Below are 144,179 nucleotides of genomic sequence, written 5' to 3'. Positions count from 1 at the left end.
TAATGAGGTGAATGTTATTGATTTCTCTTATTAAAGGAGAAGGTTGATGTAAAGAGAAGCAGACAACAGTGAGAAACAAGTTTGATCTTTACGAATAAGTAGCTTGATTCAAAATGGACCACATTGAATACATGCAGGTACATTTCAGTGTAGTCAGAACAGCATATTACAAATAAAAAAACATTATATCACAAAGATTATACTAAAATTAACACCTAGGAGATTCCACAATAAAGGTCTCTATTCACCTTCTGTATTTATTCTAAAGCCCACGTGGACCCATGATGCAACACAGCACTCTTTTCTCCCATGTCTAACCCAAATCTGCTGAGATCCAAGAACTCAGTGGGTCTGCAGAACTGGGAGAGGTGTTGGCAAGTTGCAGACGAGGCTTCGAGATGGAATATGCAAACCGAAATAAAGGCAGTGAACCACTGGAGCAGGTGTTAATTGGATACATCTGTGTACTGTTTCTTCTGCCTCTTGAGTGTTGGAGCAAGGAAACCACTGCCGCAGGAGGAGCAGTTGCAATGTGATGGCTGTGAACCACAGCAGGGCGTTGATTATGCATCATCTTATCCTGGGGGAGACAGCCGCTGCAATAGGAAAAGGCTGTATTTAACCAAATGCTCTAAATGCAGTCCCAACGAGTTTTATATGCGTGCGTGTGAGTGTGTGTGGCATTGGGTTTTTTGCATGGCAACATGTGTGCGTTCACATTTTTCTTCTAAGCCTGACAAGGATCAGCCTTTGGACGGGGAAGCAGTTTTGAGAAAATCACATTATGAATGTGAAGTGCACTCTCTGCATTTCCACTGATGTTTGCTGCCAGTCCTCTAGCTAATCATTTTTATCAGTTACCTGCCCAACTCGCAGTCCTCTCTGTTGAGCAGCAACCTGAAATGACAAACAGTTGCGGTCATAACGACTCTCCTATAGCAACCATTATTTCAGTTTAATAGCAGCACTCTCTCGTTATTGTATCATCCGATGTGCTGTAAGCAAGAATAATCAAAGTCACAGTGACTGTAAGGATGAAATCGATACTCACAGCTCACGAGCACGAAGGGGATTGGGATTCGCACATTCATTTTGTTCTGTTAATCACTGGGAATTTGTACAACAAAAAGGGCAACAACTAAATCCCATCAGAGGCCCCAGTTGCCACATGTCATCCTTCAGGCTATAGGAAATGGATGTGCTTCATTTTGCCACCCATAATATCTGCAGGGGCAACCGCTTGACTCCCCAAAGGGCATGTGCTGGTGTATTAAAACTGTCCATCGTCACCATGCTCATATCTCCTGCTTTTCCCGGCGACCTACAAGGGGTCCAAGAGCCAAGGGACAAAAATGGTCACGCTAAGGAGCCCAATCTCACTTCACACAACTATTGCTCATCTGAACAGTAAAAGTAGTTGTTTGAGTCAGTTGCCTGCGGAACAAAGTCAGAAACCTAGTGAAATTGCAATGACGAAGCAAGGGATTGAAGTCAAAGTATGTCAGAAGAAGATGAGCGAATTAGTTGCCTTTCTTAACAGAAACGGTACTTTTTTTTTTTCTCTCCCACAAGGTTTTTGACTTCATTAAAGTTCATGTTTAAGCATGAATATTACACTGATACTCCTATGCCAAATCTCTGTATTGGTGACAGCTGATTTGCTGCAAATAGCTGAGAGTATGAAACTATTTGAGCCGCCTCAGTCTGAGGGATGGAAAATATTAATCTGTGTAACTCACACATAAGTTCGCCTGAATTTCCAGTGATTAGCAGGTCAACACTTAGCACTTGTGCATGTAAAAATGTGGAAATAGGACTCACAGTCCAGAAAAATATATAAATGATAGCACAGATGAGAATACAAAATCAGTTCATGTTGCACAGAGCTGAAAGCAGCAAAGGAGGTAGTGTGCTTTTGAGGGTAAAAGAGCATGCATCACATAAACAAGACAGCCTTTCTGGCAGTGCATTCATTTTCAACTTTTAACAGCACGGTGCAACGAAAATGTTTGCTCATTCACCTCTATTGTTTATTCATGCAAGAGAGCATGCCTCGGGAATATTGAGGGGGTCATAAAAGCAACGAGACAAGAAAAAGAAACATCTTACACTGCATTAACATTAAGTGATAAATATGTACTTTTAAATACCGCCCGATTTTTATTAACAAATGTATTTTCAGTCATAAATGCGCATCATAAACATCATTGCAGGGCGGTCTGCATACCACATCCTGATATACAGTAAACAGCCTCGTAAAAGCAAGTTATTTGTGTGTATTTATATCCAGTATTTTATTATTCAAATATTACAGGAAATCTTTGCTTTATTGTTGTATGTTTTGGTTTTTTTAATAATGTTTCCCAGGCAGTAATGGATAACATCTGATACTCATCTGCAACTCTTGCAGCTGCCCTAAAAATGTCATTGCGGCACTACCATATCTCCCTAAGGGCCGGTATCCTTCCCTGATTCTGCACCAGTGAAAGCCTTGTCTTCGCTATGCCTACTCTCTCGTCTTTTCCATGCCTTCCTCACCCTTTTAACTTGTGCTGGGAGCTAAGGCCCTCTCACGCTTTAACCCCCCCTCCCAGTAAAAAAAAAAAAAAAAACACAGCACATATGATCAGACTGGTTTTTAAACAAAGGCTTCAAAATGATGCAACTTCTTTGACTCGATGTCGCCTTTGTTGTTGATGCAGACGCCTCAGCTCTGCTTCTTGCTAGTCATGTATCATACCCTGCGAAAAAGGAGGGCAGAAGTTGCAATTAAGAATTCAGCAGCAGTAAAGCAACGTTGGGACACGCCCACAAAGATTCACGGTGACATCCAAACTGAGATTTATACAAACATTGTCACTTTGAGCTTAGCGGCGGCAGCACCGTATTTAACAAACTCCTGTCTGAGGTGCACCATGCCTGTTTTTAAAAATGACCTGATCAACATTACTCAAGGTCAATAAGCTTTTGCTAACAGCGTCTTCCATCTTATTGTTTCCCTCCATTCCCTTTTTTTCCCCTGCATCACCAGCTTCTGTTCTGATTACTGACAACTGCAGCATATCATCCTCTGCAGTCTGAGAGGACGCCTTAGAGTGAACCATTTAATTCCTCTTGTGGTGGCATCAGGATAGATTAACTAGTAGGAGTTCACCTTTAATCAAATTCACTTCTCAAGCACATTTTTACCGTTTTTTTTTTTTTTTGTTTGTTTTTTTTATTATTATTATTCTGTGAGGCACCACATTCCCTATTCCCCGAGGTGATAATGTGTATTTTTAGTAGAAAGTGAGTCTAACTATTGTTCTCAGAATAGGCTCATGATGGACATAACTTAATGAGATACCAGCCTAGTTGTGAGGTTGAGTATTTTTTCCAGACAGTGTGTGAGCTGGTCTCCAGCTTAGACCCAGTAGGATTCCAATTTATCCAGCACAGCTTGATGTCATTGTTCGATCAGCTTCGTGACAAATGCGTCAAGGCTGAGTGACTCTGCCCTTCATCAAGATATACAGGAATAAAGTTGCCGCACACCCAGGGTTCTAGGTATGCCATGAATAGTGATTCTGTAGATAAACAAGCAAGTTCTGGTAATTCCAGTCACAACCAGCCTAGCTGGAATATAGCATTCTAAAGGAGAGATGGCAGAACAAGGTAAGGCAGAGAAAGAAGAAGTGCAGCTGCAAAATCACCTCTGTGGCCCTGATTTGTCTTCCAACCCATCTCTGTGGCTCCCTCAGGAGAATCTTGTGCCGCAGTCTCTACCCTGGTGTTTGTTCTTGCTTTGCTCTCCTTTTCTCCGTCTCTTCCTTTACCTCCCTTTATCCTCCCTTTCCTTTTATCCTTTCTCCCACTCTGCTTGTATTCACGTTGTCCCGATGCATGCAGTGTTGAAAATGTGTGATTTTTAGTGCATATGTGTTCCAAAGTTGGAGAAGATGGAATATTTAAAAACTGCCCACTAAGACTGAGGGGTTTTTTTCTTTCCTTGTTGGGAAAAGAGTTGGGAGGGGGGGAGATATTTGTTCAGTTCTGGATATGAAAGGTTTGCTAATTAGATTTTGAGAAAAAGGTGCAAGAAAGTACTGATTTTCAATTACTTCCAATATGAATCATTAGTCATCCAATTTGCTAATATTGGATTAGGTAGCAGCGTAATGCTGGTGTGAAAAATGAATACCTCCAGAGGCTTCCCCTGAAAGGGCACTCACATCAGCCAGTGCAGTTGTGAGCTTTTTCCTCCATGTGGTGCATTACAGGAGTGAATGGAATCTTAAAACTGTAAGAAAACAAAAACAAAGACTAGGTGTTCGTGATTTGTCGTGTGCTCGCTTAACCACTAGTCGGCATAAGCTGTCGGATTCATTGTATATTTTCATTTGCTGTGCTCACAGCACATAACTAATTTCCAGTTTCTCCATTCTGAAATGAAGAGCAGATTGAGCTTATCGGTGTGACCCAGATAAATGGCACACAAGTGTTGCAGAGGTTGCTCTTGTTTAGTTCCAGTGAGTCATGGCCACTAAGAAAAATGCAGACATTATAAAGAAATAGATCAGGCTCAAAAGATGTCTGGCTCCCCTGAGAATTCACAGATAGCTGAGGAGAATCCGGTTAAGATCCTAGCAAATTATACTTTCAGCTAGCCTCGAGGAATGTGCTGCTCCAAAATAAGCAACGCCTTTCTTAGGACTGATCGAGGATACTTGAATTAGTGGCGATACAGCATAATGACTCTCACTCCAGGGGACTGAAAAGTACTTTGACCGTGATGCTAACCTGTCCTAATAGATCTCATTGCAAGGAATCCTTTCAAGCATGCAACTCAGATGAATGGAGTTCAGTGCAAACTTTGCTTAAGGGAAGCAACACTCCAGCAGTCGGGTATGTTGTTCTGTCATCTTAGTTTGCTGTTATGTGAAGTGAAGAGAGTGTTCTTAAGGAGTTTTCCTTTGTTTGACTCGGGGGCAAATAACCTCTGACACTAATGATGATATTACTGCAAGACTACAAAAGAAATGGTGCAAGCAAGTCATCTCCTCATCTGTGTACCCAAACTCCTACTGTTTGATCATAGTTCTGACTCAGCGACCAAATCTCTGACTGAATTCAAAAACTGTTTGTTACACCTGCCTGTCTCAGACAAAACTCAAAATGTAGACTTTTCAAATTATGTGGCGTCTGTATTTGTTATATATTCATTTACTGCATAAAAAATCAGTCACTGAAGAAACTAGTACTTAAGTCTTCTCAAAGCTTTCTTAATTTATTAAGAATATAATAAATGAATAAATCTTCTAAAACGTGTTGATCTTTGAAACCCAAGAATGCTATTGTGCAATAAAGACAAAACTTTGTGTAACTACTCAGCGTGTTTTTCTGCTTGTTTTCCACATTTTTGAAATATCTTAACTGTGCCACTTTCATTCCAACTTTATTTCACTTTCCACTGAGGTTACATGTTATGTTTGAAATCATACCATTACCAAAACCATGACAGGATCTACGTTACAGAATCACTACAGCTTTCTAGGATCCTGCTGCTGCGTGTGCTTTAGGCATGTGTCACAACAGTGGTTTCTTTGTTAATTATTTAGTCCATTATTTCTTACACAGAGAGAGGAGATAGTTCAGGGACAAACCATTAATCACAATTTACCTCTCTTCCACTGAGATGGGTGAGCTGTCACACACAGAGTTAAATTATCTACATACAATAGAGATCCTCAGGTTTAGTAGCCCTGACCTCTGCAAAACTGTCAGACTTCTCTTATTTACTTTGCTTTTAGTAAGTCTAAATCATTTCCTGAACAAATGTTTAATTTTACTATTTTTTTCTGTTTAAATTCAGTAGTAGGAAACATTAGTCTTCTATTTGTGAGCATTTGCAATAGTGATTAATACAACAGTATGGATAGATGTTTAGATATTCTGACCTCCCAAATATTTAATTCTATTTTATCTTAACACTTTTTTCCGTAGCTGTTTAACATAATTTCAAATGTTGAGGCCTATAATACACTCTAGCTCCTAAACCCTGTATTAGAAATCCAAACTATTCTCCACTAAGAACGACCCCCATTGGGGAGTTGACGAACGACACGGCACACTGCATTATACTCTGTGATTAGGTTAGACTGCAGACTACGGGAGGCAGTTAATTTTCAGCAGAGCTTCAGCATCATCTACCTCAGCTGCATATTTATTTGAATAAGCCAGGACCACTGAGCAGCACGCAACACACTAGTGACAGAGGTGAGATAATGAAAGTAAAACAGTGGTTGATAATTCTTGCGAATTGTTCCTGATCCCACCGGTGCCTACTCCACTAAAGCTCCCCGCTAACTCGCCCATCAAGGCTAATGTAATGTACCAAGCAAAGAAGAACACAATCTGTCTCGGGACTGTTGGCACAGTTTTCTGCAGTATGAGTAAATATCACTTGAAACTGGTGAGGTTTGAGGCGCAGCTGCTCTGTTGACAGCACGGTTACAACAAGAGAGGTGCAATGTTCCACCTCTGTGTTACCAGATGTTGGAAAGCAAAGAAGTACAGTAGGTATTTAAAGCCCCATTAAGTCTCCACTCAGACTATGTGCGTGTTTTTAGATCATCTTTTTTTTTTCTTTTAGAATTCACCGTGGGTGTCTAATGATTTCATCGCAAAAACATCCTTTTTTCAAATATGTGAGGAAAGTGAGTAAAAAGGTATAAAGTCTTGCAAGAACATTGGAAAGGTATTGATTTGAGGCAATTAACACAATTTCTAGCAAAGCATGGTTAAACATCAGCACAGCATTATATTTAGCAACCAAAATGTCACATTTGAATATTCCAGTGCACAGATGGGTCAGCTCGAGAGGGAAGAAAGTACTTTTCATTTTTCATATGTTACATGTCAACAGCAGTGCCTGACGATGGTGGGAAAATCAGATTGCATATCCTAAGCATGTTATCATTAATCAAAGTGAAAATAACATTTCTGTCTGCATAAACACCCCCATCAGTACATTTTATGGTCATTTAATCTGATGGGTTTGTGCTAGTAGCACACTTTACTGCATTTCCCTTGTGTCACTGTGATCTAAGATTTGTAACTGTCAATTGCAAACAAAATTCCAATTATTCAGGTGTTTCTTTTAGCTTTTAATGTGTCTATGTTTGTACAGTTTATATTAAATGGGTGTCGCTGAGTTGAAAAATCTAAACATACTGATTTCTTTGAAAAACAAATGGAATTTATGTGATTTTTTTGTGATATGCTGTAGACTGATTTTTGGTGAGTATAGTCAGATTTTCTGTATTGTTTGCACTTTTTTCTGCTCATGCATGGCATCATTGGTTTTGCCAGTAGACAGCACTGCAAACAAAGTCTGTTTGCTGATGCGTCTTTTTTTTCCTTCTGTACCCCAACTATTTTAAACTAAGAGGCTTTCTTGGACTATTTTGTGTAATACCGAGTACAAAGAACTTTTGTTGCAAATTGTTGAAACTAAGTGCCCGAATGTAAAAAATACCCAACAAAGCTAAAGCAAAGTGCTGAATTTAGGTTACCTCTCTCAGTTTCTAGGAGTAACACTATTAGTTTCCTGCTACCTTAGAAAAGTGATGTTGCCGGTCTGACAGCAATTATCAGACACGCTGGTGTTGCATCTGAAAGTTGCACTGGCTCAGCACCCAGGGGTGTCTAAGTTGGAGAGTCACATTTTTTCAGGTTTCAGATTTTAAACAAGTTGTGTCAAATAAAAGTAAGCACAGTAATTGAGAAGACTGAGAATGATTACCATACGCCGGTAAGACACTTGTTCATTCTTAATGTTTTTATCAATAACCGGTCATCGTAATAGCCTTGGTAAAATGGTTTCACTTTACATCTGTGGATCACTGTGTGTGTGGTTGTGTGTGTGTGCCGTGAGTCAGAGGTATGGACACTGGGAATGAAAAGGATCCGGTTTGATAATAGGTTGAGAATGACACCTCGACTCCCCAGAGAGTCTGTCGAAATAGCCGTTTTATACTCAGACCTGCACACGCGCTCATGCACGCACACACACTGAGAGAGACACGGCGTCCCTTGCTCAGTGCCAATATATTGAGCACTGGAAGGAAGTCATTAAAACGGCAATCAGTGTTTCTTAATTACTAGGCATTGCACAGCGATATTTGGTCTGAGGGGGCCAAGGGACAATTCTTAAACGTTCAGCTCTATTTCAGTCAATTATGAGGGCCGAGTGTTAAACACCGGCTCCTCTATTTCCATTCTGTTCAAAAACAGACTTAATGAAATTGCCTGGCTATCCGAAAGCCTTGGCCTTGTTAAGTTAGGTTCCAATGTTGATTGTATTTTAACTTTAATTTGTGCGACGGCTTGCTTTAATTTTCTCCCACAAAATTGGCATCAACTATAGTTTGCGTTCTAAACAGGTCTGAGGTTCTCTGGGCCAGCTTTGAAATGAGCTAAGTGTGAATGTTTAGGTTTCATATAGTAAATATAGTCTTCCTTAATACATGAAACAAGAATTGCATTCTTGCAGAGGAAGAGGAATAAGTCTAGTGTTCACTTGCAATTCAATGAGCCAGCTTGATTGATTATAGCCTGAGGGATAGCTGGATAATTAGCAGACATGTTTTAAATATGGAGATTGTTCAGTGTTGCCTCTGTCTATGTTGCTTTATTTACATCTATTAAAAACCTGAGGGTTTGGGGGTTTGGTTTTTTTTTTTCTTCGCTTTTTTATAGTGTCCACAAAGAAAAACGTGATTTCACAGAGACAGCACGGGCTGTCGGTCAAGGACATGTAGGCAGACTTTGTCCACGTCTCTATATCACATCCAGCCACTTGGTCTGCATCAACAGGCGCAGTAGGAAGTGTGCCCATCCACACAGTACTTACATTCTGATTAGTGGTGGCAGTTTCTGGGAGTGCCAGAGAAGACAGCTTGGAGGGTTTGTTTGGAATAAATGCTCCTCTCCAGGACCAGAGGTTAAAAACCAATCCAGAGAGCCACAAATATTCTCAGAGTGAGTTTGATCGTCGTTGACAGAAGAGATTTAGATCACTGCCTCAAGTCTCAAGAGCATGGGAGACAAGGATGACCTCACTGGTATAAGAATCCACATTTTAATTGTCAGTGAGGCAGGCAAATCATAGCAGTTATTTGTCTTTACCTTTATTTCAAGCCAGACACATTACAGGTTTTTTCTGTTAATTTAAGACGTCTCTGTTCATTTGACACCTAGTGTTTTCACACACTCTTTAAACTCATTATTTTCTATTTATATTATTTTATTTAATTTTTCTCAATCTTAACAGCTTGGTCCACAAGATATCATCATAATAAGGCAGATTCAAAGCAGTCCAAAACTCCAATGATGCTGAAACTTACGTGGATCAGTAAAAGCAACAGTCAAAAATTGGGAAGGTCATACACAGGAGATACAAGAAAACAGCTAGAATGCTAAACTAAAAGTACAAAGGCACAAATGGAAGCAGTGGAGTAAATGTACCCGTTGAGTAATTGGATAATTGAACACTGGCTTTGCTGAAAACTGACAAGGAACAAAGGATGAAGTAGAACTAATGGCAGTAAAAGAAGGTAAGCAATTTCAAAACTCACATCCCCGCTCCCCACCGCCACATGAACATCCCTCGGGTTGGAGATCATTGAGTTACAGCACCATAGCTAAAGTGTAAACATTTGATTTATTGAGGCAAAACATCACAGTTTTAGAGAAAAGCTTGACCTAAGGAGACCTCAAAAAAGCTTTGAACCTCTCAGTTCAGCTCTTAGTTTCAGCTTTGCCGCCTGTTGTATTTTGAGTGGTGTTGCTAGAAGTACCCCATGTCTCAGCTTGTTTACTCTCTTTTTAGTTGCCTTGGATTAGACTGAGCACCAGCCAGTCACTGTCTGTTCCCGGCATGAGGCCTTTTTCACAAAAAAGAAGAAGAAAAAAACAGTATCTCAGCATCTGGACTCCTCTGGAGATGAATACATGAATGTCCAAATACCCCGGTCAAAAAATGCTGGAAGTCAGCTCTGTTTTCTTGCACATTAGGCAAGGTCAAGGTGTATCCTCACGAGGCAGAATGAATCCTGAAATTCAACAATAGCACTAATAAGGCTGGAGATAACCCAAGGAGAATGGGGGCTTTTGAAAAAAACTGATAAATGCCTATCAAGAAGTTGCTGAATTATTTATCATCCCTGCTCTGCCGTCAATTTGTTTCTGCCATTTGGTTTTGCTGTAAATAAAATCTGTTTGAGCCAGAAATGGAATTCGGATGAATAGCCCACTATATAAGAAGAGAGGGATTAGGGCTTTCTTTTGTTTGACTAAGAGTTTTGTGCAACATTACCAAAGCCCCTTGGCAAATAGAATCATCTCCCAATGAGCAATTGGCAAACAGCATAGGCTTTGCGAGATTTAATTACGTCTAATTGTGTCTGTTTCAGTGAGGTCCCATCAATCAGTCTGAGCTATTTTCTGTTTCTTTTGCATTTTTAAATAGACAGAATTCTGATTCTTTGATAATGATGAGAGGATGGGAGGTGTGTGTGTGTGTGGGGGGGGGATTGTTGCTTATATAAGATGTTACAGCTTATACTCCGCACATCAAGGCAGTCCTAGCTTTGGGTGAGTGTGCCATTGATGTTGTTGTGTTTGATCACTAACTTCCATCTCTAGGATTTGGTATGATGCAACAACCAAGAAAGCACAACGCTGCAGCATATGGCTTTAAGAGTGGCATGATAGCAAAAGCAAACATAGCGGCATCTGCCCGCCGCACTGTTATCTGCAAACCTGTCTCACGGCCTCTGCTGTCCACACATCTCTGTGTCATCTGTGTCCACCCATGAATGATGTTCCCTTGCACTCAGCTCCCCCAGCCCACCCTCACCGTAAGATTAGTTCCACCTCCTCTCACCCCCTGAAGTGTTCTTCTTAAGGGCTTAGGCTGCTTTATCTCCTCTCTGTTTATATTTACCTGGATATATTTGTGAGAACGTGGGGTGTGCTGACCTGTCAGCATTTGTTATTAAATCCTGCAGCTGCTCATTTCAAGAATCTCCAGCATATTGTCATTCTTGATGACGGATCACCAACAAATGGCCGCTAAAGTGGCACTAATAAATTGAAAATCCGTTGCAAGTAGGACTTTTATTCTACATGATTTTCCAGTGTTGCAGAGGCTGAATGTAGTAATTCTAACAGAGACCAGAGACCTGAAGCTTGGTGAGAAAAAAAATATTGTGTATCACGACGTGGCACAAAAGTAACACACCAGGTTCGAGTCATCTTACATGTTAATACTTTGCATTTTCTGTTTTGTTTTTCACATAATACTTTAAGGCATGTCTCTGCTTACTGTTTGTTAATATTTGTGCAAAGGTGAACACTCTAACCTTGGCATTAACTTAAACCTCTAACCTCAGCCTATTTTAACCATAACTATTTTCCAGGATGACTCATCTAGATATTTTCAAGTAAACACAACATGTTATGCAGGGGTATCTGAGCAAGATAACAATCCACGATGACAAACACAGCAGCCAAATGTTCATACCACTAGCAATAAAGCTTAACTTATGAATGAGAGAGGGCCGATGATACAACAGATGATATATAAAAGATACAATTAGCCACTATGTCTGAAAAGTGAAGTAAATGATAAGCCAACTTCTCACTCAAATTTATTACCTCAGTAAACACTTTCTTCATGGGTTCATGGTCTCCAATGCTAGTTTCAGTATTTAATGTAAACCAGTACCAGAGCCTATAGGTGGATGCTGCAGCAAATGTTATAATAATGTATGGAACTTTTGTAAAACTAGAAAAAGTGAAGGTATTAGCCAAGTCAGTGAGATACAATCTCTGAATTTCTGGGATCGTTTTGGCATCAATTATGAAATGTTTGGGGATTCTTTTATAAAGAATCAGACTCATGTTAGTCTGTCAGTGGAAGTCTCAGCTAGCTGTAAGAGATTTTCTTGTTTTGTTTTACACCCTGCGAGCATTTTTCACTTTATTACGTCCTCGCTATGAACCAGCAAGCAATTACAGACATGCAGGCAGCTCAGCCCCCTGCCAACCCCTGTGTAACTATACTCAAGAGTAGGTATGAAAATTCACTTGTCATTTCTTCTCTTTTTCACAGCCTCTAAATAAAAATGCTTTTCCACAGACTAGTTTCAACTTCAATCTTCTGCATAACAAATGTTCTTCCATCACATGTCTGCATGTGTTGTGTGGAAGCAACATCTCAGATGTACTACTTTTATTGCTGTAGCTACACTGCTTGTCATTGGACCCCTGAGCAGCTCCCGCGGTCTAATGATACTAGCATACTTATCCTGTCATAATTCCAGTTACTGACTTTCGAAAACAAAGCAGCGGAGAATAGTTCCTAAGACAACTCTTGCAGCCATTACTTTCATGTTTCGTGTGTAGGGGGGGGGGAAATGATCTGCTACGGAAACTGATGGCCAGCGTGATATTTCAAAAGGTTACGCTGCATCTTGCTCAGCGATTGTTTTCCACAGATTTATATTTGTTTAAAGGGGGGTTGTGGTTGTCAGCGATAACAAATGCACTGACAAATAACTGGGCAGCGTGCCATTTGGAATTCATTTACCCAGACAAGGTAGAGATAAAGGCACCACCCTGACTGTCTGCAAGCGACACTTCGTAAATCAGAGAACAGCGTAGATGAATTACACTAGTGAGAAAGTCTCTCTACTGAAGGACAACAGCAGTGTGTCTATTTACAAGCAGCTGGCCTACAGTATAGGTCAGCTCTCACTCCTTCTCTCTTTGCCCTTTTGAAAATGGTACACCAGGCCACAATGCAAAGAGTAATGAAAGACAGAACACAAGTTCAGAGTGTCATTTGAGCTCTTTCAAAGCCGTGAACCGTGAGACAGTATTTCAGTGGCTGCATCCGAACACTCCCTATCTTGTGATCAATCAGTCAGAACTATTAAATAAAAACGTAATAAAGTATCAAAGAGTCGTTTTACCTTATATGTCTTAGTCATAAATAAATTATTAAAATTAAACTAATTATTGTGATTTGTTTTACATCAGTGACATGAGTATCTATGTATGACTAAGCAGTAGTTGGCTTTTTTTGCCTTACATTTTGCCACTTTGCGTGTAGTTTAAACAAATCTGATTTTAAAAGCCAAATGAGCATATATAAAGTGGAATAAGTGTCTGTTTTGTACAGAGTAGATGATCTGTACACCTTAAATAGATTGTTTTAGCATTTCCACATATGTTTGTGTATCTTTAGTCTTTGTTTTAGTCTGATCAGTGTAGATTTCATACATTTTCCATAATAGAAGTTACTATTAAACACTGATCACTGTCTTGACATTGATTAGTTCAAGCTTTTAATAAATCTAACCTAAAATATACCCTTAAATGACACTATAACTGATAATATACATGAATTATCATTGTCTTTCTTCAGCTCCACTGGTACATAATATATCAGTTAAAAAAATAAAGAATGAAAAATAAAACACTGAAGGCGGGACAGAAAGACACGATGGATTCATATCTTTCCCCACTTTGTGCCTGTATTATGCATTCAGTCCAATATTTAACCATGCCACAAACAGCTCAAATGTGCTGAGATATGCAAAAACTCCTACACGGCTTTTAATATTTGTGACATGATTTATTTCAAAAGAAATGTTCAGAGGAGACATAAGAAATAAAATGCTATTTTTATGCAAAATGGTTACACTGCTGCTGTTATGGAGATCTTCTTATCTTTTATCATTTTGGCACCACTTTGTAGTCACTGCACATTATTAGTAAACAGAACATGTAGTAATGTATTATTCAAAGTAACCATACCATCGCCGTTTACAGAAGCTGATTCAGTTTGACACAGAAGAGCAAATGGTTACACAGCTTGTCAATACGTGATTTTAAAGTCAGTGGCAAATTACTTAGTCTTGCAATGTTTCCTGGCCCTTTTTCTGTATTTCATAATTGCTGACAAGTTCCACATCATGTTTTATGTTAAAACTAGCAAAGGAGTGAAATCAGATTTTCTCCGATAAATGGATCGATTGAGGGTCAGCAGGAACTTGGCAGAGACTGTCGACTGAAAAGCCATGCATACTTCACTGGACAGCGGGGTTAGTGCTGTTTTCACCCTGTGAAATATATGCTTGTTTATGTGTCATCATGTGTTCCTGGAGACATCAGGAACTACCAAGAGAAGTGATCTTGACAGGCATTTATTACCTTTGCCACGGAGGTTATGCTTTCAGTAGCGTTTGCGTATGTGCGTGTCATTGGGTCTGTAAACACAATAGCTCAAAAAGTTTTGGAAGAATTCTGATAAAACTTTGTAAGATTATAGAGTGCAGTGATATAAACAATCCATTTAATTTTGGCATATGTCCAAAGAGGTTCTCAAGGTCAACTTAATGATTTATTGGTTTTAAAATTGACACAAAAATTTAAATTTAAAAACTATGATTCTTACAAGTGTGGTGTATATGTTGAAAATATACAGAGTACAGTATAAAGATTAAAAATTTCATTTGACCTCTGACCTCTCCTTTAAGGTCAATAGATTAATCTGAAGATCAAAGTGATAATAATGCCAGATAGAGCTATTTAAAACAATGTTTCTTATTGCTATTGCTTCACTTTATTATGACTTTGTTACGTACATTGCAGTAGAAGGTTATAAAGATGTAAATAAATAATAATCTGAATACAAAATAAACTTTGAACATTTTTCACTTTACTATTAAACATTTAAACAAATTTACTAAATAGTGAAATTATTGCTAAATGTGTACTATATTCACATAAATACATAATTGTTACACTCAAAATGATTTTTTTTTCATTTATTTTAATTCTGCAATGAATTTAGAAAGAAAACAAAATGAATATATACAAAATACAATACTATTCCCTCAAAAATAAATACTCCCCAGACTGTGAGCTTCCTTGGTGGAGTTTGCTTGTTATATGTATGTCTGGATGTAGGCAGAAAGATACAGTTGTTAAACTACTGAGGCTTTGCAGACACATGTCTATTAATCATGTGACATAAACTTGTCCACCATTTTTAGACATATGAAAATCACAGTGACAGTTAGAAATCTGGTAAAGAAGGTCCCAGTCACATAGACCAATAGATTAATCTGCAGCCATCCAGGAACCACCTGTGGCTGGGGAAAAAATGTGTATTCCCCAACCTGTTGTCAAAAGCAGTTCTCATAGTTAGAAAGGAAGTGACAGACTTGTCTACAATTACTGGCCAGCTACTCTGTACTGAATAAACTGAATATCCAAACCGTGACTTCAGAGTAAAAAGTGCACATATTTTGAAGCATTTTAACTGCAATACTGACGCACATTTTTTCTTTGAAGGTAGCCCTTCTCCATTTCCAATTTTCTTTGCACTTTATAAACTTTTACTACCGCTCAGCCATGTAGTTAGCAAGTGTGCAATTTGCTAGAAGCCAAAGTAATCATTAGGCTTTTGGTGCATCACCGTCTTTACATCAGAGTTTACAGTGTGAGAAACAACAACCTCCAGGAACTAACTAGTCAGGGAATACACATCTTAAAACAGCAATCAGTGGTTGTATCAGGTCGTATATGGTGGACAGCTCTTGAGCAATGTGCTCAAAATGTGCTGTGAAAAACCTGAAAGTGGCTTTCTTTTTCTTGGCCTACATTTGCATGCCCTGCCCTCAGCCCCAGATGGTTTGGGCTTAGTCCTAGACTTTGTCAAGCCTTAGAAACCCACTTGAGGTGTGTACTACAAAGCAAGCTCAGCATATCCAAGCTTTCTTTGAATTAGCTTTGTCTTTGTTAACCCAGGCTTTCACTCTTTCTTTCTCTCTCTGACACACACACACACACACACACACACACACACACACACACAGTGCACAAAACTGCACCAACAATTACACTTACAAGCAAAATCATAAAACCTTGTGAATAACCTTATATTTAATTGTATATGTGAGATGCAGGAAATTAGGCCAACTGTAAGAAAAAGGCCAGCTTTCCTTTCATTAGAAAAATGACGTCCACATGAAAATAACAAAACCTTTAAGAATCAGGTCAGTCATGAAGTCAGTTTACAACAACAGTCTTTGAAGGTTACCCTGAGTATTTCATGTAGGCCAGGGAAAGTGGCCGGCTTTATTTCTTAAGCTGAGTGGCAGATACAGTACAACGCTTCATTGCACCCATAGCACTTCACTGTGGGTCCAAGCATGTGGCCTTGATTTAGGTGAATGAGCACATCCAATTTATATTCAGGCAATCAGCAATCGTTCAGAGAGACACATGCACGCACACAATTGCATTTACTGTCTCTCTCGCCAGCAGTGCTCATTACCCAGCTCAGACAAAAGAAAGAAAGAAAAGCAGAGACAGAGAAAACCCCCAGACACAGAGGAAATCTACTCCCACAACAGGCTGTTCACTTTACGCCAACAGTCATAGAGTCAGTGATCCTGGAAGCAGCTGCATGGCACTCACTCACTTTGCTCCCTCTCCACACTGCCAGAAAGGTCCGTGACAGGCCTCCAGACTGCAGACCTCCTTGCCCCCTAGCCCCCTGCTCACGCAGCTCAAACCAGGTGCTGAGTGTTCATGCAAGGGACTTCAAAGAATCAGAATGAAGGTAATAAGAAGACAGCTGGGGTGCGCAAAGAGGTAATGTAAGGACAAGCCAAAAAGCTAAAAGACACTAACAGAGTAGAGTTGCAGAGTTGGAGGATAATCATCCTTTGAATCAGGACTGTGTAGCTCCTTTTACATTTCACATACAGTATACAAATGACTAATTAGATGAGGATTGGTGCATACGCTTGATAAATGTGTTCTTTAATTTCTTGTTGTGTCAATGCAAAATTACAAATGCATGTTTTAATGTGAAGAAATCTACTTCAGCCCAACTTTGAGTTGAATCAAGCTAATAGCTCTCTAACAGTCTCAGCAAAAACACTGTGAGAGCTGAATTTCATGATGTTGTACAGGTGTTCATTCCATGATGCTAGGCAGGTCCAGATGGTTAGCAGAGTCACATGGCATATATTGCAGATGTTGCAAAATGTGGCTGTGGTTCAGTTTGGACAAGTGTAAATGCAGTGCAGGTGGCAGTTTAACAGAAGTAAGGAAGGTAGACATGGTGTCAGAACAGCTCTGATAGAAAGTCACAGAAAATAAAAGCCTTTGTTCTCCTGCAAGTCATCCCCGTAATTATTTTGGGGGTAAAATTTGATAGCAGCAGGATCAGAACCCATTTGTGTCCTTTCTATTTCACAAAACTCGAATTTCTGCTGCTCTCTCACAAGCTACACACTTCACTCACATGCACAGGATTATTACAGGGAGCTGTCAGTGTGGAGGATTATGTTAACAGCTTAATTATACTATTGCTTTCCAGTGTTGATAATAGTCATTATTGTGTGTATGTAATTGTAGTCAGTGATCAATTAAATCATCTATTATAATGTTAAACTGAATAACATTCAGTATTTGCTGGATATTAGTTCTGAGTGTGTTACAGTGATATCACATTACATATAATAATGCAACACAATGCAATATTTTACATTTTTTTCCAGCAATTATGCAAATGAAAGAAATAAGGATGATGCGGGATAGATAGACAGATGGGGAAGGAAAGATGGGCAGACATGACACAATGTTCAATGGAAGCTTCAGTTTGCCTGGGGGTCTTACCTAAGCATCAATCTGTGCTTGTCCACACTGACATACAAAAAAAACACACGACAGCACAATGCCTGACAAGTGTGCAGTAAATGATAAATCACAGGCAAAGTTAACAATGTTTCAATCCGTGATATTATTTGCTCTGTGAGCAACAAATATGGAGTTATGGAGTAGAAACTGACACTTTTTTCCCCTAATAAGGCAAAAACAAGATTATGCTCCATTCATCCCATCTGAAAGGAAAGAGGACGATAACATCGTGTTACTACAGCCACAGAAAGGTTTAGTCACTTAATCTAAGCACTCAAGATGGAGACGGTCAGGGCATTTGTTGTTGACAGTCGAGATTAAAATCAGCCGCAACAGACAGTAGTCAGTTTCAATAAGTGGACCTGATTGCCTTAGCTGATTACTTTGATTTTTATTAGCTTTGACTGCTCTTATCAATAAGATAGTTTCTCCAAAATTAGATTATATGAGGATACAAATAAAGGATAAAGGCAAATAACAGTAGACTGATTAAACTGAATAGGATAGATATGATTTTTAAAAGGCAGTCCAGACAGAGTGTCTTGTTCACCTGTGAAAACACTCCTATTAAAGTCATCATTTTGACATTAATCATTATTGTGGTTCTGGGTTTTCAGCCCAACATTTTGAGTTTGGCCTTTATCTTTTCTGTTTTTTAATTGTTTTTGGATTTTTGAGTTTGCATTCTTTTACACCTAGCAGACACTTCCTGTTTGTGACGATGTTACTCTCAGGTTTTCTTCATCTTGGTTTTGCCACCGTTTACAATTTAGTTTCTGTTCGTGGATATAGTTTTATTCATATTTGATTCCTCGAGTTTCAGTTTATCGTGTCTCCTCTGTGTTCCCTGTGTCTTACTGTCTCAGTGTCTGTGTTACATGTTCTCTTGTTCTCGGTTTCCTGTTTTATTTTCGTAGTTATCTTGTCGCTTATGTTTCGTGTTCACCTTTGCTTCCTTCCATGTCTCATTATCTAGACTATGTTCACTTGTGTTACCAATATGTTTCCATCCATGCCTGATTGCCCTCTGTGTCTGAGTGTAGTTAAAGCCATAGTTTGCTTGTGTTCCTTGTTCCAGTATCTGTTGTCCTTTTCCACTGTTTTCCTCGTAATGTGTTGAAGGCTGCTTTGGATTCTGTTTTAATTTTCCTATAGACTTCTGCATTCTGTGGATTTTGTACCAGCTATAATAAAGGGTTGGCTTTTATTTAATCTCAGAGTCTACATTTAGGCTCCAATCCTGCAACCCCAGACAATCATGATGTGAGTAAAAAAAAATAGCAAACATGTGCAGAAAACGTATATCTTCTATGGCAATTGGCCACTGTAATTTTCCTCTTGTGACAGACATACTAAAGATGCCCTGACCCAAAGAGAGGCTCGATAGGAGCAAATGACATTTCCTGTCAGCACTGTAACTCATGTGACAGTGTCAGTATAGGATGTCAACAGCATTACTATAGTCTCAGGGTACACTGATGACTGTCAGAGGAACTGCAAAATACTGTCAAGGGATTTCTCACTCTTCTTCAGCAGCGCCGTTACGTCGCACACCCAGATAACATTATAAAGATTTTTTTTCACCCCATGCTGGAGCCTTCTGAAATGGAAGAGAGACTCATTTTGAAAATTCATGTGTTATTCTATTGGCCCTGGAAAGTTCATGCAGAGTTTCAGAAAAACTTTCCTCCAAAGCTTCAAAACCAGAGTGCTGAAACTCTAATCTGCATTGTCACATCGATGTACAGCCTGGAGCTGCTCCATTAACTATGATAACAGGGAGGAACAAACTCTTTTCTCTTGTTTCAGTCTCTGGCAGACAGCACTCACAGTTACTAATACAGGCTGAACTCTCTTAGGACAACAAGATGACATATTTCAAACCTCAATACAATGGTTCTCTTCTTTGTATTCCAACCACCTCTAAGGCTTTAATACTTTTTCTCTAGAATTTTGTTATTTCAAGAACAAAACTGAGATTTCCAGGGGAAAAAAATCTGGTTAGTGCTTGAATTTTTTTCTCTTTGCATGATTTTCTAATGAGCATCATTCAAAGTAAACCTTCCTTCCCAGAGAGCCTCACTGGGAGCTTCCACAGTAAGACATTGCATCTAATCGTCACTGCAATTCTATGTCCCACTGGCTTCATAGAGTCTGCCAGGAGTGGAACCTTATCCTCAGCTCTCTCTTAATTTTCTTTATTGTCATTCCATAAACAAGATGCATTAGTAAAAAAAAATGCACATTAATTTCCATTGGTCTATTTAAAATTAATGCTAAAGGAGGGTGGTTTGATTGATAAACTGATATACATCCAGACATATCGATTTTAGTTTTTTCCAAATTCTACTAAAACTGGAATTATTTTGATAAATATTTATCATTACCTGATAGTGTAAGGTGCAAATATATGAACTTGATGTAAGTGAAAATAGCAGAAGATCTGAAAGTGCAGGGGGATCACATCTTTCGTCAAAATCCTTCTGTTTTTGAACAAAGCAGTCAGCTTAAACATTCTGCGTGCGTTTGGATTTTTTTCTTTCCTCTCACTCGGCCTCTTTCTACATCCCAACAGTCCCATCCCTCCGCTTTATCTGCTCTTCCCTCTAAATCTATCTCTCCCGTCTTGTTTTGTTGCTTAAGCATGGGCTCTCTTCCCCCTTCTGTTTCTTCTTCTCTTATCTTCCTCTGTCTCCTCCCCTTTTCCTTTAACTCTGCCTCTCCAGTATATGTCTCTCGCAATCCCTCCCTCTTTTAGTCTTAAGCAAAAATCCTGGCTCCCATCTTATCTCAAGCCTCCATGTAGCAATGCCAACCATGACCAAAAAAACAGCGAGGACTTACATTTCCTTGGCTGGTTGCCATCTTCTCTGCCTCTCTCCTTCCCCACGGCTTTGGCCGGGTCATGTATCTGCCTGCCAGCAAGCAGAGAGTTGCATGAGCGATAGAAAAAAGAAAAAAAACAGCAAAGGGTTTGCTTTACTTTGCCTTGAGTTGGCAGATTAGAACCTTTGACACCTTATCTCTTCAGACGATTCAGCAGTCGACTTAGTTATCATGCTTGTGTATGTGTCTATACACAGCCTGTTAAAGAATTTTATAAAAAGGGATAACTCCAGTTTTTCAGGCACCTGAGGACAGATTCCAAAAGAAGTATTTCATGTTGCCCTTAAGAGTTTCCAAAATAGCACAAAAACTTTGCAAGAAATAGAAACTTTTAAATGTGAACAAATCAAAATCCAGAGCTTGGACTAAGGAAAGTGTTTCCCTTTTCGCTATAAATGACGTCCATATATCCAGAATAAGTTCATAATAAGTATATGTACAAGCTGATTAATAAAGGGAGTAGCCAGTATTGGGGTGTTTTGAATCATCCTAACCCTATCTACCACAGTATGGTTTACATAAAATGAGCTTTTTTGTACAGCATGTCAACCAATAAATAGCTCTTGTTTTTGGATTTTTGGAAGAAATCATTGCAAATCTCCCCAAATCCATTTATTTTGAAGGCATGTGGGTTTTAGATGGAACGTATCCCAGATGACATTGGCGAAGAGATGCGGCACACCTTGGACAGGTTGGCTTTCATTCACAAAGCTAAGGCAGGAAGGCAGACAATCATTCACTCACACATTCACACCACCCGGTTCCAACAATTCACCAAGCAATCAAGTGAAGTGGCCCCATTTTTCAACTGCTGCAACAGTAACACTGTGCTTGACCCTTAAAGTTTGCTAGCAGATTTATTTTATGAGCATTTGAAGATATTTCCCCACTTAAAACCCAAAAAGCATAACATCATGGTAGTTGAGAGAAAAAATGTGGAGATCACGGTTAGTATCGGGTGTGATGTGTAGGGATTATATATCTAAATATCTGAATCTAAATATTATTGCTTAGAACCATGTGGTGGACCAAAATAAAACTGAATCAACTGATTTTCATAGAATTTCCCAAGTAGAAGTCATGTTTGGGAAAGTTTGGGTTTCAGTCTCCATGACTGTAACTGTAACTTCAATTTTGACCAAGCAGAAAACTCAATGTTGCACACTTGAATTAATATCAGAGTAAAACCATAGAGTGTAGCACAGTGGTGCAGTGGTTAGCGCTGTTGCCTCAGAGCTACCCACTGGTTGACTGGGGCCTTTCTGTGGGTTCTCTCCGGATACTCCTCCCACAGTTAGGTTAACTTGCAATAGCAAGCTGGTCATAGGTGTGAATATTAGTGTGAATTTCTGTCTGTCTGTGTTAGACTGGGAACCTATCCTCCAACCTCCAAAATTCTTAAGCAACAACATTCAAGGTGAATCCAGGGTTACTTTGTGACTATAGTTGGCTTAATTATTAATGCTGTTTCAGCCTTGGTTTCATAAGCTAACAGATTAGTATTAATGGACACCCTGCTGTTGGCTCGTGGGTGTCAATTGTGAAGCATATTTTCATCATTGCTGGACTGCTTTTATTTAATAACCCTGTTTATATAACCTTTTTTCGCCATAGGAAACAGCCATGTTCACAACATTCCAAATATTTAATCATTCTAAATATTTAATGAAGATGGATTTTCATTTGTGAGAGAATCACAAAATAATTTAATATGGACTAAATTATGTTACAGTGGATTCATGTGGAAATTCCAGCATTGCTGAACGGTGCTTGCTGAGACCTCTTGATCATCTAGCGACAGAGACTGAAAATGAGCAAACTACCTCCACTTGAATAAAGTGTTTTGCATCTTTCTTCTCTGTGAACGTTTTTTTTAATTACTCCTACCTTACATCCTGCTACAATTTTGAAGAAATTTGGAAAGCTCACTGCAAATATTCGTATAATGTTTATGAATATCAGCTCAAAAACCTAAGTCATATTCATAACAGTGGGACAACCACAACATTTTTCATGTTGTGGCTGGAAGGCACCATAAATCGCTCAGTGTGCCCTCAAGATCCATGGCAAGGCATGACGATCAATAAATGTATTTACCATGGGTGCTGAGTGACTCATGAATTTTACATAGATAGGAAGCCTCTTTCCAAAGTCAATATGTCATTATGAATAATTCTTTACATGTGAAATCCCCTTCACAGAAAGAAAAAACATGAATGAAGAGAGCAAAATGAGTCGTTACCATGGTGTAGTGTGGGAACATACTGCATGATATATTGGCAGATTTCAACACAGACACAGATGCGGTATTTGAGAATCATGTCTGCCGATTATTGGTGAAGTAATGCAGTCTGCAGATGCTGGCTATCTGTGCGACGCAAGGCAAACAAATGTGTCTGACTAGCCAGCACTGGGTACTCTGCAACACTCGGCCAGTACCTTTTCCTATGTTTGCATCTGAACATAATTATAACACCCACGCAGTGACATTATTGCTATCCGGCTTTCTATTCTACCCAAACATTGTGAGTCTCGGCATAATAAATAATAAACAAAACTGGAAGAAAAAAAAAAAGAAGAGACATAGAAAAGCCAAACCATATTTGCACTGGAAATGATGAATAATTGAATCTGGGAGGCATACTCACAGATGCAGACACAGACGTGCTTTCATGCACACACATTTACACGCACACATGCTATACACACACACACGTAAACATAGGGGGAAACACTCCACTGGGTCTCCAGTGCCATCTAGAGTTTGACTGCCCGAATGTGAGTGAAAAATGCTAATATTACAATTATGGTTTTTAGGAGTTTCGTTGTCATGGTGGCTCAAAAAACGAGGGTATGGGAGATTGTATGCTCATGTTCACACTATTTCCTCCCACTGTTCAAAGACATACGATTGCCATTAAGCACCGATCACTCACATGAATAAATGAATATGAATGACTGTCAGTTGTTTTTGTGTCTGCCACTCAGTAAAGCAGCAGCCCTTCGTGAGTACAAAAAAGGAGGCTAGTCGAAAAATTTAATGATTAATTAATTTATTTTTTTGCTGCATGTCATTACAGCTTTTTATGGAGAAATTAAGACTTCTGTGTTTCACCCTGCAGTGTCACAGTGAGTGCTCAAGCTTCTTGCTCAGTCTCAGCTGTACCAGCAAACAGCGGAGGGTTTGCCGAGGGCGACCACGCACCAGACCTCGTGTCTAGCAGCTGTGTGCTTTCACATATGTTCTTCACATTAATGAGAAGATGTGTCACTCTTCCGGCTGGCCGCTCCTGACAAAGCAACAAGCCATGCATGAAGTGTTATCAGCTTGTCGAAACACCAGCAGAGTGATTATCCCTCAGGGTATTGGTGTTGTTACAAGGATTAACTTTTTTTCCCTCATTTTTCGAGTATGTTAACTTCCACCAGCATCAACTGGCCTCGGTTATTAGGGTTCCTGTTACTTTCTAGCTCTCTAAACTTGTCTGCCGAAAAACATGTCTAAATTGTCTGTCATTTATCTTCTTGTTCTTAAAATGTTATCTAATTAAGTTTACAGATTAAATATTATTGTATTGTATTGAAATATCTAGTATTAGAATAGTGTGTATTTCTATCACTAAACCATATAGTTTATTCTATACTTTGACAAGATACAGTACAAAAAGTTTAATTATATTTCAAATGTTAGTAACAGTCCACTAATATAACATATGGAGTAATATGACCATGTAATAGTTTTAAAGAGTATTCCGTTTGTCAGTAATACTCCAATAAATTTAATTTCAAGATTTAAAAAATGCATAAATGCATAACTTTTGCTTGTCCTTATTCCAAAATTGTAAATAAATTCTCTACCACTGCCTTATGGATTGTTATTTTCTGTGACTGTTAATACTGTGTTTCCTACATGCACCTCTTGTATGTAAGGGAGCAGACACAAACATTCCAGAAGTTTTCACAAGCACCTTCATATCTGACATCCTTTTTTCCCCTATGGGCGCTGGCAAAGGAATACACAACGTAAGCAGCTGTTGTTCTTTCCACCGCTATAGACGTTAATGTTGTGATTCCCATTGGCAGCACTTCAGATGCCATTGGCAGAACCTGTGCTCTGAACATGGCACCACTCCAGAGGCTTTCTATCCTTTGCCATTTAGTGCCTCTGCAAGTACACGTAGGTCAGGGTGATTTTGTTTTTCCCCCCTCACGGGAGGCTGAATAGACTGGGGTAAGAATTGAAAAAGGTACAGAAAAGCAATTTTGGTTAGTTAAAAAAAATCACTGATGCTGTGCTTTGGATGTCCTCTTCTATCTTTTGATCCCTTTTCTTGCACCATAGAGTTGAAACTGAAAAAGAATAGCCAATACTGAGAGGCAAAGAGGTGGAAGGGAAACTTTTAATTGGCTACACAGAGCACAGCTGTGTTTTGTTGTTGCCCCCAAAATTCCATTTGTCAGAAGTGCAGAGCACTGCAATAGGGAGGCAGGCACCTGAAACTAATACATACTGTAAATACTGGTACCGGGGTTTACAGAAGTCTGGTCACCTTCAGGAGTCATGCTTCCAATTTCCCGGATAAGATAACTAGCTAATTCAGTCAGGAAGTAGATAATTCAAATTGTAAACTATCATATTTGTCTAATTGACAAGGAGTATGTAGCTACTGAATGATTAAAGGCGGCTCCGTCTGACCCAAAATATCTGCACAAGCAGTGCCTCAGTGCAACATTTACTTTGATATGTTTTATTCATTTTTCCTGACTCCAGAGAAGGGAGGAGGGGAGGCGATGTTGGGAATCAGACCGTGTTTCCAATCAGCGACAGCGTTGCCTCATTTCACTAATCATCATTCAAATTGATTTGCTTCCCCCACCTAGTCCCTCGTTTTAGTGTAAACGCTTTACAGTGACTGCACCCCCACCCCCTACTGAATTGCAGCTGAATGGTCCCCAAGTTCCCAACAATAGGCTCATGAATACTGAAGTAGTATTTTATTTTTCTCTGGCTGCACAATTCTATTCGCTGTCATAAAAGAAATGAAATCCACTTGAAAACGAGGCCTTTTGGATCATTTGCATGCAAGCTTGCCTAGTAATGAAATGAAATATGACACACCAATTTAATTACTGCTTCAGAATTGTCTCGCCTCACAGTATAAATATTGATTTAGGCTCCTCTCTCTTCAAATCCCATTCCACTATCCCTTTCACTCTTTCTTTTGATTCTTCCATCTCTCATATAATATTCCAATCTTCTCTGTTTCTAAACACTCTCTTTTTCTCTGTGACACAGATGCTCAGAACTGCCGTCTCCTCCTCAAATTTCCCTCTCAGTCAATCCACCTCTCATCTCCCTTCCCCAGCTGCCCACTCCCCAGCCTATCCATTCCTTATTCTGCTAGCATCAAGCGATGCATGTCATGTTGGCGGGGCAAAGACTAGCAAACGAGCAACAAATATGAGATTCTGCCCTGGGTGATCTTCGGCTCCAGTGTGATGATAGTAGTGCTCTATATGCACGCCCGCACTCACACTGTTAACGGCCCCTGAAATTACACACAATTTCCATAGCAATAGGCTTTATAGAAGGCAAATGGGTCCCTGTGGGGGCCCCAGCCACGCCTGTACAGTGTAGGAGAGTGCAGGGAAAGAGAAGATAGGCAGCATGTACAAAAGCGCAGAGGAGGAGTAGGACTGGTAATTTCCCCTCAGGCATCTCCCATGTGGACTTCTATAAACTCTTTGGCACTGCCGCTTCTTCTTGAGTGTGTGATGGGTCAGGCTCATGGCAAACCTCAGGCTCTCAGTGGGAGGGATACCAGCCTAGTGATGTGGTCCTGACTGTGAATTCGTTGGCTGTGTTGTGGCTGCCTGCCCAGCCAACTAGAGCCATAGGAGGAGAAAAGAGTTGAATATGTTCATAAAGTCAAACATAAAAAGAGGCGTAATAAACACATTGAGCAAAGGTGCCCTTTTAAGGATTTAAATGGAGGAGATCAGAGTGTTGCTCTTGGCTCCTTGGACCTTTTTTCCCCAAAGCTTTTCTAAGTCAAAGGAAGAAAAACACGTAGCATCCTTAAAAGCACAGGCATTTTGTAAACAGCAGATCCTTGCTCACAAGGACTAAGTGTTTCTCATGTTTTCACAGTGCTCTTAACAGCCTGAATGCCTAACAGGGCTGTCTAAACAAGAGATGGAGAACTGGATCATTGTTGGAGGTTTTACCCATGAAAACAAAGCCTAACAGCTCTTGTTGTTTTATTTATATTAAGTAGATTCTATTTTTACAAGTCATACTACAGACACGCGCTAGCCGCAAAGCGGAGCCTAAAGACAATTATAAAGATGGCTCTGTCAAATCGTTTCTAAAATTTATCTGCCTCACACATCTAGAGATGCTATGTGGACTTTTAGGGCACCTGTCTTTCAGAAAGCCTGTACTTTCAACCCACTCGCTCTTCTCCTCACAGGGTCATGAAACAAGAGCCATTTCCCAATGGCTCACTCATGTGAATCATCACAATATAGCCTAAAGAAATGGTGACAGTGCTGCCCAGTCTGATGCATTGTTAACACTGCGTAGCTGGAGCAAAAGGGAAGGCAGAAACATGACCTGCTTGGAGATTAATCCACCAAACAATGGGAGTTAAGGTCAGCACTGCAGCCGGGGACATCGGCATGATACCGTGGTAATCGCCTGATCCGTGAAGCGGGCTAAAATAATTGTGAATATATGAAATAAAACAGTGTTAGGAATGCAAGAGGTGTTAGAGCCGAGAGAAGAATGTGAAGGGAAAGCAGATGTTTTGTTTGTATGATTAAACATTTCAGCCTGCAGGGATCTCACCAGCAATAATTATGCAACAACTGCAGTCTCAGATTTTTTGCCTTTATCTCATCATACAAGGTCTCATGTTGAAATGCAGCATTTGATTTTCAATTAGCTTTTGCAGTTCTGTTTGTTTAATTTGTGCATCAAAGGAATTGATGGGTAATTTTAGGCGAATAACAAAAATTAAGAGCACTATTCTGATCAATCGCAAAAGTCCTTGGATTCCAGCTAAATAGCACTTAAGTTTCTGAGTATTAAAGTGCTTCAAGTACTTGTTAGCAAGGCAAGTAAAACTAGAAACAAAAAACTGGTGGATAGCTTCCAAAATAGCCCTAATATGTTTATTTTATTTGATTATTTTTTTAGGCAATGATACTGAGCTGAGTTTTAGAGAAAAGACTTCCAGTCCACAGCAAAACAGACAAACTTATTAGAGACCCGAACTATCCCTTGAAGGTAGCAATAAGTATGTTTTTACTGCTACTATAGCAGAAAACAACCATAATATATCTGCAGAGGACTATGCTTTAAAAACTCTCTTTTACTGCCTGAAACTTTGTTTTAAAATAAAAATAGAAATTCCTATAGTAGCATCGGTATTTGAAGGCATCCCTCTCATGAGGTTTACTATACAGAAGGCTACACTCAGAATATTTTTATTAGTTACTGAAGCATTTTTAATTAAATTTATATGATCATCTTCATATGATCATATGGTCGATTTATGAGATTTTTGTTTTAATTACTTGATTATATATTGCTAATGCGAAAACTGTTTTTTCTATTATTTGACTTTTTGAGTCGGCAATCCCTGTAGAGTTTGAGACGGGTTTAGGGTGCGGTGTAGTGAAGAGATTTGTCAGTGATGTTGTAATTCCTTCTTCAGAGGTGGATTTAAGTTATCTACTGCTAGATGCAACATTAAGCAGCTTTGGAGGTCTGATGAATTTGAATCATGTATGGAACAGGGAAATAAGCCAATCAATGCTTAATCAAGATGCAATCAGTATCAGTAACAGTAGCACAGCGAGCACAGATGGAAATAGTTTGTTATACATGCAATCCTTTTTGCAGAGAGCTCATTAACTGTTGTGCGACAAAATGTTGAATTCATCACCACCTGCAGATCTTTATACCAACTGTTTTTGTAATTTCACTTTTAAAAACAACCACTTGAACAAGAGACGTACAAATCTGCTGGTCAGTCATTAGTCAGGCTATTGCAGCTGTTGCAGTCTATAATGTCCATTGTTATAGAACGCAAGATCAAACATTCAGATTTCCTAGAACTCTGAAAGAAATGGAAAATCTGATAAACACTCTAAATAGCTCAAACATATAGCTTAAAAACAACTGTAAAGTGTCAATAATAAAGCATTTTTAATTAAAATATTGCAAATATGTGTTTAAAATTATATATGACCATTTAAGATTCACGTTTTCGTCATGTCTTTCTAGCCCGTGTTTCAGTAACACCTTTGGAAAAGTTTTGGAAATCCTCAGTAACTCATCTCAGCATCACTGTCAGAAGAGAGCTTCACTGACTCACTGAATGCATCATAATACAAGTGAGTAGGTTGACCTAGAATTCTGAGGTCACTCAGTGATCTGAAAGCCTACAGGCGACTCAGGTAAAAACATAAAATATTGCAATATATTTAATTGTTACATATGTATTTTTTATTCGTGATGTATTGCTAAGTGTTGATATTATTCAAATATGTTACATAGTATTTTTTTATTTTATATTTGCCTGTCAGCTGTGGTCATTCTGGAGAAACAGAAGACGCCAGTTTTGTGTGATGAAGTGATTTCCGTTATATGCCAAAAAATAATTGTTGGAGATTATGTATCAGAATTTCAGGAGCGGGACCACGCCTCCAAACACGCTCCTTCCGGTTGTCATCTATATAGGTTCCCCCAGTTCTGCAAGCTGTTCATTCTCGTTTACGTGCCCCACCCTCCCTCCCTCCTTGTTCTCAATTCTTTAACTTCTTCAATTCTATTTAGTGCACGGGGATCTGCCAGGCCCAGGAGCCGTCGCCAGTCCCCTTCGAGGCCTTTCCCAAACCGCAGCTCAATTCATGTCCAAGCATTCACCTTTACCTACTAAAATGCTGTCAAACTTAAAATGAGGATGTGGGCCCAGCTAGTGAATAGATATTTGAACTGTTTAAAATGACTTGTCGGATATCTCAAACATATCTGTCATGAATGATATCAAGTCTCTCTAAGCCAGTGAGATCATTTTTATCCCAAGGCAGAAGCTGCAATCAGTTTTTGGCAAAGTGACTTTAATTTATACGTTATTTATCAAGGTAAAGAGATCTGACCAACATGAAAGCAGAATTTCCAACAAATGTTACATTACAGTTCTATAACGAAGTTGTAAGTGGCGAAAATAAACTGGATTGAACATAATGTAGATACAGTAACGAAGAGTCAATAAACTCTTCGTAAATCCTGTTGACTATAGTGTATTTAGCATCATAAGTAAAGATAATACACATAGAAGACACATGGAAACATCACTGTTTTGGGATACAGGGGGTTAAGTGAATATGTGTAATCGTGTGATAAAAATGATGCTCCCAGCCAGCCTTGAAACATTCCTAATTTGTATGCTTTCCATACATATGAAAGTCCATGAGGATGAAATTATTAAGGATGTGCTTGATCACTGAAATTTTTATGGAGAGCAGGTGAGAGCTTGCATCATTTTGTTCACTATCCCAGAAGAGCTGAAAGAGCAGAGAGCAAACACTTTGAGTTCATAAACTGGAACAAATTTAATTCTCTTGCATTCTCACATTGAGACTGGGCCCCTTAACCTTGATTAATACTTAATGTTCCTGTTCACATATACTGGTGCAGTACAAGTTGTTCTCACACAGCCACAAATTAAGGAAAACAAACAAATCTGTTATGGCTAAAAAAAAACAAAAAAAAACCGAAACAGACCGCTAAGAGAGATGACTTCATTTATCATTTCATGTTATGACTTTGCTGCAAAACTTTGAAACTTTTGGGCACAATAAATTACTTACTATGGCATTTGTAGTAACTTTGTAGGGTGTGGTACATGGAATATCGAACAATTGTGCATCAATGTCTGTCGCACCTCAAAGAGCAAGACAGATCAAAGGACAGGACAAAATTTGGATAGCGGATATGGCTTTTCATTAAAAGTCTAGTTATTAAAAATGAAACAAATTTAGATATGCGGTCAGTGTATAAGTAAACAAAAAATAAAGAAAGAAACCAATCACAGAGGGAGAAAGAGAGACTATATGTAGGTGAGCTGTCACACCAATCCAGGGTTCAGCAGCATTAGAGCCAAGCAACCTAACAGGAAATGGGTCTTGAGGCCTAGGGGCCCATCACATATCTTACAGAGACCGAACAGTCATTCCATTTGCACAGCATCCTGATAGGCAGCACATGTGAGTAGAACGGAAAACCTGGTTCTGAAACCTGCCAACAGTTGATTAAATTCTTCAGTTTAAATTTGTTGCTTATTTCTGGGATGAGTAACATGAAAGAGAAGTTTTTTTCCAGAGCTTCACCTAATTTGCATCCTACTTACATGCTGCTAAGCTGGCAGCTAGTTTCCCTGAGGTCATCTCAGGTGGTCAAATTTTGCAGGTCTAGCGGGTTTTCGCACCTGCACACACCAGTCCTCTATCTTCAAGCCTTAAAATCCATGTGGGCAGCGGGCAGAAAATACACTTTGGCTTGCAAGTCAGAAAGCTTGTCAGGGACATAATGAAGCGAGCGACATCCTTAAGCCTCCCGGTTACTAGTGCAGAGCATTTCTCTTTATCTGAGCAGTATGTTGTCCCATGCAGGCTAACGTCAACTCAGCTGTTACATCTGCCCAGGCTCTCCAAATCTCCTTAATTCCTTCAGCAGGCAGCTGGAATCAGCCAAGGGGACATGCCAAAGATGGAGTAGTAGTTAGCAGCTGTGCAGCCATTCAGAGCTCTTTATGTATTTTGAAAAAGTCACCAGTCTTGAAATAGAACCTCTTTTTAAGTCATTTCTTTTTTATAAAGTGTTCCCTTTCCAGAACAGTATATAAGGTCACTATCTGTGATTTTAATGGCTACTGCATATCTACACTTGAATGTGAGGATGATATGCTTGCTAGACCTCTTGCAATCGCTCTGCCAGGGGACTAACCAGTGTAAGAACGTACATCAGTAAGAAGAACATTTAAGAGATTTCAGGGAGAGCTGTGAAGATAAGCATAATGGCTGTAAAGTATACTAATCCAATTACAGCTATTCCATTACATTAAATTACAGAATTTAACTTTAATAAGGTATTACCAAGGGAGGGGTCACAGTGTGGTTGTGTTTCCATGGCTACAGCCAGAAACCTACACTTGAATGAAATATAGAGTGAAATATAACACCCACACACACTACAGGGTTTCTAGACTTCAAAATATTTCCCCCCCATCAACTGGCAAGTATTTGTCAGGCCTAGAAAACACACAGAGTCACACTAGTCAACCCCGCAGCAGGAGTTCGTGTAAATGATGGATAGGTAGAAGATTATATTTGTCTAAACAGTCAAGCAGAAAATGAACAGGTGAGACAAAAGAAATAAGCACACATTTTATTGAGATGTTCTGGAGGAAAGATGAATGCAAGAAGCGAGAGATGAAGAAAGATCCATGGAGAGGGGAGAAATTGATAAGCCAGATGAGACCACCAGCTGGCAAAGAAACAATTTCCCACGACCTACACTGTCAAAAATGCAGCTACGAACTCACTTTGGAAACAGTAGCTGTCTCTATCTGACAAACAAGTCAGATATAGCCGGCTACTGTACTTGTTAACTCGAGACTGGCTTTATTTCCTGCAGTCTTTGCCACATGACTTCCATTCATCGGTATGTGTCTGTCCAGTTACCAAACAACTTTGGCTCATTGTTCTTTGAGAGCTGTTAGATTGTTCGCAACCACTGGCTTTATTGCATTAGTCATTTTGACAAGTGGTCCATGGAGGGTTTACTTTTTATGTATTTTATGTTTTAGTTTCTTATGAATAATAGCAATTTGACACTAAAAACATTTTTTTAAATTCAGAATACCAATTAAATTCAGTAACGATGGCAATTTTTCATCTTGACATATAGCTGAATTAAAATAATAACACAAGTGATGCTCAGTGTTTCCCACTAATAGATTCAACAGTGTGGAAGATAACAGTCATTAATTTCCATTTAGCCTGTTAAAGAAAGGTTGTGTGGAAATCTGAAAATAAATAAATAAATAATGCCTGGGAAACCTGGGATTGCATTCTGAGCTGTCAAATGAAAAAGAATAAGATATCCTAAGAGTGTTGTTTACCTCTCAGGCAAACCCCTTGAGAGCCATTGAAGTGAACATCAAGTTTGTCCAAATGACAAATCAAGAGAAGGTGGCAATATGTGCAACGACACCTGCTGAATGAGCGCTTTCTCTTTCAGGTTTGACAAAGTATTGTGTCTTCCCTTCCTGGCGGAATTTTTTCGGTGCATGCTCAAATGAACTTTGTTAGCTTGAGATGTGTCAACACTTTTGCTTAAGCAGCATGACTAAAGCTGATCTGGGGACACAGTCAGCCAGTGCTGGAAAGCAATCTGCAGCACTGCTCTATAACTAGCCTGAAATCAGCTGAAACTGTCTGACAACACAGCGGTTGCAACAAACATCCACACTGACAACCCACCTTAGAAGATGTGTCTGCACTCAGGCAGTGTTTCATATACAGTAAATCATGATAAGTGTAGTTTAGTATATGACATTTATCTGTATTGTCTTTTTTTTTTTTACACAAGCCTAATCACTGTAAAGTTTGAGGGCCACAGAATTACAGGATACAAGCATCATCAATCTGTCACTGTCTGTGAACTCCTGCTCTCCTGGCAGAGATTCAGGCAGTGAATTAATCAAAGGAACCGTTATTGCCAAATTACTGACATGGGTTCAAAGATAAATGTCTCCTGGCTGACGCCAACTGACAGCCCTGAGAGTGATTAATTTCACTCCACTCGGGTGATTGGCAAGAGACTCAAACTGAGGAGCGTGCATCATCGTTGTGCCACACATCATCACGTGTTGCGCTTTTTTTCCCCCAGAGTCTGGATTACAACAGCAATCCGTATTACTTTACAGCTTACGGCACCAGTAAGGTGGACAACATATTCTTCAGAGTTTTTAACCGAAGAGGCACTGAAGCCCAAGGGTCAATGACACAATACTTTCTCAAAGGTCTTTGAGCTGGCAACAGGATTGATTTATGTGGACACTGTCCTGTCAAATGCAATGAAGAAAGCAAGTCAGTGAAAAGCCCAAGGTTTTCTTCCAGTGACCAGAGCTTCATATAGCACACAATTCAATAACTGCTGCTGGCACTAATGCAGTTATGTTTTCCTACCGTGGACAGGCAGGTCTGCATCTCTGCCCGAGAAATAAATCTACTTGGATATTAGCATATTATTGTAAACATTCTGCTAAACGTCGTGATGTATTCACACTCAAAACAAAATGACAGTTTAAAGAAATCCTGCGATAACCCTAACAGGCTGTTCATAAATAATCAACTGCAGCAAATTGGTAAGTAGAGCAAAACATCATCACCTTTTGATCTTGCCTGTTAGCAGAAATATCCCTATCAGTCTTGATATCACTCCCATGGAGAGTAACGAGATCGATCAAATCCATTATCTGGCTTTTGTGTTTATCACGCTTTAAAGTTGCAGCAGGGGCTTGCGTTGTCATAGAAACAGCTGCAGTAGAAAAAGGTTAGCTCGTTGTTGAACTTGGTAGGATGCATGGAGCGAAAAGAGTCATCATTGTGGGAGATATCAGCAGCAAAAGCGAAGAGGCGACTGTTGCTTCTTTTGTTTGCTTAGAAAGCAAGGCCTTACAAATTATTATTTGCTGGTGACTGCAAATGTTCTTCCGCTATATGAAAAAGCAGGAGAATGTGTTGCGACGGATGGGCAATATTGAGTCAAGGCAATAATACTGCCACAGGTGCAGTGATGTGGCTGAATTCCTGCATAGTAATAAAAGTCAGTGACAGAATTTTGTTTTCAAAGCACAGAATTGGTTTGTACCTGCACTACAATGCAATCATCTTGTCTTCCTTCCCCTCGAAAATGAATCTTGGCTGGCCCACACGCAGTAAAGCTGAATCTCAGTGTGATGTCTTTTAACTTGAAGATTGCACATTAGCATTCACACTGTCTGGGGAAGCTTACCGAGCCTCACCAATGCAGCTTACAATCTATAAAACGTTGGGCTATTTACAATAAATGTTTTCACTTCAGTTCAATTTTACGAAGAAGTGACAACGAGGACTCTATGATGTGTAGAGCCATTTTCTTAAACAGAAACCATAACACTGCTCAGTTTTCTTATCCATGTAAAAACAGTGTATATTTTTATAGGATATAGTTGTAACAGTGGCCTAATGTGGTGTGAAGAATGTGATGAAAGTCTGCGGCATGATAACTTTAAAATGGAGCTTTCTAACTCCAACTGTTTGATGTTGTGAATAGAGTGTGTTTGAAAAGAAATCAGTGGAAACTTCAACATGTTGTTTTAGAAGGAAGTAACAAACAACCATTATGATCATTTAACTGTGGTCATAGTTCACCATTTCAACTTAACATGGTTATATAGTTCAGTAATAAATACTAATACCGTATTTTTCGAACCATAAGGCGCACCAGATTATAAGGCGCATTAAGCAAAACAAAACAGTCACATAAGTCAAACTTTACTCAACTCATTCTTCTTGCTTCCTCCACTTCCGCACTATTGATTCATTAATATTTAGTTCTCTTGCAGCTGCTCTATTCCAGTGTTGTTGCAGTATATTAATGACTAACCTTGTATTTTGGATGGATTATCTCAGTTGTTCTCCTGACTGAAGTTTGGTCCGTTTACAGCATCCTGCCATGTGATGGCATTTGTCCCTGACCATTGGGGAACCCTCATGTTAACTTTTATCGAGTGGAAAAAAGTCAGTGTTGCCAACTTAGTGACTTTGTCGCTATATTTAGCGAGTTTTCAGACCCCTTTAGCGACTTTTTTTCTAAAAAAAAAAAAAAAGCGACTAGCGACAAATCTGGCGACTTTTTCTGGTGTTATTGGAGACTTATTTTTCACGTGAATGCACGTATCGCTCTTACTCTCAACAAGAGGCGGGTGCTGCTGTGGGCACCTCGCGGTCACAGGTGGCAAGTAGTCCTCACGCAGCAGTCGCCCCCAGCTGATGTCAGAGTAGGAGATATTCACCCCTATGCTACAAACTGCAAATTAATCCCGCATGAGCGAAGCCGCTGGCTGGCTGCTATGTCCATTTTGATTGTTAATGGTTAAAAATGTTCTTCTTTTACTGCTACTTTTTGTGGATGTCAAGGTTTAAAACTACTTAAAAAGAGACACACACACACAAAAAGTTACTCCGCCAGAGTGCCTATTTCGGGTCACTTTTGCCAGTCCCAATTCCGGATAAAGGAGGAGGGTTGGAATTACTGAAAACAATAATAAGAAAAGAGAAAAGAAAAATTTAATTTGTAGTTCTGAATATATTCAATTAGTTAGCATTCATTCTCCAGCTTCACTGTGTTTATGTTATGCTAACGTAGCTATGCCACTAGCGATCACGTAGCACATCATTATATACCAAGGTGGCCCAACTTCAGTAACCCTACAAACGTCACTGCTGTGTAGCTTCCTGTCTTCATTTATGTTGGAAATGATAGCAGAGCTGTACATTTTCATTTTTTCACAAATCTCTCAGTCAGAACATGCTATATCATGTTTAGGTGGAAACTAGCGACCTAACTTTCTGATAACTTCTAACCCCAGTTAAATTTAATACATTCTGTTTTCATTGATGCCTGGATGTTAAACTTCATTGTTACATCTGTTAAAGCAGCAACACTGATCATTTTATTAAAGATGAAAAAATTTAGACAGTTTTTAACTCTCAGTGATGCTGCAGTGTTCGTTTGACTTTGGGACCTGAAAGGACGGAGTTTTGGACCCAGATTCCTCCGCGAGGCTCCTGACTATGGTAGCCATAATACTCCAACAATCCATCAAGCGGTGCAGCTTCGTAGCTTACCAAAGTCGTACTAAAACATTTTTGACAGATTTTTGAGCGCCGTGCACCATGTAAAATCAGTTCGAGGTCAGTAAGCACAGCCAGAATTCATACATAAGGTGCACCGGATTATAAGGCACACTGTCGATTTTTGAGAAAATTAAAGGATTTTAAGTCCGCCCTATAGTGCGAAAAGTACAGTACATAAATAGTAATACTTAAAGGGCAGCATGACAAGCTCTTGGTGTTATAAACAGATTTCTACTCTCAATGGGAGAAGAAGATGCAAAAAATAGTTCAAAGAGTGCATTTCTTAGTTTTCACAGCTCGGTAAAGATTTTAAGCCACTTGAGTTGTCAGAAGGGAATCCAGAGCCCGGTTAGGCAACGAAACACAATACTGCCTATGGTATTCAGATGAGATGAGAAACTAACAGGCTAGATCTGAACCGAGGACAATGTGATTGCTGTAAGATAGGCAGCAGGAAGTGTCTGCAGTGTACGACAGGAGATAAGGTGAGGAGAGCGATCTCACCAGAGGCAAGTGTTTTGCTCTGCACTCAGCTGAAAGTGAATGGCTGATCTGTGCATCCACATGCATACACCTTGTTTAAAACCCCTGGTTCTTTTCCTTCAAAGGCTTTCCAAACTGAAGAGCCACAAAGGAGCCTTCTGAAGGAATATCTCCTGGTGTTTCAATGGGACAGCCGTGTGCCTAAAAATTTCTCTTAACTTGCAGATCCACATGCAGCCTCCTGCTTCACAGATGTTTAATTAAAAGCGGATCCCACTTTTTCCACTGAGATTTCTCATCTGAGTGGGAGAAATGTTGTAAACATAGCAGATATTTGATATTTGTTTTTATTGGCTTATTTGACTTTGTAGATGCATTGTGTCTTCCTCTTCTGTTTTTGCATACCCACACGTTTAGGGGTAAGAAAATGCAGCTGTAACATATGGGATATGACAAATGTGCAGTTTGAAACAAGCTTCCTGTATAAGCACTTTACTAGAAAGATCACACCTTTCCATTTCAGCTAGGTTACGGTGACCCAATTACTAGCAAAGTTTTCCACAGACCATGTTGACTGGTTCACAAATTGTGTAGCTAATTAACAAGACAAACCTAATATGCACCAGCGGGAGACTAGGCTAATCTAAGTTGTGTGAATCGTTTAAAAAAGAAATTGCAATGAGAAGCAGCACGTGTATTTGACAGGTGCAATGTACCCCATCAAACCAAAAATCATTTGAAGGAATACATGTGACAAGAGGTCCTTCACAGGGCAGTTGATAAGGGGATTACTTGACTGGTGCTTTTTGGCAGGCCGATACCCCATTCTTAGAAGTCAGAGGGATTTGAAGATACACATACAACCATGTGTGCACAAACACACAAAAACACTGTGTCTAAATGCTCAAGCTTTTCCCTCATATTGCTGAGGAGAGCACAGATTCCACCAGAAATCTCCCGGCAGGGCCTATATCAAAAGCTTAGTCTGCTGCAGCAAGGATCACACCTCTGGGAATTCTCCCCACAAACACGTAGCTGAGAACAAAGGCAGTTATTGTCAAAGTGTGTTCCGATTTAACTTATAATTACATTCAATGAGGAAAAGCAAGGCAATCTAGGCTGTGTGAGATATCACATCCAAAGTTTCAATGAACCGATTTGCCATAAAAGCTGAAGATAAAATGGAACAATGAGCAGAAAACTGAGACAATCAATGAGGAAAGTGATGCAAGCTTTCCCACATATTTAAAAAGCAGAGGGGAAAAATATTATTACAGTATTCGTATCGTGCTACGAACTTCTGTTGCTCATGTTTAATATAAAATGCTGGTGCAAGTTCAGATAAAACAGAACATTACTGCTGTGCTTCATAGTTCGTGGGTACTTTTATTCTTGTGTAAAATACTGTCTTCAGGAATTTCATTTCTTGTGCTGTTGTGTTTCAACTTTTTACATTGCCTCAGGAAAATTCTACAGCGCTTTGTCCATTCATGCATCCTTGTGGCTACTTATTCAGTTCAGGGTCGCAGACGGGCCCTGACGTGCAAAATGCACCGATAACAACAAAAAAAGAAAATTTTAGAAAGAAAATAACAAAACCAAAAACACAACAATTATACAGAAAACTTCAATGGAATCAGTGGAACCTAAGTCGGTGGTGGCAGGTACAAATCTTTTCTCAGTCTTTGCATGTCTTTGCATGAATTTTAAACAGAGTTTGAAAGGATGGAAGATGAGATTGGAATCATAAAGTACCTTTTTAACAAAGGACATTTGAAATTAGAATTTCATACACTACAGAGTGTGAAAAATTATTATCAGTGTTTAACCCACCAACAGGGTCTCTGCCATTGGTATTACAAGTCCCTCACTGGACCCAAGCTTCTTTGATTTTTTTTTTTATACAGAAACTAGTCATTTTAGACTATATACAATAAAAACTCTCTCATGTAATCAACAATGTGTTAAAAATTAGACCATTACAGTTCAGCTGTTCCATCTGAGCTTCACAATTAGCATTATAGCTGACTGATGTATACACATCACATTATATCACATAATAAGTGCAACATATAAATGCCCACCTTCCTTTGTTAGTTTAAAGCCAGTAGAGTTAACAGTTTTGCTGATATACTCTATGACAAAGAGTATTAGTATTGTTTTTATTTTAGCTATGTGTGGTCTCTTGACGGAGACAAACATTGGCAAACATACAGAGCATTGGGTAACACTGGCAGGCAGAACTCTGGTATCATCGGTGCTGATTCACTGCAGTGTGCTTTTGGCATTTGAACGGACATTTTCATGATATATGTTGAAAGGTGATTTACATTGTATGAATGTCCTTATGATTCTGATCTCATTGATCTCCTCCTCCATCCCATTTAGCAGTACATAGGGAAAAGACTTACTGTGTACTACAGAAAAAAGAAATTATATCAACTTGTCGCTAATGACGGTTTCCATCCACTCAAAATAAATAACATTCTTTGTACATTTAAATAAGTATTCTGAAAGGTTAATGTGTGTGTGCAAGTAAGCAATATGAAAGTTATAACATAACGATTATATAATTCATTTACACTTCACACCCACTTTATTGCATACACCTTGCTTGTTTGGGTTGGACCCATTTTTGGCACAGGCTCAATAAGTTTCTGGAAACATTTCCGCATAGATTTGGATCCATATTGACATGATAGCATCGATGATGTGAATCTCCCTTTTCACCACATCCCAAAGGTGCTCTGTTAGATTGAGATCTGCTGCTTGTGGGGGCCATTTGAGTACAGAGAACTTAATGTCATATTCACCAGCTTGAAAGAAGTTTGAGATGATTTTGAGCTTTGTGACGTGGCGTGTTACCCTGCTGAAAGCAGCCATTACAAGACGGACACCCTGTGGTCACAAATGGATGGACATGGGCAGCAATAATACAGTTGGTTATGGCTTTTAAACGATGCTCACTTGCTACTAAGTGGCCCAAAGTGTTCAAAGTAACCATCCTCTCACACTATTACACCACTAGTAGTAGCCTGAACTACTGATACTAGGCAGGATGGATCCATGTTTTCATGTTGTTTATGCCAAATTCCACCAAATGTCGCAGTGGAAATTGAGACTAATCAGATTAGGCAACATTTTTCCAATCTGCACTTGTCCAGCTTTGGTGAGCTCATGCAAACTGTATCCTCAGTTTACTGTTCTTAACTGACATAACCCATCTGCTTGAAGGTTCAATAGGCGAAGCATTCAGAGACATCTGTATATCTTCTTACATCGCTGATTAGATATTTGCATGAACAAGCAGTTGTGCAGATGTACCTAATGAAGTGGCCAGTAAGTGTAGACAGTCCCGATCCAAATATTCAAAGAGAACATTTTATAGAGCAGCATGTTTTAAGTAAGCTATAGCTTAGAGACTTGTTTTTATGACACAAAGACTCCAGTTATTAAAAGAATGAGGCAAACAGAAAACACACTAAATTGAGAGTGGGAAGAAAGCCTAATGGTGGTAGATTATAATGGTATTACTACTTTGTGAGACACAAGTAGGGTACACGCAGCAGGCTTGAGGTGTCTGTGGGATGATGGGACTGACACTCAGCAGATGAGTCACACAGAAGCTAAGCAGAGGGGTGAGGATCATAAAGACTTCTGCTCAGCTGTGAGCAGAAAAGAGCGTTGCTCCAGTGAGTCATCCTCTACTGGTTTTGACCTTTGCCACTCAGACCTTTAACTGCTGACTGTTTACATCCATAGCTGAAGGTCTATATGGAATCCTTGGGTGTTTATACTCCTTTGTTGCAAGCCAAAGATGATGTAATGAGGGATTTTTCCAGTAGGTTTCAGTCAAAAGTGCTGCAGTGGCTCACTACCTTTGCAGTTTAATGGGATTATGACAACATTGTGATATATTAATCTTGTTGTGATATTTATGCTAAGCTAATATGGAGATGAATTACGCTCTGACTACAACCAGTATTAGTCACAATTTTAGAGGCTTTTGATATTCTAAAATCGAGTGAAACACTTGCCTGGAATACAAAATAAGCATCGCCTATCATACAACTTTAGATCAGCAAAAGTATTACTTTTTATTACGCATCTCATTATTACTGCAACAGAATTTAAAGAATATTTTGAAATTTTGGGACATACACATCTGCTTTCTTGCTAAGAGTTTGACAAGAAGATTTATATCACTCTTATGTGCATCCTTTAAGTATTAAACTATAGCCAGGAGCTAGTTAACTTTACTTGCATAAATTTGGGGGAGAAAAGAGACACATTGCCTTCTGTTGCTTTGGAATCGAATCAAAGTAACAGTCTATGTGCTGTCACTGTGAAAGTACATATCCAGAACATATCATCTAGTTAAACTGTACACTGGTATTTCTGAGGATTAAAACACTGAGACACAAAGTAAAAGGCGATGGCGAGCTAATTTTATTTCTTTGGGACAAAACCAGAATAGCTATTCTTCTTTTACCCCTATATGCTAATCCAGAGATATGAAAAAAAGAGACATGGGACTTAAAATTTTGAATGTGAGAGAATTTCACAAAAACAAAAAAGGCAGAATTCACAAGTCTGAATTTTAAAAAAAAAATTATAAAACTGTGTCAAGATGTGACTGGTGATTCTAGATTAGATAACTGAACAATGCTTAAAAAATTGCTTTAAAAAATTGAGCAGACAAATACCTGGGAGATGCCAAGTTTGCACTACTTTTTTCTTGAAAACCTTTAGTTAAGCTGACCAGCTACAGGCTGGAACTTCATATTTAGTGACCACATATAACAGAGGTATCTTCCCATGTCATCGAAATCTTGAAATCAAAAAAGCTTATTTTGCCAGATGTACAACCATTACAGTAACTAAGAGGAATTCTATGTCCTGGGTCATGTAGGCCTCAATATAACAGTTGGATTAAACCAGTGCACCATAACTAGTAAACACTCCATCAGCAGCAGTACATTATGTAGTGTGCCTGAAGCTGACCTAACTCATTCCAGAAGCTGCATAGTGGTCACATGTACCTAGGTCCTTTGCCAAGCCATCCCATCCAAGTCAATTTCACAGCTCGCCTGTAGTGAGTTTTTTTCCCTTCTTTCTTCTCTTTCAAACTCAATTTCAGCGACTTCTGGGAGACAGCAGTGGCCTCACTGTTAGTCGATCACATTTTCTCATTAATTTAAAGGCACCGTAGTTGCTGTTTAATTCATTGTCTATCCATGTGCATTAAGGAAACTGCTTCGCCATAGTTTAAAAAACCCAAACAGCCTCAGACGTATGACACTGTTGTTCCAGACTTGATAAACCACCAGTCAGGATGTGTTACAGTAGGATGTTCCGGAGGACTGTCACACACAGAAAAAAGGGTAAAACTACTCATACACATACAGTTTAGTGTGTGATCCTAGTATATCTCAAATGATATTTTTCACAGGATATGTGATCTAATGGCTCTCTCAGATGAAGTGCTTCACCGCATATGTCAGAGTAGTTACACCTCTATCAGTATCTTTCTACATGTGATTTGAACTCCAATTTGTAATTACAAAATTATGAGGATTTTTCTCTATTACATTAAAAAGAATGAAAAATGAAAGCATGTGTATGTGAAGGTGCATGAATTTGCATTCTGATGCATGTACCAGTACGCTGCTGGCACAGGTGTGCAAGGACTATTTACATTCATTTTATGAGCTATAAATGACAGCGCAGGAATCTTAGGCTCATCAAATAATCGTCATTCAGTGGGGGTCATCCTGATTATCATAGCATTAAAGCGACATATGAAACAACCATTAATAATTCATAAGGTTGTCCGCCTCAATTAAGGGCTTCCTTCTGGTCCTATATCTGGCTTGTACACCAAGTATTGGTTTTCTTCATGATTGTTAAGGTGTTATGTCTCCACCTAAAGGTACTCCGAGGAACTGTGTGGGGATCGTTCATCTATGTGTGAGCCCCACATGACAAAAAGCTGAACTGATAGGCAGGATAATCATATAAACACTCAGAGCAGCATTTTAATCAGAGCCAATTATAGATCTCTGTCATATTTAATGACACATTAGGTACAAGTTGATACGATTAGGCTTGTGAAATTAGTGAAATTCAAGGGAGATACTGTACTCATCCAATTACAGACACATATCTATAGTTTTTCATTTGAAAAAAAAGCAATTATTACCATTAATGGAACTGTAGATAATGCATTACAAGTAAAGTTTTATTATTCAGCTTTAAAAATAACATTACATGCTCCCAAGATAAATGTACAACAGATTGTGCAATTCTATACAGAACATTTTAAAGTGTCAAAAATGTTTCATAAAGTGGTTTAAATAGTGAGAAAACTACAGGAATTCTGAAAGTTTTTCCTTTACTTTCTCTTCAATGTTTGCATAGTATTTCATTTGGACAAGTATTGCTTTGGCGGCCTGTAGCTCTCCTGAAAAAGAAAGAGGGTGAAAAAGGAGGTTTAATCAATGACTCACTCAGTGACTTAAAGGGAAGCTTCAACTAGATTACAAAACACACAAAGAGGAATGAGTGGGAGGAATAGACAGTGTTTCAAAGCAGCATCTGAATATTATTACCTTTACGAAGAGCAGCATCTATATGCACTGTCAAGTCTGCCAGTTTTCCTGCAGGTAAGGAAAAGACAAGTTCTATATCTGCACGTGTTTACAACATACCCCACACGTGGTGCTGTTTATTCACAGTGAAGAAATCTACTTAGAAACTGCACAGACTCTATACACATAGGTAAATCTGTCACATACTGACTTTACTGGGAGGCAATTATGACTGTTTCTGTAATGTAATGGGTCATTTGTTATGTAAAATTGGGGGCAAATTAAAAACTACTGTAGCCAGTGAAACTGTTCCCATTGGACAAGCACATTTCCTAATATCCTATGGTTTGTCCTCTTCAGAGACAAGGTTAAATTTTAATCATCCTTAAGCTCAATAAAAACTCATCAAAATCTGCAAGTTCTGCCACATGCGGCATGATGCGAGCTATACTGAATTGAATCTAAAGGCACACAATTGTATCTGCTCCATCAACCAGCAACTGGCTCTGTTTGAAAAATCCAAAACAATTGTATAGGGACATTGTCTTTAAGATAGATCTGTCTTTAATAGATAGCGGCATGTGGAGACTGCTGTCTGCCATGTATAAAGACTAAGCCGCTTGCAGTAGCAAACAGACATACATTATATACTGTGCAGTTTATTGCAGCTGAACGTTTTGCACTACAATTGACATTTAAAAATGTTTTCCTTGTGACACCTTCAGCGTGAGCAGTTTTGAATCGCAATGAGAAATTCAAAGCTGCTCACACTGCATTTACTGGGACACGAGTACATTCTTCCATAATCCAGTTTTTTTATCCGGTTCATTTTTAGTATTTATTCTGCATTAATGATTCAGAGTAATTACTGTGTATTCAGTGTATTCGTTTAATGACCTTTTCATTTACTATATTTCATTGTTCATGTCATTCTCACCTTGGATTCAATCTGCCTACATATGCACTCAACCAGTGCTGGTCTGTTTGGTTGCTGTGAAAATGGGTAAATCCCTTGCTTCTCTGTTGTATTTCTGACAAGAGTAGCTCCTTGAGGAGTGTTAGATGTAGTGCTACACTGCACTTGAGGTTACTATGGTAACCACAGGTGTTTCCAGATAGACCAGAGCTGAAATCTAAGGGATTGCAACCTTAACCCTTAAAATCAAGCATTTGTGCAGTTCAGCCATTAAGTGATTCTCATCTCTCACTTTAATAATTGACGATTTAGACTGAAGTAGATACATCTGACATGCAGAAAAACGTATATTACACATCCACTTTTGCTACATTAGGCAAACGACTTGCTAAAAATCTACTTAAGTAATGTTAAAATAACAACTTGTTTACCTTTTATATCTCGGCCAATCATAATGGCCTCTTCTGGAGTCTGTGCTTCATCGAGGGCCTCATTAATCTCCATCAGCTTCATTAGAAAATTTGAATCAGCTCCAGAGTCTGTGCCCTCTTCTATATTCATTCCCTCTAGTTCCAGCTGAAACATATGACGGGAATCTGTCAAAGGTTGCTCCTTTAGATGTAAGACACCAGTCTTGACTGTCAAATGGTGACGAACATGTGATCACACAGACAGACCTTGTAATTACAAATTTTGCTACAAGTTAAATCAGACATTTGAAACTCACCATATAAAGACCACGACTCAAAGGCTTAAGCAGAGTGCTGTATGCTTTGTTAACGAGAGCAGACTGGCTTTCTGAATACTCCTGTTCTTTCTGCAAAAGAGGGATGTGTTGTGTTAGGATTATTTCTAAGCATAGCAAGTTCAATCCAAAATCATTTATTAAAAAGGAAAAGAAAGGCTGTATTATAATGTTTTGTTTTTATTTGTATTGCTATGGATTTGAAAGAATGAACCTTTACAATATTCACAGAAAATGTGAGTGATTTTACACTTTGCAATCGCAATCTATAGCATTGTCAAAAACCTTTATGATACTGATAATTAGCTGTATGACATGCATCAACTCTTGCAGTCAAGCATTTTGGGACCCTTCAGGAGATGCAGGTGTAAGTTTGACATGACAAATGTGCGGAAACAAGATGTGAGGATTGGGTGGGAGCGGGGGTGAGAGCTCCGAAATGGTTGGCAGATCTGAGAACATTTTGCAGCTATCAGGTCTGTCGGCTCTGGTGAAAATCAATAGTCGGAAGCTCTGACCCATGGGCCCATCGTGTGAGGCTGTTTCTCTAATAACAACCAATGCAGTAGGTGGCTGCCTCATATAAGTAATGACTTTTCTATATATGATGCAAACCCCTGAGGGTGGAAGATGTCTAATTAAGAAAAAAATGGCCAGAGGTGGTGATAAATAAAACAGATTCAGTACAATATTGGACAGGTTGTGTATAAAGAAACAATTTAGGCTACCTCTCCCCTCTCACATTCTGCTGAATATGAGTTTAGCTTTCATATCATATCATGACAACATTCTGCATTTCGCTTTTCCACCTGAGTGTACAGAATAAATTACACCCAAAGCAATACATCTCCTCTCCATCTTGCATTCATAATGCTTATTCTCGTAAACTGCAATGCATTTTTCTTAATGATCTACAAGGGGGGAACTGGAAAATGGGGAGCTTTAACACTATTTACCACATTGTAAAATAACATCTAACGCATTAAAACTCTGATGCACTGGGACAAGCCTTATTTCTTTATGTGAAATTGTTAGGTAAGTGATCATCCTTACAGTCTCACCGTAAATGAGCTGTGGGCTCAATAAGATTTGGCAGGAACCTCAAACCTGACACAAAATTCTTTTTTTTTTTTAACTAAAGCAAGTGACAATTTACAAAAGAAAAGATTAAGAAAACATCAGACTTCTTTCCTAAGCATCAGTGAGTGAGTGCTTCATCAAATGACAAGTGGGAGAACCTAAATTAAACTGCTTTCCTTTTATTGTCTATTTCATGGAAAAAGATCTCTAGTGGTTTAGTATTTACCTCGCAAAGTTATGGAACTCTTAAATGTCCATTGTACAGGATTTATTGTAAGAAAAGAACATTCACAATTAAATTAGTGTTTGCACACTGGTGTATGCTCAGCTAAAAATATGATGCAAAAAAAAAAAAAAAAAACCCCGCAAAAAAACAAACAAGCAGTAAGGTGAGGGGTAGTCATACTGTTGCAAACTACACCCTCTGTGCTCGATGACACTAATATAGGTGTTCTACCTTCTGCAGTTACATAACCTACCATTTATTTTGCCTGTGGAACTTCTCTGCCCAGCCACTATGCGATTTTACCTGTACATTTGTCATTGTCAGACTCAATTTGGCTGAGTTTGTCAAAACAGCAAGCATGAGAAGGCACTGGTTTGTATATTTGCTGAGTCTGGGATATTTACATAAGTTAATTACATCAGAAATTTGCTACCTGTTTAATATCCTTTAAATATAACTGACAAAAACTTAATTAAAAATTCTGAAATTTAGAAAACAACAATCTGGAAACTAAATGAAAATGAATTGTATTTAAAAGCAAAAACATTTAAACAAATGAACAAAGTATAACTCTGCTTCAACAACAAAGAACTATATAATGACATAACCTTAATGTCAGCTGCATTCTGTGTGCTCGTCTGGAAGGGAACAGAATCCCAGCCTTAGTCCTACATACTGCTCCTTATTAAATGTTAATGAACAAAAAAAAAGTATGCCACAGAGTGACATTTCCTGGCTTTTTTATGGCTAAAGTTCCAAAAATAATGCAAGTGATAGGTTTTTCCAAGATATCCTCTCCCCTTGGTACATATCTTTATCTTTCAGTCTCTAAATTTGCTGTCTCTCAGCACAAGCTGAAATACCCCTGATGACATCACAGCAAAATTGTGTCATTTTTCTTCAACTTGTCAAAACTCTTCCAGAGCAATAGACAATATCATCCTATTTGTAGCTGGGGGGAAAAAAAACAAACAAAACAAAAATACTGCAGTGCTACTGTACACCACCGCAGTGGATTTTAGATTAAACAATCAGAGGCACAAAAAAATTTGGAAAACTGATGATATAACTTTAAATATGAGAATGATTTTTAATACGTGGACAAAAATTCTCTTCTGATGACTGCCTGAAGTCCAGAAAACATGGACATCACCAAATGCTGTTTCTCCCATTGAGACCCTCTGCTAGTCTTAACTACTCACTTCCTGCTTGTTTGTACGTCTCTCCCTTCCATTTTATCTTCATTTACTGAAAAGCATGCTCTTCTATGTTGAGATCAGGTGACTCACTTGGCCATTGAAGATTATCCCATTCTTTTGCCTTGAGAAATTCTTGGGTTGCATTTGCAGTATGCTTATCTGTTATGTGCTGTCTGATTTGCTGTATTTGGGTGAATGTGAGCAGAAACTACAGCCCTGTACACTTGAGAATACATCCTGCTACTTCTGGTAGCGGTTGCTTGATCAGTAAACACTTGTGGGGCATATTATGTCCCTCCCATAACACTGCATACAGTGGCTTGCAAAAGTATTCGGCCCCTTGAACTTTTCCACATTTTCTCACATTACAGCCACAAACATGAATCAATTTTATTGGAACTCCACGTGAAAGACCAATACAAAGTGGTGTACACGTGAGAAGTGGAATGAAAATCATACATGATTCCAAACATTTTTTACAAATAAATAACTGCAAAGTGGGGTGTGCGTAATTATTCGGACCCCTGAGTCAATACTTTGTAGAACCACCTTTTGCTGCAATTACAGCTGCCAGTCTCTTAGGGTATGTCTCTACCAGTCTTTCTTCTTGCCACTCTTCCATAAAGGCCAACTTTGTGCAGTGCACGACTAATAGTTGTCCTATGGACAGATTCCCCCACCTGAGCTGTAGATCTCTGCAGCTCGTCCAGAGTCACCATGGGCCTCTTGGCTGCATTTCTGATCAGCGCTCTCCTTGTTCGGCCTGTGAGTTTAGGTGGACGGCCTTGTCTTGGTAGGTTTACAGTTGTGCCATACTCCTTCCATTTCTGAATGATCGCTTGAACAGTGCTCCGTGGGATGTTCAAGGCTTGGGAAATCTTTTTGTAGCCTAAGCCTGCTTTAAATTTCTATATTACTTTATCCCTGACCTGCCTGGTGTCTAAATCCAATCGAGAATCTGTGGCAAGATCTGAAAAGTGCCATTCACAAACGCTGTCCATCTAATCTGACTGAGCTGGAGCTGTTTTGCAAAGAAGAATGGGCAAGAATTTCAGTCTCTAGATGTGCAAAGCTGGTAGAGACATACCCTAAGAGACTGGCAGCTGTAATTGCAGCAAAAGGTGGTTCTACAAAGTATTGACTCAGGGGGCTGAATAGTTACGCACACCCCACTTTTCAGTTATTTATTTGTAAAAAATGTTTGGAATCATGTATGATTTTGGTTCCACTTCTCACATGTACACCACTTTGTATTGGTCTTTCACGTGGAGTTCCAATAAAATTGATTCATGTTTGTGGCTGTAATGTGAGAAAATGTGGAAAAGTTCAAGGGGGCCGAATACTTTTGCAAGCCACTGTATACCATGTTTGGCAGATGATGAGCCATTTCTCTTCCTATTATGACTTCCTTGTTCTTGAGTGTAACCAGTGTTTTTTTGTTGGTGTTGTCTTGTTGTAAACCATCTACTATAGTTGCCTTATATTGGTCCATCAAGGCTTTTAGTGTTATTCAGCTGGCCAGTGCTTTCCTAATTTTTCCTTTTCTTTTTTCATTATTATGGTGACCCTATTTACTTGCAGCAATCTGACATCATATTAAGAACTCCAGTGAAAATCCACTAGATATTAGTTCAAAACTTTGAATGAATGTCAGATATTATATCTACTTAAAGTTTTATAAAATACACAAAGAATCAACCTCACCCTCACCATGACTGTGATTGTCAATCAACTGTCCAATTACTTATGAGCATCTGAAAATGCCAAAGCAGGTAATGCAATACTTTTTATTAAACTCTTTGAATCAAAGTTGAAAGTCTGCATTTCAGTGTCATTTTGACAGTTTTAAACATCTTAAATCTACCTTTGGTGGTGTACAGAGGCCAAATTAAAAAGACTGTGACATGGACCTTCCTTAGTGTAATTAAAATTTATATAATGAGTCAGTATACACAAACACAATCAGGACTGTTTTGACAATGAAGTAATTGTTTCAGTGATCTTGTTAAGCCAAACCGTCCAAATTTATTTGACTAATAAAGAAAATACTCCGCATATAAAACATCTTAATAGTCACAAGATCTTACCCCCTTTTTTCACTCTATTATTTTCAGGGGAACAATCTCAGCTACTTACTTTTCCTAATCTATCCAAATAGACTCCTAAGTCACAATTTAGCAGCTTGTGATGAAACCTTTTATCCTGGTGGGAGTTAGAAAGTTTCCATTCATAAGGCAAGATGAGTAATTGAATGAAAACTTTCTAAACCAAAGTTAACTTTTGCTTTCTTAACCTGTATAAATATTTAATATATTTAATATACCTCTGTTTTTCTTATTTTAGATTTTGCAGTTATAATGTAAAATGTTTTGGAACGCAGGTCCTAGTAGGCACTTTTACATTTCACAGCAGGAAAAGCACTAGTTTAATTATCAACATAAATAACATAAAGTCATGTTGGCTTACCAGAGTTGCCTCCTGGTTTTCATAGCTGAAATAAGCAGCCATGAATCCCTTCAGATATACTGATGCAATTCAACATGTAAAGCTGTTTATACTACTAGATGTGTCCATTTATACACCATTTCCATCCCCCCGACCCCCCTTTTTTATACCCCTTTTTTATTTTTCCCTGAGAAACAAATGCTTGTTCATCTACACTGCTATTTAGTTTCAATTCCTTAAACTTGCTTCCTATGCCTTGAGCTTGCTTGGTAGCTTAACACAGATCAAGTTCCCTAACCAGGCCCTACATTTGTCAGTGTCTTTTAGCAAGCCCATCTTTCTTACTTTGCCCAGAGTTACTCCCATGGCCAAGTCACAATGAATTATCATGACAAAACAAAAATGCACACACAAGTGGACAAATGGGGAGAAGGGGTCAGACCCAATTTCCTGTGTCACAGGGCGACTAATAGAAAGGAAAGTGTTCTCTGACTCATAGACCATCTCACTCAGCAGATCTCTATTCCCCTTACATTCCCCCTGCCTACCACAGATTTCTGGCTGAAGTTGTCTGGATGAAGAGACCGCTGGAGCTGCAAGTATGTTTTCTGCAGCTTTTGTGTGTCCAGTGTGAATGTGTAGTCACTGAAAAAGGTAACACATGATAAAATGAATAGATTGGATTCATTTGGAAAACCTTTTAAGATGGTGGCATATGTTAAGGTAAACAAGAAACTCACCAATCCATGATCTTGAAGTAGGATGTCCCTTCTACAGGGGGCTGCACTGCTTTGCATGACACGCAGAAAAATGCAGGTCTTTTGTCAAGAAGATGCTTACAGTTCCAACAGTTCAATTTAATTTGACTTGTGCAGCAATTCCTGGGTGAAGCGGATTGATTAGTGCAGTAAAACAGCTCTCTCCCCTGTCTGAGTGCTCTGAAGTTCATGTTACTGTGCCATGTGCCCTTCCTGTGGAGGCTGGTAGACATACAGTAAGCTGTACATGTAACAGCTTTAGAAACAAGCACTCGGTTGGTGGTTAGCCAGCTTGGGTGCAGTACAGCCCGGGATGAGCCAACAATCCTCAAAGAGTTGACAGACAACATTTCTGGAATTAAAATGCACTACTCGCTGTCGTGCACTCAATAAATACACAAAATGTTCGCTGTCAAAACACATCTCTTTCCGGAAAAACAAACGAAGAAGAGCGTTCTTCTTCTACGTTTTGTAACACTGTCACACTGCCGCTGCTCGGTGGGTTTCGAGTTCTTGATGGAAAACCAACAGCTAGCTGGCAACAGCAAACGCAATTTGTGAGGAACTATTGATAAAGTAGCCTTAGTTTTGGACGCAGCACACCAATTGAAGTAAGCTGAACACCTCACAAAATTTTCAGTGTTTGTTAGTAGTGTACTAGTGTCGTTTTAGGTGCGGCTTTTGCCGAGGATGTAACGATAACAAGAACCCCTGGTCTGCATGTAGCTAGCTTAGCTCACTAGCTGAACAGTATAGCTTAGTTTGCGAACATGTCTTAACAACAAAATGCCTTTATTCGTGGTCGGTACTGACAAATAAGCTGGTTGTTGTCAGATTCCAGTTCACGCCCTTAAAACAGCGTTTCGTGTTATTTAAGGGCACATGTAAAGGAAAAAAAGCACCCGGGTTTAACTTTATGTTTAGTAGCTTGCTCAGCTAGCTAGGTGACAAAGGCATCCCATGTTTTGGTTATGAGCGGTGACAAAAACAAATTCAAACTAGCTTATTTTTTATTATTATTATAAACAATCACTCATTTAAGAAGCATCAGCTTAAAACATCACTTAATGCACGCTTGCGTAACTTTAATTGCCTTTTTCAGAAAGTCTAGAAAACTGCATTTTCATACCAAGTGGGTTTTTTTTTTTCTCTTTCAGATTCAACTGCATTCTGATAAAAGAGGCAATGCTTCATGAAGAGTTCTGGATACTCAGTGAGTGGTTAGTCCGCCAGGGACATCATCAGGCACTGGAGCACAGATAACACCTCCAAACTTGTGAGTTTATTGACTAAGAGTACTTGTTGCTGCTTCATCGTCCATCCATACAGGCGGTCGCAATACAACAGCTGCTAGCTGTGTGAAGAAAAAAAAATTCTCTGAACACTGGCCAGTCTAAATATGCTTATTTGGCCAAGAATCAGACTAGGCGTCTCGACTATTTGTCATTACAGTTTCCTACCAAAGTACAAGCTCTGTGATGAATGCCAGGTCTTGATTCTTGTTGTGTGTGTGTGTGTGTGTGTGTGTGTGTGTGTGTGTGTGTGTGTGTGTGTTTGTGTTTTTGGGAGGGTGCAAAAGGTGACGGTAGAGTATTCCAGAGAGACACTTGTTGGAGACAGCAGCTTCTATAAGGTAAACAGGATCTTTTCCTGAAGGTCGAGGGAGGTACTTCTCAAGGCCCCCACAGACAATACTCTGGGTATTATTAACGGAAACCGCTAAGAATAGAGAGCAGGGGAGCAAGGTGGCTCCTCTGGCGGTCACGTTGTTTGGGTTAAACAAGCCAAAACGGAACATCTTCTTAAGAAGAGTGACTTCTCGAGCTTTCATGCTGGGTGTGGCAATTTAGAGGGCTTTATCTGGCTCTGATGTACAGCAGAGGTAAGGGAGATTAGTTGTGGATTGCTCTTGGCTGTTTATGTATGGAGGACTTGTGCTTTACAATTAGAATTTGTAAGTAAAACAAATTTTCATACCTAATAGGACATTGTTAACCTATCATTTTACATAAGTTATGTATTATGTGACTTTTTTTATTTTGGATTTTTTAAGGCAGTGCATGATTTTGGCTGGTCCAGCAATATCCCCCAGACAATGCATTATCTACCTACTAAAGGAGAGAGTCTCTGTATGTTTGTGTGTCTGTTCTTCACTTTTCTCAAACATTCATCATAAGGAAGGTGATATATCCTAGTATTGGGGCAAAAATTTTCCTGCAATGCATTTTTGTTCTAATTGCAAATAAATAAATACATACATACATACATACATACATACATGTATTTACTCAGACATACATGTCTGAGTAATCATGTCTGGTATGTCATTACTTGTGTTTCATAAGTTTGTCAGTTATATTTGGATGATGAATTGATTTTGTGTTAATCAGCTGACTTCACTTTGTGTGATCTAAAATTTTTGAGGAGATATTACTTTTTATTGGAGTTTGACTAATCTATTCATGTTTCTTCTTTCTGAAGGAAAAATTGTATCAGAAAGTATATTGGAATCGGATCAGATTTTTTTGAATCACCAAATACTGGTATTAGTATTAGTACAACCAATACAAAACTAATAGCAAAGAAACGATGAACAATGTTAAACGATGATTCAAAGGGTTTAATAAAAAGTGTTGGATTACCTGTTTTGGCATGTTCAGATGCTCACAAGTTACTCCTTTAACAATGTTAAAGGAGTAATTAGCAGTCGGGCGCCTCCAAAGTAGCATTGCTTTGGCTACAGCATTTTTCTCTTTGGATCCTCCTTGGGCTGGCTTAATTATCTTTACTGTCACCTTTGTGTTAATACCTACATACTAAAAGAAGCATCTTGAGTGTGCCCTTGTTAGAGTATGGGTTTGTGTCATTTTGTGGGACTGTAGCATAAGGTTTATGTTGTTAACTCATGGTAATGTGACAGTGTACGTTATGTCATACCACCTTGTTAATAATGCAAAAGTTATATAATGAGCAGTGTAAGGAATTCCTTTCTTCAACGAGTAAATATGTAACGAAATGAATTCATTTTTAATTTCGGTGACTGTGTCCTCAGCAGCTTAGTAAGGCTGTCTGTGTGTATCTTCCATCCAATGTGAAATTGTCTCACATGCTGGATTATGAGCAACTCCACTATCTGTTATATCACGGTTGTGATGTAAATGAATGAGTAATGAAAGTCGAGTTTCTGTTTAATTATTTAGCAATGGTTATTACATTAACATGTGTATGTGCTTTGTTCAGTGAATGTATTCGTGGCCACCCCACCATAAGAACAATTTAAATCTGTGGGTAACTGTTCAAAATTCACCTTTTGAGGTTGGCTTCACATTTAAATGATAAATGAACTGGTACTTATATAGTGCTTTTCTACTCAATTTGAACACTCCGAATGCTTTCTTTCAACAAGTCTCATTCACTCAAGCACACGCACATCCATACAGCACTTTTTATCTAATGTAAAAAGCATGAGTGAGTGGGCAACTTGTGTTCAGTGTGTTTTCCAAGGATACTTTAGCGATACTGTTTTCCCTTAAAGAAGTCATTTTGTGACTTACTCATGCTCTCGTAAATTACGTTCCACATACAATTAAATTCAAATGTTTCTGAACTTGAGTGCCAAAATCTTTTAATATGCATTGAAAACCCTGCCTCATTAATTGGCTCCATTACTTGTATAGGCCAAAAACCCCATGTTAAACAGATGGATGAATCTCATGTTGTCTCATCACTGTGTTATTGTAGGGTCTTTATCTTACAATGTAAAGTGCCTTGAGGTGGCTGTTGTTGTGCCTGTTTTAGTTTTGGTACTCAGATTTTGTGTTATAATCAGCATCAGAATAGAGAAGTGGAAGTTATGTGTTATTACTGCTGATGAACAGTAATAATACAACCTCTCACGATTAACAAGTGTGAAATTACTGCCTACCTAACTTAGTCATTTATCACGTTTACATCCTGCATACATATTGAAGGCAGCTGTTTCTTTGCCTGCATGTTTAGGCAGCCCATTAATACTTCACCTTAATCTTGTAGGAGTAATTTAAGACGCAGATAAATTTACTTTATATTTTATTGATTGCCATTTGGCGCTAACATTTGAAATGACTTGTCTGGTATGACAGTCCTTTGAAAGCAAGATTAATTGAGCCTGCTTAACAATAGGTAAATCAATAACATGGTAGTCCACCAAGTAAAGTTAAACACCAAAGTCTTTGTCACAATCGCTATTCATTACTCTTGACAGCCTTCAAATTAACCATGGTCAGTGTTCTGATGTGTGCCCTTGTTAGTTAGAATTATAGTATTGATTTCTCTGCTAGGTTTTGTGTCGTCGTTTAGGCAAAGGTTGCTTAAGCATTACTGTGAAGGAGCGTTTAATTTGTAAACAGACATTTCTGTATTGTTCTGATGTTTGACAGGGGTCTTTAATTCAATACATCACTGTCTACATTCTCTATGTTCCCACAGATAAACCATGATCCCCATCACAGAGCTGCGGTACTTTGTGGACACACAGCCAGCATACCGCATCCTGAAACCTTGGTGGGATGTCTTCACCGACTATATCTCCATTGTCATGCTCATGATTTCTGTTTTTGGGGGAACACTGCAGGTCACCCAGGACAAGATGATCTGCTTGCCCTGCAAATGGGTGGTCAATGAAACCTGCAAGAAGAACTTCAATTCAAGCATCACATCATCAGTGCCCAAAGGGATCCAGTATGATTTGGACCGCCACCAGTACAATTATGTTGATGCTGTCTGCTATGAAAATACATTGCACTGGTTTGCCAAGTATTTCCCCTACCTAGTATTACTCCACACCCTTATTTTTCTAGCTTGCAGCAACTTTTGGTTTAAGTTTCCACGGACTAGCTCCAAGCTAGAACACTTTGTATCTATCTTGCTAAAATGCTTCGATTCTCCGTGGACAACAAGGGCACTATCAGAGACAGTGGTTGAGGAAAGTGACCCAAAACCAGTGAAAATGAATGGCTCAATGGACCACAAGGAATCTGTAATAAGTGAGGATGTTGAAGCAAGTGTTCCTATGCTTCAAAGGACAAAATCACGCTTTGAGCAGGGCATTGTAGATAGAACGGAAACAGGAGTTTTAGACAAGAAAGAGGGTGAACAGGCAAAAGCTCTGTTTGAAAAAGTGAAGAAGTTCCGCATACACGTGGAAGAAGGAGACATTGTATACAGACTGTACATACGCCAGACTATTATCAAAGTCATCAAGTTTATTTTGATAATCTGCTACACAGGGTATTATGTGCATGATATTCAATTTAGTGTTGACTGTTCTGTAAATATAGAGAGCCTGACCGGTTACAGCGTGTACCGTTGTGCTCACCCACTCGCTACACTTTTTAAAATCTTAGCGTGTTTCTACATTAGTTTAGTGGTGGTGTATGGTTTGATCTGCATGTACACGCTTTGCTGGATGCTTCGGCGCTCCCTAAAGAAGTACTCCTTTGAGTCAATCCGGGAAGAGAGCAGCTACAGTGACATACCCGATGTGAAGAATGACTTTGCATTCATGTTGCACATGATAGATCAGTATGATCCTCTGTACTCAAAACGCTTTGCCGTGTTCCTCTCAGAAGTAAGCGAAAATAAGCTGAGGCAACTCAACCTCAACAACGAGTGGACACTGGACAAACTCAGGCAGAGGATAACTAAGAACTCTCAGGAGAAGTTGGAGTTGCACCTTTTCATGCTTAGTGGCATTCCAGATACAGTGTTCGATCTGATGGAGTTGGAGGTTCTTAAACTGGAGCTAATCCCAGATGTTACCATTCCCCCAATCATTGCTCAGCTGGTTAACCTGCGAGAGATGTGGCTTTATCACACCCCAGCCAAAATAGAAGCTCCAGCTTTGGCTTTTTTGCGTGAAAATTTAAAGTCTCTGCATATCAAGTTCACCGACATCAAAGAAATCCCCTTATGGATCTACAGTTTGAAGAATCTCAGTGAGCTTCATCTGACAGGGAATCTCAGTGCTGAGAACAACCCTTACATCGTCATTGATGGGCTCCGGGAGCTCAAGAGACTCAAAGTGCTTCGTCTGAAGAGCAATCTCACCAAGCTACCTCAAGTGGTCACTGATGTGGGCATGCACCTCCAGAAATTGTCCATCAATAATGAAGGAACCAAGCTCATGGTGCTCAATAGTCTAAAAAAGATGGTAAATCTGACAGAACTAGAGCTTATTCGCTGTGATCTTGAACGCATACCACACTCAATCTTCAGTTTACACAACTTGCAAGAGATTGACCTGAAGGATAACAACCTGAAAACCATTGAGGAGATCATCAGCTTCCAGCATCTTCATCGGTTGGTCTGCCTTAAGCTCTGGTACAACCAGATTGCCTACATTCCTATTCAGATTGGCACCCTGAACAACCTGGAGAAGCTGTACCTGAACAGAAACAAGATTGAGAAGATCCCCAGCCAGTTGTTCTATTGCCGCAAGCTGCGCATCTTGGATTTGAGCCATAACAACCTAATCTATATCCCAACAGATATTGGCTTCCTCCAAAATCTTCAATACATGGCAGTGACAGCCAATAGGGTAAGTGATGTAATAAGCATAGTTTCCAACCATTTTAATATTATCCTAATTATAGATTGGAGTTTATCCACAATGCTTTATTTGTATTATTTATTTGCTGATAAAAGAATAAATGAACTTAGAAGTCATAATTTCTTTCCTTTTCTTTCCCAATGGAAAATTCCTTGTTCTTTAAAATACAGATTGAGAACCTGCCTAATGAACTGTTCCAGTGCAAGAAGCTTCGCACTTTGAACTTGGGAAACAATTGCCTGCAGTCTCTACCATCACGATTTGGAGAGTTGACTGCATTGACACAACTAGAGCTTAGAGGAAATCGCCTAGAGTGTCTGCCGGTGGAACTTGGAGAGTGCCGACAGCTGAAGAGAACTGGTCTTGTGGTGGAAGAGGACTTGTTCAACACACTGCCCACAGAGGTCAAGGAACAGTTGTGGAAAGCAGACAAAGAACAAGCTTAAAAAACAGGTTTGCATCTGCAAGTACAGATACTGATCTACTGGCTCTGGACCTACAAGTTGGTCCCAGATGCTTGCCATAACAGGCAGTATTCCTGCTGCATTGTGCCGTTTCTAAGTTTGGGCATCAAGAACCAGTGCCAGATTGGTAGGACCAAAATCCTGGCAATTTCTGGCTGTCTTCTTAGTCTATTTGATTTATTAATTCCTTCACAAAAAACTTCTCAGGCCTTTACATTATAATTCAGTAATGATGCTTTTTAGCAATAATGTAGTTTGAATCTTGTGTTTACATTTTTATGCCTCTCGATTATGGTATAGAAGACAGCGTATGCAACACTCAGAGCCAGTTTTACTAAAAAGAAAAATACCACTGATCAATACTAAAAAAAATAAGGTTTAATACATTAAAATATTTTGTCAGGTGTTCCAGTTTGAAGGCACAATGAGATGGCAAAATTACTTCCAAGACATCTTTATTTCTGTATATAGACGATAATCACCTGTTTTGAGTTACAAAGATACTATTGAGAGTGATTTGATAGTATGACTTAACAAAACAGTAATAACTATAGATGAGTGGAGTATGATTATACTGAGAGCCTTGTACCTAAAGGTGGTTTACAAAGTGGGAAGAAGAAGGCCATTGAGGACACGGTTAGTATTGTAGCGCTAAAGGGCTTTTTGTTGGTTGGTTGGCTGATCATCTTTTGATACTAGAATAGACAATTTGGCAGAATGGAGGGTTCGGTTCCCTCTTTCTATGGAAAGATGTGTGTTTGACCTAGTGCTTAAGGAAAAGCAATTATTCTGCTGCATATCACTTATTGCACTAGCATTAAAATGGCATTAGTGAAGCTTATCAGAATACCCAAACCTTACTGCTAGTATATCTTTAATGGAAAATAACATTTTCACAAAAAAGTATATATGTTTGCAATAACTTGCACATAACAAAATAAAATGCGGGGGAATGCTTAAAGATTTTGAATGAGATGAGTCATGTCTGCCTCACAGGAATTCAGATTAAGTTTATACAGAATGACAGTGGTGAAATTAAAATGGAGCCTGAAAGTATTTGTAATATGTCTGTCAAACGTAGAGGCTTAAATGAGATTGGGGCTTTTTTTTGTTTTTGTAGCAGATGTAAAAAGAATCACTGGTGATAAGCAATGATAGCTCAATAGCTACAAATAAGAAAGACCAGACATGTCATCATGTCTTTAAATGTACTTTTTAAGCACCTAGCCTCATGTTCATTTTAGTTTGTTTCTATAACATTGTAATATTATATTTTCTACCCTAATAGGACTCAAATTCTGTTACTTTATTATTACTGGACTGCATTAGTGTGCAATGTTCAGTGAAGAAGCTGCTCACCTATGTGTGAGAAAACACACATCCTAAATGTTAAATGTTGGAAATGTTACATATTACTCACTGAGGTGAGGATAAAAGTCTCTTTTACTGTTTTCTGCTGATATTAAAAAGCTAGTAGTAAAGAAATTTGAAATTTTACTTCTACAGAATCAATCTACATTCCAATTAAATGAAAAGAAAATGAAGTAAATCTTACAAGTCGATCAGATTAGTTGCCTTATTTTCTCCTCTCATTGTCATGCATTGATTGTTATATTTCTGTTGTCTGGTCAGATGAAAATTGTTAGTTTTTCAAAGTGCACCATAATAGTCAACCCCAGATAGCGATGGAGCTTTTGTTGTCATAGTTTCCTTTTTTTTTTTTTTTTTTTTTTTTTTTTTTTTTTTTTTTTGGGGGGGGGGGGGGGGGGGGGGGGGGGCACTTCTTGCAAAATTTTCAGAAGTGACCATGCTTGACACTTAATATGTCTTAAGGTGATTTCCCACCCCAACACACACCCAGTTTCTGTTTTTCTTGTAACCTCACCTTGTGATATTGAGTATGGTTAAATGTTGGTTTAAATCTGCTCACCAGTTTTGTTCCTCACTATTAACAACTACTGCAAAGAGTCGGGGTCAGCAGAGAGCAAACCTTGTAATTTAAACTGTCTGGTAAAACTTCTACAAGGCTGTACCTAGCTGTTGAGTTTAGATTCTGGTTACTGAAGATGCACAAAGTGTAGTTTATTATTAATGTTTTATTATTATTTATTTATTTTATTTTGGTTTTTTTTTAAAGCTCATCCGTCCAAAAGACCGTTGAGCTTATGCCAGGCATCCATGGTGTATTGTTCATTCACAAGACAGTATTAGTCACAATATAATCAAGCTTGCACACGCAATCACCCAATGAATCTTCACCTAAATTGTGCTCAAGATCAAGGTTATTTGTTGTTTTATGGGCAATAACCTCTGAGTTGTGATGGATCGGGTGTCAGATAAGCTACTATGTCATTGATGTTCTGGGTTTTGGGGAAGGGTTTTATTTGTTTGTTGTTTTTATACCTGTCTTTGTTTTAGTACCAGATGTATTTCTTGCAGAAACAAGTTCCTGTTAAGGAAAAGAAAAGATATGTTTTTTTGTTTTGTTTTTTAAATCAATAATCAGACTTAATTGGAAGTAACCAGTGCATTCTTTTTCTCAAAATATAAACTTTATTTCTCACAGTTAAAAGCATATTTAATCTTCACTAGTTTTTAATTAAGAAAGAGAGATTTTTAGGTAAAGGTTTACTTGTTTTTGCTCAATTGAGAGTGACTGTTCTGTATTTTTGTTTTGACACAGTGACCAAGACAAAGCTAAAAATGTGGAATCTGATATTGATCCACAGTTCTGATGCCGCACAACACACAACAGGAATTCTTGTATTTACCCAAAGAAAAATACAATTCCTGTTCTAATAAAGTTTGACTGAAGCAATATACATAATAGAAAACATTTCAGCTATGCGCATCTATAACCGTGACATGTTTGACTATGCTATGTTGTGCAGTATTACATTTATTTAAGCTGTATTGGTAGTAACGATATAGATTTCTAATGTGCATTTGTATTCATTTTGTCACATTGGTTTTACTAAAGACATGGTGAGATTTTCACATTAAGTAGATTAGAGATTGTTGTGCTTAAAGGATGCTTTTGCACTATAGCACTTCTCTCAGAACTTACTTTTAGGTGTTGCAAACTATAGTGTACAAGTTATTGTATGCACATAGAAAAACCTGTTTTGGGTATTTTCCAGTGTGGGAAGGTTTACCTGAATGACTGCCAGCCACGAGATTAAATTTAAGTTTACGCTTAAGCTTTTACATAGAAATATTAAAAAAAAAAAAAAAAAGAGATGGATTTTGGTCTTTAGTGGAGCATTTTGAATGACACCCACAAATACATCAGCAATACACCTATTTAGTAAGACAATCAACTATTCCATTTAAAAGGGACATCATGTCATCACCTCTGAGTGATTTGTTGCAATCAGTACTGTAAATAAGTGGTCAGTGCATAGTGTAGTAACATTAAATAAACATGTTTTTGTCTTAGTCACTGTTAATCTTTCTTTTTTTCATTTTTATTATTAGACTAATTTTATTATTTTAATTTTGATATCTGTTAGGATTATTGTAGAACTAAATTTCTCAGGAAAGCAGCCAGTACTCACTTTTTTTTTTTTTTTTTTTTTAGTTGATTGCCTATTATTATTATTACGGTATTATTTTTTTATTATTATTTCTGGTAATAATTTAAACAGTTGTGATAACATTTTTATATCAAATTTCTATACATTATTTTTTAGTTTTGTGTATTTAATATTAACTGCTGAATTGAAACTAAATGTATCTGTATTTTCAAGGAAAAACCACTTTATTTGACCTTGCTTGTGTTTTTGTCAAACATCTCATGTCTGAATTGTGTCTTTATTGTGAGCAATAGATAAAGCCCAAGTGTGTATGTCTGAATAATGGGACTTCCTTACCCCTTGGTTTCTGTTTTTTATTTTTAATTTGTCTTTTTTCCTCTTAAAATGTTTAATTTGGGTACAAAATAATTTTCTTTCTCTGTTACAATCAGACGTGTTATCTTGACACATTTGGTTTTGTGCAGTTTTGTTTTGTTTTGTTTTTTTGCCAAAGGAACATCATCAATGCATCAGTACCGACGTTGAGTGTGTTTGAATATGTTTCTCTTCATGTCTTGTACACCACTGACTCCAGTAAAATAAAAAAATGAAGTAAGCCACATTTGTCTTGGTGTCTGTTGGGCTTTTGGCACAAACTTTTTTCAGAAATTGCTCACTGTAGTGCTAATGAAATTTACTCTGAAGTTTTTATGAACTAATCTGTTCTCAGGTGTTTTACACCAGCACGGAGAACATGTCGTAAACCCAAACCTTGAATACTCCGAATTTTCATTAGAGGCGATGCTGTAGTTTAGCTCGTTTTTATCTGACATTATAAAGAGCCCCTTTAAATCTTGACGTGCCATATATCTTAAAAACCTTCATCTCTGCTTTGTGCTCTGCCTATGTCTTAATAGCGTCATCACAGAAGGGTTAAAAAATTACATAAAGGTTTAGCTTGATGTGCAAGTGTGCACATCAAACTAGTGTGTAGATACAGATACTGACCTCTGTGCAAATGTGTAAACGACCACACTATGGAACCCCTGGCACTGGTTGATATATACCAGTATAACATCTCTCATACTGTAGGTGTTCAACTGACCTTATAGTGGTTGCAAAAACCCATATCATGCTACAGTCACACACGTTCAAACAGAGGTTGGAGACAGTGGCATGACCAAACCTTCTACAAATTGAAATCCTTGTCGCAATGACTAGGCTATCCTATTTGTACTCTAGTGTGACTGAGCCATTAGTGACTGACCCATTATGCCCTCATGGGCAAAGCTATTGTCATGCAGGAAGATACCACTCCCACCTTTACAAAAATCCTTCATCATAGGATAAAGGGGATCACTCATTAACAATTTTTTACGAGGACCATTTCCAGAAACTGGACAACCACGCCCAAACCATGTCAGCAAAATGTCCCTCCCCTCACTGTTAGTGCCAGTGACTCTTTTTTTTTTTTTCTTTAATTTTTCAATTGTCTGCGCCTCTCGTTTTGTTTGTGAAAAATTCCTTGCGGAACCATTCACCGCTGGATACCCATCCCCACACGGACATGTTTCTTCGACACACTTGTTCACAGACGCAACATTTGAAATGGTGAGTTTCATTGTCGCATTTACAGTCGCTATTTGTCAAATGGAGGTTGTTTCCTAGTATTACGTTATAACGGTTCTAAACAGGCTACGAGTCACTTAAAGCATTGTGTAATAATGTAGTTCTTTGCGATAGCAGGCTAAGCTAGTCAAGTAGTTGAAGTTGAAGTTCAGGAGAATTTCCTTGTCTTCGTGATGTTTTTGATGTTCTTGTCTATTTTGCAGGCTGTTACACTTCACACAGATCTAGGAGACATTAAAATTGAATTGTTCTGTGAGCGCACACCGAGGGCATGTGAGGTAAATGTATTTCTCACCCTAACTCTCCCTAGCAATCAAGCCTTTTATTTTAACACTCTTACATTTTATGGATCTTTACGTGAAAAAGTAAGACGATCCAGCACTCGATTTATTTTCTTCCACTAATTCAGGGTCGTAGGTGGGATGGAGTTTATCCTAACCCACTTAGACCTTGTGTTGTTGTAGTACGAGAGTACGCTCAAATGCAGTTTTGGAGCTTTCTGTATGAAGTTTGCATGTTGTTCCTGTGTGTGTGCATGGGTCTTTCGGATTCCTTCCACAGTCCAAAGGCATGCCAGTTAGATTAATTTGTAATTCTGAATTGAATGGAGGTGTAAATGATGATGATTATTGATAAATCAAATCAAATGAATGATTGAACTGATTTAGGACATTTCTAAGAGGTTACTGACCCGATTTCCGACTTTATTCAGATTTGTGTGCACCTGATGTGTCGGAATTACTTTCCAGCATGGCACAAGACTACAAAGAGCCTTAAAACTCAATTTAAAAACTCAGTTCTAAGATATACTGTCTGCAATGAAGATGGAAGAGGTGTGATGTGGTCACCTCTGGCAGATAAAGTTCTTTACAATCTAGACTCAGAAATGATCGTATAATAAAGATAGTCAATTCTTAAGGGCGATGAAGGTGTTTAAGATTGCAGTTTTTTTTTTATGTAATAATAACATTTGTAAGAGTGTAATTTAAAAACATGACAAATACAAGAATTTGCATTTAATTTTGCTGGTGTTTTTTTGCAGAACTTTCTTGCTTTGTGTGCCAGCGGCTTCTACAATGGTTGCGTCTTCCACCGAAATATAAAGGGCTTCATGGTTCAGACCGGAGATCCTACAGGTACAGATGTTATTGTTATTTTTGAAGTGGCAAAAACATATATAAAATGAACTTCCTGTTCATTGCATCTTTGTTTTCTTATTAAAACCTCCAGGCACCGGTAAAGGAGGAACAAGCATATGGGGGCGCAAATTTGAGGATGAGTTCAGTGAACACTTAAAAGTGAGTAAATCCTATAGCTAGTTGGTTTAAGCTGGTTTTACCCAAGTATCATTCTGTGGGAATGTTTTTCGTTCTTCTGATTTCAGCATAATGTAAGAGGAGTGGTCTCCATGGCAAACAATGGTCCCAACACGAATGGCTCCCAGTTTTTCTTCACCTATGCCAAACAGCCTCACCTTGACATGAAGTACACAGTGTTTGGAAAGTAAGCATCTTATGCAAGCCAACAAAAGAGGTTTATGATTGTGTGACCACCTACTGGATTTGTTACCTCAGGTAAAACTGAAACATTTGCTGACTGCTTACCCTCTAAAATTTAGGATAATAGACGGCTTGGAAACACTGGATGAGCTGGAGAAGCTGCCTGTGAATGAAAAGACGTTCCGGCCACTGACTGAAACTCGGATAAAGGATGTGACCATTCATGCTAATCCTTTTGCTGGATAGCAGATTTACACTTTCATATGATACAATGCTTGTTGCCTTGCTAAAGTCGAAATACTTTTCAAATGGTAGAACTGGAGAGTCCACTCACATGCCCAGACAGTGGGCAGGGTGCTGACTTCAAAGCTACAAAGTGTTAAATTGTCTTAACTTTTTATACGGTGTAGTTCCTGATTTTGCAACTTCATGTAAAAAATATATATAAATCAGGGGGATGTCTTGTTTCCTTTAGACAATAAACTTTGTAAACAAAAATAAAATATGGACGTAACCGCCATGATGTCACCCATTGGTTAGTGAAGTCTCATTCTGAAGTGTTTCAAAGTTGTTTTTTGAAGCTGACTGTCACAAGATGAAGGTGGATCTAAACAGGAGACCAGAGGATACCACACACTTCTTACTGACACGTGAATGATATGTTGTTAACCAGTGAAAATAGCGTGGAAATTTCTTAGTTTCTGGTTGTAAAAATGACCATATTTTACTAACTGATTATGATTTACTTAGTTAACCTGAAACTAACAGTTGAACCCAAAGTTATCAGGAAAGTGTTTGCTGAGGTTACATAACAAAGGAGCTGAGGATTGTTTCCCCATAGACTTCTCTGTAAACGCAAGTCTTTTTGGAACTTTAAGAGTCGCCTCCTGCTGGTCGTTAAAAAGACTACAGGTTGAAGTTCGTTTCACCTTTCAGACGAAGATGTATCCGTATTTTACACTGTGCTTTAAATCAGTTTTGAAATGATTTTTGTCCTTAACAGGTTCCTCTCCATTTATTCAAGTACTCTAAAGGGGAATGCAATAAATTGCCAATGTTGCGTATTTAAAAAAATAAAATAAAATAAAAAACTATTATAATAAAAATACTTTTGATTTTAGCATGTTTTTTTAGAATATGTTTTACATGCAGCATCTTTTCCGTGAGAGTCCGCTTCACATCCTGTAGTCCTAAGAACTCATTTGAACTACAAATGACTTATTGCGTCACATTGCGTCATCAGTAGTGGACAACTGTCACGCGGACCCTGGTAGAAATCATGGCTACAGGTGATGCGTTTAAAGTAAGTTTATTGCCTTGCGTGGGTTTACAGTGCTTCATGGTTGCTCATTTATGAGTTTGGTCATATATTTATTATTATTCATTTATTTTATCCAGGCGAAAACTCTCATTGAGAGTTAAATTTAACTTCCAAGAGGGACCTGGCTAATAAGGGCAACAAAATTGAACTAAATCCGGGCTTATTTCTGCAAGTTAAGATACCTCGGAGAAAGACTTGGAAGTTTTTTGCTGTGCATTGTAGGTGTCATCTCTGAAGGGGAAAGTGGCCCTGATAACTGGCGCCAGCTCGGGAATCGGAGCCGGTACGAGCGTCCTGTTCGCTAAACTCGGAGCTCTGCTGGCTCTGAACGGCCGCGACGTGGAAAACCTCAACAAAGTAGCCAAAGAATGCACAGACTGTGGAGCCGACGAGGTACATAACGTAGTATGCATCTGCACACACTTCCATAATGTAGTTGAATAAACACAAGTTGGATACTGTAATAAAAATATTATACTTTTTATACATTTTCTGGCGGTTGGTAACCTCCTGTGACCTCCTGTTGGTCAATTTAATGACCAACAGGAGGTCAATTTAATGAGCAGAACTAAGTTATTAAACAATTTAGGTGTTTGTAACTACACCAGAATTACAAAAACAAGCATTTACTAGAGATGCATATACCTACTTACTGTATACTTTGTAAATTACACCTTACTAGTAGCTGGGTGGACCCCTTTTTGCCTTCACAACTGCCTTAAATCTTCATGGCATAGATGCAAGAACATACAAGAAACATTTTGGAGATTTTGGTCCATATTGACTTGATAGCATCACACAGCTGCTGCAGGTTTGTCCCCTGCATGTCCATTTTACAAATCTCCCATTTCACCACAATGCCAGAGCTCATCTGTTGGATTCTGGTCATTTTGGGGGCCATTTGAACAAAGTGCAAACTCATTTTCATGTTCAAAGTGTGTCAAGAAAACTCCGTTCACACCATTACACCTTCAGCAGCAGCCTGAACCTTTGATGCTATGCAGGATGGATCTGTGCTTTCATGTTGTTTATGCCAAATTCTGAGCCTACCATCCAAAGCAGCAGGAATAGCACCTGCTGTGGTACCCTGTGTGGTCTTCTGCTGTGGTAGTCCATCTATTTCAAGGTTTGATGTGTTGCATTTAGTAATGCTCTTCTGCATGTCTTAGTTGCAATGACTGGTTATTTGAGTTACAATCATCTCAAAGCATTATGGCCATTCTCCTTTGACCTCTGGCGTTGGCAAGTTATTTTTGCCCAGAGAACCGCTGCTCACTGAATATCTTCTTTTTTTGAACCCTTCTCTGTGAACCCGTGAGATGGTTGTGTGCGAAAAAAAAGCCCCCCAGTAGATCAACAGTTTCTAAAATACTAGGACAATTCTGATGCTCACCTTAAACTTTAGCAGGTCCTACCGACCACGTCTACATACCTAAATGTTCAGAGACTGGCTGATTAGATATTTGCATTGTAACTAACAAAGTGACTGGTGAGTGTAAAGAAGCAGTTTTTAAGGCTGGTGCCACTATTGTTATTACTTGACCATTATTTGTGCCATTAACAAAACAGTTTGTTCTATATTTACTGTTACTTTAGTGTTGAAGGCATACATTTTTGTCAACTTTATAAATAATTTAAAAACCAGTTCTTAATGAAAGGTTGTGTGTGCATACAGCCTCTACTCGTTCCTGGAGACCTGACTGATGAGGAGATTGTGAAAAAGACGGTGGAGAAAACTATCGCTCACTTCGGCCGGCTGGATGTGCTGGTCAACAGTGCTGGCATACTGGCAATGGGCAGCATCGAGACAACAGACCTGGCTCAGTATGACAAGGTCATGAACGTTAATGTGAGGTAGGAGACCTGGCTTTATGTAGGAGATGTATTGGTGTCAGTTTCACAAAGCCATATAGTTGTTGATTAAAGAAGAAGTTAGATATAAAACTGGGAAAGAGAAATAATTTATTACATGGCACTCTTCATATATTAAGAATATCTTTATAATAATGATACTTGTCAAACTGTGAGGGTATTTTTTTAAGATGCTGCATTTGAATACAACTAAATATGAGATTTATTTTATTTAAATATTCTAAACTGTACGTGACGTTTAACAGCTAATATTTTATTATTTTGTGAGCAGTTTAGCAGTGCTTTCTGTTTAACGTGTGCATGCGTGCTTGAAAAGTAGAATTAAGCATGTTTAACCATTTTTACACACCATGGACACAATGAAGCTGCATGTATGAAAATGTAAGGGTGTTAAAATATAAAATGTTAAACAATTGATAAGAACACAGTATCCTTTTGAAGTCGATTTTTTTACATACTTAGGATGGCCAATCCTTCTAATGTAGGATCCATTTAGTACTACATTAATTCTATTTGTGCTGTAAAAACAGGTTGGAATTCACAAGCAAAAGTGAATTCTGTGCACATACAGATTTAACACTGCAATTATCGACAGGAACATTATCTCAGTAGAACCATTCATCAGCTGTCTAGACTGGATGTAGCCTGATTAATGTAGGCTTTGGTGAGATACTGCTTTTACTACAATGGTGAAGCCAATCACAGATGTCAGGATGTTAACTGACCTTTGCAGTCTGGCAAGCACTGGTTATTATAATGAATCATAACTGCATATTTAATGTTCAAAGACTTTTAAAAGTAATTTTAGTTCATATATTACAGATCTATATTCCACCTGACCCAGCTTTGTGTACCGCACCTGATCAAGACCAAAGGCTCCATCGTCAATGTGTCCAGTGTGAACGGACAGAGATCAGTGGGTACTCTGCATGTAGACGCAATATTTAAACAGCACCATCCATATGAAATATCTTTATGAACTTATGTGTTATAAAGCATCTTCAAAGAAGTGTAATTTTTCTCTCTGTAGTTCCCTGGTGTGTTGGCCTATTGCATGTCCAAGGCTGCTATTGATCAGTTTACACGTTGCATAGCGCTTGGTGAGCTCTTTATTACCTTCATGTGGACAGCAATATAAAAGTTTGCATTGGCACAAGAATGGACCATCATATAATTACTTTTTTAAATTTCAGAGCTGGCATCAAAGCAGGTTAGAGTGAACTCTGTCTGGTAAGTGCAATAAACATGTTATCGTTGCACAGGTTCAGATTTATGATCACATTCATTTCTCATTCTTCTTTTAATAAGAAGTTTTTCAAACGTGCAGTGCAGCCCTTCACATTTTCAGAGATTGCGGATAGTGCTGATAAAAGTGAAAATAGTGAAAATAGCACAGGCAAAGTGGGCATCATATGCCTCCTGCCTGCTCTAACCACGCAGCACCCTGGTATAAACCAAACAAAGAATTTGACATCTCAAGCAACTACCGCGGGCGGCTGTGGCTCAGGTGGCACAGCAAGTCATTTCCCAATTGGAACGGTCAGTGGATCAATCTCTGACTCATCCAGCCTCGTGCCGAAGTGTTCTTAGGCACCCCTGATGCATTCATCGGAGTGCGAGTGTGCGCGCCACTGTTACAAGGTGCTTAGAAAGCACTGTGTGATTTTGTGTGTGATTGGGTGGATGGAACTTGCAGTAGAAAGTGCTTTGAGTGCTCAACTGAATAGAAAGGTGTTGTTTAAGTATCAGTCCATTTACCTACTGCTGTGTGCTACACAGAAGGGGCAACTTCAAACTCCTGAACTGGTTCTCCAAACTTTTTCGAGAGTCCATGTGTGAAAAATGCTTTCAATTCTGTGCTGTTTGACTGTCCAAAACTCTGATGGGGAGAAAAAATTCATTTCTGATTTTATTTGTTCAGTCCTGGTGTGATCATCACCGATGTCCACAAGAGAGCGGGACTAAATGAGGAACAGTATAGCCAGGTAATATTTACTGTATTCAGCTGAATAAATATGTATAGAATCTCAGTCATGCAACTCAAGCCATCTCAAATGTGAGGATCTATTTCTTTAATTTTTTTAGCAACATAACCAAAAATGTAACTTTATACATTATTTTCTTATTGTTTTATATTTTTACCACCAGTTTCTTGATAAGTGTAAGCAGACCCATGCCCTCGGTCGACCAGGCGAGGTGGAAGAAGTGGCCCACAGCATTGCTTTCCTGGCGTCTGATGCTGCCAGCTTCATTACTGGAGTCAACCTGCCAATTGATGGCGGTCGTCATGCCATGTGCCCGAGATAAGACCGTGTATGTACAGCACCCTGTACATACACGGTCTTATCTGGTCTTATCAACACCCATACAGCACTCTGCTAATATAACACTTTTAAACCTCGAGTCTGTCTGTGTTTTTGAATTGCATAAGGCTGCAGTAACATTGAACGAGTCCCCCTAATGGCATTAAAATTTAAATGATGATGAAAGCTGCTAGAGAAAAAAGACATCACAGACACCATTTACCTTCATCTGAACAATGGTAGTAGTGGCTGGCACGACATCAAATTTCCAGGTGTGAAATGAACAAAAGGAAACTAAAGTGTCACAAACAGGCAGTTTAAATGCATTTATTTTGTTGCGTTTGAAAATTTTCTTTGAAGAAAAACTCGGAAAGCTACTTATCAACAAAGCTTTCAGACTTTTTATCGAATTACCTATCGAGGCGTTAGACTTAAATGTCTGTACAGACCAAAACACTGTTAGCTTGTGTACCATGGTAGTTAAGAGTTGTATAGTGTAAAAACAAAAAAAAATCCTCTGAGTTGTTATCATTATTGCATATTTCAGTAAGAACCTTTAAACCTCCAAATGACAAAAAATAAAATACAATCCTAAAATGGTGCCTAGTTTGAAGATTTTAAATAATCTTTAAATAAAATCCACTGATAATAAATGTTGCATAGCTATACATTTACATTTTGACAAACTTAAATTATTTTGTCAGAATCATACAAAGAATATTGAAAATGGTAATACCTTGAAAATATAATTTAAGAAATTTGGCCTGTATGTATACGTAACAGTCTTCCCTTTAAAAGCACAGACCTAGCTTTGCTGACAAGAGTTTATCATACGCGTGTCGACTGCGGCAGCACCAGGTGTCACCTCTGTGTCATCCCAGATCATATCAGGCAACGACTTGTTTTGCTGCGGGATGGGAGGAACAGAACGAGGTAGCATCTTGACACTTTTTTTTTCAGTTCACACGAGAAATCTTTGCTCCACCTTGACATTTAAGGCACCCCACAGCAGTTATTTGTGTGACGATATCCGCATAAATGTGGTGTCTCATAGCACTGGACAGTTAATAGAGGCTCAAAAAGACTTACCTGGAGACTGTGTGTGTGTGCCTGAAGCACACTATACCTGAATGAGTGATATGACATTGATACCATGTATCCTTAAAGGCTTTGTAACAATAACTATTGCACTTTATCTTACAATATACAGTACATATACATGTTTAAATAATACTTAAACATTGAAAGAAGGAGTAACTGAATTTGAACTGTTCTGTATTTCCATACAAGTCAGACCGTGAAGAAACTATGATACACCATGGTCTGAGAGATGACAGAAATGAGACGTTCATAATACTTCCTTTCAAAAGGGGCATCCAGGTCTTGTGCCACACAAACAAGTCTCTAACAAAAGGAGCTTATTGTGTTGCATATGCTGATTAGTGCCAGAAGTCTTATCTCTGCGATTCCAATGGGCCTTCTTTATCTGGCGCCCCTCCTGTTTCTGCAGTCCAAGCATATTTTGGGGTGAAAAAAATGGGAGGTTGTTTTTTTTGTGTGTTTTTTTCTTTTTTGCAAATCACTGAAGTGCTGTTCTCCCTCATCCAAAATTTTCCATGAAGTCACTGCTTTTAGGAGCGTGCCACAGTTATTTATAAGAAGCACACAGGTCCAACCTCTAGGTGATAGTGTGCGCCGGGCTCTGCAGTTGGGAGGTTGTGCACATCCACTATGGGGAGTAAGTTTGGATCCTGGCTCTGGAAGATAAAATGCGTCTGATGCCAGCGCCCATCCTTGATCTGAAAGCCAGATTTGCATAGTGTTATGGGACATAATCACAAAATCACATGAAAGATTCAGTTCTCCGTCGCCTGGTGTCATTTCTATATTGACACAATTTTATCAGCTCGTTTTCAGATATCCATCACTGTCTTCAAAACCAATGCAAAAAGAGGTAAATGGTATTTAACTGGGCCCCTCACTAAAAAGCAGTCTATTCTCGATAATCCTCAGACGTCACTGGGAATAATTTTAATTGGAATGACTTTCTACCAAATAAATGCTCCTTCCAGAAACTACTGACAAAGAGTTTTGTGGATTATCCAAAGTAACCGGGACAGCATTTATGGAAAGAAGGCTAATGCTGCATTCCTTTTTTTGATGCTGTGAGCACATCAAACCAAACTGCATTAACCCACGTAATATTAGGTTGAATATTGAAGAATGGAGCTAGGGTGAAAAGGTGATTAGCTTTGTGAAGCATGAAGGCTTAAAGAAAAAAACTAAACAAAAAACTTGGTTAACCAGTATCTCTGTATAACTGATGAAACAGCCAACTGGCTGTTAAAACATCAAGTTATGTCTTTAGAGGAACTTGTCATAAAGTCTTCAAAGCACGCTCTATAACAGCGGTCCCCAACCTCCGGGCCACGGACCGGTGAGTCGTTTGGTACTGGACCGCAAGAGTTGAGGCTCGGGTGTGAAATTTATGGTTTTCAGGGTTATTTTCTTTTGTGTTTTTATCATTAACTCGGTTTCCCCGGGTCTTTTCCCGTCTTATGAATGAATCTTCTTTTTTTGGTACCGGTGCTGGTTTTATTTTGTTGTATTTATCTGCGACACCTTAAAGGCTGGTCCGTGAAAATATTGTCGGACATAAACCGGTCCGTGGTGCAAAAAAGGTTGGGGACCGCTGCCCTAAAAGGAAAAAAAAAAACATTTCTTGCTTTGTACAAAAAAAAAAATGCCCCAAAAGACTAAATTTATTATAATAATACAATTAAGACCAAAGTACTGAGTATTGCATTGACTTCAGTGCCATAACGGTAACGACGCATACCCAGCAGTCATCTCTGGGTACGAGCGGCTGCAGGGGGTCTCCTGCACCAATCCTCTCCCCTGTCCAGGCCTTGAAGCTTACAGCTGTGGATGAACGTTGGAGGGAAGGCCCTGCTGCCCACACAGACATGTTGAGGCAGTGAATGATGATGTGCTGCACAGCCTCAGTGCTCAAAAGGTGGATGAAGTTCATCTGGATGCGACCGACCCCGGTGTCCAACTATAAAGTAAGTAGATTTTTCTCAATGCATTTAAAAGTGAAAAGGTCAAGTTCAGAATCTGGACGACTTGGTGTTATGACAAACTAATTTGCTGTATACTGAGTGTATTGGCTTCATCTTACATCATTTACTCTTTTTGACCATGATTTTTGCAGTAAATTTACTATAGTACATTCAGAAAAGCAGTTAAACTAAGATAAATGATAGCAACCCCTAACAATTGTTAGTTTACAATTAAAAATAACCAATTGTTAGTCTTTCTAATGAACAGACTTGAGCACAATCTGTTTGGATGTTGATAACAGACTGCAGCTCTGCTATGAATCTGAATGAGGTACATCTGGATCACAGATTGTACCTTAATTATGACTGTCTAACCCTGTTATTATATTCACAGTTTACCAAGGAAATGGATCAGTCCATATTTGTGTTATTGTGTGCCATTCGGTGTTTTGTTGCAATATCTTCAAGTTGAAATGACAAAAGAATCAGTGGATAAAGGGTATTTTCATAGTCTGAGGATTTACTTGCCAACTCAGTGTGTGTTTGATGATGACTTGGCCAAGTCTGAAGACCAAATGGGATGCCTTAAGATTCACTACGACTGTGATCTTTCCAAATAGTCCTAGAGTTTATTGTGCAGAGCCAGAAATTGAACAGCTGTGCTCCTTTATTTATTGCACGAGTGTCATTATGCACACACATGGCCCATCTTAAACCCCAAGCCTCTCTACTTTTTTAGAAATCTTTCTGAAGCCAACACGAGGAGAACATTTTCCACAAGGACACAAGCAATCGTGGATTTGATATTTACCCACCATCTGCATAGTATGCAAAGCAATCTCGTCTGTATCTAAGTGACATGTATTTACATTTTACAGGATATTGTATCTAGCTGAGGCAAATGGATAAAAATAGATAACCTAACCTTGGAAACTGTGAGAGGCTTCAGGCAAGTTTGTCCTCCACCAGTGAAGTTGCACGTCACCTCAATCGTGTCAGCTACGCATCCGAGGTTTGGATCAATCCAGTAAGTGCCTTTCAACATGAAGGAAGGATGGGAGAACAACCCTTAACCACATAAACAGAGACCATATGTGCGCAGAAATGATGGTCCTGTTTAAATATTTCCTCACCGTCATACATCTTCTGCTCACAGTTGTAGAGATCTCTGCAGATTCGGGCAGGATTGTCCCGGGTTCCCAGCGGGTTCTTAAGACTCTGGATCAGAGTGCTGAGATGCTGCAGCGTCTTAAATATCCCATTGCCCTGGTCTAACATGGGCAGGTCCATGCTCGGATAATTCTGATTTGCACATAAATAAATCACTTGAGGTTTTGAAATTTGTCTTTAAGTATATGAAACTACATTTCATTGTTAACTGTTGGTTTATTTGTAGCTATTCTTGAAAACTGTGATAGTCATGACTATATTCTGTACTGCTGCAGTGACCCAATTAACTTTAGCTGCATAGTTTCCATCAATACAAACCTCTTGTCTCAGTGCAGCATGAGAATCAATAATGACTTGAAAAGCAGCACCGAGGGCTTCATTTCTCTGCCAGAAAAAAAAAGTAGCAAGGCATGAAGGTAACCTATTGGGCTTGCATTATGTGATTAATCCCAGAAAAATCCAGTTTAACAAAACAGGTGAAACACACTTACAAGTGAAAGGGCAGAACTGGGACGCCCCTAGAAAACAACAGAAAAAAACCTGTTATATTACAACTTATTTTGTCTTATCTGCATTTATGTAACAACAGCCGTTTAGTGCATTTGTGTTCATGAAACAGTTCTGTAAATCCTGATCTACCCTGTCGGTGGTGGTGTTTAATTTTCTCCCAACGTGCAGATAAGACACAATCATGAATGCAGAGGAAATGAGGCATGAAAACGCAGGAAATAAAGCGTATCAAATGCAGAAAAGAAAAGCCGCTAGCCAAAAGCTATTTGTATTAGATCACAGTGGGGAAAAAAGCAGGTGTAACCAGTTAGATTATCCCGTAAATAGCACCGTATGTTTATAGTTTAAAGTGTAGATGTACAAATGACTCTTTATTCTTCAAATTATTTTCCAGCAGACTTAAAGGGAATCCCACGTTTTCCTACTTTTTACTCTCAGTGTGTCTCAGTCTGTTCTCCCACTAAATCATGCTGTCTTTGCCAGAGATCAATTAATTTATTTATATTTTCTGGAAAATACAAAAGTCATCCATTTCAACTAAACATAATTTTCCCTGGCATTTCCCCCCATACGCATTAAACATCGAAATCAACCCCAGATTGTCTGAAACAGAAATCTGCCTTTTTAAAATGTAGAAAAAGAAGAACTCACGGTTGGTCCAGGTGGTCCACGAGGACCAGGAGATCCCTAAAAAGTTCCATTCACACATTAGGCTTCAAAATATTTATAACTTGGCTTTTATAAAAAGAGATTAAGGTCATTTATTTCTTTTCATGCTTCGAAAAAAATAATGTAAAAGCTACAGAGGTGATTAATTACTCACTCTAGGTCCCTGCATCCCCTGTTAGAGAGATGAAAGCAATACAATCAATATAAGTGCAGAGACGACATTATATTATCTTGTACAGTGTAATGGCATCTTAGTGCTACCAATTCAACAGACAGTCTTTATCTGCTGTATTTTGAATTGCCCTCTTGCTTCTTTGCAAGCCTACACTCAGAAATCTTATTTCCACACAGCAAATCCTATTTCCACACGGCAAACCCATACATGAATGTTGTTGGCGTTTTAAGAGTGAGGTTGTGAATTATGCCTGTGTATGAGCGCTCAACAAACCTCTTAAAAAGCTTGAGAGGAGCAAGCAGCCAACATTTATCACCCTGACAGGATTTCCACAGCAGCTAAGTGTCACTGTGAGTGTAACAACAAACAGTGGAACACAATAGGAAATGAAAAGTCCTGAGGGCAAAGGAGGCTGAGCGGTGTGCTGTCTCCATACTAAGTATCCTATTCTGTGCTCACAGTAAAGACAGAAAAGGATTCATCAAAACAGCGCCACGCACCGTCTCCCCTCGAATTCCTTTGTCACCCTGGGGTCCCTGATGGAGAGAAACAAGACAAAGGATCACTCCATCATTGCCAAAAAACCAGGGAGAAGTCACATAAAGCTTGGCACATGGGATGACATACGAGGTACATACAGGATGACCGCTGGGGCCAATGATGCCAACGGGGCCCAAAGCACCCTCCATACCCTGGAAAGCAGAAGCATGTAAGTGACTGAGGACGGATGATGTAGCATCTGATGAAGCGGTACTTAATTTTCATGCCAAGTGTGCAGTTTGTGAGAGTTCAGTGCACAGACATTGGCTGAAATACTGCACTGAGTTGCCAAACTACCGTTAATCTTCATCTTACCATCAAACCACGTGGTCCTTTTGGTCCCTGTATCCCTGCTGGGCCAGTGTCTCCTGGAGGTCCCTAGAAACAAGCACAAGAAATAAAGACAATAGTATTTGTATTTCTTTGTCTAAACCAAACATGTTATTTAAAGTAGTGAGAACACATCCAAAGCTGTGTGCTACATGTGAGAAACTGGATGATGGGAAACCCTGATTCTCATGATATTGTCTGATGTTAATATGTTTAAACAGCTATATGCCAGTTTTAAACTGTCCTCCTCCATCACCATTAAAGCTGCTGAAGAAATGTCTCTAGCTGCAATTCATTAAGAAGCAGGTCTAAGATTGTGTCTGTGTCAAAGCCCCATGTGCATTAAATTTATACATCTACTATTATAATAGTCATTTTATAATATTAATACAGTAAAATAGTACTTTACTGCACTATACATATCAGCAAATTATTTTATCAAACAAAGAAAACTATTTTTTAATATCCCATTTAAAAAGTTGCTTTAGAAATTTTGTGTGGATTTACCTTAGATTGTGTAAAAAGTAACTTAGCTTCAAGGTGTTAGCATCTCTCTTTTTGCAGAGGTAAGAGTACAAACAAAAACTACATCAATTAGGCAGCTTTTTAAATTAATAAACAGTTATTCTTCAAGTATGTAAGTTGTTAAAAATTACTTTTTTAAACGAGCAGTCTGGAATCTAAAGCTAAGCGGTTTACAAGCACAGAACACAGCAGCGCAGAATATTCTTATAAATCTAAAGTTTGGTTTCACAAACATGGAGGTGCTGTCACAGATGTGCTATTTCAAACATTTATCCAACAGGTGAACAGCACATGCGCTGACAGTTTTACTTTTAAATATGTATATAAAAAAGAAGTAAATGGTTTGAAGCACAGTGTTTTACAGAAGCCCTGACCATAAAAAGTGCCATTACAAAAACACTACATTTTATACTTATTATAGTTATCAATATTGTTGACATCACAAACGTAACATCACTCCAGAACTTGTCATGCTTTAACTATTCTTGCCCATTTCTTCTGAGTAAGAACGACCATTATAAACTCTACCGAGCACCGGCACAAAGCTCATGCGCTCGACACTCTTGTTCAACTCCCCACTGCAGGAAAATATCCAACATCACTCTCAGGGTTTTAAATTAAAGACTCAGACTCCAATAAAGCCTATTCTGTTTCTTCAGCTTGTAATGATATATACTTCAGCAGTGCTGTAAGTAAAACTTATGGTGTAGCAGATGTCATCCTGAGGCATGTTACAGTAATACCAAACAGCTTTCATGTCTAATATTTCCAAAAATCATATAATATTATGCAGCTCTCGACAACTTAAGACTTTTAGACTTTAAAAAAGTTTTTCAGCCTTAAGGTGACTTAAACCCACAAATTACTTTAATAAGCCTATTCTAAAGGTTAAAAACTTTATTCAGTCTAAAAATGTTGGCCTGAGGTCATCACTTCTAAATGGAGAATGTGTAGAAGCTTACCTTTGGTCCAAAGAGACCAAACACCCCCGGAAATCCTTGTTCGCCAGTATCTCCCTAATAAAAAAGAAGGAAGAAAAGTATGGATATTATTGCCTAGCAAAAGAATGCTGTCCTATAAAGGAATTTGAGTTGTAAGAAAAAAAGAATCAGCCCTCACTGGTTGCCCTTTAACTCCCTGATCTCCTTGTTTTCCTGGTAATCCCATCCCGCCAATGGATCCTCTCTTCCCTGCTGGACCAATTTGTCCTGGGAGCCCCTTCTCGCCCTATAGAAGAAATGCAATCACATGAGAATCGTTTTTACATCCATGCCATAACCTCTGTATAGATACTTTAACAAAAATACAGAAGTCACTATAGTTCAGCGAGCACCTACTTCATGTTTTCTGTGATAAGGCACTGCTAATTGCATTTAGTGTGGTCCCTAATCATGTAGCAAGTATCAGTAGCAAAACTTAACCTAAAATACAGTTGTGCTGGCCTGTTGCTTTCTCGTTTGGGTGTCCCTTAAATCGGTTTAGATTTAGATGCAGAAGAACCAAGCTACAGTTCATCAAAACTTGGCATGTTTATGTTTAGATCATCACATATAACAAAATTAGAATGCAACTTGATGCCCTGAGTGGGGCAGCAAGGTGAAAACTGTCCAATGCTGCAGATCTCATAAATACAGCCTCTCTGTTTGTCTTGCATATTTGCATCTTATATAATATTTTCAAGGACATGCAAACAAAAACTGTGGCAATTCATTGATACTTTCCAACACAAACTTCCAGACATTATTGCAATGGATAGTAGGTCTTCTGAGAAACAGTATAAAGACTTTATGCAGCATTCAGCCTTTGAAATTACATAAGGCTCCACATATAAAGGCAGCATTATGTTGCTGAGGGAGGCATTTATAGCAGATTAAAAGCTTTCTGGCAATTACGAGTAATATCAGCAACAATTTTGCCTGCACTGCAGTCTATAAAGATTCTTATGCTGTAAGTTAACATGTTCCTTGTGAATATGATCAAAGCCAGGCAAGCTGTCAACCATCATTTCATCATCATCACCTTTGGACCAAAGGATCCTTGATTTCCAGGAAGCCCTGTTACACCCTTTTCACCCTGCTGCCCAGGTTTTCCAGGAAAGCCCACGTTTCCATCTTCTCCTTGCTCCCCCTAAATACAGGAGGCAATTAATGAGCAATATTTTCTTTTCATTCAATGAAACAGGCACCACTGACAGTGTCTTCACCTTAACGCCTTTACTTCCATCTATGCCAGGCTGGCCATCCATACCAGGTGGACCCTCAAGTCCCTCCCTCCCAACAACCCCACGTGGACCAGTAGAACCCTCGGGACCCTTGGACGATCAGAAAACTTTATGTTAATGTTTAAGTTAAGGTTTCATTATATAAGCAGACAAGGAGTTTGTCCAACTCACTGGTGGCCCTTTGGTACCAGATACACCTCTTGCCCCTGATTTTCCTTTCTGACCCTGAAACACAAAGAATTCATGTCAAGGTTCAGACACGGGTACATAAAAGAAAATACAGTAATAATAATATCCCAGTAACATTGGAAGAGGTGATTAAGTTACTCCTAAATGTAAAATCTTGGAACTATTTATGTCCTTACTTGGTCACCTTTGGATCCTTTCAGTCCTGGTTGTCCCTTTGGTCCAGGTTTCCCCTGAAATGATTATTAGTGTTTGATTTAATGATCGCAGTTTTTTTTATGGACAATTTTACACAATATTCATACAACTGAGTTTTACAGTTTACAAGAAAAAGTATGCTTACAGGAAGGCCAGGGGCACCAGGTTCCCCTCTTGCTCCATCAAAACCTATTTGACCCTGAAAATGTTTATTTTCTTCATTTCAATACTGATTTTAACCCCGTTTACACCAAAAATAATGTAAAAAAGAGGAGCATATCACTTTTTTTTAAACTTTACTTACAGTCTGTCCAGGGTCACCTGGTTCTCCTCTCTCCCCTCTGTCTCCAGGACGACCCTGGATTAAGATTGGAAAACATAATAAACAATCAGGAAGAGCACACAGAGAACCAGCACTTGAAAAACTGCTAAATCTCGGAAACTCACTCTGTCACCTTCAGGACCTGGGAGACCTTCTAATTTGCTGTCATCTCCCTGTTCACCCTAATTGAGCAACATAGAGAAAAAAAACAACCGCAATCAGTAGATTTTCCCTTAAATCCAGCGGTCTTTGCAAAATCAATGCATGCTTTGTTTGAAACACATGGCTTGCTCTCTTTCTATGAATGGCAAATCATTACATGCACTATTACCCACAATGATTCCATTTTACATAAATGGAGCCAATATTTGTTCCAGGGTCTTTATGAGATTCATTAAACAATAGCCACAGATATGTGTATAATTTTAATAGGTATGTGCTGTGCATGTATCAAATGAAATAAATAATTGAAGAGCCCAGAAAGGAAAATAAAAAGCTGAAGTATAATTAGGGCTGAGCAGGGGCCAAGTAAATGAACGAAAATGTACTGTAGCAAAAATGATAAAAACAGAACTGTGACAGATCTGTATTTATCTGCAGTATTTTTTATTGACGGTCATAAATTTTGCAATCATCCATGTGATTGGATGATATTGATTTAATTAGAGCACAAGCATAGCCATCATATCTAGGATATTGGCAAAGGGAAAATGACAAATATCCACATCCAGATGGCTTCTGCCAAGGGACGAAAAAAATTGCAAATTAGCATCTCACTAAAACTGTGGTGCAGTGAGTTACATTCTATGCTGCTCCTGTCAAATAAACACAAATTATGTGGCTAATCTCGCCAAAATCATGTGCAGAAGAGTCCAGGTGCTTGGCTAATTATATACACTTGATACACTGAGTTAATTGGGTGTGTCCTAGTTCATATCACTGATCAAATTAGAGATGACTTTGGGGATATTGCAAGGACAACAAGATAGACACAGGAAGCACTAATTAGAGACACAACTGAAGTTCAAGTGTATCCCAAAAAAACATTCCTGACCATGCACTCAAAGACAATGTGCTACATACATTGTTAGGAAGAGCTCATTAGACACAAAGAGCAACTGCCTATTCGAGGCAGTAAATAAGAATGGGAATGTACCTTTTCACCTTTTGGCCCAGGTGGTCCCAGTGGGCCTGGTGGTCCAACGTGACCCTATGACAAGAAAATACGATTATGACCCAACCTCATTTCAGAAAAGCAAGCTCTGAGCTTAAGCTTCACAGTGTGACATGTTTGTAAGATAGAAGAAGATCAGAAAAAACAATCTGACTGCATCCAACAGTGTCACTGGCCTTTACTTCAATATAGTTTTCAGTTTTGTGAAACAGCGGCACTGAGAGCGCATACAGTGATATAATAATAAACTTGAATGAAAATGTTTATTTTGCGACTCGATAAGATTAATCCCCAGGTTAATGATATTATTCCGTCTTATATGCAATAATAGTGTTGCATTTTACTGTTATATTTTTTATAGATCGTCATCTCATATATTCTCTGACTGAAGTAGGTGGCACTCATAGGGATCGTTTTGTACGCAAGAATCATCGCAATGACCCATGAAAAAACAACCCTTTTTATGTGAGTCTGTACAGAGCCTGAAGATGAAAACCTGGCTGTTTGAATATTCCCCTCGGGTCTCTCATTTTTCATAACACCCCACAATTAGATGCTTGAATTAAACAAAGGCTTACCTGGTAACCTGATATGCCCGGGTCTCCTTGTTGGCCCATTCTCCCTGGAGCACCCTAGGGATATATATATATTTAGCCCATATATACAAACACACTAATTAAGTCTTTTAGTCCTACTGTAAAGAATTTACCACTGGTCCGATAGTTCCTCTTGCTCCCTTCTGCCCAACAAATCCTAGCTCTCCCGGCACACCGGCTGGCCCAGTCTCACCCAGATAACCTTGTTGACCTTTGCTCCCCTGGAGAAAGGCCATCAATGAGCAGCTATTCACTGAGCATACAAATAGTTGTGCAGTTAGTTTGTCAAAATCAAACATCTAATGCTAAAACACTACTTGACAAGCACCTTCAGTGTTGTGCTTATTGAGGTTACAGACCTTTCTGTTTGTTTACTACTACAGCAGAGAACGTTTTAACTCCCAGTGCAAGAGAGTAAATTGACAGACATCCAAGATTGAAAGGTGTATTTAGCTTCAAGCAAGTGAACTGACAAACCTTTTCTCCTGGCCTTCCTCTTTCCCCAATTTTGCCAGGTTTACCCTCCTGACCCTGATAACAGAAAATCAAACAGGGTTCTAGTGGACCAAAAGAGCTGTCTTTTTATTGGAACTGAATGAAATTTGGACCTGGTTGCCGAAACACTCACCCTCACCCCCACCAGCCCAGGAGGCCCAGGGGGTCCTTCCTTTCCTTTCAGGCCAAATTCACCCCTGTCTCCTGTGGTGCCCTCAGGACCAGCATCCCCCTTTTCACCCTGGGAAGAGTGGAACGAGTCAAATAAAAAGAAGAAAATCATGATCTAACAGTTGAGTGAGAATAAACTGGATTACTGTAACAATAATTACAAACATCCATAGCTTCATATATTTGAACAAAGTATCATTATTTATATCCAATAAAGTATTTTACAAGCCCAGAATAAATATGTTACAGTGTTTTATTAGCCATTAATGATACTGCCCACTGAGAGGCCTGCACAACAGCGGATGGAGATGCCTGCTGGTAGTGTAAGGAGTTAATATCTACCAGCCTGAGGAGTTTGATTCCGAGGAGAGCTTCAGGTTATACATAAAATCTTGACTGGTATTCAGCATTTCTGTACAGTAACAGACGTCTAAGCGCAGAAAAGGCAAGCGGTACAGCTAACTGTATATAAAAGTCTTACTCCAGCACTCTGAGCTAGCTGCAGTTTCCAAGCTTGTAAACAGAGCTACAGCCGTTAAGCCAGGATGACACAAAAGCATGACTAATTTATTAGACCAAACAGGCAGTGTACTGGAAATATTTCAGAGATTTAAAAAAAAGATTTAAAAAGTGTCATTTTGACTTGACATGTTCTTTAAGGTGTTTGTGCTCCCAGAGTATCAAGTATCATAAGAAAGTAGGACAAAGTTTGGCTGTAAATATGATGTTACATCATCAGAAATTATCATGAGGACAGATTTGTTTCACTGACAATTTCTTGGCCGTCTAACTTTTTACAGCCGAAATGTCGTCTTCTAAGAAAGTCTACCCGTCTTGCTGTCTGACAGTACTTTTTAGGAAAAGGCATAGTGGAGCTTTTTCATGTAAAGTAACGAGAAATAAAACAGACTATCCCAAATGAGTATCACATTAGAATGCAAGACTGAACTGAAGATTCCCAAGAAACGCACTTAGACCTTAGAGAACACGGCATATTATTATTATGCCATTATTAACAGAGGAAAACGAGAACAACTTCAGTTTTTTTTCCAGCACTGTAGTCAGGCTGACAGTTCTGTCAGGTTTTATGGTCCTTTGTGGTTCAGTAACAGAGCAAAAATAAAATGCAACCTCCTTGTGACTAGAAAAAAAGACTGAGACAAATTGGTAAAGGTTTGCATTTAATTATTGTCTATAAATGTAGACACAGTTCCAACTTTGCAATCAATCTGAGGCAGCCTGCAACAATGACTGCAACTCAGTGCATGCATGTCATGTTGTTTGCATGACTTAACTGGTTCTATTCTGGTTCTATTTCTATATAAAATCAAGGATGCAGAGCATCTATGTCATCGTTTTGCAGCAACTGTGTTGCGCTCACTGTATTCTTGGAGGCTTTTTTTTTCAAATCTATGAGGTTCTGGCTGTGCTCTGAATGTAAGTAATTAAGCTAACTGTGAGTAGTCACAGATCTGGTCCCTGCCTTCAAAGCAACCATTTCAAAGGCAACACGATCATGGTCACTATAATCTTAGCTGTGCCACGATCTTCAACCACTGTTTTCCCCAGAGTGGCTGCATTAGTGCTAACTAGCACTGACATCATGAAGTTCTTTAAAAATAAAATTAGAACAATTCAAAAAATGTTCTTCATCTAAAACATCAACACATGTTTAAAACTCCAACCCCCACTACCCCTTACCCTTAATTAACACTTTGTTATTAAGTCATCAGTCAACATTTATTAGCAGGGAATGAAGAGTGATCTTCATTACTCCTGATCTAGCCCTTTTACTTTAGGTTCCAGGACATTTTAGAATCAATTTTAAGATTATTTAAATTACTTACAGAGTATGGTCTGACTCCCCAATATATTGCTCCCCCGTTTATCACAGGACAACGATGTTCATATTCTAAGATGTAATTGTGAACTAATGCTGACTAATGGTGAAACAACAATCAGAGGCTGTGATCGTTATTTTTAATCTAAATGCAGGCTGTTTAGTATTTCCGTTATCTGTTACAGGATTTTTATGTGTAAGTCATGCAGCCCATGATCCATCACAATTCACAGGTTACTGCCCGTACAGTGTGACCCGAACCTTGAGAACGATTTTGGGTGAAGACACATTCAGTAATCATTGTCCGTAAGTTTGATTAGTTTCTAATTGGTAGTTTGGTACTTTAGACAAATGAGCTAATAACACTATAATACAGGAGAAGCATTTATTTGGCAAAGTCAGGGACATTTTGCCACCTTCTCAAACAGAATACTGGCTGGTAGCTCTGACGAGACAAGACTGTAAGACATTTCAGTGAAAACAAATATATTGGGGTCCATACCATGTCAAAGTATCGTAATTACATAGTTTGGTAAACATTGTTTCTAAAAGTTTAATCTTGTGATTTTCAGCTGATGGTTTACATAATATTTCTGCAATAAACCACTACAATGCACCGATTTTCACTCCCCTTTCATTCCTCAAACAACAGCAAAAGCTGCTAATCTCTTCTGGTAGCTGCACTGTGGCCAGAAACCTCTCAAAGTAGTTTACTCTGCTGAACAGAAGAAAAAGTCCTGTACAGCATGAAGCTGAAAAGAATCTCAGGTTGATTCTTCTAATCCTCAGTGTTCTCAGCTCACATTTTAGCACGTTGACAGAGCAAAAAGCGCTTTGTGGGTCCATCAGCCGTACTTCCAACATTTTGGCTTTGCTGAATAGGCACACTTTTTATGCTTTTCCTCTTTTTTCTGTCAAACTATCTGCCAGACAGCAGAGCTCCTAAAATAGCTTACTATCTGTTTTCACTGAGCATCAACACAATGTACTCCAACTGTACAAAGGCCAATATCTCACAAACAATACTTGACTTGTTCTAATTACAGTAAGCTGCTACCGTAAACAGGAAAGTTTGCAGAGTTCACTGACAGCTTCAGGATCAAATTAATCAGCGTCGAAGTTAATAACAATTATTTAACTACTAGCTGAAGACTTGATAAATGTTTTTATAATCATTCTGGCACTCATGACTGTACAATTAAAAACAGTTAATACACATCTCTTTTTTTACATTTTTAAAGTATTTTAAAACTTGCCTTGGCACCATCAGGTCCACTTGGCCCAGCCTCCGCATCAATGCCTGGCTCACCCTGACAGACAAATCACAAAAACATTATAGTTGTATTTCTTCCTGATGACAAAGACAGTAATGAAATGGAAGCAAAAACAGATGTAATTGCACGCTCAAACATTTAGCACTTTGTGTCGATTTTGGTGCAGACTAAATAAATCCAGTACATCATAATCATTAAGACATCACAGAAAGAAAACTTGGGAAACTCACTCTCTCGCCAATCAAGCCTTGTTCACCGATGCTACCAGGTAAACCAATGTCACCCTGTTAAACAGTGAAGCGTGACCGTTAAGCTACCGTTGATGTGTTAAATGTCTAACATGCAATCTTTGATATCAACAGGACAAATTTAATCAGTGCCACCTGCTATGAAGGGTACTATGATGTAAATCATGGGAGTAAAAACTGACGTTTTACAAAAGCTTAACTAACTAATAGCTTAACTTAATCTGCCAGCACAAAACTACTACTCACTACTTTTTGTGCTGAAAGGTAGTGAAATTATTAACAATGGCAAGACAGCAACCTGAGTGGATAAAAAGCATACAGGAACACAACAGTCACATATATACAAAAAGCAGTTCATACAGCTTTGGAATTAATGTTACTTTTTTAAAACTTGAACTTTGAGCAATTACACTGTATTCACAGGTCTATACCTATCTCGGTAGATAAGTCCAAATCCAGTAGGTTATTCCTGTGCATCAACATTAAACCCACTGACGGGTCAAGGGAGTAACACTTATCCCATTACAGTGCAATATTGTAATGAAAAACCTTGAGTCTCGGATTTCATGTGGAGTTTAGTCTGACAGATACCTCTCAAATAAAAATTGTTGTAGACCTTCTGAACTCATATGTTGTGTGGAAAAACATTTGTCATAGAAGCACTGCAGGGTCAAATAATCTCAGCTATATATATCCATAGCATCATAGACTGACCTGTAGCAGAAGTCTAAACAGACAGACACAGCCTTACCCATCATAGTTGGGTATGCCCTCAACTATGATGATGCCCTCTTAACTTGAGCATTGCACCTCAACTATATGACATATAATGTCACATGATATTTCCTTTCCAAAGTATCTACAGTGTTTTCTGGCTGTGTACAAAACTATTTTCAGAAAAATGAGACCCTGTGGAAACTGGAGAACTATTTTTTGTTATACAAGTTTTATCTTTACTACGAGTTTGAGATCTGTTTTACGTGTTTAAGAAATTGGCGTGTATAGAACAAACGCACTAAACTTGATTTAGTGTGTTTGTTGATTTTACTAAATCATCTGATTGTGGAGATTTTCTCTCCAATATTGTTGGAACTTTACAATATAAAGCAACTGTTGTTGTGAATTGGCACCGTATAACTAAAACTGAATTGATTTATTATATATAGCATCATTAAAATATTCAAAGAATGAATGGAAATCTATGCATGCAAGGGACAAGCCAGAATTGAAAGGCCTCCGAAATGAAAGGCTTCAGACTCTCAGGCGGCACAGCAATAAAAGCAGGCATGATTTTGTAGCGCAGAGCCCTGCATGCGCTCAGGAACACTTTTGAAACTTGCTGCCATTGAGCTCTGTTCATCTCTACATGTACAAATGCAAATTAAAACTATTAGGCAAAAGAATAACCATATAAACGAGATCCAGAAACACTGCTGCTGCCTCCTGGGCTTGAGCTCTCTGTGCATGGAAAAAAGACAGGAAAATCCTGTGGCCTGATTTGAAATTCTTTTTGGAAATCCTGGAAACCGCATCCTCTGGTTTAAAGAGGAGAGAGATCGTCTGACATCCCTGATGGTATTGGGGTACTTTAGCGGAAGTGATATGGACACATTCTGTACAGGTGCCATTAATGCTGATCGATACATACAGGTTTTAAAATAATAAAAATAAATAAATAAATAAAGTCTTGTACCATTGCTGTACCAACTTGCAAACTTTGTAACTTGCTAATCACTGTATTCTGATTTTCCTTACATTTTATACTTCCCATAATTTGGGGAAAATGAGTCTGAATGTATTCAGTACTGGATATTTCTGTAAAGCATTAAGGAAATAAATCACAATTTCTCAATGATCCCAGAGTAGACCTAAAACAATATTTACTGTGACCTTTCTGGAGACACAAATGACATGATTAAATCATCAAAGGCAGTTTTGATATTATAATTCAATAAAAAAAGTGTAATTCTGACAACATATCATCCTCGTCACCTTCTCTCCAAGATCACCAGGCGGTCCTCTCTCTCCGGTCTTCCCTGGTAGCCCCTGTCAGGAACAGTCACGGCTTTATTATTCTACCCAAATGTAAAAGTCAGTTGGATGTTTTACACCGACTGTGTGATCAACTTACACTCGGCCCAATCTCCCCAAGTGGCCCAATCGTTCCTGGTGGCCCTGCTGGTCCCTGCGGCAATAAAACAGGAGCGTCAATACAAAGGTTAAGAGCATTTTCTAATCTTGGACAAACCTCTGAAAGTGACATTAAAAGAGTAAAAAGAAAAGGTGAAAAGAAACAAGTAATAGGCAGAAAGTTTGGATTTGTGAAGATAAGTTAATCTTCAGCCATCACAACACAGAGCCAAAACTCCTAAAAGATGTAAAAACTGGGCTGCTGTTATAGAGACACAATGAGGCTACAATAAGGCTGCCAGGGAAGGAGGAAGGAGATGGTGTAAATCAACTTGTCTCCAACTCACTACTTTTCTGCTTGTGTTTGTGAGATTTGGGAAGCATGAGAGAAAGAGGATTAGGCTGTCTAAGGCTTTTTCAAACAGGATAGAAGTTCCTAAGTAGGCTTGAATAAAAGGGTCAAAAATGAAGAAAATCAGTCTAAATATGCAGGGGCACGAAGGGTGCATAGTAGCTGCTACAGAGCTCTGAGTTATAGTAGACAATGAGACACTGATTTATGACCGTATCTTCTAAGAAATTCTGCAACAGCTAAATTTTGCATAACTGAACCACATGGAGTGAACACCAGAGAAAAAATGTGACCAACAAAAGCAGCTATTGTTAAAGCTTCAAAAAAGTACTAAAACTCACTGGCTCTCCTGCAAGTCCTTTGGCTCCTGGAGGTCCAGAGTGGCCTTGGATACCCTGAAAATAATAGCCATTTGTTACACCCACACTCCAGGTACTCATAAATATTTTGAAATGCTATAACCCCCACGAGATAAACAGTGCAACGTACACCTATGTCTTATCCACTACTATTGCTTACAACAAATTCAACACTGACCTAAAAGAAAGCTTTGTTAGCCCCAATAACTTACTTGAAATCCTTTAGGCCCAGGTTCACCTGGCTCACCAAGTCTTCCCTGCAGACGATGACACACACAGAAAAATATGTTTTGAAATGTGAGTAGCCAGTTAGATATAATTGTGTTGTTTCCATGTGTTAAAATTAGGACAGGGCTTGGTTCTCTTTCTCTCTATCCTCGATTAGGTTTAACGTTACAGCTACGTTTTGCATTGGAATCTCTGATAGCCACGAGAACCACAACCATTTCCTGACAAACAGGAAATTATCTTGGTAAAGTTTCTATCCATCAAAGTCAAGTTTGGTAAATGGAATCTGGACCCAAATTTGTGCGAGTGCATTTTGCTTTCAGTATTTTCTTATGCCTAATAACTGCTGATGTATTTGCCAAATAACCAGGAGGTGCCAAGAGTAAGAACTGCCAAGCTTTCATGTCAAATAATTGAAGTGACAGTCATATTGAAATTTATCAATAAGTTTAAAAAAATTAACTTAATTCAGACCTGATTGTGTTCAAACCCAGACTCAAAAAAATGATCTAATGGAGCTTTAAGACTGTTACAGCCAACTGATATTAAACAGAACCTGAGATCATATCTCACCAACTGTTGTATATATTCACACCAAACCTGGCCCCTTTCTCATTTTCCTCAATTCCTTTCCTCTTATCTTAGTCTCTACCACCAGAGTGGGGGTGACTCAGTAAGAAAAAAATGCATTTCTCCCATCACAGTGGCAATGATTTTAACACGATAAGATCAAATTGTGATTTTCACCACCAAATTCAGTTCAGTGGGTAGTTCAATGAGTCGTTCAGTGGGTCTTTCATTTGGTCATTCAGTGGGTCATTCAGGGGGTCAGGGGCCAGGGTCATCACTTTTATATGTTCAAGTGCATAGTGTGGAGGATGTCATAAGGCCTTGAGGCAATCAGATGTAAAACACAATATCTATGAGTGTTTTAAGTTGTAAATCGAGGCGATTTGACCCGATCACGACAGGAAGGTTATTTATGTAACTTTTGCAGCGCTCACTGCTCAACTAATAATGGTTAATACATTACAAAAGTGTAATAAAATGAATTATTTGTTAATTTATGAATCTGCAGAACACTGCAGGGCCTGGGGCGGTCTGCTTGCCTCCACCCCGGGGGGAAAGGGTCACATCTCTTGGGTCTGGGTGCCGTTTCCCCCTCTGGGGGCGAGGGTACCTGGACCCGGGGTATAGAGTATGTTTGGGGAGTGCGATTGTGTGTACATGTGCATATATGTCTATTCCTACGTTGGATGAGTGCTGAGTGTTTGTATATGTGTGCATGAGGGTGGGAATGCATGTTTGTGTCTGTGTGTGCCTGTTTGTCTGTGTTTATATGTCAGGTCAGGTCTTAGACTCCACCTCCCTGGGAACACCCAGGCCCTCCAAAGTGTGGAGGCCTATCTCCCCTCACCACACTCCCTGCCGGTAACTGATGCACTCAGGGGTCGGTGCATTGGTGGTTCTTGGTGTCCGGGGCTGGGCGCTCAGGTATACACCAGCTCACTCCCGGTGGCTACTTGGCGGGGCCTGGTGCCTGTCGCTCGGTCAGGCCTCTTCCGGGGCAAAGGGGGCCCTCGAACCTCCGGCCTCGGGGCCTGCAGCTCGGTTCACTCTGGCACAGCTGGCTGCCGGCAGAGCCGGCGGGCGCGCCAGTGCAGCCCCCTCTGGCTTCTGCTCCGTGGCTACTGGGTGACCCCTCGTCTGGGGATCTCCTCAGCCCTTCCCAGGAGGGTGGCACGGATGCCCCTCCGGTGGTACTCCTTGGGCTCTCGCACTCTGGGGTCCCTGGATGTCTGGAGCCTGGATCTCCTCCATGCCTGCTTCATGCCCTGGGGGACGGGGCTATGGCCCTCCACACCCTCTAGCAGACCGTTACATGGGGAAACCTTCTGTATACAAGCGCGCTGATCCACACAGGTGTGCACATGGGTGTTCACTGTTCGTAGACATAAACTACACCTTTCTTAGCTGCTACTTCAAAGCACATTGTGCGCTGTCTGTGCTGCACAACAACATTCAATATTTAGTATTTATTGCTGTTTACACTTAGCTAGATTAACATGATGGTGTTGTGTTTAGTATGTTGCTTTGTTTTTTTTTTGCTTGTTTTCTATTCTTTTTCTCTCAACAGGTGATCCAGGAGATTTTTTTTTTCTCTTTGTCTTTGTAAGTGCCCTTTCTCACTGTCCCTCTTCCCTTCTGTTTTTCTTTTCCTTCCTCTCTTTCTTTCTCCCTTTCCTATCCCCCAATCATGTCTGTCTCATCTGTAACTACTGAAAATAAAATAAATAATAACAACAAAAGTTGATCAAATGGACCAATACGGCAATGCCATGATGATCCATTTGGCAAAATAAATCCATTTGGTATCCTTGTTGGTCTTCAGACAACAATTCTGACGGCTAAAGAACCAAATGGGACAGACAAAAAAAAAAAAAAAAAAAAAAAAAAAAAAAAAAAAAAGAACACTGTGAACCAGCTGAGGACATTACAGCTGGAGTAGCACCATGCTTCCATCACAGTGGAACCAAAACTGATGATCATGATATACATGCAACATTAAATACTGAACTTCTACAGTATCAACAGTGCCCGTTTATCTGAAATGCTATTTCTGAGAAAGCTGGAAGGCTACATGATCAAATGCAACCAGGATTCGTGCTAATGCAAAAAATTACTGTTAGAAGAAATTTTGTCACCATGTCTCCAGGGAGGCCCAATTTTCCTCGTGGGCCATCAGGGCCCTGCAAAGAAAAAAAACCCATCGGTTAACTGAGCTTTTTCAAATCCCCCAGAGTTTAAGTGTTTCTCACTGACAAGCACTACCAGCACCATCAATATTTTAATGCTCTTTGATTTAAGATTCAGTTGTTAAATTTGTTTTTTAACAAGAGTGCCCTCTAAAGATTCTTCAGATGCTAAAAACAGTTAATAACCACAGTCTTCAGAACAAAGTCTCTTGTAAAAATTCTCATGATTTGTCGTTTTCTCTGCAGAAATTTGAGCCATTTGTTTTTCATGGAGCACGTTTGATGTGCGTAATCAGGAAACTTAATGACAAACATTCCTCAAAGGCAGCTGCAGAATAATATTAGCAGCAATAAATCCCTACACGTTAACTGAACATCACACTCTGCGTATCTTTTAACTAGCATCACCTTTGATTTTTTGACCATGTGCTCACCTTTATTCCCGTAGATCCTTTCTCCCCCACTGGGCCATCTGGACCTCTTGGACCCTATGCAAAGAAATAAAAGCTGAGGAATAGTTTGAGAAACACTGGCCTTTAACAGAACTAAAGGGGATGTTGTTTAACAAATAAAGTTAATGATTTTGGGCAATTAATCTCCATTTTTGTCATTCCCATTTAGCAGAGCCTGGGAGGCAGTGCTTCTGGTTTGATTGCATACTATGGTTTAGCCCACACTGGAGAGACATCATCAAAGATTGTGGCTATTTAGCAAATAGTTGGCATCTGGCTATTAGCTCCGCACAGTGCCCACACTGTGAACACTTTGTCCTCATTTTTCCAAGACTGTGCACAGCAGTGCTGCCTTCACACTAAAGTCATTTTGAAGAAGCCTTGGGAAAGGCTAAAATCCTTTAGCTGATTCATACTTGCTTTTAAAATGAACAAAACTGTTTAGTCAACACTTAAGAACTGATTCTGCGTGATTCTAGTTCTTTTTCCCTTTCTAAGTATCTTAAATAATGCAAACAGACAGAGTAGAATATATACAGAGCACTAATTAAATCCTATTTCCATTAAGCTGTCAGAATGAAATTATGCTTTCTGTTGTTTAGAAACTCAGCAGTATTAGGAGTGAGAAACCTTTTGAGGTAGTAACTGTGTGCAGCCTGTGTTCAAAACTTGTGTTAAACAGGTTGTAAAATATACATTTAATTTAATAAGAAACTGAAATTGAGATTAATAGATTCACTCAAAAAGTCTGTTTCCTTAAATATAATGTTTTGTCTGATAATGAGAATATTTACACGTCAGTAGGATCATTTTAACTGTTTCCTGTTTAAATAATTTTTTTTAATCACGTCTCACTTTCTTGATGCATAATAGGAGAGTAATTGATCATAATTCAAGATACTCTGACTTGTCTCCAACAAATCTTTAAACAGATTCATACAATTTCATTAGATTTCTAATCTAACTTCACTTGCAATAATTTTTTTTCACTTATTTAGCACAAAAGACAAGCTTGATTATGTTATTTATTCAGACTGAACATCTAAAGTGCAAACATTTAGCATCCATCCATCCTTCCACTGATAATCAGTTTTCACATCCTTTTAACTGGGACAGGAACATTAGTTTGAAGTTCACTCGCACTCAGTCTTTCTTTATTTCTTAAAAAAAAGAAAAAAGAAAATAAATGGTGCAGTCAAATCACTAGAAAGAAAATTACTTTAATGAATAACCTGCAAATACCTAAAATGCCTAATGTGACGACTGAAAATTTAGTTATATTTATAGTAATTAGGCAGGATAAAAGCATTGAGCTCTGTGACCCTGTAGAAGTACAACATAACAAGAGCAAACAAAAACGTATAAAAGTCCTATTTATTACAGTCATGTAAAAAAGGAAGTTTTCACTGCACTCTTTCAGAGCCCTATGAAACACTAAGTACACCTTTACTGCTTCCATAGGTATTAAGAAGGAAAGTATCAGCCAGGTGCTGCAAATCACCCTTCACTAACTGATCAGCAAGTGACCACATGTTGACATAATGCCACAATATTCCCAGGAGTGGACATTTCAGCAAACTCAAATCCGATTCAGACTGTCTAATTCTTATAGAAATTGCAAAAAAAAAACCCTACATATCAAACTGAACAGTCCTCAGTCAGCACAACAAAAGTTAAAGTTCACGACAGTACCAATACATAAAGATAGAATTTTGGCTTATTTGGAAGAGCTGCCAAGAGAAAGCCTCTTCGCTATAAAAAGAACATGGATCTGAACAATCCGCAAGACCTTTGGAACAACATACTTTGGTCAGACAAGACCTTGTGGGAGATGTTTGGTCATAATGCCAGCGTCACGTTTGGTGAAAGTCAAATACAACGTGTCAACATCTCATACGAATTATCGAGAATGGTGGTGGAAGGGTGATGGCTTGGACTTTTTTTATAGTCACAGGACCAGGAAACTTTTCAGACCATAAACGCTTCCGTACCAAAAGTCCCTCAAAAACTGACAGTCTGATAAAATAATATAGAAAAAGACTACTTCAATTTACTGCTGCTAAAAGCTTTTCTACAAGCTACTGAATCATGACATAAACTTAGTCATATGCAGGTTTTCACAGGATGCTGCAGGCTTGTGAAAACTTTAATGTTTGTATGTGTGTAGGTACTTGAAACACTGGATAAAAATGATTTCTATAACAGACACAAATGTATAGTAGTCATATATGGATATATTTTGCATGTGAGATGAATAATTAGGGACAAATTAAGTCTTTCCAACAAGTGGGTGGGTACATGAGATACCTGGAAAAAACAAAACAAAAAAAAATACTGGCAGCGACCCGTGGTAGCCCTCAGCCTCCTATGTATGCACCTAAGCTATCGGTTTCAAAGTTATTTCAAAGTTAGCCAAGTTATTCACATATACAGGATTTTCAGAAACTTTGACCCCTTGACCCCAACCAAGAGGTCAAGGTCACAGATTCAAACTATGATACACCTATGGTATTCATTTAAAACTCCTACACCGCTTCATTCGCGAGTTATCATAGTCAAAGGTTTTTCAGCAAGCTTGACCTCTGACCCTTGATCTTGAGGTTGAGGTCACTGAGATTCAAACTCAACTGAGATTTTTAGTAGCTACGCCTTTGGTATCAAATTCAAAATCCTGCATTGCCTTTTTCTCAAGTTACTGCATTCACAAACTTGGGTGTCCACATCACCCGCCCGCCATGCCCACCTGGGTGACATCTATACCCCATTAGCCTTTAACGGCTGAGGGGTAAAAATGGGGCTAAAATGACATATTAGATCAATTATTTATTTTGTCCAAAATTTTGCACTCTTCCATTAAAGTCTATAACTCCTTAATTCTATTATGCAAAGCTGGAAAAAAATGAAGCACCAGTGACAGATTTAAACCTGCAGATGCAGCAAGATTCTGAGATAAGCTGCTACGTCTTCTATATAGAAAGATATACAGTACTTTGGTTTATGGAGGCTCACTGAGGTTATCTTCTAAAATGATCTGTGGTTTTGCATTATAGAAAAGTACTTTAAGAGATGTCATTATGTCTGGATCTTTTAGAGACAATTAGAGCTACTGTAATGTTACACAGTTCATCTTCTCATTATTTTGGAAAAAAAAGAACAAAAAACTATTGTTACTGCAACTGGGGATGTAAAATTACAATTACAATAAATCAGGGCTTTAAGCAGTCACAGTAATGGCAGAGGCTGAGTAAGACTGTAGATGTGTAAGCTAGCATTTCAACAGATATAGCGACATTAGTGTTTAGCAGCCATGGTGCCTTTTAGCAGGTTACTGGACATGGATCATGATGCTAATTTCATTTGCTGGGTGCAAACATAATTATGGTGTATTATTTATTAACAGACAGTAATTAAGAGTCACATAATGGAGATATCATCGTTTACTATAGCTTCCATTTGCTTACCCTCCTGCCTTTGGGTCCTCTGATACCAACAGATCCCCGGGAACCTGGAGGCCCCTGCATGTGTATGAAAAAATATTCTTTGAGTTTGAAAGTGGAGACTTAGCTGCAACTACCTCACTTTTTTTTGATATGTTGTCAACCATCAAAGGCTGCTAAAAAAAACACAACACCATATAATCATATTGAACTATTAGTCTGTGACTTTTTTTCTGCTCCCTTTCTATCACATTGATGTCAAACTGAACCGAAAAGCACATTCTCACACTTAACCACACACAACGCCACGTACATCTCTTCTAATCTCTGTATCAACTCTGTGTCGTCTTGTTTTGTAGTTTGTCCCAAAGTGTCCAGAAGCATTTTGTCTTTTTGAAAATCAATCTATAAAAAAATAGCGCAAAAAAAGAATAAGAGGCAGAAACTTTAGCTGCCCTTTGGGGTTGCATCGGGAAGGGCATCCGGTGTAAAACTGCCAAATCAAACATGTGGAAATACCTTCTGTGGCAACCCTTTGTGACACGGCAGCAGCCGAAAGTAGCCACTACAGGAGGTAGAGTCTTCAGCTATTGCGCCTCTTTCCTGTGGAACCAGCTCCGAGTTTGGAATCTACATTTAAAATTCTGCTTAAGAACTTTATTTTCAATAAAGCTTATAATTAGTGCTAGATCAGGTCACTCTAAACCATCTTGTGAAGATGCTATCAGATCAGGCTGTTGGGGGACCTTCCATAATGCACTGAGCATTTTTTTCTCCACTCCCCTCTTTTTACTCTTGATGCATTTGCATGCCACTGCTGTATGAAACTAGCTTTTGTCTGCTCTCTCCTGTAATTTGTGTTTAGGCCTATACTCTCTATTTTGATCTTCACTTTCTCCTTACCCCCCAAACGGTTGCAGTACAGTACTGTACCTCCCTGAGCCTGGTTCTACCAGAGATGTCTTCCTGTTGTACGGGAGTTTTTCCTTCCCACTGTTGCCAGGCGCTTATTCATATAAGATCGCCTGATCGTTGGAGTTCTCTCTCTCTAATATTGTAAGGTTTGTTTTTTCATCTTCTAGGAAATCTCAGTTTATAAATAAAACTAAATTGAAAGTATCTCTACAGAAGCAAGAGAAATGCAACATAGCACCAGTGTAGTTGGGTGCGGTGAGAAGTGCAATCTGAGACTGCATACAGGCACCGTTTTTAAAGATTAGATAAGGTCTGTTAGTGTAGATGGCACAATAGGTTAGTATAGCCACACCATACACATGCACACACACCAAGACAGTTTACCTTCTGTACAGCTATGATACAGATAGTAATAATGGTAAACTTACTGGAATCCCTTGCAGTCCAGGTGGCCCCATCTCACCAGGTATTCCAGGGTGACCCTGATGAAACAATGTTACTTGAATGATATCTATACAATCTTTCAAAGAAAGCATAAATAAGTCCTCAGATGTGACAAAACCTTGGTGGCCATATATTACCTATTTATTAGATAGTTATTGCATGACAAATCAAATCTGTTATCACACCCCAATCCTTTACAACATGATGCCCCCTGGTATGAGAGATGGGGTCCAGACTTACTCCTTACCATCGGCCCCTGTTCACCTGGTGGCCCAGGGACGCCCGTGTTCCCTCGATCACCCTGAAGTACCAAAAGCCACAATTAGGGAAACACAAGTAGGACTGCAACTGATCCAACAGTCAAATATATGTCAAAACATTTAATTACACCCAGTAACAACATAATAAAGTAATGCTCTCAAATTGTTGCTTTTGTTTTATCAGAAATGTACAATTACATTATATGGAGAAAGTTAGCAAATATGCACATTTAAGAAGCTTCCAAATTTTAATGTCTCCATGTGGTCATTGCAAGTGGGATCACTTTTGTAGGTTGTACATCCAGTTCTTATGAGTGCAATATTTCTGGAACATCTTTAATACTATCATTCAATTGAGCAGATAAAATTTTGGTCAAGCTTACTGTGATCTAGAATTTCATTACTATTTATTCCAAGTTCAGTTGGACTCACTGTGAACTGATTAGATGTGGCTAGTCAAAGGTCAATGTATGATTGGATCATTTCCATCAAAAAATAAATTGATAATAATTTAATTTTATATGTTTATCTCAGTTGAATTCATCTACTTTTGGGACTTGTGTTAATATCTGATGATGAATTAAGGCATATTTATACAGAAACATGACAAATATTACAAATCTTACTCAAATTATAACTGGTGATCGGCTGGTGTATGCGTACAACCACAAGACAGCAATTTTACTTGCATGAGAACTTATTTGAAAAATTGTGTTCAATATATTTTTGTGCATTTTACCGGCACACTCCATACAGCACTACAGAAAAGATTTCAAAAGGTCAAAACGAGACTACAAATTGTGACAGTAGCAAAGAATGACACATTTAGACCGCGCTAACCTTTTCTCCCGCGATACCCATCTCTCCGACAGGCCCAATAAAACCAGGCAGTCCCTGAGGGAGAGAAAACATGCTGTCTTAACTGTGTCTTATTTCTCTTAGTCCTATGAACTTGTAATTCTCATAATAGGCTGCACAGCTCTGGGGCACTGACAAAACAGACACACACTGTGAGCATCAAACAGAAACGAGCAAAAAAGAGGGAGAAAAGCCTTTACCCTCTCGCCAAGCTTTCCGACCTCGCCAGTTATCCCGGTCTCACCCTACAGCAAAGCAGCCAATTAGCATATCACAAACTTATTCATGCCTTTCGTTTTTAGTGCAATTCAGTTGAAATGTGCTTAGAGGCCAGTTCCCCTGTGGTAGCAGGGAATTAACATCTAATTTATACATATTCAGATGATACATTATCATAAAAGAAAACCAGCGAGAGAGTGTTCAGTTACGGGTGACAGCGGTTCGTCTGTGAACGTATGACAATTAAGTCTGACCTTGAGTCCATCTGTGCCCGTCAGTCCAGGGAATCCCTGCCTCCCCGGCCTGCCCTGAACAGAAAGCAGAAATTACAGAGAGAAGTGTACTGACGCTCCACACAACAAACAATAAACTCTGTATCTCCAGTAAAAAGGTGTTGCTTCCCTCAAGAGGCTGCGACACAAAACAAACCAACATTTGATGCCAAAACAAAGACACCCCTTTAAGACAGCTAATGATTCAAAAAATAAAGAGGTATTTCTAGCATCAAAGGCTTATTATTACTCACAAAACTCTTTGGGTCATTTGTGATTGTATTTTCATATTCACTTGTGGGTTATACTTTTGGGAGATGGCAGACTGAAGTCTACCACTGCAAAAATAGATTGTTTTATTGGAAAAGGCTTCTCTATTGTTTAGCCTGGGATGACTCCAAACAAACACATTTTTGGACAGAGACGGTCACTGTGGACTTTTTTAATACTGCAGAGCAGTTCAAAGTCATCCTATTCGTCTTTTATAAAGTCACATTTGGCTTAAATAGCATCTTTATCAACAATGGTCACAATTCAGATATAAAAAATCTACATTGGTGAAGTCAATTGATAAACAAACAATAACGGCAATTTGTTTGACTCCACTCTCAAATAGATTAAATGAATTATCAGAATTTAGATCAAGAAGTTCCTTTTCTTGTGCATTCATCTTAAAAAATAACTCAATCATTAGATACTTTTTACAGAATTTCTTTTGTTTACGACACTCTGTTTGCTTTCGCGTTCTTTTTATGATAGACAGGAGGACGGCAATTTGCTGACCAATCTGGTAATATGAGTACAGAGTGTCCAATAGGAAGTCTTTGAAAACATCTGGAAAACAATAGGAGATCAGTCAGCCAAAGGACTTACTATCCATAATTGGTCAAAGTTACTCCTCCAATGCTAATTTAGGCAGAGACAGATGAGCGTAGTAAGTGTTGTGGTTTTGAATGACAACTGTGTTATTGTTGTGTCTGGTCTTAGGTTGTACTCACCTCGGGTCCAGCGGGTCCAGCTGGCCCAACTGGTCCCTCATCACCCTGACCAAAAAACAAATAAAAAAAAGTCAACATTAAGTAAAGAAACATTTATTTCAGCTTAAATGAACTTTTCAATTTAACCACACCTGAAGTCCTGAAGTTCCTCTTGGACCTGGCAAACCTCTTGTTCCTTGTTTTCCCTATTAATGAGACATTGAGGTTCAGGGTTCACTTAATTTCTGTGTTTCTAATTGAGCTGATGTGGTTCTACTAACCTTGGGACCTTCAGGGCCATTTTGTCCTGGTGGGCCAATGTCACCTGGAAAGCCCTGCAGAAATAACAAGAAATGAACCCCAGTTATATCACCATATGGTAGCATGGTTTATGCTACTCTCAACTGTTAAAATGATAAACAGCACTGAGCAAAAATCTTGAGCAACTCCTCATTTCTTCAGATTTTATTTCCAGGAAGCATTGAGCAATACCTGAGTTGTCATGAGATAGCTATAGCTCGGGAGGTAGAGCAGGTCATCTACTAATTGGAAGGTTAGTGGTTTGACCCCTGGTTGCTCTTGTCTGCAGGCTAAAATATCCTTGGGCAAGATCCTGAACCCCAAGTTGCTCTCCAAGTGTAAATGTTAGATTGAAAGCACTTATACATAGAAAGAAAAAGCTTATATCAATGTGTGTGAATATTGTGAAAAGCACTCTGAGTGCTTGAGTAGAAAAACCCTCTGCAAGAACCAGTCCATTTATCAATAGTTAGCCAGGCTTTCTGAGGATTTTTCAGAGTTTTCTGTGGACATTGGCTGCTTTTCCACTCATTTTCAGTCCAATTCTTATACCTGACCATTTTCAGAGGACTGGCTGTATTTGTTAAGTGACTTAACACTGACCTATGCATCACCTAACTCAAGAGATGAACCATTGTTGTGTTTAGCAACTTGGCAAGAACCTATTCTAAATTTTAGCTTCAGGCTCTTCAGTCTGTTGCAAAAATACACAATTCACGCCCGTTTCTGTAGTCGAATCTACAAAAAAACCCCAAAAAGCCAAAAAGTTGATTCCCAACTAGCTGAAAACTTGAGAATGGAACAAAAGGCAGCCAACATTCAAAGAAGAGCTTTGAATGTCCCTCAAGAAGCCTGGAGAACTATCCCTGAAGGTTACTTAAAGGATTTACAAGAAAGCTTGCTTAAGAGAGTTCACGTTGTGTTAAAGAGTAGGTGGTCATACAAAACATTGACTTTCAACCCTGTTTTTGTGTATTTCTATGTTTGCAGGTTTTCCTAGCAAATATAAAGAAATGAGGTTTGGCTCAGGACCTTTTCAAATTGCTGTATTTAGATAAAATGTTTTTTATGTGACTATAATCTATCCCTACCTCTAGGCCAGGAGGACCGGGTAAACCAACAGGGCCCTTCTCACCAGGTTTGCCCTTAAAAATGTCACACAATTATCACCAAGATCAGAAATGTAAAAACAACAACAAAAAAGCTAAACAATCGATATCCAAAGCACAAATTTACAGATTTACTGGTTACATAATGTGGCACTTTAACGAAACAATCCAATACAGCTTCATGATTTTTTTTCAATTATAATAAACCTGCCCTTTAGCACCTGTAAACATGTTATGCAATTCAAGGTTACGTCAATGCAGAATAAAGGAAATTTAATTTTCATTGCACCAGACAACAAATCCCTCAAACAAGGGAAAATCAGATAAGATCCTGATATGAAGAATGAGTTTAGCTCCTTGGAATGGCTGTTATCATTGCTGAAAGATGCATAAATCACATAGCAGATCAAGCAAGCATGAGGCTTAGTTTTCTATGCAAGAACCTCAAATCAGATCAGAGAGCACTGAAAACATTAAGGAAACTTTTAGATTGCATAAGTGCCAAAGCTCGGAGAGCGTTCACACTGGGAATTTGCCTGTGCCCTACTCTTTGAAGAGTTGAGCTGTATGTGCCTGATTAGACCAAAATTCTCACACACACATAAGGGCATAAAGTTTGCTTTTGTATACGTTTGAAGATTTCCACTCATCTTTCTTCAAGAAGACCAACCTTTTTTTCTTGAGAGCATCTTAAGACTCACTGGATCCTTTGAGCGCACCACTATGCTTTCAGAACAAAATTCTCATCCGGAGTTTAAAAAGGAGAAACTGCCTTCACATCATAATTTAATTGCAAAGCAGGCAAAGCAAACGTTTTCTTGCTTGAGAAAAGAAATATCTGTTATTTCTAAATAAAGTTATAATGTTCAGTCTAGACATCACTGCAACATCACTAATTAAATCATTTTAATCAAAGAAATTCCAATTCACTGCACTGGCTCTGGGGGCGGCATCACTGCGATCCAGTTAGATGTTAACTAAATGAGGTTTCAACTACACTGAATGGAGTTTTCCCTGCATGAAACTATCTGCAATGGATAGTTGTAAATCAATAAGCATGTGGAAGATAAAATACCTGTGGTCCAGGTTTTCCACAAGGCCCGGGCAACCCACGTGAGCCACGGCTGCCCTGTAACATAAATGCCAGTTAACAAGACAAAAAGGGGCATCAAATGCATCAAAACGAAAAGTACTGTGCAAAGCCTATTTGGTACATTGGAGGCATTTGTGAAAGACTGTTTACATTACTTTCAGTGCCTAAACCTGGTACACGGCTATAGTAAATGGTTTGTACTTCCCTTTAAGAGAGCAGTACAAGAGACTTTACAACAAGTCCCATTAATCCATGCACACACAGATGGTTGCAAAGATGACACACTCTGTGCTGGTCTAATTGGTAGCAATCTGGAGTGAATCATCTTGCTGAGGGGAATCTGACACGGACCCAAACAGATGCATTTACGAGAAGCCAGCCATTAAATCCATAATCTTATTAATGGATGATCTGCGCCATCACCTGAGCACATACAAAAATACACCTACCTTGTCCCCTTGGAATCCACATTCTCCCAGCTCTCCTGGCAGGCCAACATCCCCCTGGAAACAGAAATAAACATAAAAAATAGTGTGAATGCTAATAAGAGAAAAATTCTATCAACAAGGAGCTATGATTAGCACATGCTTTATAGCTTTGCCTTAAATGTTAGCTTTCTCAGGAGAGAGATACAATTTTGTGATTTGTCACATTAACCATTCTTTTGTAGAGAAAGGTAGTAGTTTGAGAAAGACATATGCAGATCACCTTATCACCTTTCAGTCCTTGTTCCCCTGTATTTCCAGGTACTCCCTTAGAAGCAAAGAAAAAAAGCGCTGTCATGTTTCCCTGTTCACAAGGGTGTATTAAAGATGGACACAGCCAGACCTGAAAGATAAGTCATGATCTCTGTGCTCTGAAGCCTCAACAACAGTCACCAAGTTATTTTTTGGTGCTAAACGTTACCACATTTGCACTTAGTGCAAAATGCTAAGTAAGTAAAAGCAAGCAAATGTAGTTAGCAAGCTGTATTCATAAACGGCACAAGTGCAACAAACAGACACATACATAACTACACAGGGAAAACTGTTTTGGTTTGAGGCTGTATGCTTTCCAATGTAGTTTAGTTTGCCTTTCTAATATGGTAGTGTATCGGGATTGACCACCAGTTCCTTTAATGGTCACTCGAGGCTTCCCCCAACACTAAGTCTGCTATTTTATCAGTCTGCATTAATGGGTGTCTGTGTCTTGAACTGGTAGAGCTTATGCATGCAACTTGCTAACCTAGATTGCTAGTGTCAGCTAACTTAAAACAACCTGATACCCTTGACTAAACAGGGTCGTTTCTGACTCCACAAAGCTAAAGCAGTAATGACCAAAACACTAACACTGAGGATTCAAAATACAATCCAAAACCAACTGGTGTTATGGTGGCTAAGTCCATCATTTACATACATCTCTGTGGACTGACTCCCTTTTGGCTGTTAGTAGAAATGGAGATTTTTGGCACTTCCACTTGGCTTCATTTTCAGCCCAGAGATTGCCGCTTGAGGGACATCTATTCTGTAGCATAATTAATCTCAACACTAACCATGTCTGACCAATGTAAGCTTAGCCTCTACTGGAGGAAGTTTTGAAGGCCAATCACTAAAATACCAAAATGCATACAACTTATAGTTAAAAATCCTCAAAAACAGACAGAGGCAAAACAGTGAAACTGGAACATTTACCTTGAGTCCTGGTGGTCCAGGTAATCCCATAATGCCAACAGGACCCATGTCTCCCTGCAAACAATCCCACCAACAGCCTTAAAACAATGTCCTTTGGAGGCATTTTGGTCAATAGCAAAAGTGTTGTTTTAAATTCATAGCAGATGCTCATAAAGAAAGAAAATAAATAACACTCCACAAAAAAGTTGTTTCGAACTAATTTTAGAAGGAAGAAAAATGAAAAAGCAGAGAGCAACAGACAAGGAATCAAAGTGCATAAACCACAAAATAGAACTTTATGAAATCAGTTACAAGGATTGCACAACACTCACAATAAGACCAGGGACTCCACATGGGCCAGGAGCTCCCAGTTCACCCTAGGAGGAATGGAGAGGAGAAAGAACAAGAAAAAGAAGAGATACAACATATGCACACTCAGGAGCATAGAGCTGTCAGTACGAGATGCGATTGAATGCGGCATGTTTCTATATTTGTTTTGTTGATTAGTATTTTCCTTATCCTGAGAAAATGTTTTCCTCCACTCTATCTCAGTTTAGCACTGAGTAAGCGACTTGGCACTTGACACACAGAGCAGATTGTTGCCCAAATGATCTACCCCACAGCCACATGCTATGCCTACATCCTCTCCAAGCCACGCATCCAGTACAGAGATGGATGACACACAGCCCAGTGTGGCCTTCCTGTCGCGTCTTTTCTTTCTCTTTGAATGAAAGGAGATGGATTTAGCCAAATGGAACATCCCCTCTTCTCTCTGGAGACAGAGGAAATGAAGCCAGGGGGACACTCTCAGAGGTCAGCCAATCACAATCTAACACTGACCCAGTCAATCACAAGTGGTGAGGGTCAAGCTAAAGAAAGATGAGTGACGAGTGAAACTGCTGATGGTGCCCTCATATCAGTATGGATAATGATGAGTGAGGGAGAATGCCAAGATCTGACTCGTGGTTAGTCCTGAGTAAGTATAAAATGTTCCCGCTTTAAGTTTTGACTGTGTTAACAACTTTTTCAGAAATATCCCTCTAGGTTACTTGATGTAGACTAAAGAAATTTAAGTGCTACATTAAAATTTGTATGAATTGCACCTGTTTGTTGCACTAATCTGGATGTACAGCATTTTGTATGTAATCTTCTAAATGACACTGCAGTGTGATCGTTATGTGAAATCTGATTAAATCTCTGTCAGGTGTAACATTGTGGACTTCAGGGACAAATGGGAGGAAATGGATTCCACCAATCATGATTAAATCGTGCAGGAATCCACATCTTTTCACTTACTGGGTTCCCATCAGGGCCAGGTGGTCCCCTCTCTCCAAAGTCACCAGGAAAGCCCTGAGCACACAAAGAGACAGCATCGTCATGTAACCATAGAGAGAGAGTCTTTATTATATTCATTCTCTCAAAATGCCCATTTTGATGTTGAATGCATTTAGATATCACACGGGATGTCAGTTAAGTTATTACAGCAAACACAGGGGATCAACAAAGTGTTTTTCCAAAACGGAAGTTTGCAGAGTAAGGCCAAGTTATCAGATGTGCTCCCAGCATTTTCATTCCCCAGAGACCGGCAGGAAATTCCATGGCTGACTGTTTCCAAGCGACGAGTGTCTGTGTGTGCACGCGCTGGCAGGGATTGCTCAGCAGCCCGCGAACCAAACCCCCAGGACGCGCCTAAATGGCTGAATAAAGCTGCTTGGCCCAGGAATTGCTGACTGTGCTCTTTTTTTTGCTTGGCACTCGTAATTCCATTATAGAGGCAGAACAAGAGGAGTGATGCAGCCAAGAGGCCACACGCTCATCGTGTGCTTGTCAGTATGCCAAGGTCAACATGCAACCCACTGCACATTACGCCTCAGTACTTGCCTATAGAAGGTGAGTGTTAGGGTTAGGGGAATGATAAATGGCAGAACTGCGGTGAGGTCTCTTTTATCGTGTCTACAGAGGGAAAGATCAAAAAGGGCTTGAGTCTTAAACAGATGGCAAAGATAGGGCTGCTTGTGTGGTAAACAATCACTCCTTTTTTAGAAAATTAGGCAAAAGTGGATCAAGAAATAAGCAGTAATTGGTGCAAAAACAAGAAACATGGAAAAGTTTGCTGCTCCCAAACTGTCAATAACTCTCTCAGTTTTGATCAGAAACACATGCAACTCTTTTTTTCTCGTGCCGACAGTAAATCTCAGTGAGGATTTAATTATAGGATCTGTCCAATGAAAGTCTCTTCTCAAAGCTATGTGCAAATTCTAGCCAGTCATTCTATCTGTATGGGTGACACAAGAAAATGGGAGCAGTTTGATATCATTCAAAATCTGAATTCAAAAAGACAATTTTTTTTTTTTTGTGTGGTTCAAGTTATTCTGTTCTTGAACACATGTGAATCACACATATTCCCATTTGATAGAATGTGCCAGCTCTTTTGCCTGTCTGGTTCTCTTGCACTGCTGCTGAGTCAGGATGGAAAACAAAAAAAAAAACCCAACTTCTTACACAAACTGACCTCACTTTTCACCACAGAGGAAGAGAAATGGCTTGCTCATGACTTGGCAATGAAGGGCTTACTCTTAGGCCTTGGCATGTGTCGCTGACCATTGCAGCATAATAAGACTGAAAAATCATGTTCAACCGGACTAAGCCTGGGAAAAATATGTGATTCATACAAGTGGTTATGTGCAGTATTAGTATTTTCCATGTAAGCTTGGAAGGACGGGAAATTCGCTTCCAGGCGCCAATGACGATAGACCTCTCTCGTCTGTGGGTAGAGCTTCCAGAGGGCCAAACCCACAACTGACACATTATATTAGCCTATCAGTCTAACGCAACACAAGAACAGTAATAAGCACACTGTTTAACACAGAAAGTTTCCTAATCAACTTCAGTCAGAGAAAATTAATTGCACTGATCATGAGATTTATAGACAGATAGCATTTTTTAACATTAAACTAGCAATAAGCTTAGTGGGAATATGATTATAATCTTCTGATATGTACTAAAGGAGTCTATGCTTCCTCTTAGACTGTAGTAGGCTGAGGTTTTTTGCCTCATATATGTATTTACGAGTAAGGCCAGGAGGGGTTTCACACTGAACTGAAGTCTCTGTCAGAGTAATGGTCATTTAATGGGCTTTATAGTAGCTCTGCACTGCAGTAAGGTCCCATAGATCACAAACACTGTCATCGCCATAAGGCTACATTAATAACTGAGAAGTATGTTGAGAGAAAACTTTACCGGCCTACCCATCTTGCCCTTCTTCCCATGAACACCAGGAATTCCCTAGGAATAGGAAAGAAATGGATAAGAAGAAGAGTACATCATTTCAAAACCTGGACAACATTCAGCGATAAGACTCCATCTATCGGGCGGTGTGTAGTTTTGATGGTCCTCACAAGAACAAAAATATTGACTGAAAGCAGAGAACACCATTTCTGTTCTTGAAACTTTACCAACTGTGGGGGGGAGGGGATAAAATATTCAAATTCCATCCTTCAGCTTGGTATCAGCAGATGACAAAACAATCTCAAAAGGTCCATTTAACAGCTGTTCTGTAGTTTTCTATATTATTACATCATGATCCTCAGAAGTGTTCAGGAGAAAGTTGAAATCTGAACTTCTGATAAACAGAAGAGCTATAAAATGGATCTTGAGGTGAGGTTATTTCATCAGATAAGACATTTGAAGCTCAACTTATTGGATACAGGATTGTGCATTCATTGTTTTTACTCAAGAGTAATGGATAAGTTTGGCTAGTGTGGTCTTAGTGTTTTGATCTAATGTCCTTGTTTTATTCAAGTAAATCTAAATCCATAACTACATTTATGAATTTACACTGCATAACAACAGGTGAGAAGTTGTGTTGCAGCGTGAGGCTCCATTCTGCAAAGTATTGCACTATTTTAGGCATAGAATAGTGATTTAGTGAAGTCTCCCCACTGGGTCTCATTTCCATTTCATCATTTTTGGGACATAATGCAGCCCAGTGGGTATTCTCTCTCAAAGCCACTAATACTCACTCTCTCGCCATCAGGACCAGGAAAGCCAAAAAGCCCAGGGATGCCAATGTGACCCTGGAGAGATAAATAAAAGATGGAGTAAAGGAACAGATAAGGCGAAGATAGATGGAAAAGCAAAAGGTGGATAAGGGGACATAATGAGACTGAGCAAAGATGCTGGGCATTGTGTAGGACTGTCAATAACACTAACACGTGTCTAATAATTTTTATAAAGCCTTCAGCTGTGATGGGTCCATCTGCAACAGTGCTCTGCAAGGTTTTTGTTACAGTTGAGTGGTCTCGAAGAGCCAAACCTTGAAGCAAGTGTATATGCCCATGGACTGCATGGTGCTGGCTTCCACGATGTAGTCCAAGGGCACATACCCTCACATCAGGGATCTCTGGAGATCTTCGTGCCAAACCTGCTCAGTGGAAAATTAGAAATAACAATGACATGAAATGAGAAGCTTACATCTGGATGCATTATGCAGCACAGCTATAAAGTTTTATGATCTCTGGCTAGCATTACTAAAAACTGTATTGACTCTAACATACTTTAAATATACGAAGAAAACCATCTGTTATCATTATCGTCGCGTTAACGGGGAAAGATGAGTGGTGTTTATGACACTGGCTGTTTTATATAACCACACTGGTTAGGTAATTAAATTAGCATCATTTTCACAGCTCATTTAAGGAAAGCGAAGGTCCAACAGAGAAGAAACATGCTGCTCTCCCCTGTGGCCATCAGTAGCTGCTACATGAGGGAGCATGAGAAAAACAGGAAACATGAAGAAATGGCAAAAGACTTGCAAAGTACCATAGAGAGTCTTACAAAAACATACATCCCAACACCACCACCAAGAAGAACTGCAACATCTACTTACCCTCACCCCTTTTATCCCCATTTTTCCTGCAGGCCCAGGAAAGCCCTAATTGTAATAGATTAAAAAAAACATATTTCAGTAGTTACAAACAGCTGCATTCATCTGAGATGCCATACAAGTAAATTTATATATTTAAATCGGCTGACTAGTCTACTTAACAATTAGCATCCACCTTTTGAATATTGAATTTTGTATCCTCTTTAAAATTCTGTTTAGCATAAACCCTGACATTTGCAGTGTTAATGCTTCAGCAGCATTCACATCTGTTTCCCAGAAACACTGTCGTCTAATGCACCGGCACAGAACATGACTCTGCAACTATAAAGATCAACTTTCTGCTCAGGAGAGCTCCCAACAGCAAATTGTAAAGTCTTGACATAAACATATAGCCCTCCTGATTCCCAGCCTACAGATGGTAGGGGGTGCTAAAACCTAATCCACCACACATCTCTAAGTTCATATAGGGGATCAGAGTTTTGGCATAGTCAGTGCAGTAAAGCACAGAGGCAAACACAGAGACCTGTGCCTGAACACTAAGTTATCTTAAACATTCAAGGGTTGTAAATGAGGGAATAGCCAACCAGTTGTTTTTGGAGTTTAAAGCTGAGATAAAATAGATTTTTAACGTGGAGAAACTCTAATGCTTCCCAGCTTTGACTTCTTCAGTTAGACTACTCCTAGAAGTGAAGCAAGGGATAATGCTCAGAGTTTTAAAGGACAGAAGAAGCTTTTATTGTGTGTGTGTGTGTGTGTGTGTGTGTGTGTGTGTGTGTGTGTGTGTGTGTGTGTGTGTGTGTACCTGGGGACATGTGGCATTAGTCACACTTTTATTACCTTTTCTTTCTTCAGGGTATCGCTTACGATAGAAACCCTTTTGACATTTTATTTTCTCACAAGACCAGGGGCATCCATCGCTGAAATTCCACCACAGGTGATTTTTCTTTTCAATCAGCAGCTACACACTTTTCATTCTGATTTACCAAATTAGGTTTTTTTGTTGAGGCGCCGGTGGCGGAGATTTTTTATAGTTTTGCCAGCATCCAGTATTATTACATTTAATTATTTCCTTGCTTAAGAAAACATAAGATTTCAATGCTCCCCTTTAGTTCTCAGTATATTCATCATTCTGACAGCAAGTAAAAATTACAAGATGAAATTTGATTTGTTCAAAAGTCCCAAATCAGCCCTAATTTTTCAAAAAGTTGAATTCACAATAGAAAAATGTGCCGGCCTCCATTTATTGTTTTATTTCCACGCGTGTCTGTGTGTCTACGTGTGTGTGTGTGTGTGTGTGTGTGTGTGTGTGTGTGTGTGTGTGTGTATCCCTGCTCAACCAGTGCCACAACTCTAGATTTACTGCACCTGCCTGCCAGGATAGCCTTTTGCCCCAGGGCTTCCATCATCTCCCCGCTCACCCTGTGGAGACAGAGACAGTAGAGAAATACGTGCTAGAAGAATGCAAGAGACTAAAAAGCAGGAAAAGGAAGGAAAAGAGGATGAGGAAAGGAAATATTCCTAGAATAAGGGCCTCTTTTGTGCACAAATGATTTCTGCTGCAGCCTCGCTGATTGCAGTCGTAGAAACTTAGGAAACAGAGTAATTAAAACTGTAAGCAGACATATTTATGCCGTAATAAACAACAGTCAGTTGGTCCTATAGAGGAATTCAAAACCTCCAAGCTTTTCAATAGAGTCCTATTGTTTAGTCGAGTTGCCTAAGGAAAGAGGCGCCACTACAGACATTGCCACTCTAACCACTCAATTAATCCAACAGTAAGTGCTTTTATAATGTGGTCAAGCTGCATGCTGTTAAGACTACTGTGAGCACAGCTCTGCATTGGTATGTTTATCCTTATCGACACACTGTATAATGCATGCGTCATCCCTTCATTGTGGTGAGACCAAATGAAATGCATCAATCAGAGAGTAACATTTAATTCTGTAAATATGGGAAAAGAAAATTACTTAATGAAGGAATGCAAATTACAGGCCCTTCATACACTATTCCTAAAGCTAACCATATTCATTTAAAACTGAGGTTTCTGCATTTTCAGATTCCTGGGAAAACTGGATTAATATGTTAAGACAGGCCAGAAGGATAATGTCATTAAAAACCATAAATCAGAGAAACAGCAGTCATTGTAGCAGCCCCCCTTAATATTACATACACTCTAAAATATACTGCAGTCCAGTAAAATGCCATCACTAACCAGAACATCAGTGCTAAAGCTATAATTAACTCCTTGATGGCAGAAACTGCAAAAAAAGTGCATTACAGAGATTCAAAAGGCGCCCTTTAAAGCATAACCATTAATTGGTTTGCATTAGACTGTACAGGTGCAAAATAAAGCAGACACCATTGGTAAGTAAGAAATATTGCACAACAGAGGGTTAAGATAAAATAATAAGTGTTGGGCTAAGGAAGAGCAAGACATTTTTTCACAATTACTAAGCTTTATCAAATGGCATATTTAATTATCTGTTACAAATATTGCACCCACACACATACACAAGGACACACACACAGGACATGTACACAGCCATAGAAGTGATGTTACACACATTCTTAACTCCAGAGGGCAATACATAAAAAATATTTAGTTCTTACAATCCTCACTGTTCCCATTGCCCACACTTAGTTAACCTCCAGGTGGAAGTAATAAGTCAATAAGCAGTTGGTGAAAATTTCTAGCTAATAAAAATATGCATGTAAACACATTCAAGAGTTGCATTTATGAAAACATATCATTTCTAAGTGTTTTAAGAAAAATATATAGTTAACTACTTCACTATCAGCTTAACGTTTGACATAGTTTACATTATCTGAAAAAAGTGCTTGAAAAAAAAAGAACTTTAAACCTTTTTCCCCTTTACTGTGACACGATGCAGTCTTCTAAGAGATATTTCACAGGTTTTAGATTCATGAAGATGGGAAAGGACTAGGGAGGGGAATGATCTAGAGTCTTCAAACTATTTAGCCTACTTGCACCTCTGCCAAAAAACTCCCACTATTTTCCCGCCAAGATTCCCAAATAACTAATATCTAACATCTCCAGTCGCCATGTGTAAAGACATCATCACTGCTTCTTTTTTTTTTTAAATGAACCCGTGTGTGCCTCTTGTACTAGTATTTTCCTCTGTCACTCTCCCTTTCTCCTGTTTTGTTACTATAAATGGAAAGAAATGCTTAAGAGTTATGGGAACTGTCTCTGTAGACTCTTGGCTCTTTTACTTGGTAAGTAAACATACTGTGACAAACAGCTAACACACGCTGCAGCCATCAGACAGACAGCGAAAGAGACAAAAACATTTTTTATATTATACATGACAAAAAATATATTATAGAAATGCTATATAAATGTCACAAGTATAAAAGTAAATGGACTAGGCTCTGAAAAAATATTAGTTAAATGCATTTTATACATCAGTTTAACTAAAATCAATATTTGAAAAAACTGACTTTGAATTTAAACCAGTACTAAGTTAATAGGTTAAGCCTCTGTGTCTCCTTTTAACAGGCTCTATGGACCTCTATAAAAAATAAGTACAGTACACCCCTATTAGAAAATTAAGAGTAAGTAGCAGCCACATGCTGCTAATCAAATCCATATAATTAATTGATCACCAGCAATTTTATAAAGGCAGAAATGATCACAAAAATGCACTGTCAAATCTAAATCAAGATGTCTAGAACAAAGACTTTTAGGCAGATGAAACCAAAGTGGAGATGTGTCAATCCAGAGCGTCATATTTGGTGAAAATCAAACACAGTAAATCAGCACAAATGCCTCACCCCAGCTGTCAAACATAGTGGAGGAGGAGTAATGGTTTGGTTCTGTTTTACAGCCACAGGACCTGGGCACTTTGCAGTGTTTAAGTCAACTATGAACTCCTCTGTATACCAAAACATTCAGGAGTCAAAACTGAGACAGCTATCTGACAGCCAAAGCTTGGCCAAAGTTCCTCCACGAGAAAATAAGTGACTGATTAAGTAATATAGAAGATCATTGCTTCAAAATATTAATGCTAAAGGTGCTTCTACAAGCTACTGGATCATGGTTTGTATTTAGTTTTTCACAGGATGCTATGCTGTCCTGTGAAAATCTTTCTTTTTTCACATCACAATAATAGACACCATCTCCTTTATTTGGATATTGACACTAAGATCAGACTAGGCGCCTGTTTCATTCTGAAGGATCAAACGGGCTCCTCCCTGTAAACACTGTGTGACGGCTAAGAAAACCAAACCTTTTCTCAGTACATGACATAAACTGTTACCATGCTCCTGTAAAAAATACTCACAGGTTCACCCGGGAGACCAGCAGGACCAGGATATCCTTTTTGTCCCTGTTGACAAAAAAACACAAAAAAAGCAACAAGTTAGAAGTTAATACTAATAAGTAAAATGATTGTGCCATATAATATTCCAGTCACAATTCCACAAGGAAGTTCAGTGTTAAGTGCCTTGGAGCAAAAAGACTGTTTATCTTGGAAGGGAAAAAGTTAAATGGTCACTTGTCAAATTCAATTAATTTTTTCTTTTCTTTTTATCACCTTGCATTCAAGAGTGCCTCAGTTAACATTGCTGGGGTTTAAATTATGCTAAAGTAGTTTCCAGCTGCCTTAGAGAAAATTTGACTTTGTTTTCCTATAAAAAAGTTCAATAAAATGACTTCATAAAAACCTGGAAGGCTTAGCTTAAAAGGCTCCACAGCACAAGCAAACGTAATAAATGTGAAACTAATAAACCACTTATCAGCGGTACTGCCTGGTGAACCCTGAATAAGGCATTTCTTTACCATTTCTACACAAGAACAATGACATTTTATTTATTGTTGTGGCACAGCTACTTGGCTTTGGGTTAGTCTAATCATTGCCACCGCCGCACTCTGACAAAACAATTCAGTACCATCTTGCATTAATTAAACCAATAAACCAATTAGGCAGTAATGCGTAAAACCCAAAAGGGTAATTAATGGTCACCTTCACGCCCTGTGATCTCAAATGAGCTTGCCAGCTGGCTACAAAATGTATTAATCTTTTCACAATCAAGATCTGCGGCAATAAATAAAGACATGAAGTCATCTCTGGGGGGAGAAAAAGTTTATTATCTGAAGTGTAAAGTCATTAGCCACAAGCTGTTTTGGCCTGACAGCAGCAGCACAAATAAACCACAGTCAGACAGAGGCTGAAAAAATTAGTAACTGTGTGTACAGTAAATAAAGTCGACATCAAGAGATCAATGCAAAGCACCCCCGAACCAAACACCAGAGTGTAAAAAGGGACATTAAAATTCTCCCTACACAAACATCCTCTGAGGTATGTGGTAGTATCGATGTAAAGGGTCAACTTTAAAGGTTTCTTTACTTAGTTCATGCTGGCCTCGGTGAAGGAAAATGCCACTCGATAAAAAAAATAATGCAGCTGGGCACATTTTAAAGTTGTAATTTGACTTTTTTGTGCTGACATTCTGTTTTGTTTTTGTGCAAAAAAAAAGATCTGGTGTCTTCTGTGTTTTTGGAAAAAGAGTCTTCATTAGAATTTAAAGTAAAGTGTGTTTTTTTTTTCAATTATTTGTTTGGTTGGCTGTTTTTTTGTTTTTTTTCCGTAATGATTGGCTGTCCAAAGATAGTAAGTATTAATGGACAGCATGAGTCTGGGTTGAAAGGCTGAGAAAGATTGAGACTGACAGCCACAGAGCCGATAAGTAAAATCTGGCTGGCAGGTTGACATCTTGAACTGATAAAAAATGAAAAAAAAAAATAAGAAAAGCCTTGTGCAACATCTTAGAAATGTGAGCTATCCCACAGCTACAAACCAATTAAACAAAACTAAAGTTTATTATGTCATCGTGATGTAAGAACTCATCCTTTAAACAAGCAGACAAAGTAATGCATTCATTGAAGTTTCGTTCATGAACATTCATAAGCTGACTTTTACCAACGCTCTGTGATTGTGTCTTAGTTCAAAAGGTCCTCACAAAGAAATAAGCACGCTTTCAAGGACAACTCTTTCTGAGATTCATATTTTCTGCACAGATCAAAGCCAGATGTCAGCCAATCGGCCACAGTAATTCTCTCAGACACTGTTATATTCACGTTTTGTGAAACTCCTGATTATTTGTCTATTTATCTGCAGACAAGCCACACAGTGCTGAGAGATGGAAATAATTGATAGGATTTTCGAGGGTAGATGAGTCTCCTGCTGGAACCAAAGCATTGCAGCCACAAAAGAACAAAAGAATGTGTCTGGGCTTTCCAGCACAGCCAATACAGCTGAGTACAGTAAAAATAGGGAAAAGAAATCTGTGCATGCGTGTCGTATGTGGGCTAAACAAAAATTGGACCGCTTTCACGGCTCTGTAAATCCATTGTGTGACACAAAATGGCAGAATCCATTGTGTGAGAAAAAAAGATGGCGAGGTATCATTATCTTCATTAGTTCTTCCTGTTCATGAAGAGCAAACAGTTTTAATTATTGTAACTCACACCAGATCAACCCTACAGCCAACAGGCGAAGCGAAGCAGCAGCACCGTCTCAGCTGCTTGAAGAATAAGTAACAGATTGTACTTGGCAGACAAAAAATACATTGTTCTTTCCATAGATTTTTAATTTCATTATAACAAAAAACCTAATCCCACCTGGCAAGCCTTGGGCTTCTTTCTTGGACAAATCAGCAAATAAAGGTAAAAGAATATTTTTATACGGAGCTGCAGCGCAGGAAGGAAAAAATGTGGAGGAGTGCACACCTCATAAAAAGTGTGAGTGTTGTTGCAGTGTGCCATCATCAGAGCTAGCTGTGTAAATGGAACACAGGTTCAGAATCGGTAGTACTCTTTGCAGAGTTTGGTTTGACACACACATGCACGAGTCTCTTCTTATTTTACAGCGCAGACCACTGATTGACTCTCAGGCAACCTTCCCATTACATCTTTACACATTTCCCACAGTGAGAAAGGCTGTTTCTGGCAGAAAGCCAAGGGACTGAGCAGAAAACTCAGCGAAAACCGTCCATCAAGTGGTGACAGGTTATAGCTTTACAGGCTGGTTAGACAGACAAAGGAACAACCCTCGAGCTTCATCAGAGGCAGGTGATGGAATTTCAGCGTAATTGTAATACAAAAGTGCACTATAGGGAGTTTTGCCTTACTTAGTACAATCAAAAAAAAAGTCTAAGTCAAGAACAGCTGCAAGCAATGAGGTGTCTCGTGGCTTTCAGGGGAGCCAAGCTGATTGTTTTGTTTTTATTAGCTGGATACAAACTGCATTTTAATACTTTTTAGGGCTGTCAGCAGTTTCTTGCACAGACAAGGGCCTTTTAAGTTTAACGTGAACTTGTGTTACCGGAATCTCACCTGAACTTATAACCAGAACAAGAACAGAGGATCTGTTACAGCTATTTAACCTCCGCAAGGATGCTGCTTTCAGCCTACCAAAGATCCACAATTACCATAACTCAGCTGAAAGAATATCAGCTTTTCCCATGACTCCATGTTCCATGACTCAGAAGACGAGGAGAGGCCTTCCTTTTTTTCCAGTTGGAGCCTTCCCCACTACTAAACTGAATGGAGGGAAACTGAGCACACCAGATGGTTTTTCACAGTCAGCCCTGTCTGATTGCATAACAAACTGCTGGCGCTCCCGCCAAAGCATTATTGCACTCATATTATTGGGTCCCAAGTGAGAACACGGCTGTGTGTATGTGCATGTGTCTCAATGAGAACAAAAGTTGCTTACAAGGGGTTTCTCAGATTGTGTAACAGCCATTTTTAATTAGCATTCTTCAGGCATCCGATTCCTGACCTTTCTCTGACCTTTTACTGTACCGATGTAGCTTTTACTTCTTTCTATCTTCACCAGAGTATAAATTTGAGAGCTGCCCACAAGAGGAGCAGTGTGATCATATACTGTCAAGTGCAATTTAAAAGAAGCTTTGTCTGTGGATTTTCTTCCATAAGCTTTTATGACTTTGTTTACTGCTGCAGCAGCCCATCGGGTAACTCATCTCTAACGCTCTCTGCCAAGTTTCCTTTCTTCTGTCTCATTTTATCCAGACTGAAAGCAGTGTGTAACCTGTAAACACTTCAAACTATTTCAACACCATATTAATTCAATTCTTTATTTAGATTCCCTGCTGCTAAGTAGGCAGTGCAGGTCGGCTCCTTGAAAAACTCAATATGAATATCATACATCTGGATTTCAGACTGTGGGTCCTACAGTGTTTCTGGGCAGCTTCTGAGGTTTATTCTTACTGAATCTGGAGGAAGCTTTGGAAATTAGGGGGAAGAAGTGTCTGTGAGGTCTGCTGCTTACTGGAATGAGCCATAGCTGCAGAAGGCTAGTAAACATTTTTCTAACATTAGCTGCTGATGTTAGGAATGAAGAATTAGGTGAAACCCTGGCAAGGACAACCTCCAAACCTAATCAACATTTCTCATTGACACATTTCCAAAGATTGCAGGTTCTTTAACCATTAAAGGGCAAGGCTAGTGACATTCTACGTTTTTCTTAATATTAAGAAACTCAATGAAAAGACTTAGCTAGAAGTCGCGTAGACAGGCTTCATTCCTACTTTTGGAATTTTATCACTGATTAAAAAGTGCTGCAGTTATGTAAAACTATTATTGTAAAACAAATTCTATGCAAAAGCACGATCAGATTTACCATTTTATTTGTACACTGTGCATAGTAAGAAATCCCGACAAGTGCCAGACCACTTGAGATGTGCAATTACTGTGAGGGGCTTGGGAAAAGGCCAAAGATAAAATGAACAAGGCCACTGAGAAAACACTCTGCTAACCGTCACTCTCTGTCAGGATAACCCAGCGCAGTGGTATCCAAAGAACGTTAAATAATGCTGATTGCGAACAAGACCAGATCACAGCGCTAACCCACATTCATAAGTTGTCCTACTTTTTTAGAAGTACTGCTCTCCAGAGTGAATGACATAACAACCGAGGAAACCATGTAAAACTTTTCACCCGGCAATCTTTATTTTCCCCTCAGATGCCTTCATTATATTTTAGGCCTGCGACACAGATGATGTAACAGGCCTGGTATTCAAATATTTCATTTTCCAAGCCAGTGGGGAGCTAGAACACAGGTGTGCTCCTTGACTTCTGCATTATGTTAGGCTGTTTTCCAAACAAGAACTCAAACATTCATGTTTGGCTGAAAGCCCCACACAGACAGACAGATTCCACCTTCAAAGGCAAGAAAGCTAAAGAGCATTCATTTGATTTACGGGTCCTCATTATACAGGACTGAGTCATTCATTCATTCTTGATGTGTCTGATTTATGTGTGAAAACGCTGTCAGAAAGGAGAAAGAATGGAGAGTAACCAAGAATATGAACTTTCACACATATGGAAGAGAACCAGCAAGCTGTGATGGCAATTAATTACTTCCTGGCGGATTTACAAACAAATACATACACAGTTTTAGTTTGTGAGCCAAAGCAGCCGTTTTACCTTTCGTCCGTCTTGGCCAGGCAGCCCAGGGGGGCCCGTGACACCAGGCTCTCCCTAAAATGGCAAATGAGGACACATTCAGTTTATCAACATATTTACATGCCTATGTCTGTGGATAATCCAACAGATTTAAGGAAGGAAATGTGATAATGTGTATACTTTTTGTCCTTTTGGGGGTTGACCAGGGGACAGTCCAGGATCTCCTTTTTGTCCCTAGAACATAAAAAAGAGAAAGCATTAATTTTTCATGACGAGTACAACATGTTCTAGTCTGCCAGAGCTTTTTATTGCGCAAATTTCAACACTGATCCTCACAAGGTGCAGAGAACTTTGAATTTTATTTTTAGACTTATATAATCAAAGAGTAACGAGTTCATTAAACTTATTGGTGGTTGTATTTACGCAACTGTGCAGTCCATTTATGCCCTCCTGTGACTCAGTTTACACCAAGCTAGGGAGAAGTAATGGGGAGTGACTGTGTACATTCTTCTCCCTTTTCAGGCAGTGGGAATCCTGTCAGTGCGGTCTGGGTCAGCATTCAGTGTTCAATTTTAATAGTGAAAGAACTGCCATGTAATTTGTGCGATCATGTCCAAGTGGAAGCACAGTATAGCATTCCCTGTGTTAGTGGTTATCATGTACCGATAAATAATCGTGTGATGTGATAAAGCACCCAAACGGTAGGGCTATAATCAAAGAACAACTGTTATCAGGTGATTGCAAATGCTGTAACACATTACATTTAACTCCAAGGCTGGGTGTGGAAATAAATCATCCTGTGTTATGACACACATTGCAGCTTGCAACCAAAGCCTGTTTTCAAAGAAAGTAAAAATTCTTATAGCAAATAGCAACAGCATATTAGCATTTGAGCATAGATGGAAAGTCATGCATAATTTTAAAAGAACAGATTTCATTTTTGTACTGGATAATTCCCCCCTTGACAGTATATCTGCCCCCTTTAAACTTGCATGTTTGTGTCAGTTACCACTTGGCACTGAATAACCTCTTGCAGTTTCTCCAGACTGATTTCTTTATAGTGCAGGGAGCAACACGCATATACAAACACTGTCTTTTCACTCTCCTTGAACTAGATTATCTGAAGGGTTTAAGTGGAAAAAGATGTGGAATTAGTTAATAACTTCTGCAAGCTCAAGACCTTAATAAGCACTTTTACCTTCCGCTGATTTATCCATTTTCTATTCCTTCCTTTTCATTTTTTAAGCCTAATGGTCAGCTACTTAGAGTAGCGAGTAAGTGAAAATATTTTTGCTTCAATTTATCATAATTACATTTAAATATACAAACAAACAAAAAGACAGCATAGTGTGCTTTCATTTGACTGGCTCGGTTTTTCTAAGTGCAGCGAACGAGGCCAAATCAGACAGTCTGCTGTTTGACGGTTGTGTGCAAATGAGTCAAAATGAGCCAGCTCAGGTTTTCTGTTCCAGATAACACATATTTACAAAATAAGACCTAACAAAAATATAATAGGACTTTTTTTTCTCACAGTTATAGCAGGCCAAACCAAGATATGAGCTATGCTTTGGAAAACACTGTAATTGAATGCATTCAAATGGATTAGGTATGGACGTGAAGTACAGGCAATTTCCGTTTTATTCCAACAAAGTCAAACAAGGAGATCCTTTTATGATAGCAGGCTGACATATTGTGGAGCTAAGCAACCCTCTTTGCTGACAATTGAAATCAGCTGAAGAGCAGGCTGGTGTCAAGTACATGCAAATGATTGAGACAGAGAAACTTAAAACTGCTGTTCTCTTTTGAAGGGAAACAAATGGCTTTTCAAAGTGGTAGAAGGAGCCAACAGGATCTGACCTCAGACATGCAAACTAAGTAAAATCCCAAACAAGCATTGGATGAGTAGGAAAAAAGAAAGAAATATCCTCAGAATATGGAGAATGAAGGAAATGTTTTATGCATCATAAAAAGTTTTGCCATGCATTTCATTTCAGTTTAATTATACTATCCTGCCTGGCTGCAAGTACTTGTATCCCTGAGGGGTTCACGTTACAGTTTTGCCGAAGGATAATTATACTTCATTCAGCGCTAGCGAGGCCAACTGATGGTCACACCAAATACTCAAAAACACTCAAGTTTCTCATCCGACTAATAGCTAAGGTATAGCGCGGTACACTTCACTAGTTGTAAATATAATTTTTTGTGAAACCTTCTGTCTCAGTCCAATATTTTTTATTAGCTATTAACAACGTAATTGTTGGTGCCAAAAGTGTAGCTTGGATAAAAATGAAACAACAGTGCCAATGTTCAATGTGGTGGATGGAAACATGACACCCAGAGCAGAGGAATTAAATAATAAAGTCTTACTCTTTAAATGTTTTTTTATTAGATAGACTAACATGAATAATCTTCTAGCATAAGTCATGGTAGTCACTACTATTTAAAATGTAGATGTACCTTCATTCCAGGCAGTCCAGGACGACCAGGATTTCCATGGGGACCAGGAGGACCCTAAAAAACAGAGATTCGTGTGATGAAAGATGACACAGAGGAAATGTAGTCATTAAAGAAGCAGCAAAAGAAAGAAGCCCTACATGTGTGCTATTCACAGATGTGCAGTTCACAATTTCAATGTGTTGTGAGACACGAGGTCCTCTCTGCTTGAGTATGGGTGCCCTGTGCCTGCTTGTCCAGATATGGATGTGATTTTCCTCACCTTTACACTTTTCCACCATTTTCTGGGGTCCCACAACGTGAAAGCAACTCATTTATCACATCATATTGCTTGGTAACTTTGTGCCACAAACTGTAGGAGTATTAAAACCTATCTCTGCCAAATATTTTATCAAATGCGCCATCTCCTACAAAGCAGGGGATGGTAAAGGAAAAAAGAACGAGGATACAAGTTTTATTTTTCAAGTTGAACTTATTAAAAATTCAAGCAGTCTGCAAAAAGAGAATGTTTGGAAAATTAAAGCCACGACTTCCTGAGGCTTTCAAGTGAAGAGTCTTCGGTTCATCTGCACCCTTGTGCGGAGTGGGGATGAAATGCTGAGCATTGGAAAATCTTCTCCAGCAACGTTTAAAGCAATGAAACATGTTGAAAAGGTCCTGAACAGGAAGCTACTGTAACTTCAACCAGTTCTTTGAGTTGTAAAGCGTTTCCATGAGTTGTGAAGAGACACATTTTTTCCCCCCAAGCTGGAGGTGAAAGTGAGGGATTGAATTACTCTGAGTAAAATAGACAGGGGCCAAAAGGTGTAAGTGTACGGTTGGGTGATCCAGCCAGTTTCTGTCTCTGTTATTTATCATGCTGTATTATCACACTGTGGAAAGTCCACAGCCTGGACAGTTCCCCTCAAACTGGCCAGACCTCTCCCCAAGCAGACGCTTGCTGCTGGACATATGGAGACACTTAACAGAAGCTCATCTACAGATTTCCTCCTCCTCTTCTAGTCAGACCATTCTGCCTTTCAGCCGCTCAATATTAAAACGTATGGAAGTCATTAGCTTCAGATAGGAAGCAAAGGACGAAAGAGAAACTGAGAAAAAGAGAGGTCAGGATAGTGTATTGCAAATTACATTCTCACAGTACCTTATTAGGCCTCCTTACCTTATGGTAAGCTGTTTGGGTGATATCCCAGCAGGGAAAAGAATAATAAGTAGAATGCATACATTTGTCAAAGTGACTTCACGTTATTAATTATTAAAATGAGCCCTGACAAGTGGTCATTTAGAGACCACCAGCAAATAACCGCAAGATAATGAATACTAATAAGATATAGAAGCACACAAACACACCTGAGGTCTGCAGATGAAGGGTACCTATGTGCCAGCGCTGTGACCAGGTTTATGATGTGGGGCAAGGTTTTTACAGGAGTGGCGCGTGGAGTGCTGCAGTTTTATAGGCCATTAACCCAGAATAGACCTGCTAACGCCTTCTCTGGAGCACAGGGACAGAATTACTAGCTTTTATATGATGCTTATGCAATATAATGTACATTAAAAGATCTTAGCTTATTAATTTTATTGAGTTATGAGCTCGGGTCCTAACTGAGCACTAATTGTTTCCCCAAGATCAGTGGCACGGCCATCAGTACAGCTGGTGTTGCGCAATGACTAATCTGGCCCCAACACCTTAATTTGCAATCATCAAACAGGGTTCTTGTTTCACATAGAAAACAATGCTGATGGACTGGAGCCTGTCTGTGTGGAGTTAGCATTTTCTTGACATGTCTGTGGTTAGGACTGAATTCTCTTGATGTGACACTGGCATATGGTCAGTGTTTCTGTTGATGTTCAGGATCATTTCATTGGTGATCAACAAACTGTTCAGAATGTCAGTGTCTCTTAACTTGAATGTGTGAAAAATAGCAAATGTAATCTAGCTCTTAGTCATGGCTTATTCATGGCTACATACGGTGCATGTACCCTGCATAATCAGTTCCATTGTTGACCCTGCAATTTGTGTCAGAATGTATCAACCATTCTTCAGGCAATTGTGCAAATATTCTCAGTTTCACAATAACCCAGCATTGCATACTGATTATACGCTGGCAGGTCAGTTTGTTTGCACAAAGCCCTCTTTGATCTTCTCTCAAGCCTCACATTCAGTGCCAGGTGATCTTCGGCACCCTGCCGGGTTTACGGCTGTGTCAAGGAACATGGATGTTTTCACGTGTCAAGAGGTGCTTTAAGGTGGTAGCAGCGGTGAGACTGTCTGCTCGGTCAGACATGACACCTCGATGTCAGAGAGGTAAAGCCTTAATAGTGTAGCGATATTCCAAACGTTGTAAAGTTTATGATGGGAAAAAGAACTACACTTTCCCGGAAATGCTACACTGTTCACATATTTTCTGCAATAGCAGAGCAGCTTCTTTTATATTGTGTCTCCCTGGAACATTTGGTTTATATCTAACCAGAAAGAAGGTGAAATTTGATCTGCAAAAGATTGGATTGCTCTTTGAACTTGAGAAAATGCTCTTACACACTCTCAATTTCCCCATGCCTTTTAATTTCCCATAGGTGACCAGCATCTTATACAGCCAACTGAATCTGCAGTTGCTTACATTCTGCCTTTTCCAAATATCTCTGGCATGAAAGATAAAACTCTTGAATTAGTGATGAAAATGTTTCAGACAGAAAATTCTTGAAAAATGGACTAACTGTGGCAACTGTATGATAATTCTGTAAATGTAGCCTTACACAGTGTAGAGACTCATTAGTTTAAATTGGATTCTGCTCTGGTGAGTTTGAATTCAACCAAAACAAAGTCACTAGGCTTCCCAGTCACACTTGGCCTTGTTTCCACACTGAGTCATTCAATTTTCTACTAAACATTGTTACTTTAAGTTTAAACTTTTTTGACAAATGGGCACAAAATGGGGCCAAAAAAAGCAACTATGTTTTGAATTACATGGAAATGAACATCAAATATAAAATACAGCAAACGTCAGTTTTAATCCAAATGTTTATAACGGATTTACTAGATCAGAGTCCACTTGTTAGCTTTCTGCAGATCATGCGTGTAGCCATTTGGTATTCCCCCTCTAATCGTGTAAACCAGGACGGTTCATGGAAACGGTAAAAAACCTGAACTGCACCCTCGCAATCTGAGTCAGCGTGGCCTAAAGTTGGGTCTCGAGAGCTTGATGATGAATGAGCTCTATAGAGGGTATGGAGTACAACTGGAGAGAGCTACTGAGCTCCAGACAGGGTCTTAAATGCCTTTAATAAGATGGGGACAAAGCCCTCTTTCTTCCTTGTTTAAAGAGATTGGGTTCCACAACCCACCCCTGAGGCCCAACTGCAGGGTGCAGTCTCATAAGCTCCAGTAGGTAGCTGATATGCAAAGTCTTTAGATGCACAAGTGCTCTGCAGGTACACTTTAGTGGCAGGTCAACAAAAAGAGCAACTAAGACCAGTATCACACCACTGAAAATGTTTCTTCTTTCATTCTATCCATGGGTGGTGAAGAAGTAGTTCACAGGTCAGAAACTACACAAACACCCATCAATGACAATGTCTTTGAGAGAAATTATAACAATAAACCTTCCCTTAGGACAAATCATGCCCCGGTGTTCTTTCACTTCTTAAATTTCTTCTGAAAACATGAGCTTAAAATAACATCTGCACCTTCTCTATTTGATTCCATCAGTTCTCGAGCTACACTGAGTCTAGAAATTAAAGACATGGCACCAGAGGACTTATACTTATTAGAATACAATAGAACTATTCACTGACGTTAACTTAGAACCCATGCCTAATTTAAGTACTGTTAATGTGCTGCAACCTTCATTTTTCTCAGCGTCTATTAAATATCTACATAATGTGATCCATTATATTTTAACCCACATATATGTAGGTTGTGTTTGTTTGCTCTAAAGCTTTGCAAATGGACCTTGAAAACATAAGGTCAGCTAGATCAAACCCAGAGCCAAAGCGAACTAACAAGTGACTGAAAAACCTTCTGTGATCCACTGAGTGCTTGATCAAAACACTCAAAAGGTCATCTACATCGGTGAACAGCTAGTGGTGTTATCACCCTATCATTACAGCATTATAGAGATTGGAGCGTGAAAGGAACTGTAGAAGAGCCCAGAAGGGGAAGAAAGAAGAATTGTGGGTATTTGTGGTTAAACTTGTCACTGGTTGGATTGACTGGGAAATGCTCACCCGTGGGCCCCTCTTGCCGGGCTTTCCTGGCAACCCTGGAAGTCCTGGAAGACCCTAAAAGCAAAATATAAAAGTTGTTAGTGTCAGAGTGAAATACAGAGGAGGAAATAGAATTTGCTGCCTTTTTTGTGTTATTTTAAGAGAGTCTTGAATACTCACAAGACTCTACTCACAAGTATTTAAGAGAGTCTTGAATACTCTTGAATAATAAAAGACAGCAAGTTTGGAGTTTTCAAAGTAAAGAAAAATCTTTAAAAGCCACTCAAGCTCAAGAGTCAATTAGTAAAAACATGTTGAGTTTGTATTTTTTGTCCCTTGGTGAAGTTAGCTATAAGTTGCAAAGCACTCGGGCACTGAGACGCTGGCAGGCATGAGGATATCTTGTTAGAAACTAATGTCGCACTCTCCCTCTGCAGCCAATGTTATTTCAGCCCAAAACCACTAAAGTGCATACACTGTAACTCTGAGTCATTGCACTGGTTGGGAGGTCGGCGCTGGTTCCAGCCACAGCCGATCACATTAATTATAAGCATCAGCTAGCTTTGAAACAATTTCATACATGGATTAACAAAGCCCTGAAAGGTCAAACTTAATGAGGGGTCAATCTGAGGAACCTGAGTTTGCTTGAAATGTTAGGATTGTTACTTATTTTCCCATTGCTCAAGCAGTTTAAAGTGGAAAAGAAAAAATAGACCTAAAACAGCTCGAGGCAGTCCTGCTGAAATTGGGCTACTGTAATAATGTCAGATGTATGGAGCACTTTGGTCTGTCTCAGCCAAGACCACAAGCTATAATTATACTATTTCAGCCTCCGTACACTCTGGAAATCCAAATGTCTTTCAACAACTTTTAGATTCTTTAGATTGCAACCATCAGGCTGTCCACACATGATAAGTAGACTCAGCTGTAGTCGCTGCTAGGGTCAGTGCCAAGGCAGTACTGGAGCTCATGTTTTCAGAGAAGTCATTAGATTGAAACATGACTAGAAATTTTAGTTGTATGCCTCCACCAACCAGTCAAACTGCAGTTTGCAGAAAGGGAGGAATTTGATAAAGTATCACATTAATTCAATCTGTCAAAAAGCTGATTGGTGTAGAAAGGTAAGCTGCAAATATGACAGTAAGCAATGCTTCAAGTATAATATCACCGCAAAGAAGCAAAAAATCCTAAAACATGGATGCTTTACGCAGAAGGGCCAAACAGTCACCACCAATTTGACCTTCTGAGTACAAAATGACATCATGTAACATTTGTCATCATTAGTGTATGTATCTTAAAAGTGCTGTCAACATTCGCCAAAAACCACATGATAATTTGTTTAAACAAAACAAAACAAAACAAACAATACCAAACAATAATAAACTATCCAAATGTCTCCAACCTCCTCCTAAACATCCAGCTTAGCTCATGGCTAGCTACTGAATCGTTATTTACAACATCAGACAAACTAATCGTTATCATATGTTCCTCGATTAAGCTAAATCATTTATCTCTTTCACTGGAAGCAGCGCATGTCATTAACTCCCCCGGCCACCCTCGCATTCTGTGCCACTCGAGAGAGAGAGACTGCTGCTGGCGGTGTAGAATTTTTTTCCCCCTCACAATCAATTAATCATTTGACAATTGAATATCCAATCTAATTTATATTCCGTTATATAATTAGAATATTAATTGATAGCCATTCTTAATGTGCTCCCAGGGCGTCAGATACTGCCATTCCATTAGATAGTGCTGTCATACCAGAGTGAAACCCTTGCCATCAGGGCGCTGATGAGGCAATAGCAGACTTCAAGAGTTATACTACTGTTATATTTTAGAGAGACAAAGTCTACATATTTAGGTTGGAGGAGTGTAGATGACAAGTTTTCTAGCCAGGAGGTCAGAGTCTGTTATCAATCCGGGGCTTTGTTTTCATTAGCTGATTAATTTCGTTAGCACTTAACTTTTTTATTTTGCTTACAATCACTGGTTTGGTTAGGCATCAAGAACTTTTGTTAGATCGATGGATGGATGGCTTTTAAACATATCTGGCTACTTTTGACACTGGTGTAGAGGTAATTATTCATTTGTATTCATTATTCTTCTTGCAGCAATTTTATCTGTATAAACCAGTGAAAAACAAGGTAGAAGATCTTGTTTCTGACCCCAATAACATGTGGAAAAGTAGCACTTTTCCACAGTTCAGACAATCTTTACCTGAGAATATTACACGATGAAATAAATTATGATATTATTGTATACATCGGTGTTGAAATAATTTCATACAGGGCAACATGAGCCCAGAGTTTGCTGTGAAAAAAAGATCGCTTAGCTAACTGAAACACTGAACTTTACAATGATATCGGTATTCTCTGTATTGTCTATTTTTTCTGTAATATATGGATATTTATCTGATTCATGTGAACACACAATATGTATCTCAATGCTCCAAAAGCTTCAAGATCCAAATCGACTCTGGTTCTTCAAAATTAAAACCTTCTTTTATCATCTAATCATCACTTCAGATTAGATTTATACTTTATATTTGAGCCTATCATAACCACTTTAAAAACAAAGTTTGTAAAACTCTTGTAAGCAGCCCCCTTACGTCAGTTGTATCCCAGCAGAGTGACATCAGAATTTAAAAATAATAATAAATGGCACATAAGATGAGTTAAATTGGACTATAAGCCAAACTCAACAACTTGTTCAGACAACATAATTGGTAAGAAACACAACAATGCAAATCCCTGGGAAAGTAACCTTTTCCACAGTAAATACATCAAGATGAAATGCTTCTCATTTTGTATTTATTATAGCCCTGTATACAAGTGTAACATTTATATTATATTATAAGGCCTTCAAATATTTAGTCCCAATAGTTAACTGGGCACAAGTGCTTTATCCCTTTTTACCTTTGACCCTGCTTTAAAAGTATTCGTTCTCTGAGCAGTCCCACTCCCTCCCAAAGGAATCTAACACCTCACTGCCGGCCCTTCCACCAAGACAAACACTGACTGGCAAATGCCGACTATGAACCTGACTGTTTTCACCAGCTTTGAAAATAAAAATGAGGTTTGAAAATTATTAGCACTACTTGCAAGTACTTTATCAAAGTCATGAAATAAAACGATTTAGTGGATTTTTAAAAACTCCCCATCACGAACACAACCAGCACTTCTACAATTAGAACAGTACACGCTGGGTGACTGCCTGATTCACAAAACCACACAATAAAGAGCAGCATCAGTTTTTACATCAGAGCAGGTCTGGAGATCACAGAGTGAACCAGCAAATAAGCCATTATTGAAGCAACAACCTGTTGAACTTATGTGTCACTGTGGTTCAACAAAGGGCTAATAGACTAAGCTAAAATATAACAATGCACAGATAAAAAATAAAGCTTGAATTCAAATACAGCAACACCAGCAATGTACTCATCTAATCGTTTTACAGTTATTTCAACACAGACATTCACGGATTTCAGCAAAATGTTTGTGTTGTGTTTGTTTAGAGCTGACACACTTACCGGCGGTCCTGGTTCGCCCTTTAGTCCAGGTGATCCAGCGAGCGCAGAGAATTGGGTCGGTTCCAGGTCAAATGTTTGAAAGCCATCTGTTGCAGCTGGAGTGACTGGAGTGAGCGAAGTGGGCTTGACATCCAGCACGCTGGTCACCTTTGGCTCGGGTTTCTTTGGAGCTACCGTGGTTAGCTGCTTTTTATTAGAAAAGTAGGCGTTTGAAGGAGACCCGTGCGTGGAAGCAGCTGTACTTTGGAGAACCGGCTTCATCTCTGATGATCTGGTAAAAACAGGTAAGTGTATACTTTTTCCAGAAGGTTGTGGTGAGTTGGTATCTGCCTGCTTTGTGTTTTTTATGGCGTGTGAGGTTGGTTTGGGGTTCGGTGGAGTCATGTTGATCCCAGGAGATGTTGTAACAGACTGAGTTGGAAATCTAGATGGGCTTTCAAGCCCTGGGTGAACTGGTGGAGAAACAGACACAGCACCAGGTTTTGGAGTGCTCATTGCCATATACACAGATGTTTTGTTTAACATCACTGAGTCGGTTGAAGGAAGAACTGTAGTCGTCGTGTTTCCCTCAGTGAAGGCCAAATTAGGTGTCCGAGCCTTTTTGGATATCTCCATCAAAGAGAGAGGAGTTAAGTGAGTGACAGTAACGTTTGGGTCTGTGGAAAATAGAGGTAGCAGGGGTGGAAATACAGGCCGATAAGTGTCAGCTTCTCTGCATTGTTTCTTAATGTAATCACAATAGTTATGAGCTGCCTTGGCTGAGGGATAAATGTCAAACTGACAGATGGCACCTTCAAATGGCACCGAGCTGTGGTCCATTTTGCCCAGCAGGAAGGAGCCCTCTGGATCCAGAGTCTCCTGTTTTTTAGAATGCAAATCTGCATGTACGCTTTTCTTACCACAAGATGTGTGTAAGAACACTTGTTGGCCTCGAATATCCAAAGCCAGACTGTGCCACTGGCCATTGTAGACATCGTAGTCAAAACTTACAGAGCTCTGCTGCCCTACGTGTACAAGGATCTTCCCTGGTACAAACTGCACTCCGAGCTGAACTTTTCTTTTCTTTGACAGAGCTGAGAAAAGAAAAGCGTTGTTGATGCGATGAACAGACAGGCTAAGGATAAGGGTGAGATTGGAGGGGTTGTAAGAAGAGGGTATAACAGTGCGCAGAGGTGCCTGGATGCGTGCCCTCTCAGTGAGGATAACGCCTGACTTGAAGGGGATGATGCCATGATGGCTGGATCGAGAGCTTGAAGATGGGGAGCTGCCAGTCCTTCGCCCAGTAAGTCCAAGCTGCTGCAAGACATCTACATCTTTAAGGAAACCAGAAAGAAAAATGCCATTAGTGGACAGCTAATTCTGTGTGCAATTAATAAGCTAATTAAATTTACACAAGAATCTGATTATTAACATCCTACTCAAATGCAATCTGTATTCAAGTAAAAACAAAAGTGCAGTAATATAAATGATCATCTATTAAGATATGATGCCATGATGGGAATTCACAAGTTTAAAGTCCGGCTAATGGGAAAACCTGAGGCAAAGACAATTTTAAAAGACTGCATAAAATTTCCAACATATGGTCACACTTCCATATTTGCTTTTGGGGATTGCTGGAAATTGTGTGATCGTTACATCAGGCTTAATTGGAACAATTTCAGTGTAAGGAGGCAGAACGAGTCCCTGGAAAGGAAAGTGGTGGGTTTTTAAGAGGTGCATTAGAAACAGAAACGCTATCTCGCTTTATCTGGAAATGTCTGCTGATTAAAGATGATCGCTCCGACAGGGGCCCAAGCTCATGAAAACACACTGCTGTATTTTCTGCGGGTTTTAATTGCTACTTGCTTCTCAAGGGAGGAAAATGTGGGTAACAGTGATCCATTACAGCATTGTGTATTCTGTATATTGCACCTAATTGGATCCACACCTTTGTGCTAAAGTTTAATTAAATCCACATTTCATTGTAGCAAGAAACGGGTGCTTTTTTTCTAAAGAACTCTTTATGATAAACGTACACTCTTGGGAAAGTGTTCCATTTCTCTTGTGACCAGGATGCAGAGCTACCAACCTTCCGATCAGTAGATGACCTCATCTACTGATCGGAAGGTTGGTGGTTCGATCGATGGCTGCTCCTGTCTGCATCCCAAATATCCTTGGGCATGAAACTAACGCCAATGTATTGGAGTGTTAGATGACTGTGTTAGATGTGTGAATGACACAAGCAGTGCAAAGCACTTTGAGAGCTCAGGTAGAAAAGCGCTACATAAAAACCAGTCCATTTACCACCTATTAGAATAGAATATAGAGTCAGAAACATTCTTTCAATGAACCAATACCATTATAACCTATATTTAACCAAAATTTAAACAGAGAAAAAGCTGTAATATTATACATTTAGTAACACTGCTTGTCCCAAACCACAAACTGAGACCCATTAAAGCAACAGCATCAAGGTTGTCTCAGTTATTTATTCTTTTAATTTCGATGTTGCATTTACAAAAATAACATTTACTCATCTTTAGAAGTCAAACATCAAGCATAGCGTTACTTCGGGCAGTCAGGCCAAGACGTTAAAGTCAGCTCACAATCTCAGCACATCAACGGGTCACTTATCATTAGTTCTTCCTCCCCACTATCATCAAGTGCTTTTTTATATGATCAGACCAGAATACTGCAGGATCTTTATGATATAAACCAGCGTGTGATGAACAAAACTGAGTAGATTTGGATCTCAATACCAGCCCACATTATAGCTCAGCTCACACCATTCTACACATTAGACTGGCAAATCTCAGCTACACTATTTAAACTATGTCAATCCCAACTTATCTGTTTCATGCCATGCCTGACTTCATGGATTAGCCTTTTCTTTTGACTATAATGGAATGAACTCTTCAAATCAAAACAGACTGACTTCACATTATTATATTATTTTCTATTATTAGCCATAAATTTAGGTAATCAGTGATTCTAAATATAGGTTTTTTTTCTGTTTAAATTAGTAGGGTTGAAAAATCTCAAACCATTCAGCACATGCTAAATATATATTATGTATTAATCTTCTCTGTACGTTTCCCCATCTTCTTGGACTAAAAGCTCACATAAAAATTGTAAATATCCATTCTTTTTTCACTTAGCAAATATAAATCGCTAAGTGATAAATTCTGGCTCAGCAGAAGAAAAACAAGTATAGACACAAGTCCCGCTAGGAGGCGGGAAATCCAGCTCAGTATGTGCAGGCAGCGGGAGGTCAGCTCGACTGAAAAATTCACACATGGAAAACACACATCAAACAGTAAGTGAAACAAGAACAAAGGCCTTCTTCAGTCAAATTTCTTATATAGAACTGATTTGAATTGTTAATATGGTATGAGGAAAGCAAAATTGTTCTTTCATTGTGCGATGTACTTTCAGGGCTTACACTGCATATTTAAATCTAAGCGGGTAGGCGGGCTGCCTCTGGCTTTTTGTGGCCTCCTGATGAGCTGAAAAAAATAATAACTGAGAACTGAGTCTGACACATCCTGGAGACACGCATAGCTAAAGTACAAGTGTATCAGACAACAAAAACTTTTCACAGAAAGCAGGGGAAGATTAATACGTTTCCACTATTAGTATGCTGCTAATGTAGACTCTGTATTTTCTGCAACAGCTTCACAGCAAAAATATTCTAGCAGAGACAAAAAATGTCTATTTTATAGATACCATCAAGAAAAGCAACAACACTGAATAACAAATCACGTCTCTTTACATTTATGTGATGTGATCAAAAAGTTCTGGGAACAGGTACGTAAAAATCCTGACATTATTTCAATTTAGACAATCTCCAGCTCAAGGTCATCTTCTCTGTCATCACCAGATGGTTTTCACCACGACTGCTATTTTTAGATCATTCTCAGGAAGTGCTGCTCTGACCACTTACACTGTGTGCTATTCATTTTTTAACCAAAGATCTAAAACCTGCATTGAGAGGAAACATCAACTTCTGTTTAAACCTTACCTAAATTTCACATGACTATCGTTTGAGATGAGATCTGGGTCTCCAGCTACGAGCAGTTTTCCATTGAAGAGTCGACAGTTTCCAAGCCCAGAGGTAGCGTGTCATATGTGGAATGTTCTGCATTTTTCTCAACATTTTTCAGTTTACGCACAGAAAATTAATTCCTCGGGGTGAGAGTGTCAATAGGGAGTGCTACAGTAACATCCTGAGGCATCCGAGGGAGCGTTTATAGGAAACAGTCTTAATTGTGACACATGCCAGTGTAGCATTTTTTAGTGACATAAACAATCTTTGCTCAAGTCCTCAACCACTCACCAGATTTCCCTTCATGGATCTTTGTCCATTTTCTAAAAATAACAGTCAGGCTAGTGGTTTGCCATTTCGACACACTGGAGGAGATCCATTGGGGGTTGGAGCCTATCCCAGCTGTCATCGCATGACAGACAGGGTACACTGCACAGGCTGCACGGAAACAGACAACCATTCACATTCATACTTATAGCCAGTTTAGAATTTCTAATTACCTAACCCACACATGTCTTTGGACAGTGGGAAGAGGCTGGAATACCTGGAGAACCCACGAAGCTTTGAAAAGTCCTCACAGAAAGGCTCTTTCTGGCTGGTGGCTAAACACAGCAGTCACTAAAAACTTTCCATGTGTGCAAGAGAAGATGTGTTTTGATGTGAGAATTGCCAAATACAAATATGGTAAGACAGTTCTCAGAACCTTTTGGTCAAAACTTGTAGGATGACTACAAAAAAACCAAAAACCATAGCCTGTTTTTGAAGAACCTGAACATCAGTGACGTAGTAGCTCAACATGCTTACAATCCATCACAGTTCACAGGTCATTGTTCAGAAAATGACGCATGTGACCACGACCACAACCTTGGGTACAGTTTTGGTGAATATGTGCAAGACGATTTGTGGAGGTCTCACTAAAATCTGATGCTTAGTAAGAGAAAAAGTGATCCTTGCAAAAATGGAAAAGTATCCTTAAAGACAAATATGTCTATTGCCATACAGTACTGTAAGAGGACTAATTTGTGCGTGAATGGTCAGATGGGCATGGATGCCTCGTTAACGCATGAGGTCAACAATCCCTTTGGTCATATGAGCTAAAAATTAATGTCTTTTAAGAACTTCAAGTACAAGAAGGGTTTTGTTTTCACTAAATTTCTCATCTGAGAGAAAATTGTTGGCCTTTGATGAGGCATAATAATCCATCTACTGGGCAGTGTATATTACCAGTGGCTTAGCTGGCCATGGCTAAACTTTTACTATTCCATATTAAAAACTGTGGGAGGTTCTGCACCCAGAATGTATGCTTTTTTTATTTACTATGATGATTATTATTGAAAACAGTCTTAGGCTTCTTTCCTAACTGACTTCATAACAGAAGTAGATGTAGGTGCTCAGTCAGTTTCCCTAAGGTTTGCTGGTTCAGTGTCTGGCACTGACAGATTGGCTGTCATCTAGAAGATGGTTGGTATTACATCAACACATACATAATGAACTCCCATATCTACTCTGGGATTACTGCACTCTGGCTGACCTCAATCGGGAACACTTCTGAAAAAAACACATAGGCTGCTGATATATGTGTAACTGTAGGAACTAAACTTCAAGGCCTGTGCACACTGACAGTGAAGATTTCTTCTGGTGTTTGATGTCAAAATGTAGAAAACAATGCAGACTAAAAGCTGTAGTATAACAAAATCTGGATTGTGCAGTACAGGCAACAACATCCAAACATGCATAGTCATTTCATATCTGCACTACTACTCCATGTGATCTATTTGCAAATGATCCAAACAATCTGCCAGTTTGTGTACCAGCAAAACTATTTTTCTATTTTAGCCTTTTGCAAGCACAAAATTGTGCCTTGTTAGGATCTGACAGTGTGCAAATTAACACATCCGCACATATAAAAATCTAGGTCTCTAGACACTCAGTCATCACAGGAAGAAAATATCATCTGATGCATGCAGAGTTACAGATAAAACTGCCAGAAACTGCTATCAGGGAACACAGTGGCTTACGTTATCAAATGACATCTAGAAACTGGGAAGAGTGCCGATTGAATAAAAATCTGGCGGATTTTTGATTGACAGCAGACTCAGACAACAAGCTGATAATGGCCTCTCAGATGTATAACAGCAAACTAACTGCAACAGACATCAATGCACAGCTGAGTGTGAGTCACAATATGAAAGTGCGAAAGTACTTCAAGCAGACAAGACTTTGCAAAGTGTGGCTGATAGGTCATGTAACACTTTAATTAAGTTATCAAAGAGGGGGTATGAGGTTTGCTGAGCTTTAGAGGCTTGGAAACAAAAAAATGAACTCCTGCAGAATGAGAGAGGTCCACAGGTTCATCTTTTTTCCAACAAAATAAATATCTGAAACACATCTGAATGCACATTATTAGAAGACCTTTTTTTGTGTGCGACATTTGAGTTACCAGTTCAGTTTTCGCTGTAACAGAGACGTTAGCAATGAAACCAAACCATTTTAAAATTGGTTTGGTAAATTCAGCAAGTTATAAGTATTTAAACCTCCTGCTTCTATGAACATATATTAGAAGATGCGGCTGTCCCACATTCAACCACAACTTAATATGGTTTCCAGCGAAGAGTAAACACAATGAATCAGTTTGTGTAGTTGGCAGACTGCACTGCTCATAAAGGTAAAGCTGAGCAGGATTGATGCTAATCACAAATAAACAGTGGTAAACTGACAAACGTTTGCACAATAACAAGTCCATGTTAGGGCCACATACTTACCCAACCTTCTACAGCTCATTAGTTTATTTCAATTTTCTTTTTTCTCAGTGGTTTTAAGGCATATTTGTGACACTACATGCTCAGAATACATTGAATGAAAACGGATAACAGACATTTACCCACCTTTGCTTTAAGTTTCTTACCTTGTGCTTGTGTTAGCCTTAGAGAGCAGGTACAACAGAATAAAGTCCAAAGAATCAGAACTCTCCTAAATACAAAGACAAAAGGAAACATGGCAGATGTTAGAGGTTTGTGTAATCTTTATGCTTTATTAACTCAGCTTTCAGGTGCACTTCAATCACATGACAGAAAAAAACTTATAAATTCCTTAAAAACGTCATCTGAACCCTTAATGTATCTCTTTCGCATTCTTGCTTAGTCCAGTTTAATGCAAAATGTTATGTGAAATAATTAGCAGGATACATTACCAGTTTAAGTAAGCAAAGTTACATACTAAGTTGCCTGCAGAGCCATCGAGCACAGTCATGTTAGGTGCTGCTGCTGCATCATCAGCAGCAGCCCTTGCTTTTTCAAACAGTCTAACATCTGCTTCAAGACAGCAAGCTCTGGCTTATCTTGCTGCCTGACCAGATAAGCTACTGCCCAGCAGAGGCAGGTAAGTGCTCCCATAAGGCCACCTCTGACAATCTTTAAAAAAGATGCACCGCATCACCTTAAAGGCCACAATGCCAAGCGAAAGATAGACAAATGCTTTGAAAAAAAAAGTGTTTCACATGTCAGTGTTTTATCGCTAACATCTGACTTTTATCTAAGGCAAACTGCAGCCTAGCCGAGCACTTTTGGACTGTGGGTTTTAAAAGGGGTTTCATCTAAACCCAGCAGTGAGAAAAAGCTGCTTTTCTCAGCCTACACAGGGACATGTAATCATTCAACTAGATTTACACCAATTCTATTTTCACAGGCCAACAGTGCCACTTAATATCCAACATCAAGCAGCACACGGCAAATTTTACACCATTGATTTTTCTGTGACATTTATATGTCAGGACAAGTGAAAAAAGAGATGCTGATTACTCATATGGAGCTGCTCTAAAGGTGCTGAATTATCTCAAATAAGTGTGAATTTCAGCTGTCTCTATGATAATATCAGGTTTTCACATGTCACATCATTTGGGCTTTAAATGCAGCAGATGAATCTGGGTGAATGTGGTCCAAGTGCTGCTTGAAGTGGCACACACTTAGTGACAAGTGCTATAATTAAAGCATTTTCAGGAATTCTTACATTTGTGGTTCTTCTCCAAAGAGCCACAAAACCACTGGTCAGCCACTAGCACAATGAATGCTGGTTTAAGCTTCAGAAAGTTTTAGTCCTTCCACCTTCACTGTAATCTCCCTAAACTGACAGCAGCAGCAGCAGAAACGGTATGTGCCACTTGTGACCAAGCCTCCTGTATGTCCTGCAGATTGTATGTGATGCAACATCTGGACTTTTATAGGACATCTCCTCCCATTGTGTCAGCCAGGCCAAGCAGCTGAGTAAGATGCACAGCAGGGAGGAGAGAAAAGGAGGAGGAGGAAGAGGAGGAGTGTCTCCTCCTCTCATACATTTCCCTTAAATCAGTCCCAGATCGTTTGGCAGCTCATTCAGATACAAGCTGCAAAGGCAGAACTTGAAGAACAGCACAGCAGACTACACTGGCTTTCACTGAACTGATGTTAAGAGCAGAGAAAATAGTTTCCACATGCTTATCTCTGCAAGCCATTAAGTACACCACCTGTTCTGCACGATGTCTCAAACAAATACCTCTAAAAGCTCAAGTCATTTGTCTTCGTAACCCAAGAAATGCTGTCACAAGTTTTTTCCAACAACTACTGTAAAACATACTGCTTGTATCAGTGCTGCTAGACATCAACATCTTTCTCGAAAGGACATTAATTCGGGGGAACCCGAAAAAAAGAAATCCCTCTTTAATTCAGAAAAGTGAGAAAGAAAAGCGCTCATTTATGCACTTCTGAATATGTCGACTCACCCCCCGACTCCAGTGGTTTTGAGTTTGGAGTACGGGGCATTATCCGGCTCCATAGCGGTTACTTCATTCTTTCTTGGGAGTTTTTTCTACAGTCCAGAGGAGGCAGATAAAGTTTTTCCATCCCAGGTGTTCCTTGAAGAGTCGCGCGTAGAGTAAAAAAGTGCAAGACAGCAAAAATAAAACAGTGAAACGATACGGGATTAACCAGCAGTGAAAAAGCTGCTTTTTGCCATTGTCTTGCCTGTAATTCTTTAAGTCTCCTTCCAGAAGATAACAGCAATGTGATTTTTTTAAGGAAAAGAAAAGACGCTCCACAGAGCTTCACCTGTGCGCTTCCGATATTTCTTTCCGTCTTTCCGTTCGCAATAAACGTTAAAGTCTTGTCCAGCTTTCCCGGGGAATCAATGCAGGACAAGATGTAGAAGCCCAGCGGTGTGTGTGTATGTGTGTGTCGACTTCCCAAAATGAAAGTTTATTGTGGACTGAGGGAAATCTTGAGAAGCGGGAGAGGGGGGACAACACCTCCCTCTGTCGCCCTCAGCTGACATCCAAGGGAAGCAAATCTGGAGCTACACGCGGTTTTCAGGCGCTCCTTCAGCAAAAGGTGTGTCATTTCAGAAAGCAGGAGCCTGTCAGTTTGCACGTGTGTCTGTGTACTGCCGATCAAATCACTGAAAATCGTGTAGTTTTCGTGATGTGCTAGAAACAATCACATCTGCAGCATCTGCTGGGCCACAGCAACCATTTTAGAAACAGATGGTCAGCCCTCTGTAGAAATATGGTGACCAGACATAAAAACAAAGCTCTAAAACAGATGCTGCTTGTTAATTTTTTCTTTGATCAGTTAAGGATAATTGATGATTGAGATGCTTCCAGTTATGACGTGGATAATGGTGCTCACTGTCATATCTTGCTGGAGTTAAAGGAGCATTGTAAATGTTAATAATAAAGGTTAATTCATTCTGATCTAAGCACTGTTTTACTTAGCGAAAAGATTCTGTGGGTTTATTATCAGAAAGATTTGATTAGTAAAGGGTTTTTTTTAGCACCTGGAAGCTCCAGTTATACTCACCATGCTCCTACAACATCAGTTTGCCACAAATCTGCTAAATCAAGAGCACAGGAATATAAAGCAACTAACAACATGGAGTATTTTTGTTTAGAAATCTAACTAATCACAACAAGTCAGCTGCGTGCTAAAGGTGCTGGAATGTGCATTCACCCCTCCAGAACCTGATCTACTTCTAAACTGTTTTTGCAGTTTTGGCATAGCGACTTCACCGCCTTAATGCTTCATGGCAACTGTGGGGCTGAGAAATGAAGTCCAAGCAGAAGTTCAACAACTGCACTTCCTTTTGTGGTTAAGGCTGGCTCAGCAATCTCCACAGATTCTCATGTTAAAATGCCCAACTTTATAGCAGAGTGGTCTCTATAGGTAGTTTCTGCCAGATGTGCAGGGTGTGGCCATGTGATAAGTGTGCCAACACAGGCACACAGGTTTTGATCTCACAAATGACAATGCTTGCTATGAGTGAATTTCAGTTTTTTATTAGTCTGTTACTGTTAGCCTACTAAATAGCAGACATCTGTGCAACTTACTAGTCATGTTTTCAAGCATTTAGTGATAACCCAGAACTCTACCATGTTGGCTAAATGTGGTCAGTTTTTGCTTCACAAATGCCAACATGACAGCAGGTCCTCCAGTTACTTTCTAGTTATTAATTTGCCAAATTCCAGCAAAAGCAAAACTGATGAACTGCAAAAAATACTAAAACTGCTCTGCACCTTTCTGTGTGTGCGTTCTCAGTTGTTCTGCACTTCTGCTGATATTGAAAGTATAACTCTGATAATTTATGTCAGCAAATAATATTATTGGCCAAACCTGCATGTCACAAAAACCTGAAACTGTTGCAATTTACACATTTTTAGAGCCCCAGGAATTTGAATTGGAGGCTTTTTCCATCTACATAATCAGTTGAGGTGAAGCAAAACCACATGAAAGTACTTTTGTGGACTCACCTCCCAACCCACTTGTGCTCTACGAAAAATATTTAACTTCTTGTGAAACGTGTGACTGAACTTTTTCAGAGTAATCTGTCTGACATTTGAAAATTTGCAGTGTAAACACTCCTGCTGTTTGTGCTTCGCAACTACTCTGTCTGTGTCAAGTTCCATCAAACTCCAACCAAACCCCAGCAAAAGCAAGGAACACATTTCCGCTTTGACAAATGAACAATTAATTTAATCAAGTGAAATTTAAACCATTAAACCAGCTTTTTGTGACAGCCCCCTTTCACCCCCTGCCTCTTCACTGTTTACTTCCGTTCTCACCATTATAACAGGGTTGCAGGGCTGCACTGATTCCAATTTGTGCATGTATGTGTGTATGTGCATGCGTACTGTCGTGTGCTGCGAAATTCCTCTGCCAAATAAAGTCCTCATTGACCCGCCTTCAACAAACACGCTATGACAGTGTCCAGGGGAGACCCAACAGAGCACCAATTCAGCCGTCTGCAACTGGATCCCTTCTCCTCGCACAGAGTCCCCACACAGTTCGTCCTCTCATGACCAGGAAGGAAGGGAGCTCACCACCTTGAAAGAGCACTTCCCATGTACCTGTCTCAGCATCGCCGGATGTGCGCTTTTGTTACCACAAGTTTTAGTTTACAGACAAGGAGAGCTATGTCCTGTGGAAGAGCCTAGGGGAAGATCTTCAATCTGGAGTGTAAAGTTTCATGGGGTTTGTAATGATTATTGCAGCAGCCTATGCAAGTGATTCTCAAATTGTTGCCCAGGAACTGCCAAGGGGTTCTTAGATGCATGCCTGTTCATCTTCTTGCCAACAGTTAAATTAGAAGAAGAAGAACCAGATGGTTACTTTTTAGCTCAGCTTAGCATTAAAAATATAAACCAGGTAACATGTCTATTTAAGTGCAACAGATCTGCCAGTTTGCTGTTTTTGCAATTCATTTGTGTAAGAGAATAAAGCGTATTACAGAGCGAGCTTCAGAGCTTTATTTTATCTTTAGACAAACTGTATATAAAAGATGGACGTAATTTATAGGTCTTTTTCTCACTTCGACTGTCTCAGTGCTTTTTATACAGGCATCATTTAGAGCTCGCTTCACCGATTCCAACTGATTCACAACCCTGCTGCTTGGATTTTAACTGGCACCAAGAAGTATGAGCACATTACTGCAGTACTGGCAAACTGACACTGGCTGCCTGTTAAGTTCCATATTGATTTCAAAATTTTGCTAACCACTGTTAAAACATTAAATGACTTTGCTCCAGAGTACATCAAGGACTTATTAACCCCCTGTGTGCCTGGGTGTTTACTGTCATCAGTGACTTTTTATTCTGAGTTCTCGACTAATAACAAACAAAGGTTAGCAGGCTTTTGCGATCATATGGTTATGTTGTGGTCTTATGATATGTGGTATTTTTTATCCATCTTTATTTTTATTTTATTTTTGATTTTGTTCAGTTTTTACATTTTAACCTACCTTTTGTGAATTTTCCTTTTCTCTTTTTTTTCAGAGATCCTGCCTATGGATAGGCCTAAAATTGGTTTTCAATATCTAAGTTAAGATAATTGCCAGCAATAGTTTCATATCACTGTGTGGGCACGAGCATCTCCACACATCTAAAAGAAAGCTAATTATTTTCATTAGTAATTCCCAAAATTAATTGTCCTAAATTGTAAGGTAATTCCTAGCAAAACCTTCTATTTTACTTTTATATTATCAACAATCAAAACTAATGGCGTATGTATTTTCCATCCTTGCTTCACTCAGACCCAAACCTATTTATGCTTCCTGAAAAAAATAATTCTATATTTAAATCATTTACACTCTAAATGATTTTCTAGATCAGCTGGGCCTTATAGGTTTTACCCAGGGCCCATTTGTCCAATAAAATACACATTTTCTGTGTAAGGGAGTGTTCTTCAGTAATAGCTTTCCTATGTAACACAGGCACTAAAATGTTATGTGTCATAGATATTTGAAGTCTTTCCAGATATGGTTCCTTTGGGCACATAAAGGTTTGTGGTCTGATGCATGTTGGTGGTCCTTGACATGAAGAAGTTTGAGAGCTCTTTTCAGTTTGGCCTCTGGGATTTACATTTCTGCTTTTCTACCTGACAGCAGTTTCAGAAGAGTCGTCTTCCAATCCAAGCAAATACTTTCCTGCATCCTCGCAGTTCAGGCCAAAAGCTTGTTTTAGTGGAAAGCATGAATTAGCTTTGATGGAAAAGCTGCAAGATTTTCTATGAGTATTTTAATAGTATATTCTCTTCTTCACAGGACCCCAGTGAGAAGTTCTGTGCGTGTGGAAAATTGGTGGATTTTCCTGCAGACAGTGTCGTTGTAACTAGCATTGCAATTAGCATAGAAGGCAAATTTGTTCAACTGAGTGCTAATTAGTTATAAGCAACAGTTCAGTTTGCACAGTTTAAGATTTATGGTGATATATTCAATTAAATTTGGATTCAATTTGAGTAAAAACATAAACGGGATATTTTTGGATATTCTGTTCTATTTTTATAACAAACCTTAAAATATGAGCTTAACACATGGCACATCTTTTCATGTCATGCTCTAGAGATGGAAACTCTTGTCTGATAAACACAGACTCTTTTGTTTTACTCTCATGTCTTGGGGAAATGGGGCCAGCCGAATGCAGCAGACTCTGTTCAGGCACAGCTGGATCCAATAAGAGCATGCCCTGGTGTTCTGTTTACCCATTCCATATATTACAACAGGAAATTTGGGGAGGAAAAGAGTGATATAATAGTATCAAATACTACTATATTCATTTCATTTCCCTACTAACAATGCTGCTTTTTCCCCTCAACTACAAAAAGAATGATAACATCTGAAAGCACACTGTTTTGATGTTCAGCCCAGAAATACTTTGTACTTTGTTCTACTATAACAATAGTATATTATGTTAGTTCTAGGCTGTACTCTGTTGTGTGCGCACATGTAAAGACAACCTATCTACTGCACACTAAATCTACCTGGCTGTACCTGAACCTAAACTTTACAGTTTAGTTTCACGGCTCTCGCCTTAAATATTCCTACAGAAGGCAGCTGTGGGAATATTAACTTTAAAGACTGGTAAAGTTAAGAACTAGCTTTCAACAGTGTGGATCATTTTGTAGTGACTTTTTTTTCTCAGGCATTTGTGGAAACAAACTGAGACAGAATATTGGACTGAAATTTGTCAATGGTGACAGAAAAGGGAAAATAAAGTTAATAATATTGCTCCACTGAGTTGTTTCAGTTTGTTAATATTTAACATTTTCAAGCATATTGGCAGTTTTCTCAGTTTTCCTTTTAATGTTATTGTGCTACGTCACGCAAACAGTTATTGAATGCAGGTTTTAAAAAAAATACACATTATTTGCGGCATGCATACATACATATAAACTTTTTTACCCTCTACACTCCGGCATAATACAATGCACCAGTCATTTGGTTCATCCTGATACGCTGCACCAGTTCATGTATCGGCCATCTTTGCTACTTTTTTAGAATATATTATAAGTGAGTGCACTGAACACAATAATGCAGTGATAGGGTAACTCAAGATTTTAACCCTCTTTAACAGTGTAATAATAATAATTTGAAGTTGTGCTAGAACACAAAGACTGAATCTGTCTGAAGGCCACATTAGATGTGGTAATTATTGCCAATTCCTTACCCCGTGGAGCACAGAAAGACAGACGCTGCTGCCAAGTCAGAGGCATTGTTGTGGTGACATTTGAGTGGGGGATCAAACCGCTGATGAATAATCCATATTGAAAAGCTGCTCTTTCTGCCAAATGTCAAACAGCAGCAGGAGCAATTGTTCAAGGAGTGGACTCTAAAACTCTTCATTCAGCATCCTCATAATACTGTGTCACACAGTGTACTAGTAAAGGTGGCGATGCAGCGTGTGCAGAACAAACAGTGGTTTAATAACTGAGGGGTAAAAGAATTTCCTCACTCACTAGCTTGCTCATTTTCTAAACCAGTCCTGTCATAATATGCCACACACTACGTTTGAATGTCAGTAGAAGTACTAACAGTTTACTTTCCTACAGCTTTGTATTCATCGTCATCACAGCTCGTCTGTGAATTGCTCTTCCGTCATGGATTGCACCCTGTGATGATCTCTGATCTCTGCAGCTCTACAGTACATGTCACAAATCTAGAAACTCTCATTTTTATCCTTTGTTTCGAATGTGCAGCAAGAATGAGCCAACATCAGCTTCCTGCTCCCCTTCTGTTTACTGCAACAGATGAAAAGAGAGCAGAGTTTTCTGTAAAGACGAGGGCTTAGTTGATTTGTTTTGCATTGTCATAAATTGGCAAACTGACTCTTTATAATTAGCCTGCCGCAAAGCCAAGCAATGTTTCAGGGCTTGCAGCCTGTCTCCAGTCCACATAGAGAAATATTTGAAATTAATAAAAAGCAGCTTCCATCTGGTTGAGATGCACAACTTGGGCTGTGTAGCTGAAACAAATTGTTGTATCCCTGTGGTCAGAATAGATCTGGCATATAGAACAGATGCTCCACCACCCCCAGGCTTCCATAAAAACACACAACACCAACATACACCTCTACGCATCCATTCCCTCGTGTCATACGCTGACTCACACTGTTATGGTGGAATAGATGCAGGTGGATTCAGTCTCCCCCAGCATGCTTTGGCGCTGGAAATAATACAATATGGTATTTTAGCTTTTTAAAAGATTGAAAAATACATGAAGAATCACATCGAAATAGGGCAGGTGCAGGACCTAACACAAACAGGCAACAAAAGTAGAACATCAGTGTTGGTTTTCCATATATACTGCATGACAAAGAATGTGAGGATCTGAACTGCCCTATCCTTCAGAGTAATTCACACTACAGATATGGAATAGTTTGGAATTTGATTTTTGCCTTCTCCTCGCATAAGTTGCTTTCTCTGCCAACTGCCAACAAGTGCACAAGCTCATCTTGTTGATTAAAGATTAGGAGGTTTCACTCTTCTTTTCATATCCTGGATTTTCATTCATTCAAATCTTAACACTTGCCATCTCTGTGACCATGTCACAAGCGAGTGTAAG

The 144,179-nt window shown here is 39.1% G+C and overlaps 5 protein-coding genes across 7 annotated transcripts; 3 read left to right on the top strand and 2 right to left on the bottom strand.

Annotated features, from left to right (window-relative positions):
- Window positions 1-43,230: 43,230 nt before the first annotated feature.
- Window positions 43,231-51,505, bottom strand: hscb (HscB mitochondrial iron-sulfur cluster cochaperone). The gene is made up of 6 exons (XM_063490365.1): window positions 51,055-51,505; window positions 50,863-50,959; window positions 45,347-45,436; window positions 45,051-45,195; window positions 43,725-43,772; window positions 43,231-43,576 (listed from the first exon to the last, which is right to left on the bottom strand). Exons 1-6 carry the CDS (start codon window positions 51,420-51,422, stop codon window positions 43,482-43,484), a joined length of 843 nt encoding a protein of 280 aa, XP_063346435.1. The 5' UTR covers window positions 51,423-51,505; the 3' UTR covers window positions 43,231-43,481.
- Window positions 51,506-51,562: 57 nt separating this feature from the next.
- lrrc8ab (leucine rich repeat containing 8 VRAC subunit Ab) lies at window positions 51,563-59,809 on the top strand. Its single transcript, XM_063490363.1, has 4 exons — window positions 51,563-51,683; window positions 52,230-52,348; window positions 55,540-57,649; window positions 57,832-59,809. Exons 3-4 carry the CDS (start codon window positions 55,547-55,549, stop codon window positions 58,105-58,107), a joined length of 2,379 nt encoding a protein of 792 aa, XP_063346433.1. The 5' UTR covers window positions 51,563-51,683; window positions 52,230-52,348; window positions 55,540-55,546; the 3' UTR covers window positions 58,108-59,809.
- A 3,341-nt stretch (window positions 59,810-63,150) lies between these two features.
- Window positions 63,151-65,816, top strand: ppil3 (peptidylprolyl isomerase (cyclophilin)-like 3). Its single transcript, XM_063490022.1, has 6 exons — window positions 63,151-63,251; window positions 63,473-63,547; window positions 64,312-64,405; window positions 64,500-64,567; window positions 64,654-64,772; window positions 64,888-65,816. The coding sequence occupies exons 1-6, from the start codon at window positions 63,249-63,251 to the stop codon at window positions 65,012-65,014; spliced, it is 486 nt and encodes a 161-aa protein (XP_063346092.1). The 5' UTR covers window positions 63,151-63,248; the 3' UTR covers window positions 65,015-65,816.
- A 185-nt stretch (window positions 65,817-66,001) lies between these two features.
- Window positions 66,002-70,362, top strand: zgc:101858 (uncharacterized protein LOC449555 homolog). Its single transcript, XM_063489666.1, has 8 exons — window positions 66,002-66,071; window positions 66,312-66,482; window positions 67,765-67,943; window positions 68,784-68,877; window positions 68,992-69,061; window positions 69,155-69,191; window positions 69,883-69,946; window positions 70,110-70,362. The coding sequence occupies exons 1-8, from the start codon at window positions 66,048-66,050 to the stop codon at window positions 70,266-70,268; spliced, it is 798 nt and encodes a 265-aa protein (XP_063345736.1). The 5' UTR covers window positions 66,002-66,047; the 3' UTR covers window positions 70,269-70,362.
- Window positions 70,363-70,471: 109 nt separating this feature from the next.
- col27a1b (collagen, type XXVII, alpha 1b) lies at window positions 70,472-137,541 on the bottom strand. Of its 3 annotated transcripts, XM_063489664.1 has the most exons (62): window positions 137,402-137,541; window positions 137,077-137,208; window positions 135,229-135,293; window positions 128,300-129,612; window positions 124,792-124,845; window positions 120,574-120,627; window positions 118,297-118,350; window positions 118,138-118,191; window positions 112,970-113,014; window positions 110,031-110,084; window positions 108,669-108,713; window positions 107,803-107,856; window positions 107,021-107,065; window positions 105,077-105,130; window positions 104,113-104,157; window positions 103,802-103,855; window positions 102,840-102,884; window positions 102,581-102,634; window positions 102,114-102,167; window positions 101,021-101,074; window positions 99,911-99,964; window positions 99,782-99,835; window positions 99,651-99,695; window positions 98,635-98,688; window positions 98,362-98,406; window positions 98,144-98,197; window positions 97,291-97,344; window positions 97,028-97,081; window positions 95,709-95,762; window positions 92,230-92,283; window positions 91,745-91,789; window positions 89,024-89,068; window positions 88,794-88,847; window positions 88,102-88,155; window positions 87,963-88,016; window positions 85,953-86,006; window positions 85,705-85,758; window positions 82,571-82,678; window positions 82,420-82,473; window positions 82,056-82,163; window positions 81,925-81,978; window positions 81,329-81,382; window positions 80,298-80,354; window positions 80,155-80,208; window positions 79,996-80,049; window positions 79,832-79,885; window positions 79,638-79,691; window positions 79,449-79,556; window positions 79,265-79,372; window positions 78,365-78,472; window positions 78,208-78,261; window positions 76,706-76,768; window positions 76,489-76,542; window positions 76,351-76,386; window positions 75,830-75,847; window positions 75,658-75,693; window positions 74,988-75,014; window positions 74,815-74,880; window positions 74,460-74,628; window positions 74,252-74,361; window positions 73,104-73,322; window positions 70,472-72,063 (listed from the first exon to the last, which is right to left on the bottom strand). In XM_063489664.1, the coding sequence occupies exons 2-62, from the start codon at window positions 137,127-137,129 to the stop codon at window positions 71,917-71,919; spliced, it is 5,106 nt and encodes a 1,701-aa protein (XP_063345734.1). In that variant the 5' UTR covers window positions 137,130-137,208; window positions 137,402-137,541; the 3' UTR covers window positions 70,472-71,916. The 3 variants fall into 3 exon arrangements, with proteins under 3 accessions (XP_063345734.1, XP_063345733.1, XP_063345735.1); XM_063489663.1 differs by having other exon boundaries at window positions 137,077-137,541; XM_063489665.1 differs by lacking the exons at window positions 70,472-72,063; window positions 73,104-73,322; window positions 74,252-74,361 and having other exon boundaries at window positions 74,520-74,628; window positions 76,478-76,542; window positions 137,077-137,541.
- Window positions 137,542-144,179: the final 6,638 nt, after the last annotated feature.

Source organism: Pelmatolapia mariae, linkage group LG12 (assembly GCF_036321145.2).
Source record: "Pelmatolapia mariae isolate MD_Pm_ZW linkage group LG12, Pm_UMD_F_2, whole genome shotgun sequence".
NCBI classification, from domain to species: Eukaryota; Metazoa; Chordata; class Actinopteri; order Cichliformes; family Cichlidae; genus Pelmatolapia; species Pelmatolapia mariae.
This window is presented reverse-complemented; position numbering and strand designations above follow the sequence as displayed.

Bases quoted from the DNA above. Each gene is read 5' to 3' on its own strand.
- hscb (XM_063490365.1), bottom strand. From the start codon at position 51,422: ATGTTGTCTGTCAACTCTTTGAGGATTGTTGGCTCATCCCGGGCTGTA. The intron at 50,960-51,054 runs GTGAGTTTCTTG...TACCTTTTTCAG, and splicing joins TACTTCAAGATCATGGATTG to TGACTACACATTCACACTGG. The intron at 45,437-50,862 runs GTAGGCAGGGGG...CCTCTTTTGCAG, and splicing joins ACTTCAGCCAGAAATCTGTG to AAAGAACAGGAGTATTCAGA.
- lrrc8ab (XM_063490363.1), top strand. From the start codon at position 55,547: ATGATCCCCATCACAGAGCTGCGGTACTTTGTGGACACACAGCCAGCA. The intron at 57,650-57,831 runs GTAAGTGATGTA...TTTAAAATACAG, and splicing joins TGGCAGTGACAGCCAATAGG to ATTGAGAACCTGCCTAATGA.
- ppil3 (XM_063490022.1), top strand. The intron at 64,406-64,499 runs GTACAGATGTTA...TAAAACCTCCAG, and splicing joins TCAGACCGGAGATCCTACAG to GCACCGGTAAAGGAGGAACA. The intron at 64,568-64,653 runs GTGAGTAAATCC...TTCTGATTTCAG, and splicing joins AGTTCAGTGAACACTTAAAA to CATAATGTAAGAGGAGTGGT.
- zgc:101858 (XM_063489666.1), top strand. From the start codon at position 66,048: ATGGCTACAGGTGATGCGTTTAAA. The intron at 66,483-67,764 runs GTACATAACGTA...GTGTGCATACAG, and splicing joins CAGACTGTGGAGCCGACGAG to CCTCTACTCGTTCCTGGAGA. The intron at 68,878-68,991 runs GTGGGTACTCTG...TTCTCTCTGTAG, and splicing joins GTGTGAACGGACAGAGATCA to TTCCCTGGTGTGTTGGCCTA.
- col27a1b (XM_063489663.1), bottom strand. From the start codon at position 137,129: ATGGAGCCGGATAATGCCCCGTACTCCAAACTCAAAACCACTGGAGTC. The intron at 81,979-82,055 runs GTAAATTCTTTA...ATATATCCCTAG, and splicing joins GAGGAACTATCGGACCAGTG to GGTGCTCCAGGGAGAATGGG. The intron at 74,362-74,459 runs GTGAGGAAATAT...TCATGTTGAAAG, and splicing joins TGAGCAGAAGATGTATGACG to GCACTTACTGGATTGATCCA.